Here is a 144,179-nt window from a genome sequence, read left to right on the forward strand (position 1 = left end):
AGATGTGCTAGTAATGAGGAATTCTAAGTGTGGATATTGCAATGGCACCTTGTAGCACACCAGTAGTTTGAGARAGCTGATACCAGTAAATCAGATATGCAATACAGTTTTCAGAAAAACAATCTGCATTCAGAGCCATCCAGTAGAACAATTCCACTTCTGATAAAAGCTTAGGTGTGTCTAAGTATTCAGAGAAAAAAATAGCAAATATAAAATGTAACTTTATTGAAACAAAGAAAGGGGAAGGGGAGACAAGCTGGTAGTATTTTTACATAGTAGTCTAAACTATCATAAATAGCATGTTTATAATAATTATAAGTAATTATGGTGGTACAGTTAGATGCTGCACACTGATTTCTAATATGGAAAGCTTTATGCCTCTTGTATCCTTCATGTTTTCTTCCCCCCTTTCTAGGAGCTAAGAARTGTTGAAAGAAAGGGCAGGAAAAATAATCTTACTAGGGCAACAGGGGTCAGGAACAGTGGTGGAAGAAAATCAGAAAATGATGTTTTGTACAAAAGATAGGGTCTGCAGTGAACACACTACATCCCATTAACATAATATAATAAGGATGGCAGAGCTTTAGATTTGCCATCCTTCCCTCCAGACTAAAGCTCAGGGATATTGTCCTCAGGTCGTGCGATACAGGAGCCCTCTGCAAGACAGTGCTTTGCTGACAAGTCTGCTACTTGCAGCAGGGGAAAGCAGAGTATACTACAGCTCTCTAGGTCCTTTCTGATCTGCGGTTCCTTCTTCTGGCATGTCATTTTAATAGTACAATAATATTTACAAAGATTCAGGAAAAGACTGATGATGCTATCCTCATAAAAACTTTTTACTGGCTAGTTTAGACTTATCAAGTGCAATTCGTGACAATTGTCTGTTCTGTGCTGTCATTTGTGCTTATTCCACTGTTTTCAACAAACTCTACCAGGAGAGCAAAACCAGTATTCCCAAGAAGGTCCAAGAAGTGGCATAATTTTTCCAATATAAACCCCAAAAAGACAAAACTAAAAAACTAAAAAAAAAAAAAAAAAAAAGGAGCGCACGCGTGAGAGAGAGTAGCAGAAATAGAACTAGAAACAGGGGATTCATATGAGACATAAGAGATTCATCTTTATCCTCAAACCAATGAAGAACATCTGTGCCAGATTGCCTCTTGGATATTCATGTTTGGTGGTAACTTATTTATGTTAAAAGGTGGAAATAGGAGGCGATGAAGGTTTGACATGACTTATAGAAATGCCAGATATTTCTGTGGATTTAACAGAGTGCCTGTGCAGCTCAGTATGTTGGCTCAAATGCTTCATGCYCCATGCTTCTCTGATAATCACTAGGAGTGGAAGGACTAGTAAAACATAGTTCTTGCTCATTGCTGAAAAGCTTCTTGTAGTGGTCAGCAGCCCTGTTGTGAGCTTCATCATCTTCTCCGCTGCTCTAGGTATTATTTTTTTTCAAGAATAAGAATATACCAGAACAAAAGAACAAAGGATTTTTGTTTTCTTTTGTTTTGTTTATTTATTTGTTTGTTTCAGGAAAAGGAACTAGCAGTCTATAAACAAAACCTGYAAACAGAGGGAGTAATGGGAGTACATGAGGCAAAGCTCTGAGAGGACTGAATAGGCAGGWCAGGTCCATATATTGCAAAGATAATTGTTACTTTGCTGCAGAGTTTCTAAGTATACAACTGTTATTTCATAGTACAAAGTTCTTGGCTAGCGCTTTTTTTTGAGATCTGACTTGAAGCATGAGGTATAAGTGTTATTACCGTACATGAATATAATTGGCTAATGTTACAGGATGGCATCACCATATCACTTTGTCAACGGGATTTTTATTTTCAGTTTTTCTACTTTTGCAAGTCTCAGTGTTATGAAGAGAATTTTTTGTCTTGGGAGCTGACTTGATTTTCACTCTGAGACACAAAAGTGTTCACTAGTATGCTGTTAAACTGCTTCTAGCAGGTAGGTTTCAAGTGGGAAGTGATTCCTCTCTGCTSTCCATGTCTGTTGCAATTGTTTCCACCTCTGTATTTAAAATGGTGCATTGCTTGCAGCTGATCTTTAAAGGCAGAAGTGAATGAGATGTGAATCAACTTGAATCAGGCCCAGGAGGGTTACAGAAATATGGCTACACATAAAAACTTAGCTTTCACTTATTACAGTGTGAGACAAACGTACCTCCTGCAAACAGCTTAGTGAGGGCAGGGAAGGGCCAAATAAGTGCTCCATGGAGAGCTAGGACCATTTCTTCTGAAACCACCGGCATCAAAAAAAATATATATATATATATATATTTTCCATTGCTGTCCTGTGTATTCCTCTCCATTGATCTGGAGGAAAATATAGTTCAAGAGGAACAAAACAAAACAAAACAAAACAATAAAATAAAATAAAATAAAAATCGTCTCCACCTTTCTCCATCTCCCTCACTGCAAAGTCAAATATGCATCTATTGTGGGGAGACTGTATGCTTCCTTAACTTGAAAACTGGAATTTCACAGGATCGTTACCTGTAGAGAACAACAAATAGTAGATCTAGTTGTTCACGTTTCTCCTGCTGTCAAAGGCTTGTCCTTTCAAGCTGTTGGAAGTCATTCCTTCCTGTTCTTGTTGTAAATAAAAGCAGAGGATGGCTTGTCTCCCTCTCCCCAACACCATTTTAACCTTGCCACGTTGTCTTTTTATGCAAATAAAAAAGAGAGATGCTCAAGTTAGTATGCTCCAGGATTTTTATTGTGCAATCCTGCTTCCTCTCTGAAAACACCAGCTGCTGGAGGCATGCAAAACCATTTAGCCACAAACAGAGTAACTTCTGCTGCTGTTTTATCATATTGACCTTGAAGTTGTTATAGCTGGCAACATCTGACTAGCCTATATTTTCCCTGTGTTTGATTGTCTGATATCTGAATGAGGAAAGCAAAATATTATTATAAGGAAGCTATACTAGATGTATCTATATGCATATGTTTCTCCACCATGGTCCTGTAAGTGCTGGCCTTTTCTAAGTGAGAAGGGCTCTGAAGCATGAAAGCATGAAGGGCTCTGAAGCAGGAAACAAGATGGAGCAAATTGGCTTTCTCCTGCCTAGATAAGTATAAGCAACAACATCAATAAGGAAGTGAAATTGCTTTTATATCTTACTCCCATAATTAAATTAATTATTTGCAGAGATCCTGCCGGATTAACCACCCTAGAGATGTGCCAGCTGCATTGATCCAGCCGTCAGCAGACAGAGTTCATGCAGCCTGCTACATCGAGAAGACTATGGAAGAGGTTAAGAGTTCACAGAGCGTTCACAGAGCTAAGCTCTGACTCTGAGAGATTAGAGCACATATATTTAAAGAGCCTGTRCCAGGTACGAGTGTCACCCTGATTCCTCCCTCTGCATGGGTCCAGATTGCCTAGCATGGACCCATGGTGCACGGAGCGGTGCTGGGTGGAGATAAGCAAAGGGACATTCATTGCCTCTGTAAACCTACCTCATGGCCTGCCCAGCATCAGGGAAATTAAAGCCACTGCAAAAATGAGCCTGCACAAAATAGTATGCTGTTTTCTGGGACAACTGAAAAGACAAGAGTACTCCCTTCCCAGCTCCTGGGGTTATCCCCAAGAGACYGGCAGGGCTGCTCCAGCTGCAGTTCTTCTTTGTGAAGGACAGACCGCTTAATGGCTTATCACTGGCAGGTGCTGATGGCTGAAAATATCAAAAAAGGCAAGCATGGKCAATGAAATGTGTGAAATGTAACAGTTAAAAAATCTGTTTTTTTTTCTCCTTTTTTCTTTTCCTTTTTTAATTTGCCCTCTTTTTTTCTTTGTTCAGCTGGTCAAATCTCTATCTGAGAAAAATAGAGAAAAATAGCTGGTCAAATCAATCTCTATATGAGAAAGTCAGCCCACAGGACATTCCCCTTACTGAGGATTTTCATCTCACTCACTTATTCTGTAAAACTAATTTTGGATTTGATATTAAATAAGAAATTCAATCTCCCTCTCTCCATCTGTTTTTATGTGTGCAAGATGCATTTTCTTTTACTCTAAAACTTCTTGTTGTGCATTACTTAAGGTCATAATGATATCTTTTATGAAAGTGTCTATGCRAATGAAAATGCTGACAAGGGAATGCATCCTTATTTTAACAATATTAGATGAAGAAAATAGGTTAAAATTATAAATCACATAAGGGATTTCTGACTCCACAGTTAGGGAATACAATTTATGGTGAGAATGTATGATCTGCTTACAGCCTCTGAAAGTAACTGCTGAATCCTAGAGAAAGCTACTGTTGCGATGAGCTTTCTCTCTGCAAGGAAATGTAAGTTGGTTAAACTTGTGACTCCCCCTCTCAATTACAAATTAGCTAGGTATAGCACCTGAGATCCTAGACTAAGTTTGTGAACTTGCTTCTTCGCTATTCCCTTTTCAAGACTTTTTTTTTTTTTTTTAATAGTGAAAATATGTCACTGGAAATAATGTACAAATTTGAAGTTTTTCCTTAAAGTAGGTGATGTCCATTGGTTAACTGCTAGGTGACAGTTTAGGTAAAATATGTGTTTGTTTATGTGTATGCAACGTCACAGCTTTCACTGCAGAGTGGAGATTTGCTTTTAAGTCTATTAAAATCAAATTCAGCTGTGTGACTCCTGACAAGCTACTTAATTTCTTTGTGTTTCTGAACTGCAAAATAGCCTTAGCATGGTCTTTTATATATTTTAACTGTCAATTTTCAATACTTTTCAATAGCTTTTTTGCCTTTGTAAAGTGTTCAGGCTTGCTTGGGTCTTCTAGGTGCTAACACRCTGTAAATGATAACTGGAGAAAAAGAGGAAGACTTTGTGAAGTGAGTCTCTAATTTTCATATTTCAGAATATGAAGCATTCTCTGTGGCTCAAGCCTTGAATCTTTACAGTCCAGGAGTGAATGATCRTTTAGGCTCACACAGGTATTTTCCTGGAAGCTGCCGACCTGGAAACAAGCAGGAATGYCTTTAAAAAATAAAACTGAGGGAACCTGGAAGGGATTGCCTGGATCTTACATGTTACAGTGAAGGCTAGTGACTGGATGCCAACCTCAGTAGTGACAGGATGCAGGTAGATACTGGAAAACGAAGTCAATATCTACCTTGAAAACACCTGTGCTTTATTTGGGTCACCGTCTTCTCCTCACATGCTCTCTCGGGGCTGAGAAGATAGTAAAATTGACAAAAGGAGTGATTATGATCTTTTGTATGAATAGAAGCCCTGTGTAAGGTATTTGGAAGGGTGTTGAAATAGTTTCCCAACTGTAGCTTCATAAAYGACTGTATTAATAACTACAGTGAACTGTTTTCTTTATTTATTGATACCTTATGTTTATAACTTTTCTCTAAAACTCTAAATTTACTGCAAAGGATAAGAGGTAGGTTGAAAGTTTATTTTCCCAACCATTGCTTRTATTGAAACACTGACTACTAGTTTGTGACTTCTGTCTGCATTTTATTATTATTATTATRAAATATGTGTGTTACAGTTAAGCTTGTGGTCTGGTATTCTGACCTAAYGCTGATGAAATTTGGCAGTGATTGCTACTCAACACCAAAACTTTKCTTTGAAAGGGGAGTAATATGAAGAAGAGTGCATTCAAACAGAAATTGCTTTGAAGTGGATAACAGATCGGGATCTTGGGATTAATATGAAACTCAAAACAAACAAACAAAAACAGCTGCTATAAAAAGGTAATTATGTTCTATTGACAAAGCAGTATMTTTTTATTGCATTGTTTATGAACAGAAGAGACAAAATAATCTAGCTGAAAGCAACAATATTACAGCCATATTATATTTTAGATTTGATTCCAGTTCACCCCTTTCCACACATAAGCATGTGCGCACACACACACATATGCACGCACGCAGAACTTGCTAGTAAGTTAAAAACTTCTAAATTTCTGAATGTACATAAAGGCTGTTGTAATGAATTAAGGATAGAGCAACATACTCATCTGGATATGCAGAAATTCTAGAAGTTATAGAAATGTGTTCTGCCTTGTTATGGGGAGTTACTCTGTAAAATGCATGGTTAAACTAGGGGGTTAAATTTTACTCCCAATTCTACCAGATATCTACCTAAAAAATGAAAGCAGACCATAAAAACTTTCTGATTTGTAGAAAAGCCCACAGCCATATATATCTAGTTTTCTGGAAGACTGTATTAGCCTCAAGAACTAAGCAGTAGGTTTCACCTATAAAGCTGAAAATTAATATAACCAGTAAAGGTGGATTTGAAGTAGTTTGCTTGCCATCATCTTTTCATGTGCATTAAAATAAAATCCTTTCACTGACATGCCTGCTCCTACAAGAAGAGAGTTGAACGCTCCCATGAGCCAGCAATGTGCCCTTGTGGCCAGGAAGGCCAATGGTCTCCTGGGCTGCATTAGGAAGAGTRTTGGCAGCAGGTCGAAGGAGGTGATCCTGCCCCTCTACTCAGCCCYGGGGAGTCCTCGTCTCGAGTCCTGAATCCAGTTCTGAGCTCYCCAGGACAAGAGAGRCATGGAGCTACTGSAGAGAGTCCAGTGTAGGGCTATAAAGATGATCAGAGGGCTGGAGCACCTGCCCTGTGAGGAACRGCTGYRAGAGCTGGRCCTSTTYAGCCTGGGGAAGAGAAGMCTGAGGAGAGATCTTATCAATGTCTACAAGTATCTGAAGTGAGGGTGTCAAGGGGACGGGGACAAACTCTTTTCAGTTGTCCCATGTGACAGGACAAGAGGCAACGGGCAGAAATTGAAGCACAGGAAGTTCTGCCTGAGCGTGAGGGGGAATTTCTTCCCTGTGAGAGTAACAGAGCATTGGACCAGGTTGGCCAGGGAGGTTGTTGAGTCTTCTTCTCTGGAGATCTTCAAGGCCCACCTGGATGCAGCTCTAACACACTCTAGGTGACCCTGCTGAGCAGGGAGGATGGACTAGATGATCTCCAAGGTCCCTTCCAACCTTACTGATTCTATGAATACACAATTCAACATTTAAGGATAAATCCTAGGAATTTACTATGTGAATATGATAAATTTGCTTTAAAAATGCAGATCGCACTGTCATTTTTTGTCAAATATATATTTGGTACATCTGGGGCAGTATTGATGAACAATTTCAAAGTGAGAAATTTTTAAAGTGGGAAAGTCTCCTAATGACTCTTTTGGATCTTAGCTAAAGGAAGCAGGTGGCAATTGCATGATCCACTACTCGTTCTTTACTTATCTAGACTTGAACTATATATTTCATTCTTTTGGACTAATCCTGGAGTGTATATTCCCCCTTCTTCCTTCACTGGTGATCCAGAAGCATCAAAAAATAAAGGAAAAAAAAGGACCTTGAAACTGCTCTGCAGTTTGTATTGGAATAATATGCCTAATATTATTAGAAAATACCTGAAAAAGCAAAATTCAATKGAATGACGGAGGTGGGAGAAAAAGACTGAAGTTCAAGCAGTGGACAGGATTAGTAACCAAAGAATCTGGAGTAATATAAAAGAAGAGACCTCTTAATCAACAAACCAGGGCTGAAAAGGAGTAGTCAAGTGTATGCATGCAAATAAGTAAGTGACTATGGGACCAAGTCATGGGGTCTTGTACCTCTTGTACCTTGTATCTCTTTACCCTTTCTATAAAGTCAGCACATTAAGGTACCTCTCTGAAGTGCCTGTGCACAGATACACGTGAAATAGGGAACAAACAAGAGGAATTAGAAGTGTGCGTGCAGTTCTAGGGCTAAGTTCTCATTAGGATCAGGGAAACAGGGTRGGAGATCTCACAAGACTGAAATGCTACAATGGATGAGTACTCAGGAAGGACAGGCCAGGAAGAYGAGGACTAGAGAGAGCAGCAGAAATGTGTGGAGCTTTCTGGTGAAGRGTGAGGGGCTCCTTGAGAGCTGATGAGTTGGACTGGTAGACAGAGCAGCATGGGTGACACTGTAGTTGGTATCTGCTGTAGGCTGCCTGGTGAGGAAGAAGCAGATRAAGCCTTCTTCAGACAACTGGAAGAAGCCTCTATGTTTGCAGGCTCTGGTCATTATGGGAGACTCAAACCACCTCAATATCTGCARGAGGTATAGCACAGTACAAGTAATTCAAGAAGTTTCTGGTGTGCATTGAAGACAACTTTCTAATYGAAGCTGACACGGAGCCAACAAAGACAGAGTCTCTGCTGGCTTTCATACTTACAAAGAAGAATGGGTCAAAGAAATGAGARCAGCCTTGGGACTGAGGAGTTTAGGATACTGCAGGGAGCAAGCAGGGTGAAAAGCAGGAGCACAACTCTGGATTTGAGGATGCTTTGGTCTCTTCATGGACTTGGAAGAATATCATAGGATACAGCCCTGAAGAGAAGTTCAAGAGAGCTGGCTGAATGGTCCATCCCAACAAGGAACAAAATAACAAAGACAGCTAGAGGCCTGCACAGATGAGCAAGTTGTTACTGGGAAAACTCAGACCTGTAAAGCATGGACATGGTTCCTCAAGTAGAACATAGAGAAGCGAGTCTCTATGTTCTACATGTCTGAGCGAGTAGGGATGGGGCTAGAAGAGCTAAAGACCACCTAGAATTGAAGCTGGCAGGAAATGTGCAAGATAACAAGAAGGCTTCTATGAGTACCTAGGTAGGGGAAGAAAGACCAGTGAAAATGTGAGTCTGCTGCTAAGCAGGGCAGGGGTTATGGTGTAAGAGGACTTGGAAAAGGGCAAGGTACTCAGTGCCTTCCTTGTCTTAGTTTTTACTGGTAARAGCAACCTTCAGGAATCCCAAGACTCTAGGACCTGAGGAGAAGTCTGGAGCAATGAAGACCTACCCACCATTGTTGAAGAYGAACAGGTGTAGGATAATTTAAACAAATTGGACATACATATGTCCATTAGATGGAGGTATAAACATGAGCATGCAYAGAGTTAGCCAATATCATTGCATGGTTAGATAAGTGGACAGTGAGGTGGACTGAGAACTGGCTGAATTGGTGGGCTCAGGGGGCTGTCATAAATGGCATGAAGTCCAGCTGGAGGCCAATCCTAGTGGTGCCCCTCCCACRATTCAATACTAGGGCCAAAACTACTTAATATCTTCATTATTGAGCTAGATGATGGGACACAGACACCCTCTGCAAATTTGCTGATGATACAAAATGAGAAGGCTGATGCACAGGATGGCTGTGTTATTTTTCAAAGAGAACTTGAAAGGCTAGAAAAGGGCAGAGAGAAACCTCATAAAGTTCAATACAGGGAAGTGCAAAGTCCAGCATCTGAGGTGGATTAACCCCTTGCAAAATTCAGACTGAGGACCATAGTCATCATTAAGCTGCTTATGACTCAGCAATGATCCCCTGCAGAAAAGAAGGCCAATAGTCTCCCAGGTTGCATCAGGAAGAGYGTTGCCAGCAGGTCAAGGGAGATGATCCTTCTCCTTTCCTCAGTACTGGTGAGAACACACTGGTGTTCTGTATCCAGCGCTGAACTCCCCAGCATAGGGATCCAGCAAAAGATCACAAAGATGAAAAAGGGACTGGAGCATCTGACACAGGAAAGGCTGAGAGAGCTGTGACTGTTCAAGCTAGAGAAGAGAAGGCTTGGGGGAGGTGATCTTATCAATGTGAATAAATACCTGATATGAGAACATAAAGAAATGGGGCCAGAYTCTTCTCAGTGGTGCGTAGTGCAACGATAAGAGGCTATGGACGCAAACTGAAACCAAGGAAATTCTACCTGATCATGAGAAAACACTTCTTCACTGTGAAGATGGTTGGCATTGTAACAGGTTGCCCAGAGAGACTGTGGATTTTCCATCCTTGGAAACATTCAAAGACTAACTGGGCATGGTCCTGGGTAACATCTAGAACACCCTGCTTGAGTAGGGGGGGTCGAGTCAGTCAATCTCCATAGGTCCTTTCCAGCTCCAGTTCTTCTGCAGTTCTGTGATACCTTACTAACTTTCAAAAGTGGCTGAACAGATTCTTCACTGGAGTCAGAACGATTTTTCACTGTGTGATATGTTAACTTACTGCAAATTATTTCATGTCTATAAGAGAAACTTTTCAGCAACAAAACACTCTCAGAATGTTTTCCAGTATTGCAACACTATCTGATAATAATCCTTCATAATACAGTTTATTCCAACACCATTTATTCCAACATCAGAACAATGGTAACATTTTGCAGCATGATTAATAGTGTTTTAAAAGTAAAAAATAGTATTACCTCTCATTACATTCCACCTTTTAACCTTAGAGTTTTAATATATTCGGCAGAATGAAGGACTACATTTGTCATGTCCTAAATGCCTGCCCTTTTTCCAGAAGTGAATTTGCACTTTAAGGGTCAGCTCTGATTTGATGGGGCTTGTGAGTTCRGTTTTGTAGCTTATACCTTGAAGCCAGTCTTACGGCTTAACGTGTGAAGCAAAGAGGGGTCAAAATGCTGAGGCTGATGGTCACCCATAGCTCTTACAAAAACTCTGAAGCAAATAAAGAGACAAAATGCACTTTGATGCTCTAAAGATAATCAGCATTAGCAGTTTTATCACTTTGTCTGAAGCCTGTATTCATCAGCCATATTGATAGTCTGAGAAATAAAGTGATTTTCTATTTTTGTCATTTTTTCCTTGTGGAGTCTAGTCTTAATAACAGTGCAAAGGCTTCTAGTAGTATCTAGTTTTTACTGTAGACTTTAAAATCTATGCTCCATATGAATGTTCAAATAATGCAAATATTCTTATTGGCTGGGRTGGGGGGGCAGATCTTGGACATTAAACAAAATTAACTCCTGTCAGTGAAGCAGTGATTATAACTAAGGATTAGCTATACTTCTTAACTCACAAGGTGRAAAACTGTGAACAAACGCAGTTATTTAGAGAATTTGAGGCTAAAGCTTTCCCCCCAGCACCTACTCACTTAAATCCTGTGAAGGACACTGTGTATTGATTTGTGAGTTGGATAAACATATGCTTAGACAGACATAGAAAAGACTGGTCCCCTGATTAATATGTAAAACAGCAAGGATAAAAGATCTGAGAAAAACTGGAACTAGTTTCCCACCCAGACAAATTTACTGGCAGAGTGTAACATCTTATTGCATTGTAAGATGTTGCATGAAATTAACACAACAGAATATGTCTCTGCTGCTTCAGCACAGCGTGTGGWGATCCTCCTCATATCGCCCACCAGTTCTTGGTGCCTGCTGTGAAAGGGGCTTCTAGGTTACAACTCCAGTTACTGTTCCCAAACAGAGTGTGAATTCTGCAAAATAAACTTTATGCTGAAGTATTACACCTTAGTAACTATATATACAGGCAGTCTACTTCTATTCTCCCTGTTAGTGCATAGTTACTTCAGCTGTCCTCTTTCCCAAAGCATTTTTCAGGTATATRCGTGGATGCGTTAAATTATCCTGCTGTGCTGAACTCCTTGGAATCAGATCCTGATCTGTAGCTTTGATGCATCTCATATAAAAGAAATTGTGTTTTGATTTTAGATCTACATTGTTTTTGCTGGTGTTTACCCAGCTATAAATGTGTATTTTTTTTTAATTCTTTGCCTCAAAAATATAACAGCACTACAGAAACATTGTTAGTGGTTACGCAGAGTGTAAAGATCTTATGCTACCGAATGTAAAGGGCTACACTGCATTTCTACTCAAAGCACAGAGTAGTTACTATACAAGAAAAATGTGCTTTCTGAACTGCCTTTCCCTGTGATGAATCAGGATAAATGGAGCCCTATAGGMAAAGGCAGGTGGGAGATCAGGCTTAGGACCAGGGAGTAAAACCTTGATATATTGCCCTTACTAAAGCAGCCAAAATCATGAAACAGAGCATAAACCAGTAGTATTAACTTCCTAAATGAAATGTTAGCCCAGCAGTGTAAAGGGGAATGTTTGCTTCATAAATGAAGAAAAAAGGGGGAAAAAAATAACAAAAACAAATCTACTTTTAGTATGTTTTGTCAGGACTGATGCAAGACTATGAGCTCCAGACCCACACATTTTTATCATCCACATTTATATATTAATTAATAGCATTTATATGACCTATTATATTGAGTTGGGTAAAATTATATGGTAAAGTCAGGATCAGAGTACTATTCCAGATAGAGTGTATTGATGGGATAAGATACTGATTCAGCAAGGAAACCATCAAGTTCTTGACTCTGAGTGACCTGTAAAGCTGAACATTAGGGGTGATATTCAGGCACAGGACTTGACTTCCATGCACACCAGTATAACAGCAGGCATAATTACTCTTTTATTATGTTCTTACCTTGATGGAAGCATTTCAATACCTGCTAATTAGTGTCTCACAGAATTGCCAGAGAGACCTTGCCTGTTCTGGGGAAAAAAAAAAAAAAAAAAAAAAAAAGTCTACTGGGAGTCTGGGAAGATGATGTAGCTGAAACTAAAGTGTTGCTGTTCTTCCGACACAAGTGGTGACGATGATTGATAGCCTCAGTAACATTTTTACAGCCTTTGCATACAAGATATACCCTCTTCCTATTTTCCATCCTTTTTTGTTTCTTCAGGCTGCTGTAATYAACTTTCATGGATAGACCAGAGGAAAAATACACAGTATATTTGTCTCATCAGAACACTGCCTTTCAAATGAGCCAGTTCACATCCTACTTAGGTTTTGCCTCTTTTCTAAATGACCTATTCAGAAAAGAAGTTTTAAAATTAAAAAGACTTCAAACTCATCTTTTATCTCTGTTTAACCTAGGCTTTTTAATCAAACTTGTATACTTTGTGCACATTTGTATAATTTGTACATTTTTTTTTCACAGGAGAAAGGAAAAAAAAACCCTTTTTATAGCTTTTATAATTTATAGTATCAATTACTTTACAGCATCAGTCAATTGTGTCTTGTATRTTTTCAGTGTACAAACTGATTATTGACATATAGTATTCTCCTATTATAGAAATATCTATTCAATAATAGTATTACTTAGGGTAATCACAAACATTACAGTGGGAGGGGTATTATTTAGCCTGCAAGTATAAGAGCTAAACAAGTAGGAAGGTGCCCTCTGGCACACCTGCCTAGAACTTCTGTGCTGCTGTGGTGGGACTCACTGAATAACAGAAGACACTCTGAGTGTCCTGGCCTGTAGCAACACTTATTTGTAAATATAAATAAATAAAAAATAAATTATTTTCAGACACCAGGTACCTTTTGCTGCTTCGGGTACCTGTGTGTTCTGATTTCTGGTTACTTTCTTGTTGACAAGCTGTAAAATTCTTGCTGCATACCTGAAAACTAATCCAAGAAGCTTTTTTCTCTAAAGTGTAACTGGGTATGTGAGYTGCTCTATAGAGGTCAGTGAAACGTTGAGTTAGGAAGGCATTAGTCTGCTTTTCTGTATTTAGGCCCTTGAGTTCTTTCACTCTCCCAAATCTTTAGGAAAGTGTTTCTCAGAATGTAACACCTTACTACTATTTTTACTTTGTAGCATCATTCTGGCATTTTTCATGTAAAGAAGCCGGGGGAAAAAAAATAAGGTATTTTTCAAGACTCCTGCTATGCAGAAGACACCACCTTTTTTTGCTCATGTGTTGTACAGAATTATCTAGTGGTTTAAGAAACCAAGTCTTTCTCATATTTTTTATTCAAATCTGTCTCTTCAATTTAAGAACTTTTTTTCCCCCTGCATCTCTTAGAGAATTGAAGCTGTTGACAGTTGTTGAAAACTAGCAGCAAAAAGTTGGATTGAAGCAATGAGGGCTTCTGCCTACCAAATAACTGATGCTGGGTAAACTAGTACTGTTGTTGCACCAGCAAATGGAGAGAAATTTTAGTATCACTAATCCTGAAATCACTTTTGGGAACCCCCCACCTTTTTTNTTTTTTTTTTTTTTAAGATGAGAAGTATAAAGAAGTCTTTGCTGAATTTTTCATCCAGAGCTGCAGACAGGATAAGGGAAGGTAGGGACACATGCTCCTTCCTTCCCCGTATACAGGATAGTTCACATCCACATTCGGTTGTGTTTCTAGGTTATTATGCTAGATTGTAAGTTTCAAGGAAGTGCATGTATTCTTTTCTGCATTTACTTCTGTAGAGCTAATTTCTGTTCGGAGTACTCTGAGCTCTGTCTTTCAGTCAGTTCTCARTTCACCTCACTGTCCACTCATTTAGCCTGCACTKCCTAAGCTTATATATGAGCTTATGTTATGGGAGATATCCTTTTTGGTATAAAATAAGATATAACATAAAAACTAAAAATGATAGAYTTCTTCATGAGTTAATTCCTATTGATTGTTCTCTATTTTAATTCAAGATTAATTGATGAATCCAAGTTCCAATTTTAAAATTGCATGGAAYGAAGGAAGTAACATAAAGTGAATGTCAAATMTTGTTTGATAAATTCTCTCAACACATATATTAAAAGTATTTGAAATCTTATTTCATATATAGAGAAATGGGTAAATTAATACAGAAAAGGGAGTTCAGATGAGAAAAATCCACTAAAATTCTTGTCTAATATGTGAAGGTTAGCTTTCTCTAAGTRCTGAGGTATCTAATTCCTCGTGAATCCGGCAGGAATTATCTTCAGTTCGCCTTGTGATTTAATAATTCTTTGGGCTACCAGAACAGATCTGGGGATCTTGCCTACACCAGGAATATTATTTCTGAGGGGAAATCCATCAGAAAGAGATGTCTGGAAGTCTCTCGTCTCATCATACTTTCTCAAGCAATATGCCCTTGGAAAACAGATGTACTCTGCTGCAGTTTTGTCTCCTGACACCCTCAAAAGACTTCATATGAGTATCTTATGGATTAATGCAGAACCCTGGCCCCTGTCCTGTGGCTATATCAACTGAGCTATATCCCACCCTCTCCCAAATATACATCCCTCTCTTAAAATTGACAGAGAACCTGTTCAGGTGACCAGCTCCAATGTTTTGAGGAAGTGGCTGTTATGCTTGTGACACTGCTCCACTCTTCGCCTATGGCTCAGTAYCGCTGGGTAATAGATCTGATGCAAAACTGGATCTTCCAAAGCCAGTGGAAAGAATTAATTGATAGAGAAGACTGTTTGTCTAGGCTAAGATCATAAGTGAACACACACCAAAGCCACAATCCTGCTTTGGTGTACATGCACACACATATATGTATATATGCATAAGCYGTAGATGCTTGTCTCATACTCATCTTGAAGAATCATCTGATTAATGTGAGGGATGAGGAATACCAACAAGGCTTCAGTTCATTTTATGAGTTCTAATGACATCATCCATCATGAGCACAGATCAAGCAGCTTAGGCATGGCAGACTAATTCAGCAATACATTCACTTTAAGGTCATCAAATGTTATTTATAATGGATGAGTAACTTTAGAAATAATGGAAATCACAAAGAGAATTTACAATMTCAGCAAGTAGGACCTCTGGAATGTAATAGATTTCTGTAAGTCCTAGCTTTAATGACTTTCAGTTTAAACAGAGTTTCAGGCTTTGCAGACGTCAGATTTTTTAAAGGCATTGTTTCTACTGATATCCAATTAATGGTGGTGGTACGGTGGGAAATAGTGACCAACATTACTTTGAGATCCCAGAGCTTGTGAGTAATATCATGTTGTCAGCTAGACTAAGCCCAAGGGATCTATGAATTTGAAGGGCCTATAATTCCTATTTTTAGCAGTTTGTTCCCCATGAATACCTCTAGGGGAATGTCTACCTCTGTACTTGCTCTTACTCTTAAAAAGTGGCAGTCAYAACTGATTTAAGTAACAAGCAGCTGCTGTCTTCAGCAGTTCTAAAAATATATTTCTGCTGCAGGAATTGTTTCTAATTAACACAGTCTGAAAGATAATATTACGGATTACCTTCTCTGAGGGTTTTTTCCTCTTCCATTGATTTTCCTGCTATGCTGTACATTATTGTTTGCAGTGGTATGCTGATTCTGAACTGTTGTCACTTCTGTAATAGCCTGGTGACACCTGCTAGCTAATAACCTAATGACTTCTACCAGCTACAGCCTCGTTTTGGATGGAAGATGTATTGGACTGTGTTCTGTTCAGTTCTGATTCTTATCAGCTCTCTTTTTTTATATAAGAAGTTTTAGGAGAATTTCTTTAATTTCAAATGTTTATGCTCTACTATATAGTCCTGTCCTGAACGGTATACAAGGTATTTAAAAGAATGTTCAAATTTTTATAGTTAGGAAAGTATTGCAACACCAATGAAATAAGTAGGAGTAGCTTTCTTYATGATGGTATTTCTCAATGGAAAACAGTCAAGGTCTACAAGAAACGTCGTGGACCGCATGTGGTGTGTCTCCRTTGCAATGTTAGCACACAGCACAGAGAAGCTTGAGAAATGGCTGAAATACATTGATCAGCTTTTTCTTTCCACGTTTCACTTTTAACAGCATCATACATCCAACATATTGGTTGATTTTTTTAAAATGTATCTTTTACCTACCCCTTTTATTAGCAGCTCTTTATACTGTAGTGACAGTGCACCACTTCAAAGTGGCTTAAGTACCTAAAATTTGAGCTCTGCTTCTATAGGTCCAACTTATCCTTGTTGATATGAATAACATTAGTAGAAAGAGATTTGATCTACAGAATGACTTTATCTTTTTTAATGAAATAGAAATTGGATTGAATTTTACTTGACTTCTGTACAACCATATTTTCAAATCCTTTAAAAAGCTAAATGCTCATTCACTCTTAATTAGATTGGAAAAGTCCACTTAATAAATGCTCTACTTGTAAGGAAAGGGATTTCTTTATTTGAAATACTTCAGTTTCTTAATTGACTGTAATGAACCATGTTTCAGAAAATGTGGAGTCTTTATGGGCAGCCAGTCAGATATCTAGTCTTATAATATCTACATAAATGCAAATCTGTGGGAGATTCTTGGGACAATACCTTGATAATTTATATCTATAGAACTTTTGAATTGTACACAACCAACCTCTGAGATGGTGAATGTGTTTCTGAAATGTAAAGTATTTACACATTCCTTTTCAAATGATCATGAAATTTTGGTGACCATTTGTTGATTATTGGGGTTTTGGTAGGTCATATTACTAAATCTAATTGTCTATAAATCGTTAAAGAATATTAAAATGATGGACTGACAGACTTCTGTTACATGAAATCCTAGGAATTARATTGACATGCATTTTGAAGAATACCATAAGCCTCAATATAACATAATATTAAAGTACTTTTGGAATAGATCCATCAGTTCTAAGAGATTTTTCACTTCCCTGAAATTAAACACGTTTAAGTGTTCCATTAATTCTGGAAAGGACTGAATACTTATTGATCCAAAGTGTRAACTGGAACTAGTATCTGTGGTTATTCTTATTTGTTTATTTATTTATTTCCTTTTTAACTTATGTTAGAAGCAAACTCAGATCCYTGACTAACAATAGTCTGACCCAGAAGCAAAATTAAATGTTGTAGTATATCGGAAAGACTGATTAAAATTTCCTCTTTATTCTTGCATTTAAGATCTTTTGAAAAATAGCATAATCCTGTTAATGTACCATGAGGAGTACTCCTTTTAATAAACACAGAGCTGTGTTCTACATTTGTGTTATGAAAGTCCACAACAAAATATCAAATGCTGACTAAAAAAAAAAAAAAAAAAAAAAAAAAAAAAAAAAAAAGAAGGCAAGAGTTTTTTTTTTCTTTTCTCTCTAACTTGACAAATAGTGTTTTGGGCAGTTCTTTCCATCATTTGATTTGAAATTATCTATTAGATATCTGCTGATAACATTTGAATACAAACTCTTTGTTATGATTTGACTTCTTCTCAAATATTTTTCCATTGATTATTGATAAAGAGCTTGCACTTATCACGCTAACCCAGCATAAACAAGGTAATTATTTACTTTCTTGTCACCATGGTTGAGTATAAGTTGTGGTTGGTGTATGGACTGGTAGTTGACACCTCTCCTAAATTCCCTGTGAACTGCAGCAGATTGTATACTGAAGAATTTTTCCTTCATCTGTGGCCCTGAGTGCAAGCTACAAATTCTCTTCTGTGAAAATGAATAGAAAAATTATATTCAACCAGTGGAGTGATTGACTGATGTAAAGAGTGGTAGGTTTGTGCCCTTTTAAGGGCAGCTGCAGCATCTGCCATTAAGGAAAGCTATGATATTCATCCCACTRGGAGAAGAGCTGAAGAAGTACACCAAACCGCTAGTCAAACGCTAGCTGCTTTACGTCCCAAAATCTGTGGAAAACATCAAATTTAATGTGGATTGTTCCTGAATAGGTGTTCTGAATGAGCATCATGTTTATTTTTCTTTCTTTCTTTCTTTCTTTTTTTTTTTTCCTTTTACTCTTCTGGTTAATTTTTATTGATATTTCAAAGATGCACATCCTCTTTCTTCTTTTCTGTAATAAGCAATGTTCTAATATCATACGTGACAAATTTCAACAAAGTAGTCATCAGGGATTAGGCCTGAAAATGCTGTGCAAAGATGTTCTAATCAGTGGATATATAGTAACATACTGAGTAGAAATCTGATATGAGTTAAAATACATCACTTTTTAAAGTCGATAACAAAAAACTTAACAAAAACTGGGCACACCACAAGTTTTCCTTCTCTCTCATAAATGAATCATAAATTTGGCTCTGTTCTATTCTAATTATTAAACTGTGGCTTCTGGAAGACCTGGTAGATCATATGAGACATTTTTTGTTTGACTTTGAAATGTTCTTATTTCCCACTCAGAAATTTGAGAAAATCATACAATGATGCTTCTAAAAGTGGCAGTGTAACAGGATAGCCTTTTTGGACTTTTACCAACGTGCCTGTTGCTTGTTTTGAGGCCAATTTCAAGCAATATTCTGTTCTGTAAATGTAATATTTTCCTCCCTCTTTTTGTTTTTGTTTTTGTTTTAGTACATTGTGTTCTGAGCAGGAGGACTTTTCTTCTAGAGGTCAGCAAGAGAAGAAAAGCTGAAATAAATCGACAAATGCTTTGGAACAGCCTTTTACCCCTAGGTGCTAGAGAGATCAGAGGAGAGGAGATAATTGCTAAGTATAGCTGTGGTTTCCTTCCATCCTTCCAAAGACCTTTGAGTGCCTTGCTTTATGACTTATCCCATGCTACAGTTAAAACTATTCCCAAGTGGCAGAGTGGAAAATAGCTTTAACAGTACAGAAAATACAGACTTTAGGCCAACAGGTGGTGGTAAGATAACCTTTTCTAATCTCTGTTTCTGATGGGCTGTCATTACAACTGCAATAGCTGGGATTGTATGCCTTTGACTGAGCTAGCATGTAGCAGAGTTGATGTCAAATTGCATCCAAGATTACACTGGTTCTCACCATGAAAATGAAATGTTTCCCTTCGTAAATTGCCTCCTATTTTTAAGCTTTTTTTTTCTTTTCTTTTCTTTTNTTTTTTTTTTTGAGTGTCACATCTGACAGCATGGTTGCAGCCTCTGAGATTTCCAAGAGAGTGTCATAATAGTAGAAAGCTGTACCTGAACAGTTTGATTAACTGTTTCCTTTCTGAATTTCTTTCAATTTCTCTCACAGTCTGACAATTCTTTCACAACGTAATTTGTGCAGGTATTGCTGGGGAAAAGAGAAGTTCAAATCTGAAATTTATCTTTCCTTTTCAGCATATAGTGCTTTCTTAACTTTCAGTTACTAGTTTATTTGCTTGTCTTTACATATTGCAACATTACTCTTAATGTTGTTTCTCGTTTTATTAGATCAATTGTACATGAAGGAATTCCTTTGTCTCTGTAAGGTTAATCAAGAGGAGTTAATCAAACGAAAATTCAAGTGGTCAGAATGGAGATTCCATAGTCAGAATGTTTTTCCACTGTGAAAGAACTTAGATTTTTCTGTTAATTTTTCTATTAATTATTCAGTCCATGATTCATTCAAGACCTTTATTTAAATCTTAAGGGAGTTTTTTCCCAGTCTCCAATATGTTCAGCTTAGATTCTTGTATGGAAGAACTATGTTTGGAAAAGATTCTTGTGAGTGATTCATCATAACAAGATGTCATGATATTATGCAGTGTTGATGTTTAGTATCTGTGTGTCACAGACAAGGAGAGACCAATCCACCTTGTTTGCACCATTTCTTTCCTTCAGTAAATATAGATGAAAACTAGGATAAAGAAAGATGTGATCATATATGACTTCTGAGTGAAGGCTAGAAAAATTGTTAGCTGACATTTAAGGAAGCAAAAAATTCCCCCTGGGTCCTGAGTATACACATTTAGCCAGTAGATAAGTGCAGAGTCAACCTTAACTCCCCTTTGAAAGGTTTTTGAAGGGCATGACAAAGGCTACTGTGTRAGTTTCAAGCTTTCAGATGCCTTTTCATCTTTTCCTTTTTTTGTGGATCCTGAACACTTTTACAAGCACCCAGTTCCCTTCTTAAAAATCTGTCCCAAAGAWATGAACTACTCCTGGAGTTCCTTATTCTGAGTTTATGTCAATGAATCAATTGGGTTTGACATATTAAAGGTCAGAATTCTGCTCCTGTTTCAGCTTACTTTCTATTTTTTTTTTTAAGTGAATAGCAGTTTACAGCTGACACAGGCCATTCTTCAATGAATTTGCCTAGCAGGGCCAATACAGAGAKTATCTAGATTTGCTATAGCATAAGGAGGGCTTGCAGGATTCTTGCAGAATTGCTGAAATCATATTCTGCTGGCTAGTTACAAGGACCTTATCTGAATCTGATTACAACAGCATTCAGTTTGGCCTTTCCCAGTTTTACGGTACTTTCCAGAGTAAAGTACTCACTACTACAGTAATTAAAGGAAAGCAAGGGCCGTATTTCAGTTGTCATTCTTTTTCTTTCTGTCTGTACTTGRACTATCTGAAATGCAATATTTTATTTCAAGAAGGATATGAAAAGAAAATTCTGTAGCCTGCACAGTCAAAAAGAGCTGGGGGAGTGTTTTTATCTCTTATGGATTGTGTTTCTCTTCATCTGTGCCTCATGGTTAAGCACAAACCACTGTTGGCTACCAAACTATAACTACCTTTCTGAAGTTCTTCAAATTATTGAGTAAGTACTATCCTGAGGCATAGCATTAAGGAAGTTTTGCAGCAGAATAATAGGTTTCCAGATATGCTTCTGTCTCTGGTTATCTGTGCTGGTTCATGTAGCAAGTAATGGGGTGAATCACATTTCATTCAAGGCAACTGTTAAAAATATGCTGTGCTGGAACTCTGATTTCATGAAAAAGAGAGTTTTTCTAAAGGTTTGAGCAGAAATATTTTTGGAAGAGCATAAAATGCTTYCATCTTTCAGTTTTCTTCTCTCCCTCCTTTATCGTTCTCCAAAGGTTGGTGTGTGGCTCTGTAGCAAGTTAATTAAAAGTGCCTACTCCTTTGTATGCAAAGCGCCTTGTTATCAGTTGGTCCAAAGGTTTGGATATCTCCCTTTTCACAATGCAGCTGGCATTACAACTGCCAAAACAAATAGCAAAAAGGCTAATTGAGAAAGACACAGATACCCTTAAGCTAGCTCGATACCTGCAATTACTAACTAAAATAATTAGACCTTTCATTATCCAAAACCTAACTGCATAAGTGTGAATGCAAGATTTTAAAAGATTTCTAACAGTGTATGTAAATTTTTCAGAATACTTTCTTCTCTTTATTTGCTTCCTCTCTCTGTCCCTTCCCTCCTTTTCATTCAGTGAGTTACCAAGGTCCCACTGAAGCAGAAATAATTCTAAGCTTTTTATAATGAACCATATGAGGAGGGTAATTAAAAGAGATTTGCACTCCCACTGCTTTTTTTACTCATTTAATACTTGACATGAAATCTGAAGCCAGAGTCCATCACAAGGAGACTGATTGCTCTCAGACTGTTATGGATTCAGCTCAGTACAAAATCTGTAAGTCAGTAGTGGAAGTCATCTCAAGCAGAAATCTGAATATTGTGAATAAAGAATTTCTGAAACATTCTGCAACAATGAGAATTTTTGTCTTCAGAGACAGGACTCTAGCTCTAAGGATTAAATAACAYAGAAGGAACAATATGACTTTGCTGTTGATGAGTACATAAAAATGTTTTGTATTTATTCTGCTGTCACAGTATAGACCTGTTCTCCTTGGCAAATGCCCATCTTAAAAGGTATGTTTTTCTCTCTTGCTCGTTTGAGAATCTGTTTCTGCAGTGKTCTCTTATTTTGGCTCAGATGTCAAGATGTTACTCTTTGGAATAACTTGATCATCTGCATTTGGTACCCACATGGGTTGCATACATGAGGAGAAACACATCCTAAAAGAAAGGTATTTCCTGGGTGGAATGTCATTTATTTAGAAGATCCTGTTTACTTACAGTAAATGGGTGGGGAGGGATCAGAAAGCTTTTCCTTCTTTCCCTCTCTCATTCCCGATTTTTAAACCTACTCTTCCAGACAATGACCTGCCTGAAGGAGACCTTCTCTCTTTGTGGCATCTTGTACAGCTGACAGTTTTCTGGTCACTTTCAGCTTCAGACTCCTAGAGGCAAGTGCAGCAATCTATATTTCAGCCTCATTGTTTCCAGTTAACTGTGAGCAAAAGCTAGTAATTCTCCTGAGTTACTTTTTATTCTGCCTTTTCATGCAGAGATGAACTTCAGTAGTGGCTAAATCTGCTATTTTGTTTCTTAACAAAAAATGTATTCCTTCATAAATTTAATTTAAATCAAAGGAACCTGCCAATGAAGTCTATGACGATGTGTAATGCACGTACTAGATAGCAGCTGTGTGGATAATAACAGTACACCATAGTTATTAGCTCCAGAAACAGTATTTTCATGGCTGTAATTCTTTGAGAGTCTAGTAAGTGCTTCAGATTTATGGAGAAAGTGTTTCTGAGGTGTCATGCAAACTTAGTTTCTGATCTGATGGAAAGGTCAGTCTTACCAGTAAACACCAGYAACAGCCATTGTGGGGGAGAGCTTGCTCTGTGTGCTCTGAGTTTCTTCTCTATCTGTGACTCTTGTAGAGTCTAGTAAGCATTCTCTACAGGTTTACATAGTTTTAATTAAATGTCAGGTTTACAACACCTTGGAGAACTGAGAATTAAGGAATAGATTCTTTAGCAGCAGGAGGTTGTTAAACAAACAAAAATCATTGCAGTGCAGCATGTGTCCTCACCAGTAGCTTGATCAGTGACTCCAATAGCTGCTTTTCTGGGGGAAATATTGAAGGAATATCATTATGGAATTCAACAATTCCAGTTTCTAGGAAATAAGACAGAAGACCTAATCTGCTGTCAAAAYGACTGAAGTAAGTATGTCAGTACAGGCCGTGAATATTATTTATTTATTAGGCTCCTAACTGGTCTCTGTGTTTGCCCTTGGCTGGTTTTATAAAGCTAAACAGATATGTAGCTAATCATCAAAATAGTTACTAGTCACAAMGTACYGGTTCTGTATCACGGTGAATTGGTRTAATCTTACCAAAGTCATTGACTTCATTCTCACTGGTGCAGATAACATTCTGGCCCTAAAAAATTATGTTACRGATAAAGTACCAGCTGTAGGAAGATACCTTAGTAGAAACAATAAAGCACTGCACAGAGGAGAATTTATGTCCTTGCTAAAGGACTTTAAATGTAGTATTCTGCTTTCTGTATAAAGGAAAACTGTTCCGTTTAGATCTCCTGTCTCCTTCTTTTCCTTTCTGTTACAGCCGAACACTTGTCTCCCAACTCTTAAAAATGGAGTTATCTTTCAAAAACAAGCTGGCACAGGCACCAGATCTGATATACACCTACCTATGCAGCTCAACGTGCTCCAGCTGGGAAGTGGAGCTAAGAAAAGGCAGTCTGCTAGCACAGCTAAGAGAATCCAGTCAAGTCTGGAGAGGGAGTAGGAGGGTGGAGCTTGGAGAGCTGGAGGAGAGAGTGTCTGCTGATTTACCTGCTCTGCAGCAAATTATGCTTTATCCCTGATATTTCTTCAAGGACTGCTGACCTGAACTGTGGCCTTGGTATTGAACCTGTTTAAATACACAATGTGTGATGCAGAATATAATAATTGGCATTACAACATTCTGCAGAAATACCTCACAAAGTGGTTGCAGGAACATGTTAGACCAAATTGAGTGATGACAAAAGTAAAGTGATGCAAGTAAGGAAAGAACAATCCTAATGTCACCTCTACAGTGATGGTTACTATGCCTGGAAAACATGATCTTGGAAGTCAGTGCTGGTATATCCTCAGAACTGCTGTGCTCAGAAACCTTTAAAGGAGTGAACTTATAAGAAATTGTCAGGAAAGAGAAAATATCATTATCCTATTGTTTAAAYATCTTAAACGTACATTTCCTGAATACCATGAACAACTCAAACCATTTTTGCATCCAAAAAGATTCACCTGAAAAGGATTCAGAGAATGACAGCAAGAATGATATAAATATAGAACAATTAAATAGATAAGAAGATGACATAAAATGGATGTGACAGAAGTCTATAACAGAGGTTGTTTTTAAGGAAGTAAGAAATTTTAAATGAAAAGCAGGAGGTAGCATATTTGAAACTACATAACATGTAACTAACCTGTAGAACATTTTTCACAGGATGTAATGGATGCAAAAAGTTGAAATGAGTTAAAGTGATTTAATGAAAATTGAAGAACAAAATCTGTCAGGGATAATTAGACATTCAGTTGTTATTTCTTGAATCAGGGCCATGTAAGAATTTGAGGAATTATGCAAAAGAGGAAAGAATATGTCCTATTATACATCTGCTGCTGACCACTGTCAGAGATGAGAAATAGGGTTAATTAGATGTTCAGTCTCTCTGATGTTTGTACTCTTAAAATTAATTATTTTAAAACAAAATGGTTCTGTATCTGCATGCAACCTGGCTTTCTTAGGAAAAAAAAATGGATCTGAGTAAAGGGATGGTTTTCACACATAAATGGCTTTCACAATGGGTTTAAATTACCTCTGTGTTTGGCAAAAAGTAAAAATGATGTAAATAAAAATTAAGGCCTTTATTTTTCAATACTTACAGATTTTTGTTTATCTTCCAGCAGGCTTACCCAGTAATTTACACACTGTCAAATACAGTGCTCAAAACAGTTTTTTAAGAAAGCTATTATAAAGAATAATTATTCTCCATAATCTTAGTTTTCTGAAAATATAAGCATACCAGTATGTTTCTTTTGATATTGTAGTAATGAATGAATGTAATGAATACAGAATATCAACCTTTAGAACAGAAGAGTTAATTATAAATTCAATGTTGTATAAATGAAGTAAGGCAATGTGATTTAGTAATATTTCTAAAAATATCAAATCTAAGAGGCCTTAGGCAAAGCAATTTGTTTTAAGGTTCACATTGGTATGCATTTTATTATAAAAAAAAGAATTGCTAAGAGCAATGTATAAATAGCTTTACAGATTTGGATTAATTTTTAATCATCCATGAATGAACTAAAAGCCTGGGATATTAACTAGTTAAAACATTTGATTTAAAAAGTTTGATATAAAGGGGGGGGGGGGAAGTAATCAACCTTCTATCACAGTACCTGTCACATTAAGTATATTGCTATTTGTATCCAATGTGAAAAAACAGAATTATTTTTCTCTTCTGAACAGAGCCATTTTCTAGCAAGAGTCAGGCTAGGGGAATTTCCTGGAAAATTTGTTAAATGGTCTCAAGCTTCCTGAAATTCATATCATTATAGAGATTTCAATGAGAAGGACTTTTTCCTTCTATTGTTAAAGCTACATATAGAACAAATGGACCCTGCAGTAGGCTGAGTAACATGTGCAAGGTTATCTACCAGCCCATGACGGAGTTCAGACAGCAAGTGGACCCCCAGTTCAGTGGTCTACCCATTACTACAGACTATTTACCCTTACTTCACTGCAGCTCCATTGACGGAAATATGAACATTTCACCTATTTTAATTTAAGCTATGAAAGTAACATAGAAAATGTTTTGCTGATTCAAGTGTCTCAGAAYGGCTTTTCTGTATTTCACAGCATTACAGAGCTGTGAAGTAGTTTCGGTGGATTCTGGTTTGGGAAGCACCCTGTCACTGATTCAGCTTGGTTTGGAGGAGGTCTTTACTACTAAAACTGTAAAATAAATATCATGCCTCTTAACTGCCCTGGTACTTTGAATAAAGCTACATATGTAGCAATGCCTAAAAACAGGATGACTTTCCTTTGAAAACTATGATTGAAGTATTTCAAAGGAATATACTAATTTCAAAGTGCTTTTTCAAGAACTTGTGTTGTATTTCAGTGATGTTGTGATGTTATTTAATACTTCTTTCTACATATTGTGCACAAACACATGTATGTAGCAATGTACACAACACATATGCAAACACAGCTAGTAGCATATATGCCAGGTGGTGTCTGAAGTTTGAAAGGAGAGAAGAGCCTGGAAAGAGAATAGCTCTCTSTTAGCATCTCATGGAGAGACAATGAAAAAGACTCAGGACTCAAACATGTTAATATCTGTATCAATCATATTTGTGCACCTTTCTTTTACCCATCTTTAATGTGTGAAATTCTGGGGCAACCAATTGCCTGGTTAGGGTGACCTCATTCTGGTCCAATAGTGTGCTACTCCAGGGGTGTTAATTTCCAAAAAGATAAAAACCAAGAAACTAAAAAAAAACATGTTTGAATGATTAAAGATTGCACACAAGTTCCAGAACTGTGTTTACTCTTGTTAAAGAATAAACGTACCTGAGGAAATGAAGGTTTGAGTTTACTGATCTAGTTAGGGCGGAAGACTGAGAGGTGGAGTTCAGCAAGAGCAGCTGATAGGAACAGATGGTGGGACAACTGGCCCATCTGCAGCTTGGATGAGAACTTTCTGTTTATGGGAGCCTTGGGATTTGGCAAATCATAACTGTGAATGACATCTTATTACAGGAAGGAAGAAGATGCCAATTACTCCAGTGCTCTCCTCAGAAAAGTCTGAAGGAGACTTTAAACAGCTTTATTCGAATTTTTGAAAGAAGTAATTAATTACTGCCTACATTTATCYGCTTTYTTTTGTTTTTTGTTTGTTTGTTTTTTTTTATTTTCCTTATCATTGGAGTACTACTTGTTTAGCTATTTGTTCATCGGAAGTGGAGAGGATTAGCTCAGAGTATCACACAGATTTGTTTGTTTAGTTTAATTTCCTATTTTTCTTGCTAGGAACTTGAACTTGTGTTTAGTAGTGACCCTTAAAATTCTCACCTTTCCTGCAGGAGAGGAAATATATGAATAAACACACACACACACACACACACACACACACACACACACACACACATCGCTTACTCTTCAGTGCATATTATTACTTGTTGTAAACTAAGTTAAAGTCAATATGTTGTCTTTTTATACATATATATATATATAAAATCCTTACAGAAACTTGCTACCTTTGTTCTTTTAACTTTTGAAACTATTGGAATACATGAATTTCCTGTAAGATCAAACTTCCATAYGACAGTAAAATCTGCAGTAATGGAACAGGGAATGGGTCAACCAATGTGAAATTAAGTATAGTCTCATCAAGAAAAAAAAAATCTGTAACTTTCCCAGAACTATTCTTCAAGCTACTCAGTATAACCTTTTGCATATGCTGCTATTTTGTTGGTCATATGGGGACCTCTCTGTTTTTTCCAGATAATTAGTAWGAAGAAGAAATCATTTTAATTTTATTTAATTAAAATACTAAGTGGTGAGGAGCTGCAGCCAAAGAAGACAGAGAAATTATACATATGTATAATTATATATGTATATAAGTGTATATGTATACATAAGCCTAAGGCTTTTTGACAAGTGGAACGCAGTGGAAAACTACATCAAYTTGCAGTCTTCTCTAGGATCCTCGATGAATATAAAGAAGCATTTTTGTAAATTACTGTCAAGTTAATGAGATCAAATAAATTCCAGCAAGAATCTAAGCACCAGATCTAACAAATACATGTTAGATCTAACTATGTGTTAACTCCCTAAGCTTTATATACAAGGTATGAGAAAAATGAAGCATCTAAGAAGAAAATCTTAGGTTAAGTGAGGAGAGAGCAATAATGRTTATTTGCAGAACATTTTTAGATTTTGCCTCTTGGAGGGAGGAGGAGTGTATCTAGGGTTTGGCTGCAAAACAGTCTCCTAGTAACTCTGTGCATCAAAATCCAGTTTTAGCTAATTAGGTGTATGCTCCAGAACTGCATAGCTAAGAGGAAGATCATCTTTGACTGTCACCTAGTATAACTATATTTCTTGGAAAAAAAAAATATCTTCTGTAGATCTAAGATTGCTAGGAGAGCTGGCTGATGTCAGTGTGGATACTGGGGGAAATCTGCAACCACAGGAGAAAGGTAAATGTCACATGCCGCTTCAGCAACAGCAAGAAGSTTGTTTTAATAAAATCAATAAGGATGATCCTTCAGTCAGTCCCTAGATATATCATGAAGCGAGTTCACTGTGAGCCATTTCTGGAGACATAAAAGAGAAGAATATGACTGAAAATGCTCGGTACAGATTTATCAGGTCGGTTAGGTTTAGTTAACCTGACAATCTGCTATGAAGAAATATCTACAATCATGGATTAGAGAGAGCACTGAACAATGCCTACTTTGGCTCTAGTAAGGCTTTTGACAATATCTTCTAAAGCATCCCTATATCCCTCTTGGGCTGTTATGGTCTAGATGACAGTATCTGACGGAGGAGGCAGACTGCACCCTCATCTGATTTCCAAATTTTGGGGACCAGTCAGTCCAGAGGGTGCTGGGCAGATGGGAGGATGGGGCCAACAGGGCCCCCCATGACATCCATCAGGGGCAAGCATTCACTCTGCAGCRGGTCAGCAGAGCCCCAGCAGCTACKATAGCTGGGGTCAGAGGCCAGCAGSAGCTCTATGGAGAAGCCCTAGCCCTGGTGGGAGTCAGTAGAGCCAAGGCAGCCATGCACCAGACAGCTGCAGAGGCAGCATCAGCCTGGATGGTGTAAGCAGGGGCAAAGTGCAGGGCAAAGGCAGAGCAGGGACTGTCCTCTCTTCTCAGCCTTGCCATCCCAGCCAGACTCTGCCTCTGGCATGGGACTCAGTACAGAAGAGACACCCACCACCCAGAGCAAGTCCAAGGAGAACCCCAAGCTGTTAAGGCTGGAGTCCTTGCCCAGAGAGGAGAGGCAGTGGGAGCAGGTGGGTCAGACCGGAGCAGAGATAACTTTGGAGAACCTCACAGCAGGCCCTGGCACCAACTGGGAGAAAGCACTAGCTCTTCACARTGGTGCCTGGCAAGAGGGAGGCACTGAGCATAAGTACAGGCTTAGGTTGGAGGTAAAAGAAAACCTTTTTCCTCATGAGAATGGCAGGACAGTGGAGCAAGGTCCCAAAGAGTTTATGCAGTCTCTATACTTGGAAGTTTTCAAGACCTGCTTGAATAAAACCCTGTGCAACCTGGTCTGACCCCATGGTTGACTTTGTTTTGAGCTGACTGTTGACTGGAGACCTCCTGAGATCCACTCCAACTGCAGTGATTCTGTGATTGTACTATGACTGTTGCCAGGTCATGCTCCTCTGATGGTGAAAGGGTCTTTATGGAGGACTTGAAGTTTTCTAGAATTATGACCTGTACACTATTAATAAGATTGGATATCTACATGCTTTCAGAACATTACCAAAGACTGGATTTTTACAGGTGTTTGGCTGCTGCTAAAAACTTTGTCTTAAGTTAGTATGATAGTGCTTGAAAATAATAAATGACTTATATTAGAAATTTAGTATTAAAAAACTTTGAGAACTTATCTCATTTTCAAAGTGTGTTCAGGACATCCTGAAAGAGGTAATCTTTTCCAAAATTTGACCTTTTTAATCAAGTTCCAGATATATATTTACTTTATTCTATTTTTTTAGTTCATAAGCTTTTTATACTATTTAGCATATTTCACCTGACATTTTCTCTGTGAGAGTAAGCTATGTTTTCACAAATGTCAGGAATGACTGTCAGGAATTTAGTCAAAGTCATTCTGGGTAGGATAAGAATCTGAATTCAACTTTCAGATCTCAAGACATTGCCTTGGTTACTTAACCATCCTATATTCTGAGGTAAAAAAGAAATTTAGTTGAGCTAAGTAGTTAGCAAACTCTAAATCAATTTTCTCATCTAGACATCAGGAGAGACTTTATTGTAAAGTCTCTATTAAACAAATGAGATATAACTCAAATGTAACAGATACTTGTTTTGAAGAAGCTGTTTATATATTGAACAAGTGTGACAACTACTAYGTTTTATTTTATTTTAATTTTTCTGTGTACCCAGGAGCATAATTTGGTGGCTGTTTCCAAAAGATCAGAATAAAAAAAGAGAGATTATTTTAAGTGCAATGAGTCCATAAACTGTATCAAGGACCATCCATCACTGTCAGATAGAGAAGTCACTCTAATCTGAAAATCTACAAGGCTCTGAAATAGTGCTTTCCTGGTCTACTGAGTTCACATAGTTTGGTTTTCATGTGATTTCAGAAGAGGTTATCTGGTTCTGGCAAATCTTTGGTCTCTGTCTCTGTACTATTTATTTACTTCAGACTAGTGAATTATAGCTTAGGAGGAGGAAGAGGAGGTCTTCCATGGGAAGAATAAGTGTTTCTCTAACAGTATTTTAGAGAATATTTGAAGCTATTCCCAGTCCATTAGTCCATAAAGGGAGGAAAACAACAACAACAGAAACAGTAGCAGTTGCAAGCAGGCAACTTCAAAGAGCATCCACCCTGCTGCCTCCACAACTAGTCCACCTTAGAAGAAGGTATAGGTACGTTTGTGTATTTACTGGAGAGAGGAATGAAAGTTCCTTATTTCCTTTTTATATGACATGGTCCAGCATCCCTCAAAAATTAAAGACAGATGTTGAAAGTCTTCTGTCCTTTGACAAGGGAAGCTTTTAAAACTTATATGTGGACGTGCTTCTCTCTCTGCACTTCACCTGGAGCTTAAGACAATCTACTTAACTCTTCCACCTGAACAAAAATACAGGTAGATATGATCTGAGTGTTGGCCTTGCTATCAAAATGGTTCCTGCCTCTGCCTGAGAGGAGTTAGAGCCTTCTTCAAGTGACAGGAAAACAGAAGTAACTCTGATTCTGCAGTATAAGCTGTTCAAGTAGGCAGCTTATACTGAAGTATTATTTAGCATTTATTATAATAGCTGTCACATAAACTTAGCATTTAAAGAACTAACTGTCATTTCTACTTCCTTTTCTTCTCCTTACCATACTATCTATAGGGGCTTGTGTTTTGCAGAGCCATTAGATGCACTGCTTGCCCTGAACYGAGCTTCAGTGACATTTACAAACTAACTGTACACCTTGTTTTTAGGTACTTGCTCTTCTCACCTTCTGGCTAAATATAGTCTAGTTGCTGCCCGTGGCCTCTTTGGTTTGAACAGTCAGCTTCTTCCTGTGAAGGGATGAAGGCACTGCCCTTCTCTCACTCAGCCCCACGTTACGGCTCCTCCTAGACTAGCTTTTGTCTTTCTCCTTAGAGCAGAAGTTTTCTTTTTTTCTTTCTTTCTCCCCCCCCCCTTTCCTCCTCTTGTTTTGCCAAAAAAGACATAAAATTCAATCTCTTTCCAGCTTATAGTCAGGCCTTTGCTTCCCAGTTGCTACACCTGTCAAACACTGCTCCTTCTGATGTGCTGCTATTTTCATATAATCTATCTATAGATTTCAGCCGAATAGATAACTAATTGCCATCATTACAATGTAAGGCTTGACTAATTTTCTTTTTACATCCTTCAGAGATGAAGGTTCACTACTAGTGCAACAGGGCCTTACCAACCTTCTTTACTAGCAAGTAGGAATGTAGAGATGAGCAAGGATATCTTATAGATATATTTCTCTTCTAACATCATCATATTAAAAATCTCATATGAGTGAAGCAAGACTGTTTCAAGATCAGCCTCCCCAGCCACTTATTTTTAATCTTGTAAAGTGTCACTGTTTTACTCTGAGTCAGTAAGGTGTAAAAAATCCATTTCATTTAATTTTACATCTTGAAGGGAATTTACACCTTGAAGGGAATTAAAAATAGCAAAGTTGACAGGAAGATCTGGAGTGTAGATTTTTCTAAAGTTAAAAAACAAGACAAAAGAAAAACATATTTTTTTTCATGCAGCATAAATAATATTGAGGGGGAAGAGTGCTTATCTTTGCTTTTGCATTTCAGTTAGTTCTAGAAGAGACTTCTTCCCTCTAATAGTTCTTTGCTTTGCCTGCTTTGACACTAGGGTGGGAAACTGCTAAGGGTCCCTTTCCATCCTTGCTTTGTCTCCCCAGGTCAGAACAACCACTAGTCCTGGTCATCATATTAAAGGTGCACTCACAGCTTTTGATGAGGGAATGAGAATATATGTTAGGAAGCAGAGAGAAAGTAAACTTACAGAAACAAAAAAGCTTGTGATTCTGTAACATTATTCTTTTAACCAGGGTTCATGCAGTCTTTCATATGAATTTGGAGCAGATGTCTTTGTTTTTTCCCTGCTATGACTTAAGTGGAAATCTATTGACAAGAATATAGAACATTTTTAATTCTTGACACACTATACATTAGAGGATTTTTTTTAATTACTTTTTAGGAAAAAAAATCTATCTCCTCACTCTGCCTGCTTCCCTAAGGCAGAATATATATATATTTTTCTCTTTACTTTTAAAAATCTCTTTTTATTTCTCAGAGTATAGATATTTCTAATGGTAAAACGTGACAGAAGTATGTTGCTGAAGACTCAGTTTAATTGCACGCTTTCTTAGAATATTGGATACTGCTGAGGTGAAAGAGTCCCAGATTGTTGTACTGTGGAAAATGCTTATACTAATGTGAGTGGAAAATGCTTATATTAATATGAGTGTAAATGACCATCAGGATTTCTGAAAAATCTTTATTCATGGTGTAGCTTTCTGCTTAGGAAAGAAATCTCTCAAATGGGTGTCAGGCTTTCCCTAATCTTTTAAAATAATCCTTCAAACAGGACCAGCTGTTGTGTACAGAAACTCCACGTATAGAGATTTTTTTTTTTTAAAAAAAGAAAAGTCTTCTGGAGGTCTCAGTGAGGGACAAAGACTTAACTGATTCAGTCAACTAACTTTCTTCTGTTTAGTAACGGCTATGCCATAACTCATAGTCTGAATTTGCGCTGTGAARCAATCTGAGGCAGTTTACCCAACTCTTCTGAAACATGAGACATGCCTGCGGTATGTACAGGGGCTGTTTGTCCTTTTGTAGCTGTATTTCAGTCTGAAATGTAGAAGATTTCACCCAAAAGGAAACAGAGCACAGTATGCCTTGTGTGCGCAAGAGAGGCAGTAAAGCAGAAGGAGCTRTTCCTCCTCCTCCTTGCATATTTCCTTTCTTCTTAAAATGACTTCTTTTAATATGACATAGACAGCCAGAATAAAAAGAGGGTTTATTCTAATTATACTGAATACTTGCAAATGAAACTGTTGCTAACTGTTACCATGAATGTGTTTGTCCCTCCAGACAACATCATGGCATGGGTGTATATGTGCCTGTAAGACTGCAAAGTACTTTACCGGATGAGCCTATAAGTATTTTAAGCTTCCCCACCAGGAAACTCCTTCAGGCTGAACYATCTCAAACCTAAGTCTTGCCTGAGAGGATTGTTCATTTAAATATGACTGCAGAAGGGTTGAAATTGGGATAAGCATACATAAATAAATAAATGGATAGATAGGTAGATAGATAGATAGATAAATAGGCTGTTCGTGTAAGAATTCTAGTAGTCGCAGTAGCAGTGGTGGTAGTAGTAGGAGGAGGAGGAGGAAAAAAARGAGGAGGAGGAAAATAAAAGAAATGCAATCTAACTTCTCCTTTTCCTTCATTTCTTGTAAGCAAGCAAAAGCTATTTTTTGGACCCTTCATTCAAAAAAGGAATTCTTAGGGAGCAAACAATTTTAAATAGATGAAATACTAATAGTAATACTATCCAAAAAAATTACTATATTCTCGGTAAAAAGTAACATTTGGTTAGGCAGTATTTATTCTTTCTTGCTGCAAGGAATACAGCTGTGAGCATCTTATTCATATTGCCTGAAAGAGTGTAAAGGCTTTGAAAAATCACAATAATAGCCTAGTTCACACCAGATTTGGCTTATGGGGCAAGAGAGCAAAACTGGTGTGGTCTAGAAGGAAGAACTTATCTACATATAAAATAATGAATAATGTTAAGAATAACTTCAGCAAGGCTTTTGACACTGTCTCCCATAACATCCTCAGAGGCAAGTATAATAAGTCTTTATAATTCTATATATAAAATCTTATATAAATCTTATATAATCTTATATAAATCATCAGTAGGTGCACATGGTGGGACAGTGACATCTATGATCATACTTCCTCAAGGATTTAATGTGGAAACTTCTCACTCCTGTGCTGGGTAATCCTGCCTCTGTTTTTTGGGAAGTTTTCCCTATCATCAGCTGTGTAGGTGTGGAAAATATTTAATGGGAATGCCTCCCTAGGCATCTATATGTCAGTGGGCAGCCCTGCTGAAAATTCCTGGCATGCAGTGAAACAGAGATTGGCCTTACCTCTAAAACTGGCCAAAAAACGCTCTCTTTACACTGGAAACCTAGGAAAGGGCTGTGTCCAGCTGTGCATGATACGAGCCACCCCCACTCTCAAAGCACTAAGCACATCTTTTCCTACCTCCACTTCACTACCACCAAAGAGCTAAACAAGATAGGACAAGGGAAAAGTGATTTGCCTATTTGATATGTTTTCACAATATATCATTGACAGTGCCAGGACTAAAACTGGCCTCTTGTGAATCTGACTTCTTCAAAAAAAAACATTTTAAACTCTTCCCTTCTTGCCMCTTTTCCTGCCCTTTTTATACAGAAATCTCCCATTTTCTCCCATATATATGTTGTCTAGGCAGCTCTTACTGTCTCATACACTCCTGACTTCTCCTTTAAAAGCTGTACTAAATATGAAAAATAAATTCAAAATCACAGKGTGATCAAAACAGCTGCTTTGACCATTGCTTCTCTGCATTTAAGAGGGGGCAACACATCCGTCAGACCTGAATACAGCACATGTGTCAGATTCGGTCTGACTGAATGTTTTCATTTGTGCGAACTACAGCACATCTCCTCCATATCTAGTTTCTAAATACAGAATGAACTTTTAACAAATTCATGTAATTTTTTTTTCTGAGTTATTACCATAGATTAGGAAATATTGGGCAAATGCATTTCAGGCTTATACATTCAATAATCCTTGATGATTTTCATTTCTTTATCATTCTTAAAGTCTTTAAGAAAAATGAGCAGATTTATGACATTATGAAACTGATTTTTATCAGAAATATTTAAGCTGATTTGAAAAACAAAATATTTAAAATATCAATGTAATTATTTTAATTATCAGTCCATGACCAATAAAGAATTCAGTGATTCAGAAAGCTTACATGAACATCTACAGAGATGATATAAGAAGAAAAGAAGGATTTTAGGGGGTATATTAATAACAAATTTTACTCCGCTCAAAATGTAGAGTTGACGTATATCACTTAATAACTAAGTATGTCAATTCACAGCTTGTGGTTATACCTTCTCCATGTTAAACATCTTTTTAACTGAATAAACAGCAGAATTCCTCAATCATAGCCTCCATATTGAAAAAAATGAGCCTAACCTCAAACCCTTACAGATTTCAAGAAGATATTCTTATGTTCAGTGTAACTTTAATCAAATCACAGAATCAAAGAATGGTTGAGGTTGGAAGGAACCTCTGGAGATCATCTARTCCAAACTCCCTGCTCAGCAGGATCACCTAAAGTGTGTTAGACAGGGYTGCATCCAGGTGGGCCTTGAAGAGCTCCAGAGAAGGRGACTCCACAACCTCTCTGGGCARCCTGKKCCAGTGCTCYGTYACTCTCACAGGGAAGAAATTCCCCCTCACGCTTAGGCAGAACTCCCTGTGGGTCAGTTTGTGCCTGTTGCTTCTTGTCCTGGGCACCACTAAAAAGAGTCTGGCCCCATCCTCTTGACACCCWCCCTTCAGATACTTGTAGACATTGATAAGATCCCCCCTCAGGCTTCTCTTCCCCAGGCTAAACAGGTCCAGCTCTTGCAGCTGTTCTTCCTAGGGCAGGTGCTCCAGCCCTCTGATCATCTTTATAGCCCTACACTGGACTCTCTGCAGTAGCTCCATGTCTCTCTTGTCCTGGGGAGCCCAGAACTGGACACAAGACTCGAGATRACGCCTCCCCAGGGCTCAGGAGAGTGGTAGGATCACCTCCCTCAACCTGCTGGCAGCACTACTCCTAATGCACCCCAGGASACCATTGACCTTCTTGGCTGCAAGGGCATGTTGCTGGCTCATGGTCAATTTGTCATCCACCAGCACTTCCAGGTCYTTCTCTGCAGAGCTGCTTTCCRGCACATCAGCCACTAGCCTGTAGTGGTGCATGCAGTTATTTCTCTTTAAATGCAGGACACTGCACTTGTCCCTGTGGAATCTCATGAGGTTCCTCTCCATCTGGCTCTCCAGCCTGTCCAGGTCTCTCTGAAGGGCAGCACAGTCTTCTGGTGGACCAGCCATTCCTCCCACATTGGTATCATCAGCAGACTTATTGAAGAGACACTCAGTCCCCTCATCCAGGTCATTGGTGAATAAGTTGAACAACACTGGACCTAGCACAGATCCCTTGGGGACACCACAAGCTACAGGCCTCCAACTGGACTCTGAGCCACTGATGACAACCCTCTGAGCTCTTCCATTCAACCACTTCTCAATCCACCTCCCTGTCCACTTGTCTAACCACGCTTCCTGAGCTTGCCTAGGAGGATGTTYTGGGAGACAGTGTCAAAAGCCTTGCTGAAGTCAAGGTACACAACATCCACTACTCTACCCTCATTTACCCAGCCAGTCTTTCCATCAGAGAAGGCTATCAGGTTGGTTAAGCATGATTTCCCCTTGGTGAATCCATGATGACTATGCCTGATCACTTTCTTTTCTTCCATATGCTTAGAGATGGCATCCAGGATAAGCTGTTCCATCCATCACCTTTCCAGGAATGGAGGTGAGGCTGACTGACCTGTAATTCCCTGGGTCCTCCTTCTTACTCTGCTTGAAGACTGGAATGACAATAACTTCCAGTCCTCAGTCACCTCTCCTTTTCTTTATAGCCTTTGCAAGATGATGGAGATCAGCTTAGAAATAATATCTACCAGATCCCTCAGCACTCATGGATGCATCCCATCGGTGTCCACGGATTTGTGAGTGTCAAGTTTGCCTAAAAGATCTCCACTCCTCCAAACTCCTTCTCARTCAAAGGAAAGTCTTCCTTTCTCTGGACTTATCTCCTGCCACCCGGCTCTGGAATTCTTGAGGGCTGCCCTTAGCAGTGAAGACTGAAGCAAAGAAGGTATTCAGTAACTTTGCCCTCTCCGTATTCTCTGTCACCAGGGCACTCTTCACCCCACAGGCCCACATTTTTTCTAGTTTTCCTTTTGCTGCCACCCGGCTCTGGAATTCTTGAGGGCTGCCCTTAGCAGTGAAGACTGAAGCAAAGAAGGTATTCAGTAACTTTGCCCTCTCYGTATTCTCTGTCACCAGGGCACTCTTCACCCCMCAGGCCCACATTTTTTCTAGTTTTCCTTTTGCTACTGATGTATTTCAAGAAAACCTTCTTGTTGTCCTTGATATCTCTTGACAAATTTAATTCCAAATAGGCCTTAAACTTTGTCATTGCATCTCTGCATACTCTGACAACATTCTTATAATCCTCCCAAGTAGCTTGTCCTTTAGGAAAGTCAGGCTGGCTTGTCTTTCTAAAAAGCATATAGACATCCATGACTGCATTCCAGTCATGCAAGCTATGTCACCATGTCTCTGTAACTGCAATGAGATCGTGGCCCTGTGACTGCACACTGATCTGCAGTTCCTCCTGAGTATTCCCCATGCTGCGTGCATTGATGTCCAGACATTTTAGAAAGATAGTTGTGTGTACAAGTTTCCCAGGAGAGGTGCATGAGGATCCCCCATAGCCGTGACCTGCATGCACCTGCTGGAGGCCTCCCGACTTGAGCTGTGTTTTGCTGACTACCCTGTCTTTATAAGTCTCCCCTTCCCCCATTCTACCTGGTTTAAAGCRCTCTTTTCCAGGCTGGCCAACCTGTTGGCAAAGACTTACGTGCCCCACCTAGTGAGGTGGATCCCATCTCTCCCCATCAGCTGCTGATCGTCAGACTGGGTCCTATCGTCACAGAAATCAAAACYTTGTTGCCAACACCAGCAGCGCAGTCAATTGCTAACTTGGAAAACCCGTCTTCTTAACTTGGAAAATCCAACTGGTAAATAAAGGATCAAGACATTGCCAGGAAGTCTTATTTATGGAGTCATTAAAGCAGTTACAGAGCCTTTAAAGCCATTGAGTAATCCTTTACAACGAAGAGTTTTTAATTCCAGCAATCTTGCTGTATTTGATTAAGAGTATTTTTTATGCATTTGATTTTAATTGAAAATGGAAGTCCTTTTGCCTCACCATTAAAAACAACTAATTATAAATTGATTATTCTGCACAATATTTGGCATATTATACTGAGAACTACTTGACTATCCCCAGCAAAATAATAGATTTTAAAGAATTTAGTTTTACATAGTTCACATCTTTTAAGATAAATCTAGGACCACTTGAATTAATTTCTAAAATATTTTGATTCCGTTAGGCCATCTTGAAAAGTCTTAACATTGATTTTGTCCCAAATAATTATTGAGAATGAAAAATAGTGTTTGTGCTTTGTGGACAAACATGGAATTTCTTTTGTTGCTTTTGTTAAATATTCTATTCCTGCTTGCCTGGAAATCAGAAATCAATCTGTAGAAGAGACAATCAGATTTGAACTAGGACTTTTTCTTCATCTGTTTTTCCAATAGGTCTGAAGCAAGGGCTGTATCTCATTTCTATTCATTATCGAGCCTCGTTAAGTCCAAAGTCGACTGGAAGCTGACAGCAATTGTRAAACAAACACTGATTCCAGTAGTTTTATATGCACCCGTGGAAAGCTTTAACTTTCCTTCTCTTGTCTTGTCACTTACATGCAAATATGCCTTGCTATTTGGATTATTTATGTGCTGATTCTGGACTAGGCTTGATTTTCCAGCTTTCTGAAGAACAAGTTTTAGTTAGAAGGTGAGAATGGGAAGTACAGTGTATTCATTATGATATCAGTTATCCTTTAGAGGATATCTCAGTATAGCAGAAAGTACCTTCTTTTTCTAGCCATGCTAAAGAGCGTTTGTGTAGGAGGAATCATTGAGCACTCTGACTGCGAGAGAGACATCTAAACTAGGTCCCTTCATGCGGTAATAGCAAAAGGACCTGCAGCTCAGTTGAACTAGCAGTGGTTATTAACTGTGGAAACAGCAGAGTAAGATAAAATGCAAAGAATCGGTTTTGTAGTAAAAGCAGATAGCAGGTGAGAATCAAAATGGAAAGGGAATAAACAACAGGGATAAGATGTTGAATGGAGTACAGGTGAATTATACAYGCAGAAGTTTTGTGTTTAAAGCAGTTACTGTAGAAGACTATATATAACCCCTGTTTTCTCCATGTTTGCATTCAATCAACAACAGCTTTTAGCAAAACTATGTAGTGGCTTTCATAATTTGTAATAGAAAAAATTATTTAGCTTGTATAAACTAGAAGAACTTATGTGATAAATGATCATATCCTAAATCCTAACAGCCTTACATAGGGCTGTTTTCTTGCCTGCTTTTTACTAGAAGAGAAAGAGGAATGAAGATGACTCTAAATACAAAGAGAGTTCCTTTTTTTTTTTTTTTTTTTTTTTTAATATGATAGTCTTTGGAGATTTTTTAATTTACTCTGTTTTTTAATGACGATGTACAGGATASTTGATAGAGAAATCTTGCCTCTTCTGTTTCTGAGGTACCTGGCATCTCATCCTGATATACTTTGTTTGGCAAGAACCTGAGATTTTCAGATGAAGCTAAAAATTTAAGTGCTTCGATGTTTAAATTCCCAAGCTAAGATGCTTTAAAGGGTTTTCAGGAAGCCATGAACAGAAGCATATCATGCTAGCTCTTAGTCAAGCTTCCTCTCCTAAACTAGTAGTGTTCAGTTAAAGCTTGCAGGACTCCTAACCATTGACATGTGAATGTCCACAGCTGGGCCAGCTGATTTCRGATATCCATGCTCTGTAAGTAATCCCACTAAAACCAATTTTGTCACCTTTATTGTCTAGTATTTTTTAAAAAGCCTAACTGAATTAGAAAACAAATCTTTTCAGACATTTCTAAAAATTTTATTGATGTTACCTCCGAAGGATAAAAACTATATATATAGAAAATAAAAGGATCTTTTATAGAGAAAGTTCCTGAACAAAGCCACAAAACAGCTACCTAGAAGATGATCAGCATTTAGGTGAAGAACTGCATACTGCTAGTTTTTCTCAGCAGTCATTCCAGTGTTTTCCAATGCTGAACATATTTGCTATTATCTCATTGGAAGTGAACTTCTAGATATTTTGATATTGTAATGATACAGTAAACTATTTTGTCCCATGAGTCTARCCCAGAAAGTCTGAATCAGATAAGCCTCTTCCACATATCTGTATCCCTCTGACTGGCCTAAGTTCCTCTTGACATTATATATGGTATCTTTAGATGAAGAATTTAAAATTAAAAGTGGCTTTTTATCCACAGCTGGGACAAGCTCTGAAATTGTTGCCGTGTTCACAGAAGCTCCCACTYGTTTGAAGAGACTCCAAAGTTTGTCCTGCCTAAACTTCTACTTCCACGAGTTCAGAGTCGCCTGCACCCAGGGACTATCCGAATGGAAAGATGAAAGRAAGTCTCCTCTGAAAGCAGCACTTCTATTCCCTCTTCCATGCCATCTGTGGACATAGCAACTTTGAGAAGTAGATGGTTCCTCTGGTGTGCAAGGCACCAGTCATGCTTCAAAAAAGCTCAGCTCAAATGCCTGAAGCACCAACAGTGGGATTCTCCTTTAAGGAGCCTTTCAGGCAGCTAATGATACTAATGTATACCAGTGTTCCCACCAAGGGACAACATCTTTGGCAAGTACAGGAGCACGTTACAGTCCTGTTCATGAGAGAGCTGTACTTTTTAGGAATACAGATGAGAGAGGTGTCAATTGAAGCCTTCTTTATGGATATTTTTGGTTGGTTGTTTTGTTTTTTTTTCAGAACCCCAAGCACATTCACAGATTACTCCTATAGCTCAAGCACGAACTCATAGTTCTGGTTGGCTRTTGTACATATTTGGTTAATGATATACAGCAGATCATCCAATGTGGTATGACTTGCTACGGTCTAGGAATCCTGGCATCTGCAGAAATTTTGCAGCCTCATTTACTTTATTATACAAATCATATCTTACATGGATGCATACATTCTGCCTGTTCTCTGTTCAGTATTATTTTATGTGATTGGCAAGTTATTTATGATGTTCTACCTCCTCTGCAAGGACACTCATCTTATTCTCCCTATTTTACATTTTCAGAGTAGGAGGAAAGTTTCCAAGAACCTGTAGGTTGTGAGCCTATTGATGAAGAATCAATGCTTGGCTATGGTGCAGAGATATAGATATAATATAATTCCATGATGACCTCCTTCAAGCTTRATTCAGCTACTGTTACGATTTCTAATTGTGAGTCTTCTGCTGGTGAACTTACTTACCATGCAAGACARCTTACAATTTTTGGTACGGATCTATGCTCAGGTAAAGAAAGCTTTGTTTATAGAGCGTACTTGAATCAGTTAGTCAGAAAACAGCAGACTGTCTTTCTCTATATGGCAGGAAAGGTAATTAAAAGGAGAAGGAAAGAGACCAATATTTTAAAAGACTGATTTGAACAGTCGTCACATTAGTGGATGTTTGTTTCTTTCTGGTGATGTGTGTCTTGGCTATGACAGATCTGCTACTTCACTGCAAGACCTGCAGGATCATCCAGAAGGACAAAGTGTCCTCATCACTGGAGACATTATGTTGTATGAAAAAGAAGCTAGGTCTACTAAAAAAAGAGGAATAACAGATGCACCTTCTTTATTGAAATATCATTAATTTTAGATATTCATAAAGTTAAGGAATGTCTTTACATTTTGCTGCTGAATTGATTCTCATACTGAATTAATACACTCTTATCTGTAAAAAAAAAAAAAAAAAAAGTGTGCCTCATTTGTTGGGACTCAAGCAGTGATCTGAGAAAAAAAAATCTATGCTGTTTTTCCAATGTTGTTCAAGCACAATGAAGCAACTTTGGATAATTTGCTGTACAAAAGAATGTGCTCCCGGTGCTGCTGCAGTCTCTATGTATGTGTCTCTAGTGAATTCCATTTTTGGTGGATTAGACCAGTCAATGACTTTAGATAGGTTTTACTACACAGGTTGATTTATATAACAAAATTTTCATTGCTGAATCTCTTTGATTACCCAGGATGGATTTGTCTATGAATTTATAGTAAATTGGAATTTGACTCTCAGTTTCTAGGAGTGAGAAGAAGAAGAAGAAGAAGAAGAAAAACACTTTCTATGTGGGCCAATATGTACCTAGCTAACTAAAATAGATGAAATACTGTGATTAGAAGTCACCTCAGTCTAGTAGACAAAGACATGATAATATTTTGTAATTAAATGGTATGTTCGAATATAGACTCAAATGTAGATTTGGAATGCTGGGAACCTTTTTTTCTCTTCTCCTTCTCCCCACCCCTAATTGGCTGAAAAATATTTTMAAAAAAAAAAAAAAAAAAAAAAAAAAGAGTAGCAGAGGAACAGGATGGATAAAACTTTGAAAATTTTTCAGTAGCTCTAATAAGGCTACATCGAAATGTTACGATCTATCTTGAGAAGCTGCTGTAGTATTCTGGACTGTATTTTATATATGCACTGTAATATAGGCTATTGAATTAATACATCTTAGTATTGACAAAGTTACAGGAGACCAGTTATTTTTCATAATTATTCCTTTCACTGGCAAAATTGAAGCATTTCCATCAGTTATTTCTTGTGACTCGAACAGAAAACATATCTGCAGGTATATCGAACAGGACATATCTGCAAGTGCTAATATTAAATGCATAAAGTTTTAATATGTTTAAATCATGAGGATTTATTGCCTATATAAGTCCTGGATAAAAAGTAAAGTGATCAGGTTAATTTTTCCCTTTCTGCTCACTAAAGCCCATATGTTTATCAACTGACAATTAACCTTTAGTAACTGATTTATTAAATTTAAACATTTCTTTGTGACAGCTCATTTGAAGTGCAAATATGTCCAGAATGTCTGCCAGTTTCACAGAATTTTTCAGTTAAATTCTTTGCTATGCTCTTTAGTGTACGGCCACACAGGGCAGCAAGGCTCTGAATAATAATGAAAGAGGTATTAGAATGAAAGTATTTCACAGAACTTGAAAACCTGATTACTTGTTAAATGAATGTTCTCAATGAGATGACAGTTAAAATTTATTTTCTGTGCTCTTAGTCTATTTTCTGTGAAGACATGGGAGATGGTGTCACGTGTTTCTTCCTTTAAAAGATAGCTTCAGTATGACTTCAGTTCGGAAGCTGTGACCTTCTTGTGCATGTGGGTATGTTCGTTTCTTTCAGTCTAGAAGTGTGTAAAGAGTTTCATTTTTACTAGGATTTCACAATGCCATATTACAAATGCATTGGAATAATTTAAGACCAGTATTCATCTTCATTAAGTGGTATCGTAAGAGTCCTCTCTTGATACAGCTGTTRATGGTACTCTTTGTTTATGAAATGCTTTTTTTGATTACCTTTATAAATTAAGAAATATTTAATCGAGTAGATCCTGTTGAAAAAGAAGATATTGTAAAAGAAAGTTTGCCAGATTTTTTCTTTTTCTTTTGTTCTTTTTTCTTTTCTTTTTCTTTTTTTTTTTTTTTTTTGCCATTTTATTTCTCAAATATATTGAGAAAGTAATGCTAATATTCTATCTATCTCTGGAGCTAAGTATTTCCTAACTTTTTTTTTACATTTGAAGCACCAGCATTTTGGAGTTCAGTGCTGTCATTTCTCAAGATTGTATTGTGAGCCTCATAGTATTTTCTTACAACTACAGCTTCTGAGATTATTAATACCTCAACTTTTCTTAAAGAGAAGTGTGAAGTTTCTATACTCTCAGTATCTCTGGCAGATGGAGGAAAGGACAAAGTTAAGTGAGGGCAACCCAGACATTCAGCAAGCAACCCACAACAACCACAACAACTACTTAGGTAGCTTTTCCAATTTTTTAAAAGTAATATTTTAAGAGATTTTTAAATAAAGTTTTGCAACATTGAACCTGGAGTTGAATGATGGGTGCTTTTGATACAGAGCTACAAAAAAATGAAAAGTTATTTGAGTTTCTTCAAGAACGTATTAGAAACCTCAAAAATCTTTTAGCCAATGGAGGCACAGATGAAAAACATCAGGTCACTACAGCTTCTTCAAATACTTCAACTCCATCCTAAATAACAGAAGAGTCATTATTTCTGAATCATGCCTCTTCCGAATGAACCCACTGTTTGRTTGGGATATAATCTATTGGAACAATTTACTTAAGTCTTATTTTCACAATTCTAACTCTTTCCAAAATAACCCAGAATGTCAATTTCTTTTCTATTGTGAGTTCAACTCTTGATGAAGTGCAGAAGCCCTGACAATCTTGGTTACTTTAATTAAATGCATATCACAAAATAAACCTTCTCCATTTTCTTGTCTTGCTGAAACAGTGTATTTCAAAACTGCATCAACTAATTAGGTAACATTTTTTGAAATTTATGCATGCTATCTATGAAACCAGAGAGGGAATAACAATAGGCTGTAAGGATGGATTGCTGTGAAGAACCTTAAATAAAATCACTCATATTATTTCAGCAAGAAATACAGAACCTATAATTTACTCAATGCATTTGTGTAACATTACACATCTTCTTTCACGTATATAAAAGAAATGTTGACTACAAATGTGATAGGATTCATAATTCTTACCATAAACTTCCTATAATCAGACATAAATCTGATTATGCACGTACTCTTGACTTACAACACTGAGGTTCCTGCCTCCTGAAGACTTCAGTAGTGCAAACAATACTATGTTTTGCTCTGCTCAATTGTATCAGTTTAGAGTATACTCGTAGGTGATATTTTGAACATATTCATTCACTAAGGATGTTCAAAGCTTTTCTTTCTTGTCTTTACYAGCAGCCTGCCTATCATTTGTACTGTTCCTCAGGTGGCAAAATAGATATGTCCCTTAGAGCTGAGTCCACATAAAAGATGGAAGTAGGAAGAAAAGTCTCCATGAAGAAAATCCATCTATAGAATCCATATATTAGAGTTGTKGATAAACTGGCTTTTCATTCTTTTTTGAATGAAAAGGAATGGCTGATAAACCATACTGTCTATGGCTTACCATCTTTAGTCTGTTTTTGAAGTTTTATGAAGTGCCTAAATCAATTATTCTCTTCTAGCCATCTTGAAAGCTTTATTTTTCTACAGTATCATATGAGGGTTTCATTGACAGAATTCCTTCGTGGGAGTTACTAGAGGTTTATTTCTCCCTTCTTACACATTTTGAGACTCCACTTTAACCTCCAGGAACTGTCTGTAATAGTCATCTGAAGTCTCATGGATATGATTTGGTGCCCTTGCAAACATTATAAAAAAGTCCCATCCCAYACCCCAAAAGACTTCTTAGCAAGCACTATATACCTTAAAATGCAATAGGCTATGAAGAGAGAACAATACAGAAAGGAGCAAAGTATGTCTTGTCTTATTTACACAAGATTTCTTGAATAATTCTGAAGTAATAATGCTGTAATAGGAGCAATATGAGGTACCAAACTGACTGAGAAYGGCAATACCAGAAAGAAGCTTAAACTATATCATTTTTTTCTTGAACTTTGGGCTTATTTCTCTTCTAAGTCTAGACAACATGAAAATTTGGGCTAAAATCCCCCCTTTTAAGGAAATTAGCTCTCTAAAAATGCAGAAAAATATCACGTAAGGTTCCAAAAGCATAATTGASTTGATAATGAGGACGGGTAGCTGATAATGAGAACGTACTTCTAATCATTTTCATTTAAGTAGCCAAGCACTTAAGTGGCCAATTAGACTATAAAGGATATTTAGAATGAGAAGCTACAACACTAAATGYTAACAGTCCTCAGGAAAGATTATTTAAAATGTGTAAAGAAAGATGAGTGAGCATCTTTGAACGGGTTTATTAAAAATGGGAGTGGAAAGCTGCTTCTCCTGAGTATGTTGGTTTTTCAGGGTTATACTGCTAAAGGCTTAAGTGCTTAGCTCTGAGCTGGATAGAAGTATACCTCTTCTCAGGAGATTCACGTATGTTTGTTTTCCTAGAGTTAAATGATAGAGCAAATATATCAGTCTTTGCAAATTAATGGCATGTCTGGTACACTTGGTCAGTTCTTCTCTTGGGCTGTCATATCCAACAGGCAAAAGGTTACATCCCTCAGCAAGTCACAAAACACTAGGAATCAAATGCCAGCTCCAAAAACAATTTTGAAGAAAAATCAGAGGCTGACTGTCTCCAGGATTTGCCATAAGYGTTGCACTGTACAACGAAGAGGTGGAGAGATCCCTTTCACCCTCCATATGAGATAGGGCTGGCTTGGAGTAAATCTTTTATTCCAAGAAAAGACTCAAGACAAGGAAATGTAAAAATCACTTCCCTCAAGCCTAGGTACCTAAAATCGTCTTTTAAGTAAAAAACACTTTTTATTTCAAATTTCTTTCTAACCTCCTTACTCAGTGTGCTGGCTTCTGAGCATCTTATAACTTTGGGAGTTTGCCGTCCCTCTGCCTCGTATTTTACTCAGGTCCATGTGTTTTGCAAGAACAAACATGACCTGGGCATTATAGTGTTAACACTAACTCCCCTTTAGGGAGCTTTTCCCAGGCAATGAATGCCAATTTGAAGCACCTAGATAATTTTAAAAATCTCTCATGCTGGTGGCAAAGAAAAGCTATGTGAGTAGTAGTGGTAGCTCTTCAGTAATGGCATAGCTTAAAATAGTATTGAACCTAGATAAAATATAAAAGGAAAATGTTGACTGGGTGTGGTAATTAGGTAATTAATACACTAATACTCTTGTCTTAGATTGTAAGGTCTTTCAAGCACTCTTGTGCTACTGATTATTTGCATTCATGAAAGAATGTTTTCAATCCTGTTCAACTTTCTGCCTCCTCATAAGACCATGTAGTGGTGTAGATGAGCATGTGCTAGGTAGAGTGGACTGCTCATGATTCCCAGGGTTAATTCAAGGGACAGAGCCTTCAAGGAACAAATTAAAATATGAGCTGCTCTTAAAACGGTGCTGAAATTCTCAGAATGCTTGCTCAGATGGACTAAAAGACTTCTGGTAATGTCTACAGTCCCAAAGTGAGTTTTATTCATTTCCACAGCCTTTTTACAAGAAGACGTACTGATTAGTCAGCTGAGATCTCTTGGGAAAATACAACATTAACATAAAGTGAAATCTACTCCTTGTTAGATGCAGTTTCTGGGATATTACTGTTTTCTATCTCATATAAATCATCAAATAAAAGAAAGAAAGAAAAAACAATTAGATGATGCACTCTCAGCAATAAAATACATGCTAGAAAATAAAAAGAAACAGGAAAGCTTTTAGTCTCCTACCCTTCTCAGAAAAGACATAGATTGTGATTAAAACATTTCATTTGGAGAAGTCATTGCTAGTATATGAAATGAGGTGATAAAGCATATTAAATGTACCCACAAGGAACATCATAAAATCTGTTCCATCAATGCCCACTCTCAAAGAGAAGCTGAATTAATTACCTTGAAATGCAAATGTCCAAAGAGAACACCTTTTTATTCCTTGCTGTCAATAAAAAATACATACATACATACATACATACATACACATATATATATATGTATATATATAAACCCTCAGACTGTGGCCTTGCGGTCCTATAACAGTACAGAATTTAGTCTTATGCTGAAATAACATTACTTTTCCTGTCATCAGGAAGAAATTCTATAAGAAAATATTGTTTTAAAATGACTAGTCTATTGTTCAAAAGTGAAAAAAGGTATATTTTGAAAGCTTTTTAATCTTTTATGCGACCATGACATTTTTAACTATGGCCAGGGTATTATTTAGAGAAGACTTCAAACTAGCAAATATGCCATAAGTAATCTCTTACTTGAAAAAATCTCCTCCTGGACCCCCAACATACACAGAGATTTGATTCCCTTCACTGGGAATAAAACCTCTGTGAGTAAATTCCCAGTTAGGGTTCTTGTGAGAATTTACATTAACTGAAGATTTTTCGCTTGCCTTAGAGATATTTAGTACAGATATCTCCTTCAATCTCCCGATTGTATTATATTACCCACTGACAGTGAACCGGGATAGTTATCCTATTTTACAGTCCTGGCACCTTACAAAAGTTGAAAGAACTTATTTGTTTGATTTTTTGATATACTAAGTATAGTTTCAGATATGCTGAGATATTGGAGCTGGATATTGGATTATTTCCCATCTCATTGATAAATGTCTTTCAATAACAGATAAGAGCAAAATTCTACATCTGTCTATCTACAACTTTCTTTGGTTACGAACTTATGTTCCCTTGTAGGTTCTTTTTTTTTCCCCCTTTGAGGTTTAGGGGAAAGGAGAATTGAGGAGGGAGAGAGGGTGCAGTGAAGCTGAAGGGAGCTGTGAGCTCAGCAGGAGGGTTAGCTCAGCGATGATCTCAAAAAGGACTTTCTACTACGTCTCTCATTTATTTTGAAGGTGAAGATAGACATCCTCTTCCAGTGAGGAGGCTCTGTCCCTTAATGTTCATTCCTGCTGAAAGCAGCCTCAAATATGCTGGCTCAACTGCTCTTTCCCCTTACCCTGAGTGTATTTTTGGTTAGAAGTGCCTGCTTGGCTTGAACAGGTTAAATGTTAGATTTTTACCAACACAACTTATTTTGACTTAAATGGGTTAGAAGATGCACTCACAAGCATTGGATGTATTGATCTGAAGGATCAGGAGTAAGGATTTCTGATAGAGCAGCAGCTATGAGTAACTGAAGTAGGACCGTCATCCCTTCATATCATACAGTGACTTCCAGAACTCATCTTTGCCTGCAGCTTAAAGGGGTAAGCCAAAAAATATATAAGACCAGTAGCCTGTGGTGGACAAAAAAAAAATAGTTGTAATCTGCTCCGTGAGTTTTGGGTCTGCCTTTTTAAATCATGTCCTGGAGGGATCTTGGCTATCATTCTGATTTCTTCCTGCACTGACTAGAGATGCCAGCAGATAGACATACATACAGGGAGTCTAGTGCCTTTACCTCTCTCCTGGATACAAAACAGTTTTTCTTTTTCCTAGTTCTCATTCTATGTCTGCTTCTATTTCTGAATTGAAAAGAAATAGTCAAGAAATTCTGGAAATTTCTAATTCACTTTGAAGTTCAGATTTACAGTATTGTRAAGTATTTATATTCAGTCCCATGTTGGCAACCAGTATTTTAGAAAGGTTAAAGTCATGATTCATGATAGGACTCTTAATGAAATAGTTCATCATGCTGGATTTCCCTTTTGATTTGTTTCTTTTCATCTGTCTGCTCTTCTTGCATAGTGATACARCTAACACTGAAACTCTCTGTTCAGAAGATTTTTGTAAGTGAAGTTTTGTATATGAGAATACCTTAGTTGAAACAAGCTTGTATTTCATTTGAGTAGTGCCCTTATTACTTTCATTGGTACGTTTCACAGAACCAGTAAGGCTAGAAGGGACCTCTGGAGATCATCTAGCCCAACCTCCCAAAGATTTCCTGGTGTTGGTTTCACTGAGGYTTGAACCCAGAACCTTCAGCACATAAAGCAGATGTGATAACCACTACACTACTCCTCTCATGAAATGTTTTGTGAGGACAGAGAAGTCATAGCGTCACTTGAAGGCAATCTTAAATTAGAGGAGATCAGAATTTTTTTATATCTTCTCAAATTGGAGAAAACATACAAAATGAAGTCTCTAAAATATAAATATATACCCAAAATGCACATTACACTATTACTAGTTATTAGATGGTATTGCTTCTGATATTACACTATTAGCAGTTGCTAAGTGATATTGCTTCTGATTTTTGGGGGGGGACAAACTTGTGTTGCTCTTCTCTGAAAGGATCATAATGTACATGCATGTCATTAGCATGACGTTGAGCTAAAAAGGAAGGATAAGATCTGATACTCCACTCTTCAGAAGGACTTATTAGGTCAAATGCTTGATACCATTCTTTGTTTTTTTTCTTTTTTTTCTTTTTTTTTGTATGTTTGTCTGATTTTTGATCAGTATGCTTTTTGATCAGTTGAAAAAGTCTGCTTACAAAATTTTACAAAATTTTCCACCTTACTGTACTCGGAGATTCTGACCTTATACTCTATATAAGGTGCTTATTCATAAGAGCACTACAACACATGTTCTGAATTTTCCAAGCAGAATATCTCTAATATGAAAGATTCAGTATATAAAGCTAGAAGGGTAAACTTTGACCACCAAAGTGCTGTGATAACAATCCGTTCAGACTATACAAGACTTTCCCCTCTGGGAATGTGTGTGTGTGTGACATGCACAGACACACAGACACACACTTCCATAATATTAGCTATAATTTGAAAAAAAAATCCAAATAGATGCTGTATTCTTCCAGTATGTCCTTCTGGGAGRAATCATCTCTCGGAGTAGAATTAGACATTCCTGCTTTCACTCGTGTTTTCACAGGGAAATTCAGGTAAATGTGGGTTTTCTATCCCTGTTAGGGCTTTGTTGTTGTTGTCTGGCTGTTCTCCTCTGCTCTCCTCCCTCTCTCTCCACATTAAAAACAGTAAAATTTTGGTAGAGATGTGAAAACTGTAGGAACTGTGAGCCAATGAGCCATTTAGAATGAATAAGAGTAGTTCTGTTGACCTCAGTGATATTAGGAGGGTTTATAGTTACTGAAACTTTGGAGAATCTTGTAGTAGTGGTGSTGGTGGTGGTGGTGGTGGTGGTGGTAGCAGTGTTATTATCATTATCATTCTACATAGGATCTTTGTAGAGCACTGACACCGGTACATGATGAAGTCCATTCCTGAATCTATATTTTGGAAAAGTTTGCTCTTATATAAATTTAACCAGGAAATTCAATAAAATTTACAGTGGCACAATAAACATGAAAAGTAAACAGTAAACATGAAAAATACGTTATTTTCTAGCTACTTCCTTAAATTACTTCTCAGGGAGATTTCAAACAGAGGGTGGAAACCTCCAAATCCTCTTCCTTTTGATAGAACATTGAAATTCAGATTGTCTCTATTTATAATTACAGAGGCTTAAAAATTTCTCAAATTCTCCACCTGGAGAAGTGGAATGCTCTTCCTCTGCCCCCATCTTTTTTTTTATTATTTTTTATTATTATTATTTCTTGTTTATAGCACCCAGGAAGCTTTATTTATACTTGTATGGCAATGGGGCTGCCATCAAAACCACAGTCTATTTTGTTGAATTTTTCTAGATATGCACATATACTTTGCATATATTTTCATTAAATCAAAATTTAATTTGATCAGAACTCAAAGGCAGAGTATGTGGATATTTTTCTCTTAATATCTTAAATTTTAGCTAGTCTCTGTTATACAAGTCACTTTAAACCCTCAGAATAGAATTTCATACTTCGATTCTTTAAATCAAAAGCTAGTATTAGGTTCCCCAAAACAACTTTGCTTTAATAAGATGAGAGTAAGCTGCAAATCAGGGTTGGACAGGAAGAATGAGAAATGCTGTTTTGGAGGAGCTGCTTATATAATTCTTATATCTTTCTTGTTAGCTTCACTTGTATGTTTCATGTTGCCTAAAATAGGCGGTATCGTTTTACTTCTATGTCATAAATCAGTATGGGAACATCTATTGGTTCTTACCTTGGTACGTTTCGTACCAGTGAAATGTTCCCCAACATTTTATACACATTTTAACTGTAATGAGAACTAATTGCTTGCCATGTTGTCCATTTGATTCAAGATTAATGTGATTTCAGGGACGTGTTCAGATTAGTAAATTGTGACTTTGACTCCAGTAGCTAAATCTCCAGACAACATGTTTGATGGAGCGAGCAATAAGTAATGAATCTGAGTACATGATGTGTCTCATTCTTTTGTTGGCTTACGATGCCGGTCTTGCGAACAGCTTCGATACAAATACTGAATATATCCTGTACTTAGAGCTTTTGTGAAAACCCCAGCAGTCACTATGTTGTCCAGATCTAAAGATAACTCTGTATACAGTCCTTAGAATACTATTAAGACAAAATGTTCTATAGTAGGTATACCCAGTAAAAGGCATTTTTCAGTTATGGTCTTTTATTTTTTTTGCAAAGTGTCTCTGTCCAGCACATGGTATGTGTTGGGAAATCACACAGCATCTATCTGCTTGGATTTTTTTTTTTTTTTAATTATAGTTAATATTAAGGAAGCGTGTGTCTGTGCATGTGTGCGCATACACACATTCGTTTCGGGGAAAGTCACATAATCTGAACACACACGGAAGCAGCTGTCAGGACAAGCTGTGTGCTGTCTTCTGCAAAGTGAGAATGCAAAGCACTTAATTGTAATCGATTTAGCGAAGGTGTAACTTCACACCTAGCTAACTGTGCAGTCTTTGCTTCTTAAGTATTGAACAACCATAGAGACCAACATCAGTCACTTTCGGCTTCCCTTCGAGACAGGACGAGTAGTAACAACTCCCATACTACATTTAAATCAACATCGGTTACTGGAACTGGCCAGCAGTTTTGGAAAACAGATTTGATTACTACATGCACATAACAYGCTTTAGGTGCTTCATGCTTGTGTGTGTGTGAGGACAAGCATTAATAAGAACTAATTTTAAATTTATTTATTTATTTAGTCTTAAACCTGACCGAGGACAGATTCTTTTTTCCTTATTGTGACATACATAGATCTTTGAGCGCTATCATTTGAATGAATGTTGGCAATGAACATTAGTATTTTGTAATAGTTTTGTTAATATATTTTCTGTATGTTAATATATACTATCTATTCTTCTACTGATTTTGAGGAAAATTCAAAGTAATAAATGGCATCTCCACAGAGTGTCAGGAGATCTATGACTTAAAAACCCCAAGACTATGGAAAAATTAGTACTTCAAGAATTAGAATATGTGCTTCCTAAGGAAAAAAAAAATGATGATTTCTTGTTTTTATCTTTTTTTTCCACACCTTTCTTTGATAGGCTTTTTTATGTTGAACTTTACCAGAAATTAAATCTCTTCCTATGGTAAAATATCTTTATGTCATTTTCTGCCTTCTGGGCAGTCATGCCTCACGATTTAATAGAGAACATCTGATCACATAATCTTTGCGCTTTTTTTAACATCTTTTCCCTGAAATTATTCTGCAACTGTGTTCAAATGTCATTTATAATTACTTTTTACCTTTATTGAGTTTTTGACTGAGAAATGAACATAGAAAATGACATTTTCTCATTCACTTACTACAATCCTCTCAGGAAGTGGATGAACTACCATGCCTACCTTTTATACATGAGATTAGTAGCAGGGGTGTTATTTATTCATTTATTTATTTATTGTAGTTGACTGTTTACATCAAATATTAACTCAATATTTGATTTCACTAAATAATGCCTAGACTACTTAATCGAGATTGGGAAAAAAAAAAACATTTTCAGCACAATATGAACACCTCMGTGAACTGATCTCTCTCCTTGAAGACCCTAATAAAATACCAAGAGGTATTTCCAAGCAAAATGATTGTATCAACAATGTCTACAGCTGGTTAATGGCAGATTTGGGGCTAGAATTGTAAGTCTCCTTGCTCTTATAGTGTTTTTTCCTCACCTTAATATTCAACTTCTTGGAAAAGCTTGCTCATTTCAGTCATTTTGACAAAAAGATGACTTCAGTAGAATCCATTTATTTGCACTGCACAAATTTATATAACTTTACTTGGTTTTCTATTAGGAGTTCTTTGACATTGCTGTTATCTTGTCCAAGATTTCTTTATGTTTTTGATTGGTCCAGCATGATGTCTGCATCCTTTTCTCTAATATCTGCCTATATGAACTGTAATTGCTTTGAGAGAGCTCATTATTACCATCCTGAGCTGCTTGTATCACGTTTTTCCGTGACCTGAAATATTTACCTTCCAAGTCATTCCCACCCTTCTGAGGTGAGTTGTTTTATCCTTACACAAAAACATCCTTTTAAGATATTCAAAATCTTACAACATTACAATTAATAGACTCTAAAATAAGTTGCTTATGATTAATTTTTGATCTATCAGCACAAGTAGAATAAGGTATAATTTCCCTTTTGCTGATTTTTGATGATCTGCTTAAGGCAGTTGCACTGACATGCAATGTTTCTCCGCAGCTCAGCAGTAAAGGCCTGATACTCGTTTCTGATAGAGGGAGCCTGTCCAGAGGTTCTTCATCAGATTATGGCCAGCTTCTGTATGGATGTACACTGAATTCTTTCAGTTTATTGTCCTGAGACTTATCCTTCTGTCAGACCTATTAGTTCTGCTTTTAACTGATGTCTGCTGATATGACTTGTTGCAGTTCAACTGTTCCAAGAGGGAAGTGTAATCTACATATAAAAGGACATTTTAATCTAGCACTTATATGCACTGAACATAATCCTTGTAGCAACTTTATTTCCTTTTCCTTCTGGCATTTGGAAATAGGATGCCTCCACCCCTCCCATGGCAGCAAGAACAAAAGCCGACATCTGTCTCCGAATTCATCCTCTTCCTTCTCCCTCTCTTGTTTTTGAAAACCTGTCCTGGTCTCAGGCTTTCACATCTAGGGTAACAAAATCATATTTTCCTTTGCAGCAGAGAAACCTTGTGCTGGCTGTGCTTTGTGGCACGGTTGGAACATTTTCCACAAACTTTCTAAGGAATCCTAATGTTGACTAATTGTTTATTTTATTCCCTTCCTTTTGCTTAGTAGATTTTGACTACTGATTTTCAGCTAGAATTAACAAAGTTACAACCCGTTTTTTTTGATGCTTGGAACTTGTGGCGACAAGGCTAAACAGCCCAAACTCTTAACATTAGTGGTTAACTTCACTTGTTTTAAAGTGTTTCACAATACGATAAATAAATCAGTTTTATGCTAATGAAAAACAAGAGCTAGGCAGTTCAGGGTAAAAAGATTGATTTTAGCAAGGCTTCAAAAAAAGCCCTTTTTGAAAAGGTAATTTTGTTTTAAGTTGCTTTCAGATATAAGTAAGGATAAGTTAAATACTTAAGTTGTTGATCTTGTGCGCAATACTCGAACTCTAGAACATTTTCATGCGACGCAAAGAACAGCACAGATTTGCCACTAGATGCCTCTCTTTCCTTCTCAGTTCATCCCATTAGCTGTGGCAGGCATCCTGCTGATGATAATATAGTCATACATCAAAAAACACTTCCAAAAAAAATTGAATGCCTACATGCACTGCAAGGTTGGCTGCATTTTCAGCATTTGTTAATACCATCCTGTATCTATATAGAGATCTGTTAGAATCAAAATGACAATACTGAAATATTCACTCTCTTAAAAATTGAGAGGAGTTTGGCATCTAGCTGTCAGAAGAGGTGGCTGAAGATTAGGGTTCGCGTAGCAGCCTTTTGTGCTTTTGTTGGTTTTAATGTTATTTTTAAGGATAACTTGGCCTTTCCATTTACAAGCTTTTGTCAAAATCCCCTTTTTATTGCATAATAATGTGCAGAAAGGGGGAGGAGGTAACCCTGGAAGGGGGCATGATCTTTAATTGTTCGGCTCTTTGTCTCATCCTTTGGTCTTTCTATGGAGAATATATAAACTTAGTTATCATCTAAGTATTTAAAGTTACTTTGAATGGATTCTTGTCTACATGATGGAGTGATCATTATAACTTTGCTCTAGGAAAAGGAAAAGTTTGTGGTCCTCATTTTGACACAGACTCCCTGATTAGTTTAATCTTTCTCACATTTCACCTGCAAAACTCAGTTATTGTTTCCTGTTATTTCAGAGGGGATGTGAAAGATACATTGGTCAACGTCAGCAGTGTGTAGTTGCTGCAGAAATGAGCAGCAGGTACTTTGATAGGTCTGGTTGCCATGCTAGAACATGCTGTAGGAACAGTGCACCATCTTATTACATGATGTTGCTGCTACTGAACTCAGAAGAGCTCAATTTTCTGGAGTGATGGTTCAGGAGTGATCAGAGGTTCAGAGAGAATTTCTCCTGTCAGTTCAGAATTTCTGCATAATATTTGTTATTTAAAGATTTGCACATAGTTGAACTTAGGCAGTAGGTAGGAAATTAACCTCAAGAGAACTTAAACTCTGGTTAGTTAATGTGTCTGTTTCCAGGGAAGGTATCTTGACTATGACTTGTAGGTAACAGTGCAGGTAACTTTCTGTCAGAGAGGAAATGAGATCTGCTATTTTTGTTCAGTGCTATTAATAGTAATGTTTTACATGTTTACATCTAGGAATTCAGTTCTTTAATGTCTRTGAACATATTTCTCAGAATTTCCTGGACAAATTGGTTTTATTTTAGTCTAATGTTTCCTGTTCCAACACACTCATTCTTCCTGTGATGGTCTGCCTCCCCAAGGCTCTGAGCAGCAGTCAGGAAACTCATCTCCAGATTGTGGTTTAACAGTGGCAGTCCAGCTGCAATGAAACATAAGGGATATCCAAGCTTCCAGCCTCTTTCTGTGCATGGGAGGACAGAAAGCACAAGGACAAAAGCTCTGTCTTCAGGCATTCTCCTTCCTTCTAGCCAAAGACACAGCTGTGCCAGAAGCACTGAATCAAGCAAATTACCCTGGAGCAGCAGCATAGTCCTTGCTCTGACATGTCTTATTTGGAGTAAGCTAAGGACTGTGGCAGGATTGCAAGAGACAAATCTTAGCAGTCTTCAGATAGGCAGCTAGATTTCGGTGCAACTGTGTTGAAAAAGGGCAACAAGGTAATGGAGGGGTGATTCTTTAATTTTTCTCAACACACTGGATTGGATCTGTGTTTAGAGGATCATTAGCAGCACTCCAGCTGCTTGTGTGAGCTACAGGTGTGTGTCTATAGGTTACACACCTACTTCAGCTTTCTTGGCTTTAGTTCAAGTAAGCCATTTGTTGCTTACATAATGTGCTTCTATCAAGACTGAAGTGTGTACTCATAAGGAGTTCGGTGTGCATGGTCATTCTGAGGAGATGCCATGATAGTTATAAGAAAGATGTGAAAAATGTCATTTTTCCTATGGGAAAGAACTTTGTGTGATTGAGACATTGTGCAGGTTAACTTCAGCCCCTTTGGCTGGAGCTGAAAGAGACACATGAACCTGACATTCTCTGTGTTGTAGAAGTATTTACCTGCAACAAAGTATCGTTTGAATGGGTTTGGAGTACAGCAAGTTTTTTCCACAATTTTGGGCAGAACTGAGACTCTCCAGGTCAGAGTGCTCAGAATTAAAAAAAGAACAAGAAAATGTCAACAGTGGCTTTGGAATACCCTACGTGCAGAATTTCAGCTCTGGACTTCTGCGRTTCACCCCAAATGGTCTGTCAGCCTAGACCAAGCTGGATTCAAAACCAGAGTTTGGTCTTGGCTTAGTTTCTTAAAGACATTTTGTTAGAATAACATGGTGGGATCAAGCCTGCATATACGACTTGAACTGGGAGTAACTTGGTTGCCAGAATAGAGCATAGGTTTTTCTTAATACTCAGTCAATATAAAATACCCTCTTTTTGTCGCAAGTGTCTGATGGGACAGGCATTCTCATTTGAGCCTTTCTGTTTAAAGCTGTGAACATTTTTGTTCAGGTATATTTCCTTCCTCAGCTTGAGATGAGGCAGCTAAGCTTCCTGGAAGACCCAAATATTTAATTTCTGTTAACTGAGGAAATGGAACACCCATGCTCATTGGTACCTATAAAGAGAATTATAACGGCTCAGTTTTCTGCTTCAAATTTGGATAATTAGTATCAGTGATGTTACAAATCCGAGCAGGTTTTGCTTTTCTGTTTGTTTTTTTTTTTTTTTTTTTTTTTTTTTTTTTTTTTTTTTTTTTTTTTTTTTTTTTGACATTTTTGTGGCAAAGGATCTAAGAGGACTCCATCTGACATCCTTTTTTCACTTTCATTCTGTCAACTGCTACAGCTTGTCCCCACAGGAACACAGGACAGCTTGTGCACACAACAGTTCTGCCTGGATTGTATAAAGTGAATGCCAGGTTTGAACAGTTATTAAACAGAATTATAATCTTTTCTTCATTTATTTAAACTCCAGAGAATATATGCATGGAAATGGTTTCACTGTCCAGAGATACTAACAGCTTGAAGAGGGAAAACAAGTATTCAATAGAATATTAAATTGTGAATAATTATGGACATTTTAATTCCCTGACTCTCGACCACTATTACATTCCACTACAACTACTCTTGCTCAGAAATCAAAACATAGACTCTTTATTTTTATTAATTTGTTTATTTATTTTATGGAGGATTTTTTTTGTTTGATTGTTTCTTTGATTAATTGATTAATGTTACATACTCTGAACTTCCTTGTGAAGAAAAGTTCAGTCAAATAATGTTGATATGTGGCCCATCTTGTCCCAATACTTTAGTACCTGTAGCTTGAGCAAGTTGGCTAAACTGAACAAATAAAACTCAGGTTGAACTATGAAGACACAGGGTTACTTTGATCACCTGGGTCTCTGACTAGCCTTTAAAGATTGTCACTTGGAAACCTATACCAACAGTGAAGAGACATTCAAATTTATATCAATTTCATAAAAAATAGACAAAATGCCACTTGGACCATTGAAAACACTGTTCCCACTTATCTACATGTTATTTTTCTTGTGCTTTGGGGGCAATTTTTAGCATAAGTAAATAAGGCTTCRCAAAAGTGATCTTAAATAAATCTATTCAGCAGCTTTTCTTGAGGCTGGGTGTAATTTCAAGGACAAAACTTTCAGCTGGAAAAATATGTTCATTTGGGGACATTACCATGCTTGTGAGTACATTCCAGTCTGTAGGGTTTTTTGTATAGTTTTGAGAAAAATGATTTTTAAGGAGGCAAAATGAAATGGTATATTTAATAGAACTTGTTTGTTTGTTTTAAGCTACTTTCACTTTCAAAATAATCCCTAAGATTTCTTATCTAAAAACTTATATTTTAAGTAAGTTGGAATGTTTTTTTGTTTTTTTGTTTTTTTTTTTGTTTTGTTTTGTTTTTTCATCTAAATTCTCATTTTGGCACGTCTTTCTTGGGGATAATTGAAGAAGAGACAAAATTAGAAAAAAAGCCAATTCACTAACTCTTCTGTGGGAAAGATGTATCATGCTTTTGATAGGACGCTCCCCTAAAAAACCAAGCAAAGAAAAGGAAAAGGTGTCCCTCAACACTCTTCAGGAAAAGAAGAATTCCAAAGAATTGGCACTTCCCCTAGGAATATCTTTATCATTATTCACCATACAGTGAAGTTGTTCAGGTGATGAGCTGCAATATACTTTCAGATCTACAGAAACACCATCTCCTGAACGATGTGTGTCATGTAAACACCTATGTACAGGCCTATGTTTATTGAATGTCCCTGAGACAGAGTGAGAACRAAGCAAAGCAATTGCAGCACATGGTACAAGCATATCACTCAGAGGGTAGCTCAAAAAAGAGTAGGTAATTTCCTCCCTTCAATTCCTCCGGTCCTGTTCACACATGTCCTTGGCCCTGCTTGGTTGGTCRTTGGCTTTGGACGGTGCTGGAGAAGTTCAGTCTCTGGCTACGCAGCCAAACACTGCTCTAATGACCATGTGTAATCCTTGAGCTAGACATGCTTATTTTAAACCAGGGTCTAGCTCATGAAGCCAGTGAATACCCTACTTCTCCGCAATGCTCACTGCTTGGCCCCATGTAGCCTTTGGTCCATGACAAGCCGTATTGATGAACTTACTCATATTACAAATTCTGGTGTTGTAAATKTTGTCATTCTCCTCCCATCTCTGTATTCCTCCTGTTGAGGTTCCACTTGCAAGTGGATCGAACTTTAAAGCCTTAGCACCTCTTTTTCTTTGTCTCTTTCCTTAGAGCTCTTTACAGTGAGTGGTCTGTTTAGCATGAAGAATGATGTCTGTTCCATTACATTATAAGTTCAAGCAATATAATGACGAAAACATAATATGTCTGTTTATTCCAGAACTTGAATGAAGAGAAACAATCATTTATAACAGACAGCTGAGGGGGAAGATGGTGGGGAAAACTTAAAACTGACTAAATATAAATGCAGCATTACCCTCTGTCTGAACAAAGATTTCAGGATGACATGTGACTAATCATACGTAGATCCTTTGACTGTTAGAGTTCACAGTGAAATGCAGGTGATATGTTGCAGAGATAATCTATAATAATAATAATAATAATAATAATAATAGGAAAAAAAAGAAATTCCTCCCAGATCTCATAAATATTTTGACAGATGAGTGCATGTGGGGTAAGGAATTAATTATCCCTCTTCCATTAGCAGTGTTGATTAACAGTGAAAGACATTTTGTAAAATTCTGAAGGATCAAATGGAAATCTTAGCAGCTGGCAAGTGTATCTCTTTCGTAAGCAGCATGTTAATTCAGGCTTTCAGAACAACAGTAGAAACACTTTTGGATTATCCTGGCAATTGCTAGACTCATATGCACATATAGATAGCCTCAGCTTTTCCTGTCCTAAAGATCTCAGAAATGTTCTTAGAAGAGTTAAAAAAACTTACACATTTATCTGTGTGTGCGTATTCAGTTTAAGAATTCAAACGTTGAAAGAAACACAAAACCATACTGAAATGTTTTACTTCTCTTTTGAGGATATTTTTTCAAATACTCTAGGTAAAAAAACATATTTCTTCCTTTTTTAAAGGTAGAAGTGAGATACACAATATGCAAATGATTCCCTTTCCAAACATATATATTTTCCAGAAAAACAGTGTGTTGTGAGAAAGTTGCTAGTCAGCTTCTTTTTGATCTGTGTCCTGTGAAGTTTTATATCTTTCAAGACCTATCTCAGGGGAAGCCGGAGAGCAGAGTGGCTCTCAACACAGAYGAAACAGACATTAAAATGCTGTTAGGGCAGGTAACAAAATGACCGTGGTACTCTAGCTGTGTTTCATACGCCAAAGCCCTGCAAAGCCAGGCTTGCCCTCTGGCTCCTAGCAGAGTGAATTCAGTACGCTGAGCAGAAACTGGCAATAACTCAGCTGGTCATCTAGCAGCATGAAGTGCTGCCCTTCTCCCTCAAATACCCTTGTGGTGATGGTGGCAGCAGGAATGGGACCAGCTCTCCAGGTTTATCACGTAGCACGTCTTTTCCTCCTCTGTCACATGTTCTTCGGACAGGAATGGTCTCGATCTGGTTCATCCTCATTGTAGTAAAAATACATTTTTTCACAATTATCTATCAAATCTTGAGCCCCTTAAATAATGTTGCATTTTAAAGAAGGCATAGCATGAAGACCACGTTGACTGAGTAAAATTGGTGGGAGGAACCAAGCTGCAGTCATGGCTGATTTAAACAGCAAATTATCCAGCACTTATAGAAAAATCAGCTTGTCTGGGTTCACTGTTTTTTGTTTGTTTGTTTGTTTGTTTTTTGCTTTTTTTCCCCCTCGCTCCCACAGATTTATACAGATTTAGTTAAGTTAATACCATGTATTTTTAATAGCATGCCTCAGATTTAAATCTGGCTTAATTTTTGCAGACACATTCTCTACCAGATTGGCTAAAGATGTCTTTAAAGTAGTATTATTTTCCTATTTCTTAAACCTCTTACTCAAGATCTGGATGCCATTGCCACCTGGAAACCCAAACAGAAGTTGGAGTCYTCCTATGCAGTTTTCTGTTCAGATGCTGGAAAGGACTGTCTTTTACTTGCAGTTTCTTACAGCTTTAATACCCAAAGACAGACTGCAGATAAGAAGGAAAAGAGGCAARGAATTCATATCACACAGTAGGATAGTTTCTGCTGCAGTGCTATGCTTCCCAGACGGCTTCTTAACTCATTATAGATATCACTAGATATTTTCAGTATTCGTGTTACTTTTTACTTTTAATAAAGTACTTTTATTTATTTATCCTAGAGAACTCCAAACAGAAGAGCTTGATTAAGTAGATAAAATTAGTAATTTTTGTTTCATATCAACTATAGCAGCTTCACTCCAGGAAAACATTTATTAAATACACACCTGGAGAAAAATAAAATATAAAATAAAAGAGAGAGATTTAAGATATAGGAAGTGTGGAACTCATCTGGGTTATGATGATTCCACACAGTGCTGGAAAGTTTTCTGTCTGGATTGCAACACATTTAAAGCTGACACTTATGATTTTTAAAATCTTGGCTAAGCATAGAGTTTTCATAAAAATATTTTGTAAATGAAGAATTTATTTTCTGAAGACTTTTTTTTTTTTTTTTTTTTTTTTTTGAAAAGCTTCAGAACAATTTAGGTTCAAAATCCCAGGCTAGTTTAAATTTTGAAAGAAAAACAGATTTCTCTGCCTGTACTTTTTCCATTCTACCAACCAAAAGAATGCCCTAGACCTTAATCAGAGCTCTCTGCATCCTGGGTGGATATGGTTACAGTCAAGAGCCAACTCTGACTGTTCTTTTAAAAGTTGAAAAAGATAAATGTCATTCAACTGCATTTATATTTTCCTCATATAAACTTTCTAAATCCCTTAGGGCTGGATTTGTTTTGCATCCTGCATTCCAGGATGAAAATCCGGCTAGTCTCAGCATGCAAACAGTTCTGCTGAGGGCTTTTTACAAAAAGTTTGTGTTTACAACTGCAGTGTAGGGCTGCTATTGAAACAGTACTTAACACCAGTGTTGTTTATGCAGAAAGCAATGAAGTGCTGGAATGAATCTATGAAAATCCTTCGTGTCAAAATCTTCTCTATCACAAGTCTGAAGAAGCTCAGCAGAATGAGTGTTAATARTAATGTTAATAGCTTAAGTGCCATATCTTTCCATCGTTACTGCACTGAGGACTGAATCCGGCTTTTAACTCATTAGCATGCAAATAAAAATCTCAAATATACTGTCTATCATTGTTAAAACCTGGTGTCCAGCCTGTTCATGAATCTTTGGCCATAGTATTAGTTTCTTTCGTTCSTTCCTTCCTTCCTTCTTTCTTTCTTTCTCTCTCTCTCTCTCTTTTTTTTAAAGCTAATTACAACACACTAAGATGTTGTAAGAGTGTTTACTGGCTCATGCAAGTACAGGTATGCAGGGCCAAAGAAATGATCAATAACTTCAAGGTAAATGTCATACTGGGAGCAGAGTTCTTACAATACCATAACTCTAATGATCAAAGTTAATGATAATTTTAGCTTCCCAAGAAACTCTATAGAATCCAGTTTCCTGTATGAGTCAGTTCTGAGGCAGAGTCCAGCTCAGGAAAGAAGCTGCTTTAGGGGCTGTAATACTCTAAGAGTTGTTGTAATGAAAATGTAGGAATTAGGATGTGTGTCGGGGGGAGGGTTGTAAAAATGCTGATATCACAACAAAAAGCTAGGAAAAGCGAAAAGCTGTATAATTTTGCAGCTTTCAGACTTCAGATTAATACCAAACTGCAGCCCTTCCTCCTTACAGGTAATGGTTCTCCTGTATGGGTACTGATAACTGTCCTATTACTTTTCTGAGAGGTTGTTATAGGGTGGTGGCTGTTTTTTATGTTCTTTATGTTTACGTTCCTTTTTATGTTGTTTTTGTCACAGGTAAGCTCAAATCTATGTCTGAATGTTCATCTTCCATAATTTCCTGTACTATTTGTATACTTTGGAGTTATTTACAAATCTGTGGTCCTCTTGGGTCACTGTGTAATACAATCCTTTTCACCGGTGTATCCATCTATATCTGGATCTTATATCTGTTTCCTTCTCTCCCCTGAGACGTCCCTTTTTGGTGATTCCCCCGGAAATCTCCTATTCTATCAGGATAATCTCAGATTCTCCTGGRTGACATATCCACTAGCAAGAGGTAACAAGGATTGAGCCCGCTATTCAAGTGCTGCCAGCAAGCTTGACTGCTGCTCATGCTCCAGTAGAGTTCCTCCTACCCTGGGCAGATATTTARCTGCCCCTTCTCTCCTACTATTAAATGTGGATGCCCATTTTCCTGATGTTTTTAGGAACTCCATCTTTCTTTTCTCTTTTAGACTGGCTTAAAACTGGCTAAGAGCTTAATTACTTATTACAGAAGAGAGGGGTAAGGAGGAAAAAAAGTAYATTATTTACTCCTTTAAGACAGAAATTACCTCAGACAATGTGATGAAGATGCCCTGCTGTAGCTGGCTCTGTCAGGCCACATGGACACCAGGGAGRACTGCTTCCGAGTGTGTTTATACTCAAAACGGCTTCATCTTTTAGACATTCCAATATTATAAGTCAATAAGTATGTTCTGAGAGTTGTGCTTTTTACCCCACATTCACAATTGCAAACTGAATTTACAGAATTATTGTGACGTTCTTTAAAGCCAGATCTGCAGTCTCYATCCTTAGAGATATTCAAAGCTCASTTGAACATGGTCCTGGACAATCTGGTGTAGGTGCTGTAGGGGGTTGAACTGGGTGATCTCCAGAGGTCACTTCCAACTTCAGCTGCTCTGCACTTTTGTTATTTCACGATTCTGTGATATGAAAGGAAATTCATATGTCATTGAGAGTTATATAATCTATTTGTATAATAAATGACAGTTTTATTTTCCTAAGTTGATGCTTTCCCAGTAATTCAAGCTAGGGAGGCAACACAGGAATCGCTTTTCAGTGAAATCAGATCTTTCTGTTTCATCCAACAAGCAGATTTTTCTTTTTACAGCTATACAGCTCTGTTTAAATCACACTTGATATTTTCTTCAAGCTCTTTTTGTTACAGCTTGGGTCCATTTTATAGAGGTAATCACAGCAATGAGCTTGCAAGATAAAGTGTTTAGTCTTCAGTTCTTTTTATACCAACATGTTCCCAATTTGAAATTAAGATGATCGCTCTGTTTACAATAGTAGCTGCAGTCTCTCTGACTGGGGAAAAAATATATAGAAGATTAATTTCTTTCCTCTTCATTAGGCTACTCAGTACAAAAACCTCTCAGTTGTCATCAAATTTTTCAACACAGGAAAATTCTATTCAAAACCTGTCTAATAAGGATTTGCAGAGTTTACAGTCAGGAGTCCATCAAGGCTGYGTCTAAATGGTTTAACAAAGCTGCACATCTCACATAGAAAACAATGGGAGGCTTGTGAGAAATTGTTTGGTTGCTTTATTGGAAATACATAATAATGCCTAAAAGTTGTCTTTTCAAGGGCAATAGATATAAGCTAATAGACTATGTTATCCATCCACCGGATAAGTCTGGTAAATACCATGTGGAAGTGATTCAGAATTCAGATGAAGAGAAAAATCCATTTTATTGCCCTTTTGTGAAGGCTTTAGAGAAATCCAGTTGTTTGTTTCCCTGTTACCTTTTTCTATTAGGCTGAAAAGGCTTTGTGATCAGCAAATTGTCTGTCTTTTGTATGATTACATCTCCATTTACAGAGATTAAGCAAAATTTTGGATGAGTTTGACCTATGATTGTCAGTGAGTATATAAAGGAAAAGTGAATAGGAAGAACTAAGCAAGATGCCTAACACCTAAAACTAAATCTTTAGTTTATAAAGTGTATTACTTTGAAAGAACAACTCAATATGAATTGTTTATAACATCTCAGAAGTTAAGCCTTGAAGTTATAAAGTCATTTTGTGGAGACACTAGTCATACAAGATATCCTTTTGATTTCTTATTTTAGAAACTGAATGCACACTAACTGTCTGGGAGGTGAAAGAATAAAATAAATAAAATTCTCAAATTCTCAGGCTTAAATAAGTCTATATATTTACTGTGAAAATGATGAGAAGAACCATAGGTAGAAGCTAAAACTAGACAAACTCAGAMACAGGATGAAATGAATTCTTGCTTGTTTGTTTTTAAAAAGAATTAAAGAAAAAAACACTACTGTAATATGTGCAGGGTTGTGGTGATGGTTGATAACTTTTAATTGACACTAGACATGCTTTTAAAAGAGATTTCCTATTTCCACTGAGGCTGTTGACCTTTGAGCACTAGAGACTCTGTTGCATATCACCAAAGAGAAGGTTAAAARCTGGACCTTACTTCTTAAGAAAAAAAGGTTAAAGATTGTGATGAGAAATGAGGACTTCATTAAATTTTGAAGCATTAGGAGGGAGATAAACAATAAAAACTAAGCAGAAACTTTCTTATCGATGTCTCAGGAGATCAATGGCAGTTGAGCACCAGGCTGCTGCCAGCAGAAAGGGAGTTGGTCTTAATAACACTGAAACCCTAGGACAGTCCATATGTAGTTTTGTTTTTAGRGTATTTACCCAGGGGATTCTTCTGAGGTATCTAACTTCTTTTTGCTCTTYTTTATTTATTTTTTTCCTATACAATTATGAGTCAAAAAGGTCTTTATTTTCCTTGTGCTATGTGAAGAAACTGGTCAGTTCTGTGATAGGAATATATAATAAAAAGGCAGTCTAACATTCTAAAAAATTAACCTTATTTATAGAAAAGAAGATTTTRTTTGCTTTCATGGAACATTGTCATTATGAGGCAAATCACAATGGAATAAATGTTGTGTAAGAAATCTGGGATCGCTGGTTTCAGGAAGGCCAGAGAACTTGAAATATCTGTTAAAATTTAGATTAATTTCTGTCATTAGAAAGAACACAATGTCTGTATAAATTTAAGTCTTACCATCTATAGTTTCAATCTTGTAAATATCACTGCACAGCAGCCTAATTCGGTGTCATTGTGTCCCAGTTAGACCTACGTAAGCTGGTTTTCTTTAATTATCTGTTTAACTCGGTTGTTGACACCAATCACTAGTGCTGACTTTACGCCCTGTTAGGCTCATGTTTTCRCCTGGACTACATACATACATACATAGTATGTATGTACATACATACATACTATTAAACACTGTCCGCTGCACCAACTAAACTTATTGATCCAGCTATAAAAAATTGACATGGCATCCTCAGACTAATATATATACTTTCTTAGTGAGTAAGTGGGTCTTAGTTTGCCCTRAGGGAAGCTCGAGAACACCCACTGCCACAATATTTAAGAGTTCTRTTTCAAATATTACAGCTGGAGAGGCTAAACAGATTGCTTTTGTAATTAGCTTGATAAAAAGCCTTCAGAGAAATGAAAACTATTTGTTCTGTTCTATAACTACAACTGAGAATAAGACCAGATGTACAGAATTCCCCGTTCAGCATTCATAACAACAGCCAGGCTTATGAAGTTCTCTATTTTAAACATGTCATGTGGATTACATMTATAAAAAGCTGAAAGATGAAACACATGGTTCTACAAGATCAACTCATTCTCACCAGTCTCACCAGTTTTGTTTTTGTCACAGAAATTTCTGRGTCGAAGGTTCCAGGGAATTCCACCACCACTTTAAATGGGAAAACTTTTGCTTTTTTCTCAAATGAAACAAGTAGAGTTTGACAAATATCACATGAAGGATGCCAGAAATTGATTAGGTCTTCCTGGAACTTAGGAATAAACATGAGAAAGGGTCTTTGAAACCAGTAATATCTTCTCATGCACCTGGCATTTCCATCTATGGAGAACAAGTATAACCATGATTTTTTGTCTAGAATTTTCCATTTCTTGAAGAAGATAGAAACAGGAACATTTAACATTTCTCGAMGAAGATAGAAACAAGAAAATTCAAAGATCTCAACAGAGAGATTRTCTCTCTGGTTTCTGCCCCTTTGCAGACCAAGTCTGCATTTACAGGAAAGGCTTAAGGAATGATAGTCACTTCCTTACTCACTCTCACGCCCTTTGTATTGTGGCCACATGCAYGGACCATACAGCTCAATATAGAATGGTTAAAAAAGAAGAAAAAGCAAGAAACAAGCCCACATTTATGTGAAAGAATGGCTGTACAAACATGTTTCCCAGTTTGAGAGACATGTATTACCTTTTTCTTTYATTCATTTTTTCATTCTCTTGTGTATAGTTAATAATAACTGAAAATTAGCACCTTTTCAAATAATCATAGAATGATTGAGGTTGGGAGAGGGCTGTGGAGATCACCTAGTCCAACATCCCTCATCAAGGCAGGGTCGGCTAGAGAAGGAGTCATATCCAGCTTGTTTTTGAATATCTGCGAGGATGAAGACTTTACAACCTTCTTTACCAACCTGTTATAGTATTAACTTCCCTCACAGTAAAAAAAGAAAAAAAAGAAAAAAAAAAAGGATTTTTTTATTATTTTTAAACAGAATTTCCTGCGCACCAGTTTGTGCCTCTCAACCTGTGACTGTGACTGGTAGTCACTGAGAAGAGTCTGGTTCTATTGTCTTTACTCCCTCTCCATCCCTCCACCCCCATCAGATATGCCGCATATTTGGCCATTGAAAATATCCCTCCTGCACCTCTTCTTCTCCAGGCTGAACAGTACCAGCTCCCTCAGATTCTCATCCTATTACATCTCCTCCAACTCCTTAACCATCCCAGTGTCCCTAAGCTAAGTATCGACTTATGTGCTGGAACTGAAGCGTGCCAAATCACTAGCCACTAATGGAAATAGTAACTATTTTGTCTCAACCAGCAGCTCCAATTATGTCTTCTTCCCGAAGAATAAATCTTTAGCATCCTCAGTTGGGTCATATGTCCTAATGAAAGTAGTAGTAAATGGCTTACAAATGTGGAAGTCAGACATGCACCATTGACCTAGATAAATAAAAGTACTGCAGAGAGGCCTGCTGGACCCAGCTAATTATTCCAGTTTCTCCTTAAATGACAGAAAAATAACTGATGGCCCCTAAGCTGTTATTCATATTAAGCCGTTCAAGGTCATAATTAATTTTCCTTCATCTTTCTCTTTATTTAAAAAACTCTCAGTTTTTCAGAGGCTATATGCATACATCTTTTTTTTTTTAATTAGATATGGAATAAAGTATTATGGCTACTAGACATGAAGGGAATTAAAAACAACAACAACAACAGCAACCTTACTTTTATTTTTTTTTTTTTTTTGGTTAAATAGTGAAGGAAAAATCTTGTCAACCATTTAGGGATATAATAGTCTCATTTTCCAACGTGTAAACACTTGGAGTCTGATTTTTTCCTTTTCTGGGCTCATGAGTAACAACACAACAAGATAGATTTTTAGCTTATAGGCATGCCATTTTATATTATATTGATACATATACTGGACTGGTTACTATCAGTCTGTATGTGTGTTTTGGAGTAAGGACTAATTCTGCAGTCCAGTGCAGAAGATCTATTCTGAGTTTATTTTGCGGGAGGGAAGAAGGTAGTTTTTGATACAACTAAAGTAAGTAAAGAACTAAACTGAAGGATAGATAAGCTCAGTTCTTTGTCTTCTATGCATGAACATCTGTGTGGGATTCAAAGAAATGTGGAGTTAGAAGATACAGGACAAAGAAAAAAACTGACAAAGTAAAGCTACCTTAAATCAATTCAGTTCAGAAATGCTCCACTCTCATCTGAATAGCTCCAAAATGAAAAATAAATAGTTAACAATGTTATAAATGATAAATCAATATGTTGTGGCATGCTTTACACTTTGCATTGTGCAGCCACCAGTGGTATTTGTTAATACGTCTCTTGATATAGGTAGTCAAGATTTGCTTATTCAATAAGCCGTCAGCTTCAGCAACAAAAGATTGCAAGAGCTCATGTCCATATGTTTCCTATTAAAAAAAAAAATTGTAAAATGATGTAATTAAAAGTATCTTTCGAATTCTGTATGTTGTTGTAAGAAAATCTGCCAGTCTGATTGAAAATTTCAAAAAAAGACTATCCTAATTTATGCCTAATATATATTTAACAAGACGCTCTTTCTTTCTTTCTCTCTCTCTCTCTCTCCTTTTTTTTTTTTTTTTAAAAAAAAAACATTCTGAATATGGAGGGCCCAACTCCATGTAATTAGCTTCTATGTTGGAGTTATCTTTTCGGAATTTGACAGCAATGTCAGAAGTCGTAAAGTGTGAAGTATCAGCAGGTTATTCCCTTTTGTTTCAGTTGATAACATAGCTTTCAAAGAACCTTATTAGGTTAATTCTTATTGTTCGTAGAAATTATTATACAGTGCGTATGTACATCTGCAAATTCTTGAATCTTTAGAGTATCACCAGAATCCCCATTCTGACTTCAGTCAGTTCCTCTGTTGGCAAATACAGATGTGCTTGGGTTTTTTCTTTAAAATAACAACCATTTGGAAGCTATGTACCTGCTATCTTTATTAGTCATCCAAGCAGCTGACAACTTCAGCAGAAAATGATGATATCATTAGAGCCAAAAAAATATCCGATAGCTAGTGTCCCTCTTTCTAGCACCTGAAGCTGATTTGGACCCATTTATATTCCTCTCAAAATGCTTCATGCACAGCTTAGACAGTGCTGGACAGCTTCCAGTTTATGATTCATTTTTCTTGTGTGCTAAGCACTCACTAATAGAAGCAGAAGTTGCAGATTCTGGCTTCCATCAGCACTTTTACCATTTCAGGTTGATAAAAAATAAAAACATAAGCACAAAAAACGTAAGGCTGATACTAATGCYAAATACTTTCATTTGCCTTCTGACTCTGGAATCTGTAAATGAATCATGGATATAAGACCTTCTCTATGACCATAAATGTTGGAAATACGCTTTGTTTTTTATGTTCTTTCTTAAGCTGCAGGCAAGATCATAATTTTCTGTCTTTGAGAGCTATTGTTTTAAGAAAAAAGAAAGTCAAACCTTGCACAGCTTTTCAACTGTTTTTAAGATAGTGATGCTTCTAAATGATATATACCGTATATTACATTTTGTGCTTTTTGTTTCAAGTCACTGGAGAAACTTTGTGTATCYGACTTTGTTGCTATGTAGCATAGAATCACAGAATCATAGAATCAGTAAGGCTGGAAGGGACCTCCAGAGATCATCTAATCCAACCCCCCTGCTCAGCAYAGTCACCTAGAGCATGTTAGATGGGGTTGCATTCAGGAGGGCCTTGAAGATCTCCAGAGAAGGAGACTCCACAACTTCTCTGGGCAACCTGTCCCAGTGCTCCRTCACTCTCACAGGGAAGAAATTCCCCCTCACGCTCAGGTGGAACTGCCTGTGCTTCAGTTTCTGCCCATTGCCTCTTGTCCTGTCACACGGGACAACCGAAAAGAGTTTGTCCCCATCCCCTTGACACCCTCCCTTCAGGTACTTGTACACATTGATAAGATAGAGAAAGAACCGCTGCCATTGCAACCAATCTTTTTCATAGACAGACTGCATAAARAGGCACAAGCCCAGCCTCCTGTCTTCGAGAGTCTCCTTGCCTTTTTCCATCGACTGAATGTCTGTTTGCTGTCTAATTGCCTCTATACTCACTACACCCATTTAACTTTGTACATTAATTTGATGATCTTCAGTGGCCTGTTTCAACTTGAAATCAAGATAAAAGAGCCATGTCTGTTGTCTGTACTGCAGTATCTATCAGCAGCATTCGTCAGCTAAAGACTGTTTGCTAGATACCATCTGCTTTATTGCCTGGGAATACTTAATGTAAGAAAGTCAGGTAACATCACTGAAAAGACTATTATAGCACTATAGCCAAAGCATCACTGCCTGCCAAAGTTTGTTAGTCATAATGAATATGTGTATTAATTAAAAAAAAAAAAAGAAGAAGAAGAAAGAAAGAAAGAAAATTTTGTAACTTCAGGGGAGTTGTGCTGCAGAATGGAAGGTGAATAAAGAATTCTTTGGAGCRTTTAAGCAGTGCCGGTAAGGCCTTTGAAGAACTCTCTTCTCCTCCTGCCCCAAACTTTCCTTCCCCAACTATCTATCCAATAAAAACAGGGCAGTGAATGCTTGAGAGGAAGTTGAAAGTTGAGTTGAAMGTTTCATCAAGGAGAGAAGAAAAAAGCAGGGGTAATAGTCTACATTTTATAAGCTATTGTGATGAACAACAAGACAACAAGACAATAGTTTGCTGCTGAAAGAAAGGAAAACTGTGGAGAAAAGGAATACTTTGAAAAAAGTAGTCTGTGYGCTATGTGGACCTTTACAAGAAATGCCATTATGGAGTCCTGATTTTGTTTGTCGTGATGAGGAAAAATACAGTTAAAATGTCAGATGTTGGAGAGAGAGCACAAGTGAAAGTTTACTGATGTTTAGCAATAGGGCTGGGAGTTGGGTAGAAAGATTATGAGCATAGTATAACTCTTGAGGGAGGAGAAAAAGCRTGTAGTAGATATATGAGCACTTAGAAGCAGAGAGCATTTTTAGTGTAAGGACATGAGTTATTGACAAGATTTTACTTCTTTRTAAGAAGCAGATTTTAACTCTTTATAATTCTTTTTTCTTTCTCTCTTTCTTTTTTCTTTTTTTAACTTGTCCAATTTTGTACCATTAGGGAGAATAAAGTAAAACACTGCAAGTGCACATTTAGAGAATGAATATTACCACTTGGCTGTTAGCACTATTATTAATTGGTCAGAGTAAACTATTCACATAAAAGCAGAGATGGCAGCTAGCCACACAATCTGGAGCGCATAAAAATGTCAAAGCTAACACTCACCTTGCTTTTCAGAGGAAGGAGCATATGAATTTGGGCTTATGCAGACAGAAAAGAAAGAGAAATTCATGKCATTTTTCACTGAATATTATCATTCATGAGGCTGTACTCAGGTCTGGATTTCTTCACACTAAGAAAATGTGGATTTGCACTATAAACAGTTGATATATCAGGCTCACAGATTTAAAACATGAACATTTTGGAATGTGACTATCCTTAACGTGAAATAAGATGTGGAATCAAAACTGAGTGTATGTATTCCACATGGTATTGTTTTGTTTTGTTTTGTTTTGTTTTGTTTTCTGTGATTATTCAGAGACTGAATTCTTAGGTCAGTGTAGCCCTGAGACTTATCGATTTTCATACTAGTATAACTTGCTACGCTACCTGATCTCTATGATATGAAACAGTTATAACTGCATAGAGACCTAAACACATAGTCKCAAATTTTTATGGGATTTATTTACAGTCCAGTGACTCAGAACAAGCAATTTAGAAATGTTGTCATATGAATGGAAAAGCTGTCATTGACATGTTTCTAATTCAAGARGAGAAAGTAGCTGCATGAAGGGTTGATGACTGACCTCAATTTACTTCAGCTCCTCGAGATCTTTTGTATGGAAAGGTTATAAAGTTGAATAAGAAATTTGTGTCCACAGAACGTGATTAAAATAGGGAATGATCTTGGTGCATGCCGGTGACATATGCTTGGTCCTCTGCTGTTCAGGGTGTAGAAGTGACGTGCCTTCCCACAAAATAATGCACAAACTGCACGTGGCTTCTGCTCATGACAGAAAGTGAATTACCTTGGTGTTTTCTCATAGCACGCTAAGGTTTCCAAAACATGTTCCCTTGCTTTTAATTTTAAAGACATGAAACGGTTATTCTCTTTAGTCTTACGATTAAGCATTATTTAGCCTCCAAAACTATTGTGTGAAAAATGCAAAAAAGTCACAGGACTTCAGCTGATGCTTCGTATTCAGGGTAAGTGTCTTTGCTTTCCGCTACTCTGAGGAGATTTTTTTGCAATACTAATTGCCATCAGATGGGGATGTTGTACTTGTATCAATAAAGGGTTCACAATAACTTTCTTTTTGCAAACTCAACACTCAATGCATCATTCTAAAATAGTTACGAAAGAACAGCCATGGGTTCTCACATAGGCCACAGCAAGAAGAGTGAAAGGCAGAAATTATTTTTACTACAAGGTATTAAAATACAAAAGCATCTATGGGTCTAGAAATGAGCTGCAAGCAATCAGCCAGATCTTAGTTGTTATTAATTCAGCAGCTCATTCTTCACAACATATGCAAAGCTAAATTAGAAAGATATTTCAACATAGTCAAGATCACATTTTAGGGAGTTTATGTTAATGAGTAGGGTCCTTAGTTGGCAACTTTTGCTAATTGAAAAGCTTAATTTCATCTGTAGAGATAAAAATTAATTTGCATATTTCCATTCTCTTCAAGATACGTTTGTGAAATATGGAGTATTGTAGCATTTCTAACTCCAAGGCTGTTTTTCATTATTGCTTTCAGAAACAAGAGTGAAAGTAATACAGTTAACAGAGTTTTTGAGTTGTGCTAGACCAGTATTTCTCTTTTCCTAAATCACATAATTTACAGTAAACTCTGAGGTAATGCAATGAGTTTACAGTGATGATCAAATAAGGTCATATTCTTCCATAGACATCTGTTATTGGTCACTTGTAGAGCCAAGATTAGTTGGATCTTGGGAACAATACAGTTTTTATTCAAACAGCCAGTAAGAGGGCTCTCTTACCTCTCTCTTATTCCAGTGGCATAAAAAAAGACTTTTAAATCTACCTGTGTATTTTGAAATTTGGCTATTGCCAAAATYAAATCATGCTTTCAAGCGAAACACCTCTCTTGATTCTACTTTAGGAGTAGAATTAGAGAAAATGGACAAAAATGTGACTTTTCATTAAGATTGCAAGTAAGGGCATAATTTTATACTAAGAAAAGAAACAAAAAAATAATCTTATTTCCTGGCTTAATTCTTATGTTCTTACTTTTTGCATTGAATCTTTTCGTCAGAGCTCAATGTGCATCCCTCTTCTAGAAGCTGAGCTGGCCAAGCAAAGGTGTCCAGCAGGCTGAGCCCAAGGCCAGCTTCCACACTGGTAAGAGCTGCTGTGAAGGAGGCTGGAGGTGAGGGCCGCCCTCCACGCCCTTGGGAGCTGCCCTTAGGCTGCAGCTGCACTGCTGGCCCCATGGGTGCAACCAAACTCATGGCTGTGCCCAGTCCTGGCTCTCTACCGACCCCTCAGACTTGCCTCATCACCATTGGCTGGCTAGTCACCCATGGTTACCCACTTTCCACAGCAGAAGGAAATTTTGAACTAGTAAAGGACAATCTGAGAACAGGGATCCACACTTTTTACTGCATGAACCTAAAATATTTTTCTGGATGGTTCATTTCACAAAGGAACTTAAACATTACTACAATGAGCTCCAGTAGGAGCCTGATGAGTTAAGTGCAGAACAGTGGAGCAAGCTCACACCACCTAGGGAGTTTGTTTGCTCTTTTGTTTTTGCTGRTGTTCAGGGAAGGAGAGAAAAACTMTTCATAACTACCATTATTAATAAGGCGAGACTAATAAAACTTGTGCTTATTCTCCGTCTGGATAGGCAAAARAAGCCCATATTCACGAAAAGCTTTGTGGATCTCCAAAAGATCTTTTGGTGAATAGCTACTATCTTTTGACCAGGAGATGCAACTTAGCACCCACACATTTGAAGTTGGTTTTTGAGAGCTTCACTCAAAACACATTGGGCCAGCTACTTCTTGCTTCTGAAACTAGCCCATGAGCTCAGCCTACCTGTGGGGGAGTGAGGTCTCTCTTCCCAGATGAGGTCTGAGTGCAGTAAGTCAGAGTAACAAAGCCTTATCATATGAACACTTTTTGATTTTTCCTAGGCTCTGTGAGCACTTCTGAATTCCTCATCTCGAACTCACACATCTAAACTGATGGACATCTGCAGACCAGAAATCTGGTGAATCACCAGAAATCTGGTGAATATCTTTCTAAACCTCAGGAACCTCGTTCATGGTTATTTCTCTCATGAGAGTCATACCTATATCACATATCTTTTGCTACTCCTTTTTGACAGTTCTGTGATTTTGAAGCTTCTAGAATCTTTGTCTTTTATTAATCCACTTTTAGGCGTTCTAAAATACTTGTGTTCAGMTACTGGGTTATCAGGTGCCAGCCTGTGTAGTATTTGGGTCTGTTGAGGTGCATTCTCCAGGAATTCTTGTAGCTGTAACAAGGCTAGCACTTCATATCTTCCCTTGTTTTCTTTCTGTAGACAGTGAAATCAAGATTTTGTACATGTACATTTCTAACAGAAAATATCTATATTCTGCTGCTCAGTATTGTCATTTTTTTTTTCTTCTTAGGTGCTTTTAAATAGGTCTGCACCACACCATATAAAAGTTTCTCTGAAATTATCCTCCTCCACTAGATTATTTATTTTCACTTTTTGAGGGGACAGAAGGTAACAGAGTGGGTATAATGTTTTTCTGTTCCCTTTTTGGTTTCCTTTCACTGAAAGTTCATAAGCTTCAGCTCTTTTTCAAATTAATATGCCTTCACTCTCACTCTCAGTTATCCCCCATGGTTGATCTTTTCTGGTAACAATCACCTTTCTTTCTCAAACACTGCTCTTCTTTGTATTCCATAATTTTCTGACAGAATGCATTTCTCATTCATATATCTTACCATTACTATCATTTGGGCTATTTTCAGATAACTGCCTCTCTTACACAACTGTGTTAAGTCAGGTGGTACTCATGATTACTCATGCTTGAGCTTAATTTTCTCCTTCAATTAAAGACAATTTATTGGCCAGAGAACCAATTAATTATTGTTCATAAACTCCAGTCAAGCTAGAAAAGACTTTTGAATAACAGTCAGTCAGCAAATAAATTAAAATCTAAGTGTACTGAAAGTTTCTCTTCTCTGCTAGCAGATATGTTAAATGCTGCTTTTAAAATTACCATAAAAACTAGCCAAAAATGGAATGTTGACTGTGTGGTTTGACACTGTGTTTTTTTATGAATTTCTAATGGACAGATCCATGTCACTTTTGTGTTATCCTGAGTATAAATTTGCTAATGAGGGAAGAAGCTTGTTGTCTGTCTGGAGAAGGTTTGTTCTGGGTGTTTGAGAGGGAGGAAAAAAAGGAAAAAAAGAGAGGAAGAGGGAGTAGGAGTAAAAACAGTAAGTGAACAAGGTGGAAGGAAGCAAAAATTAAGTTGGAAAGGACCATGCTAAATAATGTAAGGTACTTGATGATTTGTGTTTCACTAAAGACAAACATTAAAACGTTGGAGAATGAGAACTGCACGTTTCTTAGTACTTGTAGGGATTTGACTCTAAATATATTGGTCACCAGGTAAATTTGAATCAAAGTAGATCMCATTCTGTACTGCAGTCTTAATGGGAGACAGAAAAGGCCAAATAAGCTCTAGTACAAATAACCTCTCGTGCAATAAACTACTACCATCACGGGAGCTGGAGAGCTGAATTTGCAAAGCTTCCAAAGATTTTGAGATGGAACCTATATTAAACTTGCACTTGAAGTAGATTGATGTAGAGAGATCTCTAATTAAGTAGTTTATTCCTTCACAAAATGCAATAATGCAAAGTTTTAGTGAGAATTTTTGTTTTGAATTTCTTATCAAAAAAAGACGTAAACTCTTTTAAGAGTCAAATTTTCTAGTGGGGAAGAAAGTCATTCTTCTTAATTGCTGAAAAAGTTCCAGAACTTGTTCATATCCTTGTAAGCATGTTGTAAGTAGAATATTTTCAGCATTTTAATGGTGAAATGTGTTCTGAAATGTCTTTCCACTATCCTCATAGCTTAAGCCTGCTTGTAAATAATTTTGAATGTAAGATATGGAAAAAACAACTGTATTAGGTTAGCTTCTCCCTTCCATTTGAGAGACAAAGGAGTACACAGACAGGTCAAATAGGCAAATCTTCATACACATGCCAAACCTTCTTCCACACTATTTGCATTCTCTTATGAATTCTGCACACAGTACATGTAAGCTGCCAGGATGACACACACACAGCAGAAGATGGTATTTTAGGAAATTCAGTTCAGGAGGAGGAGACTCTTTCCTCAAATATCAGGTCCCATGTTGCTTTCCACTGCGCATTTCTTGACTGAGAAATGTCCCATGACAAAATGGAAAGATGTTGTGGTTGTTATTCATCTGATTATTTCACCCRTCTTATTTCCTATGAGGAATTTTTGATTCCCTCTCTTACTCTAAAGATTAATTGCTCATGGTGATCAAAAGTAATGCAAGAAATCTCTTACYGCTATAGACAGACTTAATCCAATTTACATAAACACTTGATGACTGGAGGTTTTGGAGACTTGGTATTATAGAAATTTCATTCTCTGAATCTGTCTTTGTAATCTTATGTAGGGAGAAAAAAAGAAAAGAAAAGCCACAGGCAACAATTATATTTGTTTGTGTAAGGACATCATGTGTATTCCTGGAACTCTTTTTCACGGTATTTTCCTTCACTGCTTTGCTAATTCATGGCTATTAGATGTGGAAAGGATTTGTCTTTGGAGAACTAGTTTTCTGCAGCAGAGTACGAAGGATGCTTCTTCACTTTCATATATTGTCTCAGACAGTAAAGAATGGATCATTTTAATGCCAAATGTCTGATATGTACTATAGACTCATCTAAGGATACATCAGCATATCATACTGACACTCACTGTAGGCTCCTCTAAAGACACATCAGGATGTAAGACCATACAGTATTATACTGGCACTCACTCTGTGAGCACTTCCTGGCATTTACAGTGGGATAGATTATGAACAAGTGGGAATTTCTCTTTAACGCACAGTTCTCATTAGGACAGAAAGTTAGTTAGGAACTTGGTAAGTCATTGCTGAACAGATATTTGAGTGAGGGGAAAAAAAACAGATTCACTTGCATTTATTTGCAAGTCATGCAAGTAGATCACCTGAACTTTAATAGTTAGGGCTGTGTGCTGTTGTTGAACTCCCTGGGGATCCCTGGAGATCAGATGTGTTCCCTATGTTAGGGAGCTTTTCTGGTTCATCACAGGCACTTTCTCTTCTGATCCTTGCAAAACTAGCTCTTAAACACATCTTCTTTGGACATATTGATTATTCCTTTCTGGATTCCTTTAAAAAGCGTGATCAGAGACATCRTAATACTGCAGAGAGAGGATCAAGCATTTTTCAGCTGCCATAGATACTCTTAAAACTGAAGTGAAGCTTCTGGAATGGACTCATCGGCCCTTATGACAGTAGTGATATCTCCTGCAACTATTTTCATTTTGCATCTTCTTATTTAACACAATTAGATAGAGATTGTACTATGATGGATTTTTATATATGACTTTTTGATAAATAATTGCTAACTTCCTGACATTAAAAAAAAAAAAAAATGAAGGAGGACACATAAATAGCAGTATTTTATGTAACAGAAATCAGATTTTAAGACAAGAATAGCATTTCTCTATATAATTTAACGGTGCTCTCTAAAAGCCCTGGCTTTATGCTATCCTTTAGTATTTTTATAAGTCAATATAATAAGATATGGAAGATATCATTCAAAAATAAAACAGAACTATTATTAGATTCTTTTTCAGGAAAGTGTCTGTCACATTTTCGATCCAATAAAAGCATAAATATATATTTTCTACAAAGTTCTGTCTCCTTTTACATGACTGTTTCTTAAAATCTGCTTTCCATCATGGCATATAAATTGTTTTATAAATGGTCTCTGGCATTTTTTATTGTATTCTGGAAACTGTAGAACTCAGGTTCTAAAAGGGACTTTCATTCCTGAGTTGCCCATTCCACTATGATCCCTGTGCACATAATTCCAAATCATAAATATTGCATGAAACTTGCTATCTTTGTTGAAGCGATTTGCTTTGCTCCTTCTGTTTCTGTTGAACAGAGTCAAATGTGAAAGTGACTGGCAAATGGCCTTGGCAGCCCTATATTTAAAGGTCTTTATGGACACAGAATGTGAGTGTTATTCTAGGTAGTCACAAGTTTTTAATGTCTTTAAATTTCATAGGTATCTCATTGGGATCAGGAGGTTCCTGCACTTCTCTCTCACTCGTTCAGTTCRTGCCTTCTTGCTGCAGTCTGAGCTGACTTTTTCAAGCATCTTTTTTTGCCTGGGGATGGGTGAGATGGACTAGTCCCCCTGCTACTGAACAGTTCATGGCCCTTGAGGTCTTGGGATTACTTAGCTGGAAATATTATATCTTCTGACGGCTTGTGCATGTCTTGATAAGATATTCTAACATGGAATTTGATTCATTTACTTCAGAGTGAATTATTTCATCCTCAAAACAAAAACAAACAAACAAAAACCAAGATGCTGGCAAACCACCTAGATTCTATTTGGTGTCTGTCTTGTAATCATCCTTCATTGGATGACTGATCACAATACACTGGAACGCAGGATATTTTGCTTAAGTATTTTAATAATGTATAAAATTCCTAATAAAAATCGATAGCCAATTCTCCCCTGCTTTTTTATTTTTTTATTTTTATTTGAAGCTGTGGAGGAAATAATGTTCTCTGATTTTTCCAGGGTCAAAATAAATAAAGGAAGCATGAAAAAGTATGTTTTCATATCATTAAACACTTGACCTGTATGAAAAGATCATTGTACTTTCTGCTTTTATCTCTCCCTTAAACTGTTGAATGTTGAATTGTCACTTGATAGCCAAAGAGGTGTGTTATTTATTCCCTTATGCAACACATAATTGACAGTGAAATCCATTTCTTAAATAAAAATAAAAGTACTTAAAGTGTAGTAAGAATGAGACAGGATTTAGCAATTAAAWTTTTTCCAAAGATTGTGTTAAAGTTCCTATTGCAATCATGTGAATGAGGGTGGAGAAGCTAATCATTTAACATCTTGGACATTCTTTAAATTTTAATAGCATATTATCGTGTCAGCCTTTTCCTGTTTTGGGATGTATTGGTAACTGGATACTGTTACTGCAATATTTTCCTATAACTGGTACAATAAAAGTGGGAGTGTTTACCTACAGCATAAAATGCATGAGGCTTGAGAATAAGTGTTCCTTAAAGACTTCTTTTTTTCTTCAATCTTTAGATTATAGTCCAGCATCCTAGTGGTATGTCTTAAAGTGGGCATCAATCATAAGTCCATCAATCTACCATTCATTTCAGGTTCATTACTAGAAAAAGACCCATTAGCTGGGAAGAGAGTATTTGTTGAAAATGTTTGGAAATTATTCAAGAAAAATGTGGGTAATGATCTAAAGTGACAAGAAGAGTTCATTTATAAGAATCTAGAAAATTCTTTCAAAGGTATTTTGAAAGTGGTGTGGTCATTATTACATCTTTACAAGGACAAAATACTTTCATACAATTACATACATTACATACAATTCTTTCTAGGTATGGGAAGAGTAATCCTATTACTATTATTATTATTAGCATTATTATCATAATCTGTATCATAGTCATGCAAGAGATCCTTTGGGAAAAAAAGAGAAACTTTTTGCTAGTAGTACCCAAGTGTACAYGGCTGGCTCCCAATGTGGTAGATACAAAGTTCTGTAATCACTATATATAATATTATATATAATAGTATAATATTACTATATATTGTCCTGTCAAACTGCAGCTGAATCCAACTACTTTCAGGATGGTTTCTTTTACTTTTAACTCTGTGAAACGTACTGACAACTGCCTTTCCTTCTCTTCTCCTTAGTAAATAACCATGTTATCTCACTTTAAACTTTTGCACAGCTTCAACAGTCCAAGAACGCTTTGGATACTGCACAACATTGCCTGGCACTGTGTCTGCTCTTCGTTTGCCTCACAGGCTAAGTGATATTGATGTAGCACAGATGCTACCAGTTACTTCCTTATCTCTCTGAGTAGGAATCTGTAATGTAATCTGAAAGATCTAAACCCAAGCAGTGATCATATATTGGAAGCAATTATAGTGAGGTAATTTAGAAATGTTATTCCTTCTTTCTTTTTTTTTTCTTTCTTTCTTTTTTTCCTTTTCCTTTTTTTTTTTTTTAACCCTCCAACCTTAATTCAGTTCCATACGTATGCATGTGACATGCGATGTGTCAGGTCATTGTATGTTAGTGACTTGAATCCAGACTACTTTCTCTCAGGATTTCTGTCTTAGTTAGAGCATAGGCTGTCTGTTTCTTAACAAATAATTTCTTATCTATATGAATTTGGGCCTTATGTATAAGCAACTTCACACTACTTAAAGATGTCTTTTCATATATATACATATATATACATACATACATATATATATATATATATTTAACTGTCCTTATCATTATAACAGTGCGACCCCTAAGTACTAATTTATTCCTAGTTTACCTATAAAATGGGATGGAAGGTTTCATTTCTCTTTGGGCCATAGGACAAAATAAAGAAAGATTGAGACCAAAGGGTAAAAAAAATATTGGGTAAATGTTGCCTAAGGTAGCATGCATACATTTTTTTCCACTAAAATAACAATAATAATCAATTAAATTTGGTAATTTTTATGAATCAATCAAAAAAAAAAAAAGGAAAAAAAACTCTCTGTACAAGTAACCTCTACGTTAAATTTACTCGGGTACTAAATAAATCAATAAAGTTCTTATTAGTATTTTTTTTCCTACTTCTTCTCTCTTTCTTTCTTTTCTTCCTTTTTTTCTTTATTTTTTTCTTTTTCTTCTTTTCTTTTTTTTAAAAAATTTGATTAACTCCTAGGACCCACTAGGAATGAAGCTATAAATTTACCATTTTTTTCTTCTATATTTTCTAGAGTAATTTTCTCAACAGCATGTTATCCCATAAAAGACCTATCCTCTAAATCTTACATTGAACTGGACTGAAGAGAATGAGGTTACCATTGTATCTTTTCCTTATTTTCTATGCTGCTATCCTTTTTTTTCTTTTTTTTTTTTTTCCCTGTAGCTACGTGTCAAAGAACAAAGCAAATGCGTACCTGCTTGGAAGCAGCAAGCAACCTCTCCTAATAAAAGTAACAAAATGCAACAACAAAATACCTTTCTATATCTTTCTTGTCCATACCTTGCCAGCATTTTTGTTTCATAGTCATGGCTGGATTTGTCATCAATATTAATCTTTCTGAAGAGTTTCCTCGAGCTTGTCAAGAAAGATTAATCAAAAACAAATAGCTGCTCGTTTTCAGGTTTTGAACTAAAAATCTATAATCTAGGAATACATCACTGTAACACCAGAAAGGATTATAAATCTTAATGCCCAGGAAATCCTAGAAAATTCAAATCTAGATTTAGTAGGAGTGCCTCAGATGCTATTTTTAGACAAAGAGAAAAAGACTCACAGGGTGACATAGGGACTGAGGATGCAGAATATAGATACTTTAGGATACAGAGAAGACAGAAATACTGAAGTTTCCTTTGGTATCTTTATTTCTAAAATTGGTCCTCAGTAATCTCAGACTCTAAAGAACAGAGCAAAAGTCTCGAGAAAGAAAGACTTTCCMKTGGTAGAGGAGGATGGAGTTAAGAGATTGTTTAAGCAAATATGGTATCCACTGTTTCRTGGTTCCTGATGGTGTGAACTGACAAGTACTAAGGGAATTGGCAGATGTCATTGCAAAGTCACCCTCCATCATCTTTGAAAGGTTATGGTGATCAGGAGAGGTGTCAGAGGACTGCAGGAAGGCCAATGTAAATCCAGTTTTCCAAAAGGACAAGAAGGAGGACTCAGGGAACTACAGGCTGGTCCATCACCWCCATCCCTGGAAAGGTGATGGAACAGCTCATCCTGGATGTCATCTTTGAGCAGGTGGAGGAAAAAAAAACGTGCTCAGGAGTAGTCAGTGTGGACTCACCAAGGGGAAATCATGCTTAGCAAATCTGATAGACTTCTACCATGGGATTTCTAGCTGAGTACGTGAGGGAAAAGCAGTGGATGTTATATCCCTCAACTTCAGGAAGGCGTTCWACGCTGTCTCCCATAACATCCTCTCAGGWAGTGCAGGACAGATGAACAGCCAGTGAAGTGGACTGAGAACTGACTGAAAGGAAGAGCTCAGAAGATTGTATTCAGYGGCACAACATCTAGCTGGACGCTAATAGTGTACCTGAGGGGTCAATACTGGATTCAGTCCTGTTCATCTCATTCATCAATTCATCCTTTAGATGAAAGGACCGCTCATCTTCCCTTAAAGGAAAGCCCCTCAGCAAGTCAACTGGGAGGAATGACTGATACACCGGAATGGCTGTGCTACCATTCTGAGGGACTTAGGCTGGAAAATTGAGCAGAGAGGAAACTCATGAAATTCAACAGAGGCAAGTGCAGGGTCCTGTACCTAGGGAGAAATAACTCCACGCACCAATACAGGCTGACATTTTTTGTGAGAAGACCTTTCCAGTAGGTTGAGGTAGATAGTCCTTCTCCTCTATTCAGCCCTGATGAGGCCACATTTGGAGCATTATGCCCTGTTCTGGGATGCTCAAGAGAGACATGGAGCTACTGGAGTGAGCTCAACAAAGGACTACTAGGATAATTAATAAACTGGAACATCTCTTGTATGAGGAAAGGCTGAGAGAGCTGGGATTGTTCAGCCTGGAGAGAGACTGAGAGGAGATCTATCAATGAGTTTAACTATCTCAAGAAAGGTTATAATGCAGATGGGGCCAGAATCTTTCCAGTGTTGCCCTGTGATAAGATGAGAGAAAATGGACACAAACCAAAGCATAGGAAAGACCATTTGAACATAAAGAAAATCTTTTTTACTGTGAAGGTGAATGAGCATTGGAGCAGGTTGCCCAGAGAGGTTGTAGAGTCTCCGTCCTTGGAGATACTCAATAGCTGACTAGATAGGGTCCTGGGCACTATGCTCTAAGTGACCCTGCTTGAGCAGAGGGGTTGGACTAGGTCGTTTCCAGAGGCCATTTCCAACCTCAACCGTTCTGTGACAAGACAGTCCCTTCTCCTGGAGGTTTCTACTTCAGGAGTGGGAAAAGTAGCTGTTTCATTTTCACCAATAATTTTCTGTGTTGTAGACAATTGACAGGAGTTTGTTTCATATCTTCATTTTTTTATGCAAGAATTACTTCATTTTGAGGGTAACCTTTAGATCTGAAAAATAAATTCTATGATTTACCTGCTGCGGTTGAAATAGAGCAATCATCGAATTTGTGCAGAAAGCTATTCTTGTTTTTCTGAAACACAGAATCACTTCCTGGCAAATAGCTTGAGGAGAAACAAGTACACTCTGATTTAAAATACTACTACTACTACTACTACTCATCAACTACTACTACTACTATTAATAAGAATAACTAAAACATACGTAAACAAACTGGAAAAGAAAAACAAACAAAAACCCTTAACAAAATAATTACTATGGACCTTTCACATTGGACTAGTAAGAATCAAAACTTAGAAGATGACTCCTCATGAACAGAACGGACAACTTGTCAGTCAGGACAAGTCTTTTTCTGACTCCTAGTGCATTAATCATGGCTTCTGCTACACAGAGTCTTCAAAGACAAGTTTCTCTCAAAGGTATTCTTAGGTGTCCTTGATGTTGGGCTGGTTCACAGGAGCATGTTTAAGTAACAATATTTCCTGTCAGTACAACATCCTTTGAATTGCTTTTTATACATTAAACCTATTGCTTAACACATTCTGTCAAACAGRCTTTGACAAGCATGGTTGGGTTTGTCAGCTTTCTCATGGAGTACAGTGAAGTTTTCATATATCAGATTTCACAGGAACATCAGTGGAAAAGAGTATGGGAAAGGATTGAAATGAAGGGGAAACATTTTCAAAACAGATATGTCTATCTCAGAAGTCCTCCTTCCCCTCCCTCTTGAAGACTTGTATCCGTGAACACTGGTGTGAGATTTTACTTAAAGACTGAATTGAAATTGTACTAATAGGAAAGAACATTGTTAAAAGGAATCCCACGTGGCACTGAAATCAGAAGTGAGTTACCCAAGACCTTTAGTTATCAATTATCTGAGCATAAAGCAACCTGCTACATGTCTACTCATAATCACTCTAACAGTTGGGGAATTTTATCATTTACCTTTTAATTTTCCATGTTCTGTGGAAACACGATCTCCTATTTTGAGGAAAGCTAATTAGTGAGATAAATTTAGATTGACTGTTCAATGATGTGGGCAGTAGGCATTTTGCTAACTAAGGATGAACTTGGCAGGTATATTACATATATATGATTGTAATAGTATCCTAAGAGTGATCACCTTGCTTAGTCTTAAATCTGTCGTTATTTGAAATCATATACAGCTTCTCTGGCTGACTTAAAACATGTGTGCTTGTATTCCTCTTGTCTGCCTGTACCTAGTTCTGTGACTGAGTCATCTATCTTAGGACTAGTGTAGGAAAAATGAAAGAAAGTCCTCCTGCCCTCCTTAAAAAAAAAAAAAAAAAAAAAAAAGTACTTTGATTAGTGTTTAAGAAATAGAGTGGAGTAGATCAGTACTAATGATAATTGAAACAGGTAAATGCAGGGATGCAGGGATGAGTAGAACCACACGACTCAAGGACATGATAGCTAAAACTTATTTACTAAAGGGAACAGGTAGTTGTGGATGGATAGGGATTTCTATTGTAAGGTTTCTATTCTATGACACTCTCCCCTACAGTCACCTGCATGGACACACTCGAGCTCTGTCTAGCTATGATCAGCCCATTGACTCATGAGAGCAGGATACTAACTCCAGTTAGCAGAGAGGTCCAAGCTGATGGCCAGCTTTGATGTGTCCCACCTCAGTCTTCCACATCACATCAGATATCTTTGTGTTTGTGCCCTATTATGGCTTTCTCTTTTCACTTTTTATTGCTTTCTGCCTTAGATGGTCAGTAAAAGCTACCAAAAAGCTCATTGGTCACATTAGCACAAGCCAACCTCTGACATTTTCCATATCTAAATCTAATTAATGGTTATTMTTACAGTCACTATCACCTGGCTTCCATCTCCAAATGTGTTACATGGATGAGAAGCTGTGAGCTTCTTCGTGTCTTTCCTGCATGTAACTAAATTATTGCAGCAAACTAATAGAGCAGGACACATGTAACCAAGAACTTTCTGGTAAGCTTCCCTCAAAACAGCTATCTGTGCTCTAATTTTTCTCCAAATGCATGCAAGAATCATCCACTGAATTACAGCTGGGAAGATATACTCTAGATTTCATTTATCTGAGCAGGCTTTTGAGCAGGCTCCACCCTGTGAAATTAACTAAACAAGAAAATACAGTGTACTTTTTTAAAGATGTCTCTACCTCCTTCTTGTCATCTTCTCTTTTGTGATAAAATTTGTTGTTTTGGCCCACTGAAGTTTGATTAGTTGACTTGGCTCTTATGCTTAAATTATGAAGGCTTTGAGACAAATGGGTGTTGGTTTCTTTTCTCTTTTTCTTTTGCTTTGCTTTTAATATATTTTTGTGTCTATGGCACACTGCACTGCAAAATTAAGACCTCTGGAGTGGTCATTACAAATAATGATAATCTTTGTGGCTTTTTCAAGGGTTATGAATTTCCTAGGAAACCTACATGCACTGTAAGCTAGGAAGCTTCTAGTCAGTGCTAATCATTAGGTATTACTTCCTCCCTCACATTACAACATTATAAACTTGTTCAAAACCCTTGTGTTCCCTTGAGAGTAATATTAGTTGTTGAGCATAGTAAAAATAGTGTTTTGGTTGAAGGATCACTTTTTCTAGGGAGATAGAATACTTGAATGATTCCTAGTGACTTAGACCTTGCTACTAATACAGCATAAAGTCTGAGTAAGCAGAGGCTGTTTATACACGAATCTAAATAGATCCAGCTATCTGTTTGATAGACTTAGAAATGTGTAGACAAATAACAGGGAACTACACTTAAATACATCAACATTGTGTATAACTAGCAGACAAGCTTGGTGGTGGGGATAAATCTATATTTTTGCTTCACTCTTTGCTGAATATGATCTTGGTTTTAAAAATACTTCTTCTTTTGATTTGCCAGACCTAATTTGGAGTTCCACCAGGCCCAAATCTTCCTCTTGGTATTGAGGTTCCTTGAGAACAGCAGCTCAATTATGTTTCAGGTTACTACTCCTCCTTCATTTGTCCAGTCTAATTTTTACCAATTATTAATGACTTTTCACATTTTCAGAGAGCATTCTTTGTTACCTAAAAAATAAATTGGAATTATTAGATTTTTTTTATTATTATTTTTGGGGAGATTATCATAGATACATCTAAGCAATCTTCAACATGCTACRAAGTAAATTATACATTCATAGAATAATTCAGAGTGGAAAGGACTTGGGAGGTTCATTTGGACCTTCCATCCTGCTCATAATAAGGCCAAATTGGAAATTAGTTCTGATTACTCAGGGCCATGCCCTGCTGACTTTCATGTATCTCCAAGGAGATATATGAAAGATATTGTATCTTTCATATAAAATTTTAATTACTATGTTTATATACACTCTATATGCATATGTATAYCAACATGAATATTTTATCAGCATTTGATCTCAAAGTTCAAAAATTAGACTCTGAATCTGACAAAGAAAGGTTATAAGTGTGCTTTAAGGGATTGAAGATAAAATAAATAGGCACAGGTGATGAGATTTACTCTAATGGGGAGTAATATCAAGCACAAAAATGTTTTAGTGACTCTAGTTTAGGAAGGAAAAGGAGAGTGGAAGCATGAATAACCTTTAAGGAAATGACTGTTCCTCTAAGAATGGTTGTAGGATTTTACCGAAAACTTAGAGAAGATATTTTTTGTCAATTAATTTCCTTTGTGTTAATAAGAATTTGCTGTCCTCATTCTTTATTGAAAGGAAATAAAATCATTTTAAAGTTTTAAATCTGAATTGTTGTGGTATTTTTAATCTAATTAGGAGGAGGARAAGTGTATTCCTATATCTACATTTTAGAGATTTTCTGTCTTCTGATTTCCTCCCATTTTTTTACTTTTATTAATTACTGAGAACACATTGCTTTTACTAGAATCTGTCAAGGCACACTAGGTACAGGGCTACAGTGAAGTGATCTRTAACAGCAACTTCGTATTTATTTTTTCTTGCGAAATGGCTTTGTAATGTCAAAAGAAAAAGTATATACTTCTAAAGTATCAAATATCAAGAAACATCAAAGCTTGATTTTGGATCAAAAAACAAAGTGGTAATACAAGATACCTCAATGATATATACATTTTTTCCCCTGAAGCAGACGGGATATTGTCAGTATCCTGATGTTATCTTTACATGATATTCACTTAAATGCTGATCTCTCCCTGACTGGAAGAAAAAACAGAAACAAAATATGGTAAGAAAGATATCGTTGAGCTTTAAGTATTGTGTCATCCTAAAGAGAAATAACTATCCAGTGGTACTAAAAAAATTACCTAGCAGTCTACACTGGATTTCCAGTGTTCAGCCTTCTTTACAAAATGCACCTTCATCTGACAACATTTACAGTGGCTCCTGATAAGAATGAGTGAGAGGCAATGTTATGTCCTGCATTTTCTCCACATTTTGGAGGTTTGGGGAAATATATATGTATGCATGTCTGTTTCTGTGTGTCTGTGTCTATATGTGTGTATGGGAGACAGAGAGAGAGAAAGAGAGAATAAATGATGTTGGATCACCAAAAAGTGTATGAAGATTTTTTTTTGAAAATATGTTAAAATTGATATAAATAAAATTTTCAAAATTATTTCTCTAATTAACATGATCTAAAATGATGTTGCATTATTCATGAATGGACAGTACAATATAGTTACAGTTTCTATAAAGCAACATGTAACAACTTGTAAGACTAATACTTTTATTAATACATAAATTATTTAATTTATATATTGGAAATATAGCTAAACTTGTCTAAAGTTATTACACTCTTTACTGATGTTGCAGTATTAGAGACTGATTCTCACCATAAAATGTAGCTAGAGACACAAATTTATTGTTAATTCTTAATATGTGATGTGATGTGTTAACTATATTAAAATGATCTTTCTCTATACACAATATATACCAAAGCTTTTTCTCTAGAAAATATAAGAAACTTTTATATCTCTTATATAAGAATAATTCTCTGTTTGCATATAATTTTGAGTTCTTCATGTACAGTCTTATGTCTTTTTTTTTTTTTTTTGACTGCTCAGACCTTCGTGGGTAACATTATTTTTTTTCCCCCTTAGAACATTTTAAAATACCTCATACAGCTTTAGATCCTAATGTTTGTCCAAGGTATAAAACTATAACTGAAAACCATAACTTTTTTGTCTCTACRTGCTCTTGCTACAGACTAGATAAAAAGAAAGATAATGAATTTATAGTAAGTGACACACAACCTATGACACTCAAGTTTATCAAATTATTTCGGTTTGCATTTCTTTAAAAAATAGCACAGAAACAACACATGAGTCAGGTGGAAAGAGTTCAGAAAGAGTGCTCTTATGTTTCTTATCAGCTTCCATGATTTACTTCATTTGTTCTTTTCCTCCTTTGATACATTATACTTTTTCTCTTGCTTCTCTGAGCTGTTTTATGCTATACTGTCAAATTTTCATCACCTGGATAAAGATCTCTAAATAGGAGTCATATACAGCAACAATTATTTACCAGTCATTGCTCATCACTTCTTTTTCCTGGTATAAAATGTTAATTAAAATGTTGCGGCAAAAAGGAATGTTTTATCTAATGTTACACTTACCTATCAACCAGCCCTTGTGTTAACAGTATCACCCAAGTTCAAAGAGTGTCTGCTGTCTATGAAAGCAAGAATAGTCTTAAGAATAGTCTTCCCCCTCCCCTCCCCCCCAAAAAAGATGCCTAAAGAAGAAATTATGAGAGAAACTGGAACCGAGTTATGAACTGTAAAATAAGACACCTTTTTTGAAAATTATAAATAATTTAGCAACTTTCCTACGCACATCTCACGGCAGTTTTTGACTGAACTATAAAATCTGTAGAAACAGGGATCTTCCATCCCACGATTATATTCAGAGGTAAAGAGAATAAAATTTTGCTGTTTTTGTCTTGCTAAAAACCAAACAAACAAACAGACTGACTGATTATGGAATAGAAGGATAGCCATAAAAGTTGATTTGCCACTATATTACAGCTCTGCTTTCCTGCTCTCCTGCTCTCATTAAATAAATAAATAAATTAGTTCTAGGTCTTAAAACTCCTCTAGTGCTGAATGGAAGAAAGACTTTTTTTTTTCTTTTTTTTTCCTGAGAATGGGCCGTAAGAGAAGATTTCTTTCAGCTGTTGGCAGAAAAATAGTTACTTCTCAGACAGTTAAAAATGTTTTGCTGAAATACCAGTTCTGGCAGAACTGAAGTATGGCCATTGACAATACTGTTCATTTTCACAGCTATGTGTTTCAGTGGAAGGAAGGCTGATAGCATTTGCAGTAGACTTTCTGCATCTCCCATGCTACCTCTGTTAAGCTGTGCTACCATCTGTTTCTTGCAACAAACAGTCCTTGACTTAACTCGTCCTGCTTTCTTTTTCCACACTTGTTAGAACAGTAAAACTTGTAAAYGGAAATATTTCTGTTCTCCAATAGCTTTCTATTTCACATGGGTGCACCGAACAATTTGCAAGTCACGACGTGTGGGCCAACATGACAGCTGTCACCATCAACTTGCTGCCTGCGTTCCAGAGATTTTTATCTCTTTTCTTGGAACAAGAATTTTTATGGATCACACTGACAAGCATGGGGTCCAGCCTAATAGCTGAATCAAATGAGGATACTGCCTTTAGCTTATGTATTTTTCAAACCATATAGAAAATGAAACAAAACAAAACAAAAGAGAACCATGTTTTCCTCACTGTAGCTGTTACYACAAAAAACCCCGAAATAAACAAAAATATCACACAAAATAGGTGCTCTTGATATATAAACCAAAATATCATTGTAGTTATTGTAAATACTTTGCCTTATTTAATATGTCGAACTATTTTAACAGATCTTTTTTGTGTGTTTTGAGGCTAGTCCAATTTTAATTTTGTACTATGAAGGAATGAAGCTGAAGAAACATACCTTAATTTATCTGCATGGACTCAAAGGACACCCCCACTTCATACCTGAGTCGAACATATCTTTGGTCTTACTAATTTGCTATGATCATTAGACCAATCTTGGACTTATTCCTCACCTGCGGAGTATAAAAGGGGTGCTGATTGTTGATAATGACCCTGGTTTAATGGTTAGATCTATATGCATCCTTGTAAATACAGAATGTTTCAAAGGAGTTTAAAGAATAAGGTGGKTTTTTTTGCTTCTCCTATCCCCTCCTGTAAATTCCCGTAATTCTGAGGTTTCTTGTAGGAACAAGAAAAATCAACTGCAAATTACTATCAAATCTCTCAACAAGAAAAGACAAAATGTTCCAGTCTTCTCCTAGATTTTGGAGATGAGAAAAATGAGGAACAGAAAGAGAGRTGTGTTTTCAGAGGTATTTGAAAGAAAAATACCTTTACAAAGGGCACACACTGTCTTATCCTTTGTTTGTAGCCTGGTTTTGCAAGGCCTTCTTCTGGGAACAAGATTCACTTTGGGAATGAGTTTTCAGATCCATTTATCAAAAGATAGGTGTAATTTAAAAGCAGAGTCTTTCAATTAGTTTCTTAAGATCCCTCTGTCCCCTCTTCCCWCAGCCTTACTCTTACTGTTGAAATTGTAGCAGATGGAGGTGAAGTAGAAAACATGTTGTGCTATCTTGGAGAGTGTGTCGCTGAGCTGTTGTTATAGTTAGGAAGGGAGGCTTTGTACAGACCTCCTGGAAGGGAATATTTCACAAACCACAGTGTATTAAAGCAACATTTAATACACTGATCTCAGAACATAAAACTAATACCATGGATCAATGAAAGACAAAACAAAAACAGAAATGTGAATCCTGCTGTTTTGAGAAAATTCTGAAACTATTAAATTTAAAGGGGGGTTCTTTTTTTAACAAAGGAGGGCTAACTAGAACCTCTTGAGAGACAGTAGGACTTTGTCAATTCTGAAATTTTCACCCTTTATCATTGCTCGTAAGGTAACAAACCACTTGTAACTAAAGAGAGTGAACACAGATAAGCAGATGAAAGGTCTGTGTGTGAAGTTTACTTATGAAGACTTTTGTTAGATCAAAGTGACTGAACATTTTTAGAAATCCACTACAACCAGTAGAGAGAAATAAATATTTCAAAGTCACATTGGAAGCTCAGTTCAGCACCTCTGAATTGCCATTAACTGAAATGGAAGCTATGAAAATTACCTTCACTAAAAGAAATTTGAGTTTGGTCATAAATGACACTCTGAGTGTAAAGAGAAACTAGTATAATAGGCAGTTTAGTGCTGCATGTGCTAAGATCAGTTAAATAGAATGGGAAAAATAGGACAGAAACAAAGTATTGTAAAGCAAAATGCACGTATAATCCAAAATAAAATATAGAATATAATGCAGAAATCTTTCTATCTGAATAAGATGTGGACTCCTGCTTTTCTGTATGTGTGAGCATTCAGTATAAACTGTTGAATGATATTGCATCATGTTGCAGTAAGCGGGCACTGAGGTTACTCCCAAGCTAGGGTAAAAAACATGTTAGCAAGTTTTGAAGATTTGGAGACCCAGCAAATGCGCTCTGCAAATGAAACAACTCTGACAGGAGTGAGCCCAAGCATGTTGCCACATAATAGCTGAAAACTGACGGTTAGAACATTTCCTGAGATGTCAGAGGTGCCACATCCAGCAGATGGCAAATGAAATGTAACAAACTCATGTTCATTTAAACACAGAAAAAAGAGGATTTGTCATGTTTTTGTTTTGTCTTGTGGCACACTTAGCAGGGAAGCAAGAAACATGCCCAGAAGCAGATTCTAGAGGAGCTTGAAAATTAGGTTCATGCTTTGCTTGACTTTGAGAAAGTCAAATTTGGGTTTTAGGGAGGCAAGAAGTGAACATCCTCTTTTGGAGCTGTGTCTTGGTCCCTCTTTGTTCCCATTTCTCATTTCCAAAATAAAAAAGAACGAGACAGAGCTTCACAGGGTTCTGCTGAAAATAGTAAAAATAGTGAGGTAAGAGCAGGTAGAAAACTGGAAAAAATTAAATGTGTCATCTTGAATTGGGAAGTTTCTCTTTGAAAACATATGTGTTGACCTAATTATACATCTGTCAAACTGCTTTTTTTCTGCAGATTTGAAACAGACTGTCACATCTGAAGTGTTCCAAGAGGCAGATGCTATGAAAGTGAGTGAATGTTTCAATTAAAAGAAAATAAAAATACAGAGGGGAGAATGATCAGGGTGTAACCAACACKGTATCTATTATGTGTTTTATCCTTAGCATTTCTCCCCAGAATGTTGGTTTCTGCAGTTTGTCTTTCTCACCCTACATCTCTATGATAAAGTGAAAGCAGATGAAGTAGTTTTGGCTGGTCAAAAGTTGGAGAATTTTATTTCAGTAGCCACATTGGACATTTGTGACAGGTGCTACTAATTATGAATCCCCTTTCTTTAGCTTATTTTCTCTAAATTCTTATTTATGGTTTTGTCTGCTCTTACTCATGAGTGCCTACACATGGTACCAGCATAAAAAGGATTTAGTGGCCAGTCAGCTATGAATGAACATTRCCACAGATATTCTAAGGAGATGAAAGAAACAAATGCAATAGGATTTGTATGCAGGGTTTCCAGAAAGTTGAACAGAACCAGAGAAAATTGCATTATTTGYTGAAGGAAGTTCAGACAGATTTAAGTTGTAAGTTTATGGCTTATTGCTATTAGGTGTAATGTTTTACTGAATGCTTACTACAAATTGTGTCACTTCTGTGTAACAGGATCTCAACTTGAAAAATAAGGGTTTGTATCGAGTAGGGCAGCTCATAAAGCATTATACTGCTGCTCAGAAAGGAGAAATGGAGAAGTCAACTTCAAATTSAACAGCCAGAATTTCAATACACTTTGGATATTTAAGTTGTTTTATAATTGGGCTAGAATGATATCAGAAATTTAGGAAATAGGAATTTGAGAACTACACRTTTCACCGTCACGATAAAATCACAAGAATTGTCAAAGTTCAAGGACTCAAGGAAATTGTGTTTTTATAAAGTCTAAAATCAGGCTGCTTTACAATATGAGACTCTTAAGGGGTCTGATTTCAAAGTCTCTCTGTGCTTGTGCCTGAAAACAAAATAAATAAAATCTCTGGGCTTGTTTAGCAACAAATTGAAACTTGCTTGGTTTGGTGTGAGTTAGTGTGACGTCTTCAGAAGAGTTGTGAAAGAATGAGTAATCTGGGCAAAAAAAATCCTTCTTGCCTTAAGAATTAATAACCATGCTGGGAGCTTTTGCAATGGAGAAATTGTATCCTTTGATGACGCCAGTGACTTTGATGGAACTGGGTCATGCTTACTGAAGCTTTTAAGTCTTGTGAAGACAGTATAGGCAASCAGAAGGGGAAAAGTCACTATATTTTTCTATCTGCTTTCAGACTTTTTTTTTTTTTGATGCAGTTCAAATAAACCTTTCAAAAGTTGACTCAAAAATTTAAACTAAATCTTTTAAAGCCAGTTAGTTATTGAATTTTTGCCCAATCATTTGTTTAAGGAGTTGAAATAGTTCAAAATGAATAGTTCTATTATTTTTGATGGTTTACCCTCCCTTGCACAAGAGTACAGCTCCCTCTTTCCCTTTGAAAGTAAAAGTTACATGAATCTTTTTTGATCTTTCTCTCTCTTTATATATAAGTCTTATCATACAGAYGCATTGTTTGGGAATTATTTCCCTTTAAACATGTTTTTGAAAACTATCCTTCATCAAAACATAAAATGCCAGATAATGATTTTTGATCGGTTTCCTAACATTCTTGTTCTAGGAAGCAAAATGGTAATCCTTTTATGAAAGGGATATCAGTTTTATTTGTTTCATTAAGAATATGATGACTGATTTCCACRTTTTTTAGGACTAACAGTGTCTTAGGTTTTACCATGCTTCATTGCAAAGATAATRTAAGGTTAAACTTACTGCCAGTTTGACTGACATTTTATAAAAAGCAACATCAGAGATGTCCTGGAATGGTGGTGATTTATTTAAAATGATGAAGCAACTCAAAATAATCGAAAGTGGGGCAAATATCAAATTATTTAATATTTTATATTGGCAGTATTTTGTAGAGAAAATAATGTAGATAGTAAGGGGAAAACAACAACAACAACAACAACAGTCTTTATAATCTAATTCTCTATTTTAGGAAACATAAAATTTCTTTCCTGGGTGTTGTTTTATGTGTAACTAATTTCACTTCATTTAAACAAGCCCAGTTAGATGAAAATCCCCTAAGATTTTAAAGTAGAAGTTTAACTTTCATCCCCACACAAATAAAATATGTCCTGCTTGAGTTCATTTGTGTGTGCATGATTCCATTAAAGAAAACATGACATTTGTGCACCAGAAAGTAAAGCCTATTATAAAGATTATGAGTTTCCAATTTAGTTTATATATATATATATATATATATATATAATAAAACCCCAATAATATTACATATTTTTTTTCTTTCTTTCCTACAGGCCTAACCATGCTCCTCTCAATTTAAATAAATATATAAATAAAACACAAACGATTTGTAATTAATTTATCCTCACATTGCTCTTGCAATGAAACTAGCTGACACAGTTACAGTTGGTTTGCCCACTTCACTAATATCACTGAAAATGTCCCAACATTGAACTTCTGGTTTGTATCTTGGGGACAGTAATCTTCTCTCCCTCTCTTTCTATCCTCCTTCTTTTCTGCTGCACATCCAGGCAGTACATTAGTTTGGAAACAGATTGTTTTGTCGGTATTTAGTCCACTTTCAGAACAAAAGAGGGGTCCTAGAGCTACAAATATATAAGTAAAAAAAGTATCTCTTCTAGGACTAATCTCTTGTACACGATATTGGATCACAGGATAACACCCGTACCCTCCGGACTGTGTCACCTCTGCAAGACATTTTTGTGTCTCTCTGTCAGCCTTTTGGTATGAGAACTGGTCTGCCTGTTCAGTCATCTTTCCTGAGGGCTTTCAGTGTAATAGGTGTGATCTGAAGTGCTTGTATGAGATAGGACACTCTCAGAGAGTGGTTCCCAACCAGCAAGGTTCACAAGATCGGGTGGGAATCAATATCTAACACGTGCTGGTTTTGCCCAGGTTGGCTGAAGYAGGTCTGCAGCATACTTCGGTCAGTATGGGAACAGCAACAAATCCTGAGTGGGATGAGGATATGGAGAGGGTAATACTCCTAGTTCTGGGGAAGTCCAGCAAGCATGGGAACCTGAAATCATGAGCTGTGAGCTCACTGTGTCACTCCTACAAATATGTTTGTACTCGCAGTATTTATCAGAGTTAATTGACTATGTCTAACATTGTATATATCTAGAATAGGTGGCATTTTGGTACTCCATGTTTCAGACATCTGACAGAGCCTTAGCATATTTTCAGCAGGTAGAGGCTGGCTAGCATTGGGGAAAAAAAAATGCCAAAGAAAATGAGAAAGGACAAACACTTGCAATAGTGATGATGCAGGACTGTGGGTGGCAATTCGTGTCAAATGKAATTGCTATGAGTGTCTTAATGTCCCTGGATGATCCCCTGAAGCTTTGAGGGGCACAGAATTGGGGGGGGGGGAAGAAAAGGAAAGGAAAAAAAGAAAGAAAGAAGTGGGGGGAAAAAAGCACATTTACAAAAACWACCCATAGGGCAAAAGCAGATGTGAGCAATATGCCAGTGAAGTTTCATTCTGAGTATAAGGGTGAGACTTGTAAGCTAATCAGTTAACCAGTCCTTCTCTGGAAGAAGGAAACTCAACTAGAGTGCTGAGTCCGGAGAGACTGTAAAGTACATTTGCCTGTAAGGAAATGTTATGGTAATATTTAGTGTGATAGAGTTTACTGCAAGATAATCTAAACATATACTTTCGGTCTTTCTTCATGTGAGAGAAACTCTAGTCCTTTAATTATCTTTGTGGCCCTTTACCTGATTCACTCCAGTATGTCCATGTCTCCATTGTGCTTAGGAGCTCAGAGCTGGAYGCAGCACTCCAGATATGGACCAGGAAGTGCTGAAGAGAGGGTGAAGAGAGGGGCAGGATCACTTCCTTCAACCTGGGGATACAGTCTTGCTGAAACAGCCTAGAATATTGGTTGTATTCTTTGCTGCAAGGGTGCATYGTTAGCTCATGGACAGTTTGTGGTCCACCAGGACTCCTGGGTTCTTCTCTGCAAAGCTGCTTCTCAGCAGGTCAGCCTCAAGGCTGTTCTGGCACATGGGGTTATACCTCGCTATGAGTAGGACTTTATATTTCCTTTTATTCTTCCTGGTCCATTTCTCCAGCCTGTTGAGGCTCCTCTGAATGGCAGTACAACCATCTTGTCTATCCTTTCAACTTTGGAAATAAGCAAAAGTTAGGTCATAATATGTTTTACCTTCTGTGGAACCATATACCCAGAGTAAGAGTAGAGTCTTTATTTTCATGAAGTTTCAAAAGTCAAATTTTGAAGTGACCCTTCTCTGAGAAGGAAGAGGGATTAGAAAAATCCAGAAGTCCTGGCGAACCCAAATTATTCAGTGATTTTGTGACTCATTTACTGCTCTTCCTCTAAAACATTATTATCCCTTATTGATGCTAAGATAAAAAGATATCACATGTTCTATCTTACTCAAATAGGTACTTGAAATCTCTGCAGAAAAAAAAAACCTATCTATATATATATATGTAGTCTTTTGCAATCATTGCACTTGCTAAATTCACTGTCACATATCCTAGGAGTGGGAAAAAGAGATCCTGGGAATGAGATAATGGTCAGAAAAATCAGATTCTGATTCTTCCTTCTCAGAAGTTTATATCACTGCAAAATATCATATTCTCAGATGATGCAACTCAAACAGATTTTAATAATTCTATGATGATTTATAATTGCTAAGAATGTGATTTGCAAATTTCTGTATGTTTACTCTAACTTCAGAACAACTAAACCCACTGTATTTGTAAGTTAGAGGATCAAAGCAGTCTAAATCTGCTTATTACCTCAAAGGCATCATTAAAAGTCTAGGCAATATGCTGTAGGGCAAATTGAAACAGTTATTCTAGTCAAATGAGTCCCAGTATATTTAGAAGCTATTACAGGGGAGTCAGATAGCATAAACATTCTGTTTCTCCTATCCAAAAGTCTACTAGACAACAGCTGTATTAAAAGTAATTTAAAAGGAGTCCTGTGATTTGAGTGCCTCCAGCATAATTTCTGTAATTTACAGCTCCTTCCTAATCGTTCATCAGAAAATACTGATATATCAACACTGCAGCTTTTCATGCAAATACAGCTCCAAGGGATTTTTTTAAAGAAGGACTTACAGTTTCAAGGTGGAATTTCATCTCAAGCTGATAAATCACCTGAAATGTAGCCAATATCCAAATGGTTGGAGATTAGCTTTGGAGGTATGAAAGRGAGGGTATCCCACAGAGCTATGGACATATGACCAGAAAGGAAATTCAAAAAAATCTGAGGTCAAAAATTTCCTGTATTTCTTTCTTAATATATTTTGTTAGATGATTTGATTTAAACTAAATATGCTGTTAAAAGGGAACCTAAACATGGATCCCCCATGCACAATTCTTAACTTCTAGCTTATAAACTCATCCTCTAGCTACCCATTTAACCATTGGTTATTTGAGAGGCATTAGCTGACCTTTCCCCAGGCTTGATCCTTCCTGGATGACATAGCTTGGGACATCCTGTGGAAGTCATCAGGAAGCTATGTGTGGAAAAAGGGCAAAAGGTGAATGTAGAACATGGAGAATACATGTTACCTTTTCTGAAGGTTTCACTGGCAATGGAGAGCAGCTGTGACTTGGAAAGTCCTGCAGAGACTGGAGTGGGATGGTGGTGGCTCTGCTGAAGGGGACTGAGGAGCTGCCAGCCCCAATCTGCAAAAGAGTCATTCYTTCCTAATGGGGAAGGAGAAATGACAGTGCCAAGGCTGGATGTCAAGGAGTGGAAAGAAAGCCAAATTTCCTAGCAACATTATGTTGGTTCCTGAGGTTAGAGAATGACTCCATTCAAAAGTTGTTCTGGGGATCTGCTCATAYATACTCCCAGATATTGCTTTGTTCAAATCCAGAGGTAGTAGTGGTGGAAACAGGGATCTCCCCATTTGCAGAAGAAGAAGGGTGAGTTTTGTACTTCCAGGTGAAGGAATATTTATTTCCTGCAATACAAAGAATGGAATTTCTTGGCACACAGTTCCCAAGGATGGAACTTTTCTAAGTCCATCTGCCTTTTCTCTATATTGGGAGGATATTGACATTTAAAATCTTCCTTTCCCGAGGACAATCAGCTTTCTGGGGTGAAGTAAAGAGGAACACTTGTGTGGTATTACCTTCCTGGGTGACAGCCTTACAGTGTCCATCCTGTCACTTTTCAACTTGTAGGAAGAATCTTATTGTTTTCTGCATTCGTAGAGGGGAACAAGCAGTCCTGAGGTTTATTCTTGTCACTGCAAGAGGCAGTGGTGGCTCCAGCCAAGGCTGGAGAAAGGAAAAGTGGGAGCAAATCCAGACTCCCATGGAAACAGTGAGGAAACACTGGCAAGAGCAGCCAGAAGAGCCACAGATACCAGGGCAGGTCAAGCAGCTTAGACATCACTGAGTCCCAAAGGATTCTGAGAGGCTCTCAAAGTTGTGTGAGCACTGGTGGTGAGAGAAGTCAGAAGATCCTAGCGCCAGGATAACGTCTAGACAGAACCACTAGCAAGAAGTTTTCCTCTATTCCTTTTTGCTCAATAATTACTGTTATTTTTCTTACCATGGACTAGTCTTACCAAAGAATTCCAACTTTAAAGTAAATAATTTAGAAATATCCACTTAAGCATAAGTAATTCTGTTTTCACATGCACATATGAGCTAGTTTCTCAATCTCTTTTAATAGAAAATTTCCACAGCCCTGTGAGATTAGTCTCAGGACCGAAAGAAAAGAAAATTAGAAAGAAATGTGAAGTATTTTTGTTAAGAGTGTTCACTATTTTAATTAGTGGTTTACTTTTCCTTTAGTACTACTGTGTGATTTTTTTTGTTTTATTTCTTTCTCACCATGCCAGTGCTTTTGCACACTGTTTTTCAGCTGCAATAATTGCAGCTGCTATAAAATACAAAATTATATTCTATAAATATATTTTTATAAATATAAATATATTCTATAAATGCAATATTAATGTACAATTTATACTTTATAAATATAAATATTATTTTATAAATATAAAATTATATTCTGGGTCAGTGGAAATGTAGTAATGTTAGGCTAGAATGATAGAATGATATGAGGTATTAAAGGGAAAAGGCAGTGAAAGCTGCAGATAAAATACACATGGTGGAGGAATGGTGATGGKTTTTGTGGCTGAAGGATGTAGAGGTGAAGAATGTTATTTTGAGGTAAATGTGAGGTATTAATTTGAGGTAAAAACTCATATTAATAAGCATCCCTAATTAGTCATTTACTCATTGGAGCTGTTGTCCTGCTCTCTCTGTCAAAACTTTCCTCTATCAGAGTATGAGTGTTTGCCAAAGGGGTTTCCTAGAGCTCTTGCCCAGATATTTCTGTCCTTGTAAGTCCATGACAAATAACTGCTGCTTTAATACTGCAGCATACCACTGTAGAAGCAAAGAAATAGTAATATACAGATCTAAAGAACCTACCAGCAATGTAAGAAATTCACACATCCATTTCAATGTTTTTGCAGGTGTTGGTGGTGCTTCTCAGTGCACTTTAGAACTGCCTGTCTATTTATGACAGCTGGAATCAAGTACTCTTCCTAACAGGCTGGAAACAGCAACTATTGTGTGGAATACCTTTTGTCAGACACGCACAATAYACTCTGCAGGGAGAGCTTTCTATTAAAGCGCTGTGCCATGAAGAATATACATAGATTTCTGAACATAAGCAGAACCCTACCAAGGAATGGGGAAGATGCAAGATACACATTCTTTTAAGTGCAGCAAACAGAGACAGTGAACAGACTCAGCAGTTTGCCCTTTTTGAGACACAGCGGTTGGAGAAGCCAACAAGGAGAGGTGTGCTGCTGGACCTTGTTCTAACCATCAGAGAAGGACTGATTGTAGAGGTTGGGGGCAGCCTTGGCTACAGTGACCATGAGATGGTGGAGTTCCTCCTGTGAGGAGGAAGCAAGTTGAGAACTAGAATCACAACCCTGGACTTCAGGAGAGTGGACTTTGGCCTCTTCAGGGACCTACTTGAAGGAGTCCCATAGAGCCCTAGGAAGAAGAGGGGTCTAAGAGAGCTGGCAAGTATGCAAGCATCACTTCACCCATACTCTAGAGCGGTGTATCAGCAAAGGGAGCAGGAGATCTGCATGGATGAACAASGAGCTGCTGGYAGAAGAAGAAAGTACACAGAATGTGGAAGAAGGGGAGTATGCAGGGATGTGATGAGGAAGGCTAAGGCCTATTTGGAGTTAAGTCTGGCAAGGGATGTTAAGGACAACAAGAAGGGCTTCTCCAAATACATCAGTAGCAGGAGGAAGACTGAGGAAAATGTGRGCCCACTGCTGAACAGGGTGGGGGCCCTGGTGACAAAGAAACAGAGAASWCAGAGTTACTGAATGCCATCTTACTGAATGCRGAGTTACTTTGCTGCAGTCTTCACTGCTAAGGGCAGCCCTCAAGAATCTCAGACCCTGGAGACAAGAGAAAGTCTGCAGAAAGGAAGACTTTCCTTTGGTTGAGGAGGATCAAGCTAGAGATCATTTAGGCAAACTTGGCTCCCACAGATACATGTGTCCTGATGAGATGCACCCATGAATGCTGAGGGAGTTGGCAGATGTTATTGSTTAGCCRCTCCCCATCATCTTTGAAAGGGCGTGRAGAACTGGAGAGGTACCTGAGGACTGGAAGAAAGCCAGTGTCATTCCAGTCTTCAAAAAGGATAAGAAGGAGGACCCAGGCAACCGTCGGTTGGTCAGCCTTCCCTCCATTCCTGSAAAGSTGATGGAATATCTCATTCTGGATGTCATCTTCAAGCATGTGGAGGAAAAGAAGATGTTTRGGAGTAGTCGGCATGGATTCACCAAGGGGAAATCATGCTTAGCCAATCYGATAGCCTTCTGTGATGCAGGACTGGCTGGGTAGATTAGGGAAGAACAGKAGATGTTGTGTTCCTTGACTTCAGCAAGGCTTTTGACACTGYCTCCCATAACATCCTCAGAGTCTAGTTGACAGACTGTGTCTAGTGGTGTCCCCCAGRGATCAGTACTGAGGCCAGTCTTATTCCTCTTATTCACCAGTGACCTGGATAAAGGGACAGAGTGTTTCCTCAGCAAGTTTACTGTCAATACCAAACTGAGAGCAGCGKCTGATACACCTGGGGGCTGTGCTGCCATTCAGACAGACCTGGACAGGCTGGAGAACTGGGCAGAGAGGAACCTCATGAGGTTCCACAAAGGCAAGTGCACGGTCCTGCAYCTATGGAGAAATAACCACAGCCATCAGTACCAGCTTGAGGCTGACCTGCTGGAAAGCAGCTCTGTGGAGAAGGGCTTGGGAGTTCTGACGGACAAGTTAATCATGAGCCAGCAATGTGCCCTTGTAGCCAAGAAGGCCTGGGGTGCACTGGGAAGGGTGTTGCCAGCAGGTTGAGGGAGGTGATCCTGCTGCTCTACTCAGCCCTGGTGAGTCCGCATCGGGAGTACTGCATCCAGTTCTGGGCTCCCCAGGACAAGAGAGACATGGAGCTACTAGAGAGAGTCCAGTGAAGGGCTACAAARGTGATTAGATGACTGGAGCGTCCCTCTTATGAGGAATGGCTGTGAGAGCTGGGCCTCTTTAGCCTGGGGAAGAGAAGACTGAGGGGGGAATCTTATCAGTGTCTACAAATACCTTAACATGAGCAGTCCAGAGGATGGGGCCAGATTCTTTTCAGTAATGGCAAACAACAGGACGTGAGGCAACAGGCAGAAAATGAAACACCAGAAGTTCCTCTCGAATATGAGGAAATTTCTTAATGTTTACTGCTGAAAGACAGTCATTCAAACAAATTATCAAATGGCAATGCACTTTGAAAAGTTTGCCAAATGACAATATAGATGTGATTTCTTATTTGATGATGTTSTAATGCAGCATGGTTGTGTGCTCATTTACTGTGTGGTAGTATGCTCATGTGTCTGCTCTCAAACAGGTAAACTAAAGCAGTGCTTGCTCTTTGCTATACTCACATATTGATACAGCCTTGGATCAGTAGCATTTTATTTGTAAAGGCTAAATTCAGTGATCCATTTCCATGCAATCTTGTGGAGTAAATGCACCTGTCTATAGCTCATCCCTGMATTTTCTTTCTAGCATTCTTTATCCTCTTCTCCTGAATCAAAATGCAGATCCAAGGTGGTTAAAGAAGGAATTTAGAGAACAGAAAGCTACGGGAGCTAGATACTTGCTAGAATTGTTGTAGAGGTGTTAAAAAAGTATTAATAAAGAGAAATCACACAGAAAAGTTGACATTTTCAGTTGAAGTTTKTTGGGCATGGAGTTTAAGGACCATGCTGTCAGTCAAATTATGTAAGGTCCAAGAGTGACCTTACAGAGTGTGCGAACTCAGAATGAGCATGAAGGACAACAGATTGCCACCAGTGGTACCCTCTATGACTTAGTGATTTTTATTCTGAAAAGAAGAAATATATAAAGAAAGTGGGAAGCTTTTGAGTCTTTAGATAACTCTCTGTAGGGGAAAATAGCCTACATTTGCTCGAATGGTGTTTTAATGGCCTTATGGCCTTTTTTTTTTTTCTCCCTTGTGTAGGCAAAGCCATATGGATATTTAATCATATAACTTCCTGTGAGGTAAAATGTGTCAAGAAAAACCTCTGCGTTCTATTGGGGGGGGGGGAACAAACCAAAACAAACAAACAAAAAATCTTACACACAATTATAATCAAATTGAAAATTTGTTTCCAGAATGAAACCCTTAGTTCTTTTTCACTATGGTCTTAGGTGACAAATGGTATACAGAATCTGGGAAGCCAGAAATATTATAGATTTATGTATGYTGCTATTACGGCCCCTGTTTCTGTGGCATGCATTTTTCAATCTCTGATTTTCTGTTTGCCTTGGAGATGAGCAGCCATTTGGTGTTAGCTCYGATATATACACATTGTGTTTGTCATCTTCTGCCAACTAAAATTAAGATATTTTTCTTCAAGTATCTGCTTAGTGTTTGGTTGCTTGCTTACTTGTTTGTTTGATTTTCATTCTTATAGAAACCCTAACATAAAATCAGACATGCTAGCCATACCTACAGTATTTTGTTATAAAGCTGAATCAAACCTGGCAAATTCTCTGTATTTGTCTCAGGACCTGATGTTATTTAAGTTCTAATGAGGAGTCACTGGCTATTTTATCAATAAGAAAACAAGTTAATGGAAAACAAGTCTATGTGAAAAATASAGATACAGATGGAAATAAATCAGATCTACATAAACGTCAGTCCTAATGATGCAGAAGAGGATTGCTTTCTACTCCTTGTTCCAGTAAAGTAGAAAAGCTAGCTCTGATCAWCTGTGTTTCTCATAGTTACAGCGATATCCCCTAAGTCTACCTCCTGAATTATTGACTTAGTTGAGATTTGTTTATAAATCGCAAATATGTTGATCTATCATTAAAGTGCTCCCTGTCGGAGCAGCACCAGCYGAAAGAGCTTGAAAGAGCATGTACCACAGGGTGTATACCTGAGTTTGCAGGCAGCAGAATTTGTTTGGTAAGGAAATTCAGAGGTGGCAAGAAGAAGGAAGACTGTTTATCAGAGGGGCTTGTTACYGAACAACAGGTGTTGCGCGTAAGTTTCCTACTCTGCTTTGAACACTTTACCTGAAGAGTTAATGAACTGAACAGGGAAAATCTATGTACAGAGATCAGAGTAGACATTTTCTAAAGGGATGACTGAGTTTCACAGAAATTCTCGCCATACAGGTTGTTACTTGGTAACGCTGGCTAGTAACAGGCTTGTTTCTACAGTCCTGTCCCAGGACAGAAGACTCCAGCCTTGGTGTACATGCTACCCAAAATATGTGAAGTTGTTTGTTTTCTTTTTTTTTTTAACATGACACTGATGCCATTACTATATGGAAGGTCAAAAAATCACAAGCTTAATCAGTAAATATAACTTTGGAAACACATTTTCAATTTAATTTTAATTTAATATTTGTTTTGGTTTTAGTAATTTAATTTGTTTGAGTAGTTCTTGAACCATATATCCCTGAAGGTTGACCACTTTATTTTATGGCAAATTTTCAGGTCTTAAATCTATGTAGGAATAAAGAAAGAAAGAGAGAAAGCAAGAATAAGTTTGAATACTTTTGAAAAATTGGARGTGAATTTGATATCAATTTTTAAGTAAAAATGCATATATGTAACAGAAGAAGACAAAATTGGAGAGAACAGGGTCATTCAGAATACACTGCTTTAAAATTCGGAGGGCTCAAATCACAGTTCACATACAAATTCCTCTTACTTATCTTTTCTAATTTTACAGTTGCATTAGTTGTAAATAAGCAAATCAAAGGCTTTAACTTAATGCCATAGTTGTAAGCATTAGGCTTTACCCTGTAACATACTAGAGCATAAATTAGTGGGGAAAAAAAAATATTTGGTATCCTTTCGCCTGCCCTGCTGTGCCAGCCAGGCCCTACACTCCATCTTAGTGGCTACATATTGTTATAATGGGCTGCAGTTACTCCCTGGCTTAATTTCTGTTTGGTTGGTTGGTTGGTTGGTTGATTGGTTGGTTGGGTTATTTTGACCTTATTGTTTCAGGATGTGGTATACAATAAAGTTCCAAAAATGGTCGTATTGGCACCACTGAAGAGACTAAACATATGGCACAGCAACAGAAATGTTTTCTTCCAGCTCATGTATTAACAATGAAGAAAAAATACATCCATGCTCAAGGTAGTCTGGGGACATGTGGGTCAATATTCATGGATTTGTCCAGAGCATCATGTCCGGAGAGGGAAAAAAAAAATAGCGGAGAAGACTTATTTCTAATCCAGATTTCCCTAATGATTCATCAAAATAAAGGGGAGAGGGATTTTTTTTTTTTTTTTTTTTTTATGGTTGCTGTTTAAAGTCTCAACTGACTTGCAGTTTTTGTATTGATTTTAGTCGTTTAGCTCAGCTCAACTAGACAGCAGAGTGTGGACCAGTAATAAATAACTGGAAAGCTTGTTTCTCCTCATTTGCCAGTAGATGAGCATTTACTCTTTGTTGATTTGGTTTTCACATTCTTAAATATTATTCAACAAGCCATTATCAGCAAACCATCAGCTGCCATATTTTCTCTATTCCATTAATTCTTGAATTAAACATATCAAAACAAAGTTACAGCTTGATTATCCATGTCTTTCATATTGAACTTGTCAGACAGAGCTATCATTTTATAATCTTGATCTTTTAACTGTTTTCTAGCAGCTAAAAATAGGAAACATATATTCCACTGAATAAAATCTCACAGCTTAATTTTTCCATCTTTATTAATTCTGAATATCTGCAATCTGCAAACACAGTCACATCATTGCAGTTCATTGGTTGTGTCCTCATTATTGCCTACTAATGATCTTTATTACCTAGTCTGTGGCTGTTGGGAATAACATGAAATAGAAAAGTAGAATTTGAAGCAAATGTTTGAGGTCGCTTATTGAACTGGAATTTTGGTCATGAAATTACCTGATAATGCAACTTCAGTTTAAAATGAAGGCAAGATACTACTAAACATAAGAGTGTGATATAAAGGAATTGGAGCATTTGAAAAGATGATATTATAAACAGTAAAATATGTAGAGGCAACACAAAAAGTATCTGTAAGTTCACGAGAAATAAGGGAGAAAAAAGAAGACCAAAAAAAAGTCCAGCACAGATCCATAGTCAATGAAGAATGTAACTGACTCATGAATATCACCCATAGGAATATCAYCCATAGGAACTAGAATAGTCAACTTCTTTTTTTTTTCATTTTTGAGAAAAAGAAAAGACCACTTTTTTTGACCCATATTTAATTTTAATTTTGTTAACAAGATGTTGTGTATTGTGTTAGGTACTGAACTATTTCTTTTTTCTGTTTCATTATTATTTTAGTTGTTAACCAGAGCTGTAGTGGTACATGATGGCAGAAGGTACTTCAGTATTACTACCTACCTGTAAAATAGGTTGCAGGCAGGATCATGGGACAGGGAGAGGGGAAGAGAGGAATTGTGCAAACAAGAATGTCAGAGTGATAAAGAAGTGAAACAAATCGATCAAAGACAGTTACATTTGAACTAAAAAACAGACRTTTTGGTTAGTAGTCTTGCTAGCCTTTGCTAGTCTTGAAGTAACARAATTTTCTTCTACTTTGGTTCCAACATGATTATGATAATCACCGGGTCCTTCTCTCGACCTAAAGGGAAAGCAAGTAGTTTTAGAAAACGGCTCTCCAGTGAGAGAGATCTGAGTTATTTCAAAAAGCTGAGGGGAAAAACACAGATTTACAGAAACTTCCTCCCTTGCTTTAAGCTGAAACCCTTACTAGTAACTTTGTTCTTGGATGGTGGGCAGCTTCTGGATGTCAAGAATAACAATAAGGCATRGCAGAGTGTGTAGAAACACTTCTAAAAAATCTTTTATTCGAGCAAATAATTTATTATCAATAAAGTAATTATTCAAGTTTTCTGGACTATTGGTCAGATAAAAAGGATGTATTTTCAACTTTTGGACTGTATGGATTTCAGTCAGAATGGAAAGCTGATTCGTATAAGGTGTTTAGTTCTGGTTTTGAAAAATGTCTCAGAAATGTCAAATAACTATTTAAATAGAGTTGTGTGCCTTTAACTAAACAGAATCTTCAGTGGTGYGTGCATGACAATAGCTAATATCATGTTCCAAGCTAAAATATTTTTATTCAAGGCAAATAATGAGAGAATTGTTTGAAAGTGGAAAAAATATAGCTGCAGAACAAAATATCAGCAGTAGCTATCAAACACATACATGAACTATGCAGATGTCTTCGTAGAGATTTGTGGTACCTGAGTATGAGGCCTACTAGAACACACCACAAAGTAGGAATTTCCTCATGAATGACATGAATGACTTTTCATCGTTTTCTTCTCCACAGCAACTACCATGCTTGTTAGATTATAATTAGGACATTGGAAATGCAACAAATGAAACTAYGACAAAAATATTATCACGTCTCCAGAGCTAAGCTCTGAGAGCTGGAGGGAAAAATTCATACAGTGATGGCCTTACCAGGATCATCTGCTCTGAAAGTCAAGCTTGTCATTTGCTCTGCAGGCACACTTTACATTCTGTATGATCCCAACAAGAGTCTTATTCAAGGATGCAGATGATTTTCAGTTGCTTATCACTGTAWTGACTGTACACTGTTCTTAAATATACATCCTTTGTCATATTTCTCAATTTATTAAAAGCAGTTAGAACATCTTCTGTATTGTTAGATGCTCCATATAAATCCTTACCGTAGCTTAAAGAAAGGACAGTATTCAGATGGGAACAGTGATGGTACCTTTAGTATCTGATATCAGTCACAGGCTGCTGGTGAGAAATTCAAGACATTTATTGAAAACAGGCTCCTCTTGGGCATCCCAGAACTTTGCAGAGTATCAGAATGCAATATATTGTATCAGTTTTAGAGTATCTGGGCTCTGCTCAGAAAAGCACTGTCTAACAAAATGCTGATGTCTTTCAGAACTAGTTGATTTTCATTTAAATTTAAGTATATGCTAAATCATCTTTCTAAACAGGGACCCAATGAGTCGCTATCAGCAATATTAACTCAGACCAGAAGATATCAATAGCTCTAGGGTATCTATTCCATTCAAGCTGGCATGCAAGGGCTTGGTTATGAGACACGATCTTTCAGAAATATTCTTCAGTAATAAGCCTAGTGTGGGTTTTTTTGTTCTCTCTTTTTTTTGTTTTTTTACTGATTTCTTTTAAAATAAAGACATGAAATACCACTTTCCCAGCACGATTTTGCACCATCTCTCAAATGGCAATGAAAATAACAAATATCTTTTTTTCAAAAGCAGCGTATGTTTGGGAATAAGTGTGCACACAAATCAAGAAATTCCACACTGTTTTCCCCAAAGCCAGTGAAACCCACATCACAAATTCATGCTAAAACATAAAAATTTTAGAGATGACATAAATAAAGTATTGTTTGTCAAGGTGGTTGTATTACAATTACTTTGGGGGCSATAACTGAATTTCCTGATTTATGTGTGAAAATACATCCTTCTGCATTAACCCAGCCTCCCCAAGGTTCCTTCTCCTGTGAGGATGAAAGTTAGATGAAGTGTGCAGTAGCCAAAAGGCTACGAAGAAGCCAAGAAAGTTTATACAGACAAGTTAGAGCAAAGCCGCTGAGTGAGGAAAGTCTCATATTGGACAGAGAAGAGATAAAAATGGTTTTGTGAAGTTCTACCCTAGCTTGGAACCAGTAGTGAAATCCCATAACTAGGGGTAAATTTGACAAGAAACTTTAGAAATGTATATGGAAAGATTGGATGGAGTAAGCAGAGTTCAATACTTTATCTTTCAAGGATTCTTTTTTTCCAATATGGTCTTTGGTCACACTTGATCTCCACCACAGTCTTCATCACTACTTAGAATCATAGAATCATAAGGTTGGAAGGGACCTCTGGAGATCGTCTAGTCCAATCCCCCTGCTCAAGCAGGGTCACCTAGAGCATGTTAGACAGGGTTGCAGCAACAAGGACCCCTCTTGCTGAAGCCCAGGCTTGAACCAGGGACCTTTAGATCTTCAGTCTAACTCTCTCCCAGCTACTTAGACCACTCTTATGTATTGAAGTAGATATGTCAATCATGTCTTTAATGTTAGTTACTGACGAAGTTAAATCTTGTTGTTAGGAAGTTTGACCTCCTATTGATCTTTGCAAATGTAAAGATTTTTGTTTGATCTCTGCTAGACTTGGAGTTTAAGGCACCTCTTTAACCCTACTGAAACCTTAGCACTAAGCACAGTAGAAGTCTCTAAATGTAGTGTTGTGACTATACTGTGTGCACTGTGCCAGGCCCTCTACAAAGACACTCTTGCAGTTCATCTCAGTACATGTTGGAGTACTATATGGCTTTCATTGTTCCATGGGTGTATACCAGCTGAGAATGCACCTCTTCACAGTGAGATTTTGACTGATGTCTTTTACCTTCTGATGATAGTAAATACTTGTAAAGTGATCCACTTTAAAGTGATTCCCTTGAAGTTTTTTTTTTTCCTGATATATTTGTATTATTTAATTTTGTATTACATGTATTAGGTTAAATAGTAATACTGCTAATGGTAATATATTAAATACATGTGTATAAAATTTATATATTGCATTTGTATGAGGAGAGACAGATTTTTGTTTACTATTATGATTTAGAAAAAGGCAAAAWTTTATAAATGTACATCAAACACTGAGATAACAGTGACTTTTTCAAACATTCTTTTGACTGGAGGAGAATAAATGGGCACCATAAAACAGAACAAAATGCATTTTCAAATAAGAACTTTAGGAAGTGAAAATCTGTATTATTTATTACTATTCTCTTTCATTTCAGAATTGGAAGGAGGYTAAAAAAAAGGAGAAGAGGATAATTAGAAAGATAGTTTGTTTGCCTGTTTCTTTCAAATTCATTAGAGCAATTGAAAGAAACAAAAGTAATCAAAAAAAGAGTTTTGAAAACAAAATTACTTTTGCTTGAAGCCATGTTGCTGTCTGGTTGTTTTTCTATTAGGCCTTTCTTTGTCATTGTTGACAGCAACATCACAGTGTGTAGAAATGGCAAACATCCATTCAAGATTCTTGAGACCATCTGCTGTCTTTTGACAACATATAAACGTGTTAAGAACAAACTGATCAGAAAAAAATATGGCCTTTAAGAGCAATACAGGATGCCCATTCATCAAGCCCTGGTCGTTATTACTGCAGGGTGAAAGGATTTCAGAAAAAAAGTAGATCAAAAATTTTCTTTATATAAATAGAAATACATGGAAGTACAAATAATAAATTCTTGGACATGTATCAATTTAGATATTTACCTGAGACATGCAGCCACCCTCAGAAAAATAGCACGGACAAAGGCTTTCTATGTGAAAGCCTTTCTATTTAGATGTGAATGTAGAAGAGAGAGTGAAGGAATGTACAAAGCTGAATTTTAGTTGATTCAGCCAGCTGTCTCCATGGTGGTATCCATGCTCAAAGCAATCATGYTTAGGGTTTGTCCAGGAGGGACAATATTCAACCATGCTAACGGTATGACAGTCGAAGAGGAAGAGCTTTGCCAAAAGCTTTCTCTGGCAGTTTCCTGAGCTTCTGACATGGCCAAAGACTCTTTTGGAAAGCAGCTTAGAAAACAAGCCAAGGCAGATGAATAAAATTCAGAGCTGGTAACAACTGGGAGATAGTGAGTAAATAACTACCAGTACCTCTGAAATGTTCCTGTTATGCATATTGAGAATGGAAATCTGAAATCTTTCAKAGCTAGCAGCTTTGCAAACTTTGCAAACTATCCTATCTAATCTTAAAATTAGTTTGTACTCAAAAAACTGTMACCTATCAACTTAAAATTGTATCTTACTTTCCTTTTGTTTAAAATTTATTCTAATCAAATCTATCCCTGAAATGCTGTAGATACAGAGTCGTTATAGCAGAGGCAACCTRTTTTGGCCTGTGTCTTCAGGCTCTGTTGTATCTCAGCTAAGGATTGCTATTTCAGACATTTTTTTTTCTTTCTTTCTCCTGTTCATGTCTCCTAGACACCACCTTTTTAAAAATTCTTTCATTTTCCTTTTTTTCCTTTTCCTTTTCCTTGTTTTTTTTCTCTTTGATATTTCTATCAATAAACCCATTTTCTTCCTAATACAGAAGTGCAGATTTCCAAAGCCCTGTAGAAGCAAGTGTCTGCTACTAGTCCTTCTCCATATACGTGTTATGTATTATTTGTTAATCCAGTTCCCTGCTTTTCCATCATTTTAGGAATAAGTAGACATGCAGACAAGACTCAGGAGCAAGGAGGTAGGAGAGGCAGAGTTTTATGTAAGTGCGTAGGGCAGTTGTTCTGAAGCATCTGTTTGGCTGYAATATCTTCACTTGTGTCTCTCTTCAACCTCATCAACAATCAAGTGGAGTTAATGAATCTGAAAGCAAAGACCATTTTAGGTAAGCATTCAAATTAGGTAAGCCTTTCAGATTCGTAAGAAAAGGGTCTGAAGTAGGCTCTTCTGGCTGAAGGGCCAGAAAGGGGACCTTAAGGAAGTGGGTTAGCTGAAATAGCTTTGATGTCTAAGACAGCTGAAATAGACAAGAGAAGATTAAAGTCACAGAAATAACACAGAATTGATTCTTACGGTTTTTCATTGAGCTGAATGAACCATAACAGAATATACAATAATTTTTACCACAGAGCAATATGAGAATGCTTAATGCTCTTACAATGAGATCATTGCAAAGAGAGATAACATAAAACCGACATTTCTTTTTCTTAAAGATTGCATATATGCAAGGTAGCCATAATTAAGAGATATGACCCATTTCCAYTGGGTTTAAAAAAACTGTAATTTTCTGAAAAATAAGCATTTGGACTTCCATCAGGAAACACATGTGTGTGCTTGTGAGAAGACAAACAGTAGGAATGTTGGCATTTCCAAGACTGAGATTTTAATTCAAACTAGGAAACTGTATTTCTTTCAGAATCAAGAGAGAAAAAAAGACATAGCAAAACCCCCTTACAGGCTGTAGTACCCCAAGCACTTTAAGCAGAAGGAGATCCTAGATATCAAGGCTGTAAGTTGTTCCTTGTGTTGTAAACACCTGTTTCGGCCTGACTTATCTCCTACCGTTTATTATACAGGTAGTGGTCTTCTCTACCTTCCCATGGAGAATGGAGGACRTGCACAATGTCCCTCCTCTTTGGCACACTTCAACTGGCCATGATTCCCACAACCTGCAGATGCAAAGTGTCAGAGCTGGCCTTTCTGGGCAAGAGCTCCTGGGCTTCCTCTGTCACTTGGATATTCAGTTTTATCTGGTCTTACTTTCTTTCCATATGGTCTTTCCATCCTTTCTTCTGTACTACTGGAGACACTGGTAGCTATTAAATGAGACTTAACTCCCTTCTGATACTAACTCCCAAAAGTCCACTAAGATTCATTGCTAACTCTTGTGTAGCATCTTATCCAGAGTTGCTACCTCACTGGACTCCCTCATGCTGGTTTCTACAGCACTTCCTTCCCACTGCAACAACTGGAGTGTGAGGAGGGAGGAATATCCAAAAAAAAAAAAAAAAAAAAGTTTTCTCTTTCAGCTATCATTTTAATTGGGTATCAGTTAGTGTAGCCAGGTGCTAGGCTAGAGTAATTAAATTTGTTTTACTACACTTCTCTCTTAATGCGTAAGTATCATTACAATATTTCTAACATCTCTCACTGTTCAGGCCCACCAACTAGGCACAAGATTAACAGTTTGAATTAAAACATAAGTGAATAGTTTGAGCTGAGTTTAGATGACCTGGGTCAGCTAGGCAATGTCATACGTTCTCCATGCTTGTGGCAATAGCCTCTGTCAGCACGTTCCCTTTACCCCTTTGCCCTTTTACAGTGACAGACACATTAATTCATACAGTCTTCACTGTCTTCCTGCTCTGCTCATTCCTTTCTCTTGTTCGGTAGCTGTAATTCCTTCCTTGACTCAGCCTGGGGGGAGATATTATTGTCTACCGACATCTGTAGGGGCTCTTTGGCCACTACGAAGCCTACATCTTCACCCTACTTAGGTCTGGACTTTTCCTCCACACTTTCACTTACAAGACAAATAAAAGACATCCTGTATGGGAATAGACATCAACAAAGAAAGCACCTTCTGAGGACACATCTCTCTCAGTGTTCAAAGAAGCTTGTAATATATAATAATCTTTTCCAATATATCAGGAGTGTTCTTTCTCTGAGTCTACAGTATTAGCATCCACAGCAGGACTCTGGTGACTGATACTCAGCAGAGAGAAAYTGGAAATGCCATTACTTCACACAACAGTCCTAGCCTCTGGCATAATCATTACATGGACCTACAGATGTGCTTTATAAGGAATAACCAAAACAAGCAACCCCAGCACTAGCTTCAACAATCCTACTTGATCTATGTTTCACAATAATACAAWCTACAAAAACAGTAAAATCCCTTTCACAATTTCTGATAATATTTATTTTGCTACATTTTTTTAGCAATAGTTTTCCCTGGTCCACTTTTCGTCATTGTCTCTTCTTTCTGCTGTTCTAGTCCAGCATAGATCTGGTGCAATAATTCTTATCATTTCCAGTGRCCTTCCTTCTTCAATGTTATTCTCCTTTGCAAATATCAGCTAAGAATGYAGACACATTCAAATGTTCCTGCCAGCACAAGCTATATAATTACTTCTGCCCTGATAGCTGCTAGCAAATTTAGTAAATGTAGCACTACCACCAACTAGCCTAACAGAGCCAGGAGCTGATGTCTCCTGTCTTATTTGATCTTACTTGATCTGACTTCACRGTTACTATAACAGGAGCAGAAGCCCTATTTATTGCCTTATTTATCCTTTATATATGCCTCATGATTCAGTGAGTTCAAACCTCGGTCCACGTTCTTTGATTTAATGCTGGATATAGAGCAAGGAAGACTACAGGAATAATATGGGATAATATTCCTCCGTACATACAGTTTCAGCACAAACATTAGATTGTGACTCTAAAAGGAGGACTTAAAATCTGTCACTCAGTAAGAGTTTAAATTCAATAACAGCCTTACATAACAGAGCAAGTAAGATTGAATCCATAGTTCCTTGGTAATGGAGAATAATCATCCTCTTGTCTCAAGAGCCTTAAATTTCACTGCAATTCCTAGGCAGGTTAGTGGCCCCAATAGTAATTTCTAATATTTCTGTATTCCTGTTATGAACCCCAGGTAAAAGACACAACCACTTCCATATGACACTAGAAACAGGAGAACACTTCTTTACATGGTTCAATACCATTCTCACCTTTCTTTGACTTCAAAGTTGTTATCACTAACCAACACGATGGCTACTTTTCAACTTTTGAAATAAAATAATAAAACTGTAATCCGTTACTTAGAATAATTCTTATAAGAGTTTGGAGGCATGGATGACTGCAGCTGTGTCTTTAGCACTGCCCAGTGAGGGAGATTTCCTGTCCTGTGTGAAATCCTGTTCCTGCTAAAAGCTGTACTGTCTCTGCACTTTCTTAAACAGAGAAAGAAGAAGATGAAAGCCTCCAAAGGCCTTTAGCAAAAGAAAAATGTGGAAAGAACAAATGTTTGTCTACAGGGTGGAAAGGAAAGAGTTGTTTGCCTTTGCAGTAGTCTTTCAGTCCTGGAGGTATTTTAATGTGCATTCCTCCTGGAGTCGAGATAGATATATGGATATCTACTATGTGATGTGATGGGGCAGAAGTCACTTGCAGGGGAAAAGTCTTTCTGTAGCAAGTCCTTTGACCCAGAAATCCTGTCCCCAAAGGGAGAAAGAACATCTGTGTGCACAGCCTCTCCATACATATAATTCTTTGTTTCCTGAAATAGAGACATTCAATTCAAGAGGTAACTTAGCAGAATAATTCTAACTCTCAGAAGCTAAGAGTAGAAGTTTAAGCTTGAAATCTGAACTTTTTGGTTTAGTAATTATTGAGTGGGGKTTTTTTTGTTTGTTTGTTTTTGTTTTTTGTTTGTTTGTTTGTTTGTTTCCAACAGAAAAGGGTGCTTTCAGTATAATATTTTAAAATTTTATTTTCTAGGATTCCAGCAATAAGGAAAAAAACATAGAAGCAGAGCATAGTATACCAATGACACAAATTAAATGGAAAGTTGATTAACAGGCACTGGGATTAATAGATCTGTTTCTGAGAGTGAAAGAAGAGTCTGWGAGAGGGACAGATTCTCTCGATTATTGTATGTTGTCTACCTATATGAACAATGGATATTATCAATAAAACTGGAATGGAGGAGAAAGTCTAGTGCTCTTCTTTGGCTTTTATGGGTAAACCATAGGATGGCATGAGGAAATAAAATGTATCATTCTGGTTGAATGTGTAGGGTGAGAGTGACTAGGATTTGCAAAGATAAAGCATTTTGGGCCCCCTGGGAAGCCAGAGGAAAAGAAGACAAGGATTAGTAAGACATGACTGTTAGGAAGAGGCTCTGGAGATCCTACTAGATCGCAGTCTCAGGATTGGGATAGGAATTAATCTGATTTTGGTTACTACCAAGAGGTTTGTTGGAGYCAATTTCTTGCCATCTCAAGTGATTTGAAAATTAACCTTTTACAAGGCTAACTTTTCTCAATTGTTGATTGTCTTTGTTTTTTCTGTACTTTTACATCTAAGTTTGTTTAATCTATCAAAGATGGACTAGCACAAAATAAGAAAATTATACTGATTTTTTTTTAAGAAAAACAAATTGTTTCTTTCTCATTAATGAAAATCAGATGACTTTCATCTTGGACAATGAGGTTATTTTGTTTGTTTACTTTTTGTTTGCTTGTTTTATTTAGTGGCAGAAGAAGAATCCAAATGAACTTTGTACATTTCTGAATCAGTCTAATTTTCTAGCAAAAGAGCTGTTCAGACATCAGAGGCAAAACAGTCTTATCCATCTATTTACCTGTGGTGAATTAGGGTACGTGAAATACATGCTAGGTCTGTATATAGATGATTTATAATGATAGTATCCGGGTTTATTTGCCAGTAGAGTTATCCTTGTTAGACTGAAGTCATTAGGTCTATTTGGGGAGAAGGAAAAGGCAGAAAGCAGAGAAATTAAAGACTGGAATTGTTATGATAATATCTGTGTTGTCCTTGATTTTATGTCTGCTGTTACTATCCTGCCACCATGTTCTGTCATATGTTGGGACCCAACAGCATCTCATGCAGTGCATCCAGAGCACACTAGATCCACCCCAGCTCCAAGGATACAACACAAACAAACAAACAAATAAACATTAAAAAAAAATTCCCAATAAATCCTTCTGGAGGAATAGGATTTCATCCTTAATCTTGAGCATAGCATTCAAATAAAACACATGGTAACCTGACAAGGAAATAAGAAACAGGAGACCCTTATGCCTTCCATCCAAAGAGCTGATTTAATCTGCATATCTACTTTCTGCAGGCTTTGGCTTTGAAATGGCTTTGATTTCAGATCATCAATGAAAAACAAAAGCTTGAAACCGAAAATAAATGTAATAAAAATATTTAAAAGGTCTTAGGTTGGCTCATCTTGAAGCAAAGACTTTGGAAAAATGTTTCAAGTGGAGTAAAAAGGAAGACAAAAAACAATCTATTTGTTTATTATGACAGTCTCTCTTGTACCTCAAATACAGAAACTATTCACTACGAAATCTTTGACTGACGCAGCAGAGATGATTATGAAAATTAAATAATGACTGAGGATCAGGTATTTGTTTTCACAAATATAATAATTGCCATCAAAGTTTTCCATTATCAATCCTTATGGCATATTTTTGTTTCTAAATTACAACAGTTTGTCTTATGTGTCCTTATTTAAAAGGAAAAAGATTTTTAAAAATAACTTCTTTTTCCTCACTCTTGAAAAGATTATTTTCTTAGCCGTTATTGGAATGCAATATGATTTCTAAAAGTTACTCACTTATGAACATAATAAGATAATAGATCTCTCTGCTGTTAAATTCCTGGAACTACTTTAATTTCTGTCATGTACACTCATGCCAGATATATGAGTCTCATTCAGCAGGATTAGTTCATTATACTCTCCTGGGTAATTGTACCTACTTCACACATAATTTCAGTAGATTTCATCAAATTGGTCAACTTCAGCTTTGGTGTTAAATAGGAAATGAGGAATATTGCTTAATAACATGTTTTTCCAAGATTTAATAGTGGCTAGAGCCAAAGCTATTACTGCAGAGCTTTCAGTGCTATGGTTCAATAATCATAAATCTCTGCAGAAACAATTTTATTTGTTTAGAACATATAGATACTATCCAGGATCGTGTTCCCACTGTACCCAGTCATCTGTCTTATTTGTTAATATATTTAGTTTTTATTCTAAAGAATAGAATAGGACTTGGCACCAATTCACATTACGTAGGAGCTAATTGCGTACATTATTTCTATTCCTTGCAGGGTGCAGAGATCTTTCTTTAAAGTTATGCAAATAAGAATGTCCAGTACTGTATGTTGATATGTAAATAGGCTTATGTACATAAATGAGGAATTTTGTTTCTGAGAACTTTTTGTGGTACTATTGGAAGGTGTATTCCTCCTCAGGGCAGAAGGACATGTTAATATATGCCATTTCATTCATAATTTAAGTTTATTTTATTTTTATTTAAGAGATGTAGAAGTCTAAAAATGAAGACAGTACTTGAAATTGTCAGAATACCTACATATTCACTAATTTCTATGGTAGGAACTTCACTAGAACCTTTTTATACGTCCTTAGAGCTTTGCCAATCAGGCAATCCTGAATACTTTTCATACAGATATCTCATCAAATATGCCCTTTAGCTTATTGTCACATTCCCCTCCCGTTTTTCTTTTTCCCTTTTTCTCTTTTCCCCTCTCCATTCCCATCTGCTCTGAAATATATTTCTCACCCATGGAACTTAATCAATTGCAAAGATGTTTTACCCCAGGGTTACTTTAGACCTTAGCAATTGCCCTGACAGCTTGACAAACCTTTACATCAAAAGATGGAGGTTTGTGTGCCACAGTTGAAAAAAGGAAGAACTGAATGACAGATAACAGCGACTTTGCCAGACTTTCTTCACTCTTTTTATATTTTATTTCTCTGTTGTTTCTATAAATTTGCCTCTCAARCATGGGAATATTCTTGAAACTTCCAGTTCATCTCCTGTCCGACAGTTAACACTATTTGGTGCTCCCAAGTTATACTACTAGTTGTAATAACAAAGGTAAAAGACCAGATCTTAAAATACGGCCACCGAGTTGCTCTGCATTTTGAAGGATCTATGCTTTGAGCTTTTCAGGGGCTTGAATACCAAAATATGCCACTGAAGAATCTCATTGATTCTTAATCTTGTTTGGAATGGCAGTATAAAGTGCCCCAAGAGACTTTCCTCTGTAGCTGTGTAAGACTATTGGCTGAAGCTTAAAATACAAATCAGCCCTTCCTCTCTCTACCCAAGGAAATGCAGGRAAGAGGAGAATTGTGCATTGGACCCCTGCTTGGTCTCCGGTGGAAGCTGGAGATGAACAAGAATAGTCAACAGGAGAATCTGAATTGTACTTATTTTACATATGTTATTTTATTATGTTCAGGAAGATATTCTGATAAAAAAGGAGATATTTCATAAAGTGATAAAAGTTTGTAGTTCTAAAAAATATAGGTGGCTTAGCCAATAGACTGCATCTAAATACATATGATGAAGATAATCACTTCCAATTAAATTAATAGTTTGTGAGTTTAGGGTGCAAAATTTAGAGCTTGTAGAACTTGGAGAAGGAGAAAGCAGTGTGGAAATTCAGGTTCAAGTTTCTCAGCAGCTGAGAAGTAATATGAGTAGGAAAATAGTTGAAGGATGGATACGCCTCTTCAAAATTTTCCAGTATGTGGGAAGCGTGTGACTTCTAAGGGCTGCATTCAACATTGCTGGAGGGCTGATATGTAATAGATGATAGCAGTAAGCTGCAATAGTAAACCAGAAATGTTAGAAGTGCCTAATGGTGAGGAACGGCTAATGTAATGGAGCATTGCAAGGAATAACAAAGATGAGACAAGCTGAAACCACCTTATAAATGGCATATTAATTAAGGTCTTCCTGCCTACCAGGATGAACAACAGACTCCAGAACTGTAAGTAAGTGTTAATGAATAAGAGGGGAAGAAAACTGGGACTACTCTATACCCACATGCAAAACTGGAGAAAGCAGCTGCAAAATCTTCGTACTTTAGGCACGACATGTTATCCTGTTGATCTGCCATGTCAGGGTTTTTCTTCTCCTTAAGATTAATTGCCTTAACAAATAATGTCTTATTAATATTTGTAAGTGGGGAAGACAAGCTCAATGAATACTATAAAGTCGGTTTTATTCTGCACATATCTGGATGGGAGTTCAAAATAGTGCTCTAGTAGTGACCAAGCCCCTGCAGCTGCATTCCAGCTTCTGGCAGAAAGTGACACGAATCAAGACTGCTAATCATAAAAGCAATGGTAAGAAAGTTCCTGAAATTAAAACGAAAAAGGATAATTGCCAAAGCAACAGAAAAATTGTCGTATGACTGGCCTGAGACCAGATGCACCTAGATAATGCAGACAACTAACAGGGAGGATGTGTTAGATAAAGGACTCTCAGAGCCAAACCACAAGTGACATGTTCAAAATCATTTCTTATCATGATGGAAACTCCATAGCAGCTGTGACTTGCCTTCATGTTGTGAAGAGATAGAGGAAGATCAAAAAGYTTATGAGAATTTACTACTTACCAAATCAGTTTCAAGGACACTGACCAAAATTTGAAGATTCAGTTTGAGCTCAGTGAATAGTTTCAGAAAAGGAAAAAGAGATTAGYGTTTTGGGGATTATACTCTTTATTTCATTTCCAGTGTGTGAAAGGAAATGTTTGTCTTTATTTCAAAATGCATTGCTGAAAGGTTAATCAGAAAGGAAAATACTTTAAAAACTTTACTGCCCTCTTAAACCTCCTGAATTTATTTTTCCTCCTCTTTATTCAGCCACTAAACTGGAAGGTAGAAGGAAGGGCAAAAGTGTTCATCCATCTCAGCTGACAATGGACAATCTGGTGGTGCAAAGCAAATATAAATTAATCACACAGAATATTAATTATGTRCCCCACACTCAGTGTTGAAAAATACAGTTGCTTAAATCTCTATTTTTCTGAGTTTTGATAGAACTATCTGCCCTGAGCTAAGACGATTGAATGTATGTTAAAATAGTGTCACATTGTGCTGGAAACTTTCTCCCAGAAGTAAAAGTAACCTGGGCGATCATATCTTTACAGGGTCATTTGCATTTTCCAAATAAAATATATATTTAAAAGGAGTGACACYAATGTGAGATGTTAGTTAAAATACTGCCAAATATCCCCAAATTTGAACAGTAGCTCTTTCTCATATTTTATGACACGGTAACACTGTTCAACACGTCCGCCCAGCCGTTATGGCAGCAGTGCCGCCACGGCAGTAATGGTGATGATTTYGGAAAACTTCGCACGGGGTTCAGATCCTATTCTACTTCATTTGCAATGCTGTTTCCAGTGCTGTTCCTGCAAACCCCATTTACAGAGCGCTGGTCTACTGGCATTTCACCCTTCCTCTGACCATGGAGCTGTRCTGTGTGCAATTGTATATTTAAGTCACAATTTCAGCAGCCCTTGCTCKGGTACTTTAATATCTAATCTTTCAAGTTCCCTGATACTATCGATGTGAGCTGAGGCTTCAGAACTGTCTCCCTTGTTATTGTAACTRTTCCACACACTGCCCACAGTGTGATAACTAAAGGTTATCTCTCCAATAGCAAATTATTGGGGGATGGAATGAGAATAAAAAACTAGAAAGCTAATAAGTCTCCCAAGTGTTTTTTTCACTAGAATTTATGAGCTTGCACTCAGTCCCTGTCTAATTCGCTTTACCAGATGGGTAGGCAGGTGTCCGAGACACCTTCTTTTTTTGCAGACTGCACCCCACAACACCTTCCTTTTCAAGAATGAAGGATCCTCTAGTCTCAGATATTTCTTCTTTGTTGCRCAGGTGCTTTGTTCAAACAAATTGCTATATATGCTTCTCAGGAACTATTGTAGTAAGTCCCTTCCCCTGACTTCAAATTTTCTTACATTGTGTCATTTCTGGTTACCAATCATTGTTGAATATATGATTTAATCTGTTTGGGGTAATGTGCAAAGCTATAGATATGGATAAATGAATAAAAAGCACTTTTATTTTTTGCTGTTATATCAGGATAGATAAATTAGAGTTTTATTTGCCTAAAACCCTTTCAGTTTACTGGCAATTTCTTTCAAATATTTTTTCTCCTTTTTTTCTCTCTTTCTGTCATTCATTTTCCTTCCTGAAAATAGTTCTATAGAGAACAGAGGAAGAGGCTTGGTTTACACACACGTTTAGACATGTATGAAGTGCAATAGTAAAATAAGCAATATTTTTTCACACTTCCTAGCATACACAAGCTATCTATGCTCCCAGGCAATTTAACCCGAAAATACCCAATTTCCAATAGTTAATTCTACTCTAGCTGTAATTAATAGTACTCTCTTTAGCTCAAGAGTAAATGATTTGAGCTAGGACCGAACACACAGGAGCATCTTGAATGAGCGGGAACACATAGGATACTACCTGTGGAGCATCACTGGTGGAARTGAAGAGTCAGGTACATCCTTGGAAAGTTAGTTACACCTCAACTATTTCTGGCTTGAGTTAAGCTCAGTGTTAGAATATCTTTAAATGATCCACTAAGCCTCTCCTGAGTCTCCCCTTTCACATCCATTATGTATTATGATCTGATTTGAAAAATTAGAATAAACTTAGATTTGAATTCTCTTCCACACTGTATCGTTATTTATTCATAAGGGCAGGTGAACATACAGGTCTATATTTTGTGGCTTTAATGTAATGGATTATCTTAGATAAGTTAGATCCCTTTTGGCTTCTTCTTGGGAACTTGGAGGTTATTGTTCATTATTTATTCTTCATTCCCCTCACAAAAAAACCCAACCTAATTTGACATAATTTTTTGGTAGTTAATTTAAAAATGATTGCACACTAAAATCCATCTAACAGTCAAATAATTGTTAAATTAAATTTGAAAATAGGATTATTTAAATGCATAAGCAAAATTAGCATGTGTCATTGGCCCATGTGACTGCATTTATGATTTCTAAACAAGTTGCTAGTTTTCTTTCTTGAGTGTACACAGAGGGAGAAATATAATCAGTCATCTAAGAGGATACATCATCAAAGAGTTTCAGTATGCTCACTTTACCTCCTTTGTCCATTTGGAAAGCCCATTAAAGCATTTACCTTGTTTCCTCAATAGCAAAGTGAGTGGGGAGAACAAGCCTCATTTGTTAGTACTTATAGCTTGAAATGAAAAGCAGATCAATTAAGATGATGTATGTAAACGTACTCCTCCAGGTATCAGAATAAAAAGATTTTTGAAACTAGTACCTGTGGTTATTAATGGTCCTATTATGGAGATTCTCACAGACATAAATCCTGAAAGAAAGGCACCTGGGGGAAATGAGTGTCTCTGAGTCAAGTGAATGGCCAAGGACACACTGTGCATCCTGGACAGTAGGGTCTGAAGGACTCAAGTAGTTCTGAAAAATACAAAAGCTTTTGTTTCCTATCTTTACTTTTTTGATCTCAGTTATCCAGCAACTTTGCAAATGGAGAACATACAAACTGCTAACATTATTTCAGAAGCACTGCATAACCATGACAGCTAGACCATGCTACAGTCATTTTCTGCAGGCCTTTTTCTGTGCACGCAAATTCCTTTACTYGTGTGGGCAATTGTATTTGATTGAGAAAATCTGTTAGCAGGCATGAAGTTATTTTCTGTTGTCTCAGATTTAGTAGAGTCTGCCCCTTTGGTAGAATGCTCAAACTGAAGTTTTGCACTTAGAATCAGAAAATAATTCATTCTGGGACTTCAGGAGGTCTCTAGTCCAACATCCTGCTCAGTGCAGAGTCATCCCGGGATGAGACCTAGTTGCTCAGGGCTTTTTCCTGTCACGTCATGAAGACTCCGAGGACAGAGAGTGCACAGCTTCTCTGGGGCTGGTACCTAGTGACAGCCTAATGCACAGTAACTTCAAGTAGGAATCTGATTAGTTATGCTGAAGGTCTGTCCAAGTGGCTGTACATCTCCCATCTTAACAAGATGGAGTATGGATGTTGATCTGTGACTATGAAAATTGTCTCCATCCATCTAAGGAGCAAATACTAATTGACTAGTCCCTAAGTTAGAATAGTTTTTTTTTTTTTTTTTAAATATTGTTTTGTTTTTTTAAAACCTACATTTAACTTGCTTACAATTAAATGTTTAACAGACAAAAGTACAGCTTTGCTTGTAATGTAATTTATTTCTAATATTACTCTTGAGGTGAGTACTCCCACACATCCTGCCTGCAGTACCTTAATACTTCCTTCCCCTGAATGCTTCATCACTGGATAAGGGAAAACTTCATCCACTTTTATGTTTACAGTACTGCCAGTTTTACAATCTTTTTTTCACCTTGCCAGAAGAAGCTGTCATGGTCCAAGGAGCAAATTAAAACTTGCCATATTCATATATCTGAGGTAAACCAAAAGAGGTGTAGAGAAGCTCAAAACACAGTATCTACACACATGCAGGTACTGTTCACCCCATAGGCCAAATTACTTTTCAGTATGTTGGCCATTTATAGGAATTCAAAAAATAAAAATAGTCTTGAAGAAAAAGTTGTAGCACTGCAAATAAATGGCCTTTGTGTTCAAAAGGAGAAATATGTTTCTGTTTATGGGGTATGCGTAAATTTATAGTAATATATTCACAAGCACACATCTGACATTGTATGAAAACTTTCCGAGYATAATCCGCTAAACTCAAAGCACATTACTTTCTGGATGCATCTGTCTGCAAGTGCCCTGAAGATCCCAGAACARCTTCAGGACTGGGTCATGACTGTGCATGTGGGTTATTTTCCTTCTATTCCTGAGCAGGAATATGGATCAAAGTTAARTAAAACAAATAGTCCTACCTGCAGAAGTGAGTAGAAACCGTGTTCATCATTTAGGTAAACAGACTCTCTGCATACTAAAAACCTTTGTCCAGACTTAATCTGCTGTATAGTCAATGACATGCTGACAAAAGGCAGTACATTTTCATAGGTGTAAGTTATCTTCCTTCAACTTCAACATAAATACGGCTGATTGGAGACCAATGAGACAGCTATCCAATGCAGAAACCATTCCGTGAAAGATGCCCCACAATTGAATAATTCTTTGTGCAAATGCATTTATAGTATATAAGCATTTTACTACCTGACCACCAACAGATATTTACCTTGACTGCCTTGATCACTGACATTTAACAATTTTTTTTCCTTTCCATTAAATGTTGGCACATACCCATTTAAACCTCACACTCTTGACAAATACTTATTTCACTGCTATAAGCAACAACACATGCTTAGAAATTAATCACGGGTTGCAGCTGCTTTCCTCCGGGCCCAGGCACATTCATTTAGCTATCTCATAAAAGCAGCACTTTCTGCTACCTATGGGTGACAGCTGAGTATCTGTTAGCTGGGCAGACTGTTCTGTTTCCCCAGTATATTTTATTTTAAAACTCCTCTTATACTCTATAGATGCTGTCATGATGAACATGGTAYTGTTCCAGATTTTTTCCAGGTTCTCTTTGGTGGTGTATGATTGAATATGTAGCTGTATGGAAACTTGCTGTTGTGTTTTCTTACGGAGGAATAAACATGTTCAGCCAGAATAGTTTGCTCCCATTGTTAGTGTCTATTTGGAACCTCTTACTGAGATGAACTGAGACGAAGTTGATTGCTATTTGTTGCTATCCTTTTTTGTTGAAAGAAAAAACACTGATTTTTCCTTGACTGTTAGTATTCTTTCTGTGTGTAAATACAACTGATAGGAGTTAAAACATTGCAACCAGAATGTCTTAGTCTTTTGCCCATTTTGAATTAGAACTGTGAAACTGAACATCTGTTACTACTTGTGGTGAAGGCAATTTTTGAGCCTGAAGGGGACATTGATGTTGGAAGGTTTGCCATATAACTATCACTTTTGTCTAAATGCTCCCTACTCTAAAAAGATAATTATTTATTTGTTTAGAAAAGGTTAATTAATATAGAACGTTAATACATTTCAGAAGTCTGAAGAAGTCCTAGAGCTAAAGATAAAATTCCACATATAAAACCTATGTTTATCTTAATTCATTGTAGTCAGACTCAAATAACTTATTTCTAAACCAGTTAAACAAATCACTTCCAAAGTTCATGGCATCTATGCCTGATGGGCTGTCTGGGGAGCAGTGGGGGTCACAGCATAAAAATTCTTGCTTGATTAGTTAATTAGGAGTGGAGGATTTGGTTATCATTGGTTTTGTTTTTCCTCCCAAAGAGGATAATTAGTAGGGACAGGGATTATTAATCCCAAACTGCTGTGCTGAAAAGACATTTTTAGATACAAACACTATCCAGATGGCAATTCATGTAAAATTTTAGGAAGGACTAGAAATAAGAAATTTCTACTGTTCAATATTTTTTGAAACATTTAATTTATCGAAGAAGAGGAAATGGAAGATTATACAAGAGGAAAAAAAATAACTGTTAAAAGAAAATTCTACTCAGCCTTATCCAGGATAATGTATTTCAAACAAATGAAGACTAAGAGTTTGGAAATAATCTTGAGGAGACTACTGTTCTTTGCTCCTAGAATTTGGAACCATGGGAGTGCACTCTCTGATCACAGAAGGGTTGAGGTTGGAAGGGACCTCTGGAGATCATCTAGTCCAACCTCCCTGCTTAGGTAGGGTCACCTAGAGCATGTTGGACTCGATTGCATCCAACCAGGCTTTGAATATCTCCAGAGAAGGAGACTGCRCAACCTCTCTGGGCAACCTGGTCCAGTGCTCTGTCACTCTTACAGGAAAGAAGTTGTTCTTCATATTCAGGTGGAACGTCCTGTGGTTCAGTTTGTGCCCATTGCTTCTTGACCTGGGCACCACTAAAAGGAGTCTGCCCTCTCCTCTTGACACTCCTACCCTTCCCTTCAGGTACTTATACACATTGATCAGATCCCCCCTCAGKCTTCYCTTCCCCAGGCTGAASAGGCCCAGCTCTCACAGCCGTTCCTCAYAGGGCAGGTGCTCCAGCCCTCTGATCATCYTCGTAGCCCTRCRCTGGACTCTCTCCAGTAGCTCCATGTCTCTCTTGTCCWGGGGAGCCCAGAACTGAATACAATACTCATGGGAATAGAATATGTGTATATATATTTATATTTATTTTTTAAAAAGCTCAAAATTGGGATAATGACTCTCTTGAGGTGCTACTGTTATTTTAAACTGTTGAGAGATAATAATTCTCCTGTTTAGTCTTTGATGATTTTTCAGTGTTTATTAAGGCTCATGGTTTCCCCGCATCCTTCCAAAATGTGCCTATAAAATTAAGAAAATATATTTTCTCTTTTTTTCTTGTTTGTTTGTTTTAGATTCTATCTTGGATTTTCTCATGGATAATTTTATCTTTTTATTATAGAATTAAGGATAGAAAATTATTCTGGTAAGTTTTAGTCCCTTCTGCTATGCATGTAAACCTGGCACACATACCTAATATCCACTCTATGTAACTTCCAGTCACGCAGGGAGCAAGGACAGCCTTTATTGTAGTGCTGACACTGCTTTGGCAGCCTGGCTTTTATTTATTTATTTGTTTATTTATTTGGTTCTAATGACCATTATGTTGATAACTGAGGAAACTAAACCATAAAAGGTAATGTTTTTGCCATTGCTTTTTAAATATTAAATATTAGAATCTAATGATAATACAATATAATTATATACTATATTTAAATTTTAGATATAAATTATTAAGTATTTTGAGAAATGGGTTATCAGTACATATTATTTTCAATTTTATATGTGGGGTTTTTTTCCTCTTCTGTTGGGTGATATTATTACTTTAGTTGTTATGGTCCAATAATACAAAACATATAAGATTTCTAGTTAATGTTAGAATGGCTGATAGAATAGGTAGTGAAAGCATTGTTAACTTGCAGATTTGATTCTTTTATCAAGTCTARCAACCTATTGAAAAATTCGGACTACATAAGGAAGTGCTCTTCTTTTTTCTTTGTTTTTTTTCTTGCTTCTCCCGAACTGCATTCTATTGTGCTGAAGCAATACAGTCATATTCAGGAAAACTTRATGTCCAAGCTCATACAACATTCAGAAACAATATCACTACTCCAAAGTTAAATGAGTTAAATACACCTGAATGTTTAATTGATGCTCTGCTTTTGTTGCTGAAGGTTAATCTCACCAGGGAGACTTTCTAAAGAAATCAATCTCTGAATGGCTGAGGCTTAGACCCACTCCCTCAGAGCAATATTCAGAAGAGAGGCTAGGTCTGGAAAGCTTGCCTGCAGTTAATAAGCTTCGAACCATTAAAATAAAAAGGGAAAAAAAGAAAAGGGATAGATGATGGCTGCACATTAATAAAGACCATAGCACTTTGATAGGGATTTAAATGATCAAAGTCTGGGGACAGTCACTGCTCATGACTGACCTACCTTTTTGGCTGGAAGATCAGAAACTATGCTCTTGAGGTTGCAACTCAGAAGCAGAAAATGACCATTAGCAGCTCAGAAGGTTACCTCCTCATGTTTTTTTCTCCCTTCCTTATGGATTCATCCACTCCCATCTCTGCAAAGAAGCTGAAGGAGCTGTATTACCAAAGTCATTACTTCGCTTCAGTGGAAAGGGAACATTCACTAAATTATGAGAAAATACCCTCTAACTGACAAGGTGGGCAGGAGACTCACCCATCTGCAGAGAGCAGTTTTGCTATGTTTTCCTGCAGGTCTGTTTAGGTTCTGCTTCTTCTTATTGCACATAATTACTATTTCTAATTTTCAGTTGTGTGCAGAAGAACTTGGGGTGTGGTTAGGCTATTAAGATGGTCCAATCTTGGCAGTACATTTAAGAGCTACTCACTGAGAGGAAATTAATATGCGCAATCAAAATATGTTTCCAGTTGACAACCTGGCTACGAGTATGAGGTTAAATCCCTAGCAATGCTTCTGGAAGATGAAAAAGTGCAGAATGCTCTTGAGACTGACTCCATGCTTTTCGTAGTACCTTTTAGTTCATTAGGTAATATGTTGAAAGATTTTTTACAACTCTTCTTTCCTCTTCTGAAGAATCATCACTTCCCTTATTCAGAACCCTGAATTTCTTTTCAGGGACCCTCCTCATAGTCACACACAGGGTTATGACTGTTATTGACTCTTACTGGTGTTAAAGACCTATGGAAACAGTCATTCACAATATATTTCATGGTTATGAGAAGAATTTTATCCATCATCCAAATATGAATCAGAAATTGCTAAAGATTGTTTCACATGATGTATCTCAAGATTGATTCTCTTTACAGACATTGTAGGTGCTTTAAATCCTGGCTGCAGGAGCACTTTATATGAGGTAGGTAAAATATCTGCTGTATTATAATAATAATTAAACAAAACAGCTTTATCATCTGAAATTAGCCTTGCAATAACACAATGGACATTCTCWTTGGCACATATAGGAAAGTGGGTAGAAAACAAGTAGGTTGTAGGGCTTAAGCTTGCCTTTGAGTGTAAATATGAAAGTCTCTGGACCAGCTACTGTTAAAAGGTGTTGTGGCAGCTATAAGGACTGCTGTACACAGGTGTTTTAGTTGGAAATGCATCCTTTAAAGAATTATGTCTTGTGAAAGGCTTTATTCAGCCAACTACTTCTTAGTTATCAGTGTGTGAGCTTTTTCTTATAACTTACTCATTCYGTAAGCACAACTTCTAATTCATATATCATTCAACAGTTTAAATTTCAGGACACTTAAATACAAAACTCTTCTTGGAAGGTGAGGAGAAAAGTACAAGTCTATTTTTAGCTAGGTATCTTGGGACCTGTTGCATGTCTGCAATCTTTAGCACTGTGACTGTGCCTGCGTTCCCTGCTGAGCAGAAGCTGTAACAGCAGTATTAGGATATGCTGAATTATCTGCTGCTAAAACAGTGCTTACTACATAGATCTGATATCCTGTTTCCTGATGTCAGAAGATAAAGCTATGTTTTTAAAGAAAGAAGAAAGTCATTATCTCAAGTGGTCTTTTCATTTGTTTTGAATATTATCTTTTTATTTTCTTATTTTGGTTTGTTTTTTTGTTTTCTCTCACCTTGGAGTTGTGCTCGTAGGATAAGATGCTGAACCACCAGTATCCTATAAGTTGATAAAGCTATATTAATGTTAAGGAGAGTTAGGCATATTTAAACAGGTATTTTGTTTCTGTATGCTGTTACAGTAATGCTGTATATATCAGGTTATACCAGACTCTTATACATCAGGTTCTCTAATAAATATGGTAGTCTCCTACCTTAAAATATGTGTTTAGCAAAAACTTGTGTAAATACATGTCCTGAAGCAAAACACATTTGGTTAAAATATAGTCTTGTTCTTTTCTGAATACAAATCATGGTTGTTCAATGTCTAGACTCACTCAGTAGATACCTTGCCTATTTTTTATACATTACTCTGTACCAAATTCACCGATCATGAAATGAAATATATACTTTTTTTATACATGTACACCATTAATTTCAGAACACTACATTTCCTTAGGGAGGAAAAAAGAAATGTTCGTGCAAATCATTTCTTATCACAGAAGTGATATCAGGAAGAGTTTGGCTTGCTAATGCATATTTACTCTGAGAATTAGAGAGGAAATATAGTGTACAGTATATTCCTCTGGCTGCAGAATCAACAGGTGTTATTTTATACATTTTACGTCAATGTGACTTTTTAACAACCAAATAAAGACCAAATGGAAGGGCTAATCAGTCACTCATTCTGGCAAGTTATTATACACCACAATAATAACCACTAATATCTCTATCCCTTTGGCCATCATAACAATCCTCTGTTTCCTCTCTTGCTACCAGTATCCTACTATTAAAACCAGAGCAGAATCATATTAACATCTTTAAAGATCAAATGAGAAGGTCCGCTCTGTTATCTGGAGGCTGAAAATATCAAATGATAAAACTGTTTTGTTTAAATAGTATTACAATACCCCACACGTSTAGCTACAGTCAAGATCAGCCTTCCTTAGAGAGGCAAATGTGGGGGCTTTCCAGCCTTCTGYCTGAGACCAGCTTTGCATTTTGGAAGTTCTTAGAGATAAGAACTGTGACCTTTACTGTGGTTTGGAGGTATATTTTTATGTTCCCAACAGGACATGTCAAAGGAGAACTGTTTATTTTTTGAAAGCCAAGAGTCCTACATGCACAAAACATAATTTTTAAAAGTGCTTAGATGTATTGATTCTAGCATTACTTTTCCTTTTCAAAAAATATATATATWTTTTTTCTCAGTAAAAAAAGGAGGCTCATCAGTAAGCAAAAGGAAGTCATGCAAAATAAATATATAGTTTCTTCTGCAGGGTAAGACAGTCAGAAAATTTAAGAAGAGAGAAGGCAGTCCTATTTCCTATTTCCCAAGGATTAGAATACAAAAGAGCAGGGGACAGTATTGTGGGAAGTAATTTCTTCACATCAGATAGAATTGCTCTTTGCTTCTTTCCCTAGCAAAGAAAGCAAACACAAAATATGAGGAACTGGGCAGGGCGTGTGGGGACAGGGTAGACAGCTACCATTATAAGGATTTTTTTTATGATTCTTCCAGGCTTTAGAAAATAAGATATATAATGTGTATAATGCTATTAGTGGTAATGTTCACAGTATAAATAAAACAGATGTTATGTGTTGCTATTAGGCAAGATTGCTATCAGCACTGACCATGTCTGAAAAAAGAAGGCCCAATACTGTCTTTTTCATCCCGTCCTCAGGGTATTCCTTGAAACAGTATATCCAGGTATTCATATGGTATAAATTTAAATGTGATGGCTGCTAGAATTCAGTTATTAAAAAAAAACAAAACAAAAACAAAAAACAAAACAAACAAAAAAACCTCACAGTCTTTCAGATGCCAAATCTCRAACACTTAGATTTTGAATTCAGTCTTCAAAATACTTGAACTCTCAAGGAAAAAAGAATCAACACTCAGAGTGCAGATTCTCAGATACAAAGACTATAGCTTACCTTTATTCTTTATATTTGAAGCATTCCCTCCCCCCGCCATTTTATACAGGATTAGAGGTATTTAGAATGAAAACTGCTGTGATTAAGGACTGAGTAGGTGTCTATCCTTTAATAACTCTTCTCTTGCCTCTCTGTGTGGAAAGACACAGATGCCATTTGAAATCTTCAAATGATCCTGGAATAAAATTGGTGCCTTCTGTTTCATTACGTATTTATGCTATTTTTAAGTGAGGTTTTGAGGTAWTCAGCTAAAGCCCAAGAACTTTGAATCAGGCTTCTGAAAACCTTAATTTTCCCTGATTTTTTTTTCTTGTTTTTGATCTGAAAATGTCACATGAAAAAGAAAGGAACAAGCTGTTTGCAAGATTTAAAATTTTTAGAGACTGTAAGGTAGTGCATTTTGTTTAAAATCATGAATGAGATCTGGTTTTCATTTATTTTGAATGACTAACTACATTCACATCTCTTCTCTCAATCACTTTTAATTCCTTTTTGTTTAAAATAGCTCTTTATCCCTATCTTGAATATGAAGTTAGTATGTGGCAGGATGGAAAGGTAGCATATGCTGAAGTATTCTGTGGAATTTACAGATCTAATCTCTACTAGAAAGTAAAKCTATTCTTTGTTATCAGAAGAAGTGCTGTGTTTTACATTTCTTCTCTCAGGTTACTTTGTATGTTATACGCATGTAGGATAATAAACATGCTCAGAAAAGAAAAAGTAGATGGAATTCTGTTTAATGGCTCTGTTCAGTGGCTGGATCAAACTACTATTAAATTAATTCTGGCATTCTGAAGAAGCGTTTGTGATAACTTGTTTCTATCAAGGGACTGCAAGAAAACTGCCACTAAACAGTAAAATACATYAAATTAACTAAAATAAAACCATTATCTAAGTCTGAATTTCACATAGCAAGTGATGATTGCAGTTGAAATGAAAGATTTAAAAACCTGTGGAACGACTAATGAAGATCTAGTATCTTAGCTTAGCTTTGGCTCACCACAGGAGCCCTTTCTCTGGCTTTGGAGTGCTAGTAATTTCGTCTTCTGTTAACTTTTTGATTCATAAARTTTCTTCATTTCTTTGATTTGTTGTATTTGTATACCCTTTCCTACAAAAGCTACTCAACTATATTTTATATAATATTAATTTTTTGGTAAGTAACGGATAAATCGGGAATCTTACCAACTGTTTTCATGTTTTCATGAAATAGACTGTCTTTTAAGTAGATGAATAGGCCAGACACAGGGATTTTTGACTAACTGCTTGATTCTTTCTTTCTTTTCTTTTCCTTTTTTTTTTTTTTCCCCAAGGGAAAAAGAAAAACATCTCCAGTCAAATAGTCTATAGTTAATGATAATATATGTCCCCAGATTTTCACCAACATTCTCCCTMTGGAGAGCTCAAGTTGAATTCACTGCTTTTTTCAGGGCATTTCTGTCTGCTGCTACACAGAGAATCTGTAATTTGGAGTCCTTTGTTTTGGGATATCTTCCATTTTAATTTTGAAGCACCTCTGGCAGCACTGACGTTAATATTCGTAATGTGATCTCCTTCTGGTAGGGGTGAGGAACAGTTTGTAATGATCTTGTTTATCAGAATGAAGGAGAGTTTTCTGTGGTTGATTTTCTCCCCAGTTATTCAGCTAGAAGTAAAGGATATTTCAGAGTAAACTCACAATAACAGAGGCAAGTCAGCARGTGCTAGCAAATTGGGAGTCTGAAACATCACACCATCATTCTGTGGCAGGAAATGGAAAAAGACAGCAAGAGAGACATGAAGACATTGTGGTAGGTAGTTGTGCACTGACCTAGAGGTATGGTGAAGATCTGTCCATTGGTTTTCCTGTAGCAGGTCAACATCAGGTAGATGAGAGACATCTAAAACTAAAACTATTGTTTTCATGGTTGTAATAGCCTTATAATCTATTCTGTTGTATTGGGTATTTTGAGTGAAATATTCCTTAACAGTTACTCCAGCTCCACATCATCTGCTTTTCATAAGCCTCTACCAAATAAAGATTTTTTTTGACTTTTTTTTGCATATCACCTACCAATAAGTCCTAAGTGATACAAAACTCCCTGTGCGTTTTCCACAGGCTTTACATTTTCACTGAAAGCTTCTTATGAATTGCTGTAATTTAGGGAAGTCTGGATACAATTTGGGGAAGCTTTCCCTGGAGAAATGGGAAATGTTAAAACGACTTTGGGAGCTGCTACATACTCTCAGCTCCCATAGAACCTGGGATACACAGAGCTTTCAAAGAGATAGAAGTATTAACAGTTGTATTGATTTTTTTTTTTTTTTCAAATCTGATGTTAACAACTTAGTCCTGAGGTTTTAATAATTCGATATGGTATAATATTGGTAAATATTTTTTGTTCAATAAACTGAGAATAACCTCTTACCCTTGTAAGAGAATCTCAGATGCTATCTGTAATATCAAAGTCTTACACATTTTAGTGATCTTCAGATCAGGTTGTTTCCTCTTAGAATAAGTGTATGGTCATGGTCCATTTGCATGGGTATGAGAATKAGAAAGGTGTCTATTTCTTTCAGACTCTCTTCTTTATATAATCTGTTCTTACTCTCTTCTTTTAATCTTCTCCATATTTAGGAAATATAGTCCATGATACACAAATGATGACAGCACTGGAAGTGTTCATTCCATTACCGACCAATTTAAATTTATGAATTCATGAAGGCATGCAAATGAAAGAAAAGATCTTATAATAAATTGATAACAACTTAATAAATATGACACTCAAATAGCTGTATTTGTTAGTGCCAATCTAGTAAAATGCTAATGATTTATAGTAGACATGGTTAGCCCGATCCCAACAGTAGAAATGGTGAATTCCTAATGAAGATATCAATAAATTGCATTAAAATTGTGTTATTTATATTTAAAATCACTAGAGATAAAATAATTTTTCTAAGAACACTATTTTAAGGAAGAATAAAATGAAAATTTCCAAATCAGATAGGCATTAAGAAAGACTTTTCTCTTTACCTAAGCAATATTTTCAGTATAATAACATATCTGATTAATGAAGTCACATTGAAAAGTTTTAGACTATTTTTTATGTTTTTGTAATTGAAGTAGTATGCTAAAAGAAYGAGATTTCACTTCAGAAGTGATAAAACTTTATCTAGAAAGTGATCAATTTTTTTTAACATGCTGTGAAAAGATTCTCTTTTGAAAATTACCATATTTGATGAGGATGGAGAAGCTTTGATTGAACTGTGGCATTTCTAATGCATGTTTTCTTTTAATTAAAAACTAATTAGACGAACACTTTTTATAGAGAATTATTTGCTATATTTGACCTGACCTAGTGTAGATGAATTAATCATTTTGTGATAGTTTTACCTATCACATTTTTATGCAAGCTTATAAACAAAAATTTTCCCTGGAATATAGAGTATATAACTATATGCATTTTTAAACTAGTATAGCAACCCACCTCCTCCATTCTCTTTCCCCCTTACCTAGATGATATTTTTTACTGGAAGTACTTCTTTGCACTATAGCTTATGTTGAAAGCAGYGGTTGTTTCTAACTCAAAGAAAAACGTCAGCAAGATTTACTTATAAATAGTAGATAATTATCTTTGTTGACCTTGACTTTGCAGAATTTACTTCATSGCTGTTTCTTTGCATTTATCCTTTCAGACCTTTTTTCTGACCTTTCTTTGTTCTTGTCAGATGAGGGCTGACAAGCCCTCAAATAGAACRTGATTAGTCTCACATTTTGTGTTTAACAGTATGGTATCTTTGGYCTTGAGGTAGTCCTGAAGGTCAACCCCACATACATTAAAATAACTCACTTTTGGCTCTTCAAAGAGACAGGTTTGATTGCCTTGCATAGGTTGCAGAGATGAAACACTGAACCTATGAGAACCACAGACAGGTATACGGCTGGAAACTCTGCTTGGTTTGTAGGCAAGTTTGTGGTCATTCTTCTTACACCTTTCATGGTAAATGTTCAGGAGATTACTGTAACACCTGACTGTGGCTGGTGACACAACCAAATACTCTCTTAGCGATCGCTCTTCGGGCAGAGAGCGCAGAGCTGAGAAAAGCTCCACCCAGATCCAAACGTTTTGCCATCACAGGGTGTTTTTTCTGATAGCAAAAGTGAAGCAGTATTTTACCAGAAGAAGCTACTCTRTTCTTCTGATCTTTCCACATGTTGAGCTTTGACCACCTTTTAAGAGATGAAAGCTCCAGTCCTAATGCAGTTCAAATAAACTGAGTTTTGATACCCTAAGTGAGAAGATAGCTCTGGAAGCAGGTGAATCATGGGAACATTGAGATCTTGAGTCATTGTGCTCTCAGACYTTCACGAAATCAAATTTTCTATCCATGTTCACCTAAACACACTGAATATTGCTGACTCTGCCAGGCGTAACATCTGTGTCTGAATCAGGCACACAGTGAAGCCTTCTCATTAGCCCCACAGTGCCCCTTAGCAGAAGCTGCTTGCTGCTGGAGTACGCATATCAAACACTACCAGAAGAAAACTCTTCTCTCCAGAGAGTCATTTGAATTTTCTCCCTCACAAAACTGCCCTGATGTGGTGTCAGACTCCTGACTTTTGCATATCTCATTGCAGAGTGGCAGATGGAGGAAGAGATTATCATTTTATATCAGATCATCATTTCAAAATACTATTAAGCAAATAAAATAATCATGGGAGCATAAAGCCTACCCTCATTAGATAGTCACTTTCCATATTTTAAACCTAGTTTTAAGAGGGAATAAAACCTAGTTTTATTTCTAGGAATATTCACTTTAGAAGATACCACCAGTTTATATCCAGAATGTTATGCATTGCTACTTACTTAATTTTCTTAATACATGTAATACTGGAGATAATTTCATTTAGTAATATGCAAAAAAAATACATCAATTCTCTATGCTCAATTTGAAAAATGATGTGTTGAGGGCCTTCTCCCTTCCCCACCCTTAACAAGAAAAGCAGCTTAGGATTGTATAATGTAGATAAATACTCTGATTCTGTGAAACAAAGCTTTCATAGAAAACCCAATCTTATGGACTAGCAACACCCAGAAACTTAGGTATTCAGAAACAGAGACTCCATGTTATTTTTCTTGTTAAATCTGGAAATTAAGGGTTGGAAAAAGGAAGCCACTTTCTTGCTAAGAGTCAGGTCTCTAAGATCCAAAAAGATACCAGAGAATAATATGCTTTCTGTTTTGTGGCATTGTTCTTTACAGTGGATGCTATACTTTAAACATAGACTTAGTCCTACTGCAGGAAACATAGGAGCAAAAGGATGGCTGTTTCTTGAATATTAACCTTCATAAAGGTTTAACAGAAATAGCAGTGAGCAAAGGTCTGTTTGTGTATCGTTCATACTCACTCCAATAGGCAGATTCACCTCAAGCATTAAGAATTTAGCTTATTTTGCAAAATACGAGAGGAAAAAGAATTCGGGTTGTGTTTTTAACACAACTGCAATAAGAGGCCAAAAGATAAACTCTCRCTGTACCTTTGTGTTTTTATATTTGCAGCTCTGTCTTAAAAGAGTGGTGAAAAATTTAGATGGCTGTAAACAGAGGAGTGAACCATCACTTGTAATTTCTGGCTGTTGTTGGCTCCTGATCAGTTCCCACAGACTGTAATATAAATCATTGCGACAGTAGTTTACCGATCRTGATCAGCTGTATTTCATGGTCAGTAATGGCAATCAACTGTATTTCATAGACTTTTGGTAAYGCTTGACAATTAAATAAAAAACAGATACCTGACACTTAATTGCAACTAGAATGTTGAAAAGACACATTCATTGGTGCTGTGATCAAGATATTATGAACAAGACTCCATTATATTTATTATATAGGATGAGCTACTGCATTCTAACGCACTTTCCGTGGCAAAATGGTTAACATGTTGTATCTGTACCACATAGATACAAAGACACCTTGGGCACAGGTGACTGGTCTCTTGGCTTCATTTTCCTTTCTCCTATTTAACTTCTTTTAGGAAACAGGTAGTTTTATACACAAAAATAAATAGAATAAGAGGAGCCTTTTGTTGCTCCCAGTTAAGCAGAGTTTGCCCTGATAAGAGTGTCCATTTTAAGAAGAGAAACTCGTGTGGCACTTTTCTAATTGAGTAATTGCACTTTTATATGGATTGTGGAGGGAAATATCTCTGGCTCTAGGTTTGACCAAAGGTTTTCTACATTTCTCTCTCCATCATCTTTACTTTTACATTTTAGTGAATTATGTTGGAGTCAGTGTTCTCTATGCTGGACTTTCTCATGCAAATTCCAAGTCTTAAATCTGTTATTTATATAAAATGCTTGGTAAAAATACAGTCAAAACTTCATCCTTGAGAAAAATTAGAGCCTCCTATGTAACTATAAGAAGAACAATTTAATATACTTGTTTTGCAGTAGTGCAGTAACATAATAATAATAATAATAATAGTGTAATTGCAGTAGTGATGATCCAATAATACAAAAATACTATAATAGTCTTAAATATACTGAACTATTTTCAAAACCATGAAAAGCTGACTTTATGTTTTAGTGAGATAACCAGACAAAATCTCTAGGATCTATTCTGAGATACTTTCTGGTATTCTCCGCATATCCTTATTTTATTCTAAAGTTATGCTGCCTCCTCACTAGACAGATGTCAGACTATGACAGATGATGAGGTGACACCAGAGGTGGCAGGACTTGAGACGTAACCACCCATTTCATACTCCATTCGCAGAGGTTCTTGGAGCTGGCACCCCTTTTCTCCCTCTATATTGCAGTGTTGATGAAACTTTCCACTTACTGACAAGAGTTTAAACAATGACACTGACATCTGATTCCAGAAAACTGATCTCCCTTTTGGAGAGCACTGTAAAAAACACAGTAGAAAGCCACTTTGAAGGAAAAAAGCAAATCATTTTTTTCTGAGTTCACCGATCTTTGTATTTGCATTCCAGCCCTTGCACAGACTCAGTAAAATCAGCAGTGTTCCCACTGCTTAAGATTTAATAATGAGAATAAACAAAAGCAAGACTAGCAACTTTAAAAGAAATCTTGACACTTGTGCTACCACCTGATCAGCTGAGTTCTTTAGGATATGAAGTATGAGTGTGCAGAGCTCTTCAGCATGTAAAAAAAAGCCAGGGCTTTGGCCTTCCCTCTTGCACAGGCTACACAAACAGCATGCAAGACTGCTCACAGGCTTGAAGTCAAGTATTGCTGCTGCAAAAGGAGGGTCACAGCTGACGAACAGGCAAAATAATGGATATTTAGCAGAACATTATAGTTTCATTACGCATACACCTTCTTCACGATGGCTTACTTTTATCAGGGAAGAACAACCTTCTCTGAATGAAATAACCAATAAAGTAGCAATTTTGAAAATACCATGTTGCAGTATTCTCTTTCTTCGCAGATTCGTTTGTTTCAGTATTTCCAGATAGCAGCAAGGGAAAAAAAAAAAAAAAAAAAAAAGTGAGCAAACAACTGTAACAGCCCTACCTGTCATAAACCTCCTGGTGTCTGGGGCTCTGCTATGCTGCACTGGATCTAACCAAGTCTGCAGAAGTGCCAAGGAGATGGTCATTTCTTGAACTCCAAGCTATAAAGCGTATATCAAAGTTTGTATATAAGTTTGTAGGAGTGGGGAGTTTGTGYTTCGGTTCGTTTTTCATTTCACTATTCTCTTTAAAGATTTTGATTCAGCTCCAAAAGGAACCAATCATCCAAACAGTGAAACAGTTAATGTTAATTGAACTATTGATTTTTTAAATAATGAATACTATTTGTTTCCTCTATGGTCTGCATGGTGTTTTGCTGAGTAGTATTCAGAGAAAAGTACAAAGTTGATTGGTGCTATTTCTGGCTATGACCATAATAGTAATGAGAATTTTATTTTATTTTTACTGCAAGCTGTCTATATTAAAGAGTGATTCTCCTTATATAAAGTACTGCAATGAATCAAGCCTTAATTCTGAGTTCTCCTTACTCTTGTAAAAAGTGTAACAGCCGAGACTTGGAAAAGTAAAATATTTTAACCAGCATAGTGACAAAATGGAGAATAAAATCCACTTCATATGATCCACCAGTACTACTCTAGTCACTACTATATTACTTCTCAAAGACGTTGAATTTCTTCTCTCGAAGTGTAAGACATGTAAAGTGGCTTGTGCTCAGCTGTTGCACAGTCCCACAACATCTTCTCCACTGCCCAGAAGACATTATGGGAGCTGTGGTCACTCTTTCTAACAATGAAAATGTTAGCTGAATCAAGAGCCATCTGGAAAATTGCCTCACACATCTGTTTCTCTGGCTGTTACAGCTCTCTTCCATGCTGGGCAAATGACAAAAGAGCAGAGTGTGTTAATAAAGACTTCTGTTGGTAACAATTGGCATTGTAGAGTTTAGGATTATCAGATACATATTTATAAATATATTTTTTCCTATAAGTCTTYTTAGACATTAAAGAACGATCTGGACCTATATCTGTACTCAATTTTTACAGTTCAGTGATAAAATTATTTTTCCTCCTTATTTTCATGAGTTAGTACCAATGGAATTGATCTAAACAATGTCATAAACAAATCTAAATAAATCTGAACAACCAATAAAGAACTAAGGGACATAATGTAAAACTGTCAGATGGCACATGTAATTCAAATACAGGAAAATGTGTCCTTCCATAACACGTAGTTACTTGAAGAACTCCTTGCTATAATTGATCTGGGTGCTAAAGTTTGCATGGATTCAAAGACAATTTAAAATAAGAAAAAATCATTTCTAGCTGTCAGTTGCAAAGACAATATCTTTAGTTTGGGAAGTTCCTGTGTTGCAAATCTTTGACATTTGTGAAAATGTTCCAGAAAATTACCATTTTCTTCTTTTTTGATGTCATTCCTTGATCACCTGCTGTTGTCTGGGCAGAGTATCAGAAACTAGATATTGAGTTAGACGGACATTTGCTTTGAAGCAGCAGAGTTATATATTCATCCGACACACTGCCTTGTTTTCTATTAGAAAAACTATCCCAACATAATCCTAAATGTAGTGTAAATGAAAATAATACTCTTTTATATACCCCAAATTATACATTCAAATTACATCATATACTCAAAAACTTTCTGCTTGACCTACACTGCAAAGTTATTTTCCTATAATGAACTAGTGGGGAAAGGTGAGCTGTGCTGAAGTAATTGTAAGGGTTTGTTGGTGGGGAATGAAAGAGGAGGAATATGCACTTGTTCAGGATGGTGCTACAAAGGTGAAAACATAAGCAAAAATCAATATTATCCTTTCAAACGATGTTAACCATCTCTTTCATAAGTGTACCTCCCCMAAAAAAGTTTTGTGTCCAAATCTTCAATTTGCCAATGTAAAATATTTTTGTCCTAGTCCATGAAAGTCTTCCATCTGTAGTGTCTCAGTATCAGTAAATAACAAGGACAAATGACCTTCTCCCGTGACACCTTTAGCATCACTACCTGGCACAATCCAAACAGGAGACATGATACCTTTGAGGAATACATAACAAATTTCCTTCCTGCTCCTCGTCCTTTCTATCTACTCTCTGTTTTTGTTTGCTTGCTTGTTTGTATGATTTTGCTGATGGTTGTAATTAGCAGGRTGGAAAGACTTAACAACAGCTGAATGCAGCTCAGGTAGTCTGAAGTGATGTGTGTTGAAACAAGTACGTTGCCTAGTTCCTGCAATGCACACTATRATTTTTAATACTCTCCTAAGACATCAAACTCTTAAATTATAATGGAATAGTGTTCCTACAGTTGATTAAATTCAACCACTGTTAAATGCTCAGTAACACTAAAATGACTTTTATGGGATTATCCCAAGCTTACAGTAATGTAAAAGACAGTAGAATCTTTCAGCCAATTATTAGTTACCAAAATGCCATCTCTCATTTCTGAAAGGTAAAAGGAGCTTGAATCTCTTAACCAACTTTAAAATTAAACCACACAGAAATTTACAAAATGAGTATTCTGAGGAATCTTAAAACAAAATACTCCCACAGCACTGGGTGACATTTCTGTTAAGAGGAACATGTAATCCGAGGGAGGAATATTAGTAGACACTCAAAAAAGGGGAGTTGCCCTTGTATTCCATGAAATATGAGAGAATGTTAATTGTAGCCAGAATTTTCACAAGTAATTAGTGACTTAGAGACATCTTATTTTTTTCATTGCTGAGTTTGAGATATACTCGMATGACATGTTCTTTCAACGTTCTCTCTTCCAAAATAAGAATTACTAATTTAAGATTTATATCCAGCTGGTGAGTTGTGTCCTCATGTGTAGTTCTACCTTAGTCACTTTTGAAAATGAAGGTCYATAGTCTGAAGTTGCAAAATTAGTGTGCATCTCTGGTTGTAGCTCTTGCCCTCCGAGGTTTTTCTAACATTTAATTTTCCTTTCGTTATGTGATGTGTCAGACTTACCTCTGGATTCAAAGGCAGGAAGACTTAGACAACTAGTAATCTTCTTAAATAATTTGCACAAGTTCAGGCATATTCTGACTGAAAAAAGGTTATATTTTGGAATCTGTATTTGAAGAAAGCTTCATGAAATAAATGTACTTTTTCTCAAAAGTAGAAAAAATCCATATAGACTGCAGTCAAGCTGATATTAATATTATCTCTYCTGTTGCTTCCATGTCACATTTCAATTCCACCACTGATCTTAATCCCAATCCACAAACCACTGTTTCTTCCATGGTATGATGTATTTAAGTGTAGCTCTGTGGAGTTCTCTGCTTATGGTAGGCCTAATTTCCTTAGCTTCATTTATTTGCATTTCTCTTTCACAGCCCTGGAGTTTGTACCTAGTCTCATCGGTATATTTCTTCTTGTGCTACCCCAGTAGACATCTGCAACAAATTTTCAGTGGATTCTGGGATGATATCTGAAGACATTTTCAGCAGTAACGTTGTGGCTGTAACCTTTCACCGCTTCCTATACCTGCAGGTGGTCCGACACCATTGTAAAACAGAAAGTAATGGCAGGGTTTGAGTTTCTGTTTCCAGGGAAACGAGCTGTAGAAAATAGGGCAAAAGAAAACTTTTATTGCCCAAGACTCGAGTCTTGCTTCAGATAACCCCTTAGAGATGGGCTGGCTGTCAGTCTGTCCCACATGCTATTCATCAAAAGCCAACTGCTTTTGAAATACATCCACAACTGTCTCAGTTTAGTGTTTTATCCCCAGAACTGACTATATGTAATGGAGCAGGGTGAGGGAGAATTTGTCTATTTGTTTGTTTGCTGTACTCAGTGCAGAGACATAAAATTATCTCTCCTGACACTTGATAGAAAAAAGTTAATCTTCAGATCTTCAGCTACCATGTGGCTGTTTATTGATATCCATTGAGGGAGGTGAGCTAGCGGTGTTGCACCTTGCAAAGGATAGTCAAAAATAAAGCTATGATCCATATATAAGACAGAAAATTTTTTGTGCAACTAAGGGAACA

This window comes from Rhea americana, unplaced genomic scaffold (genome assembly GCF_003343005.1).
Source record: "Rhea americana isolate MKP2758 unplaced genomic scaffold, rheAme1 scaffold_158, whole genome shotgun sequence".
NCBI classification, from domain to species: domain Eukaryota; kingdom Metazoa; phylum Chordata; class Aves; order Rheiformes; family Rheidae; genus Rhea; species Rhea americana.